The sequence below is a fragment of the Manis javanica genome, chromosome 5 (assembly GCF_040802235.1).
Source record: "Manis javanica isolate MJ-LG chromosome 5, MJ_LKY, whole genome shotgun sequence".
Classification (NCBI taxonomy): Eukaryota; Metazoa; Chordata; class Mammalia; order Pholidota; family Manidae; genus Manis; species Manis javanica.
Genome location: NC_133160.1, coordinates 154,868,329 through 154,990,224, shown reverse-complemented (window position 1 = coordinate 154,990,224; position 121,896 = coordinate 154,868,329). Strand labels below are relative to the sequence as shown.

Here is a 121,896-nt window from a genome sequence, read left to right as displayed (position 1 = left end):
GTGATCTAGGCTCAAGTCCTTTCTCTGCACCTAACAGATGTGACACTGGACAAATCACTTAATTACTAGAGGGCTCAGTTTCCTCACCTATAAAATATGGGAGTGACATTGCAGAAAAATCTATGGTCTCTCATTTACAGGTCTCTCCAAATAGACTATGAGCTGCTTGAAGTAAGGCTATGATTTTTATATCTTTATAGTCATGATGCTCACTGCCGGGTCCAGCACAATATTGTATCAGGTAAGCATGAACTTGGCTGCAAGTAATAGACTCACTATAACAATGGAACACATAGTTTATTTTCTTCTCTACAAGAACACCAGAGCTATGCAATTGTTGGCTAACGTACTCAATGAGGCACTTTTCTTCCCTTCAGTTTTTATTTATTATTTTTTCAGTGAGATTTTTGGGGACTTATTTTTCCATCTTTCCCCTCCCCCATCCTGCACATGCTGGCTTTTGTTCTCATTCTTGCCAACTAAGTCCCAAGGTAACTGCCACAGTGCTAGGTGTCAAACCCATTTTCAAGGCCAGAGGAAGGAGAAAGAGGTGCCACCAACTATTTCAGTCCCTTTTATAATCAAAGTGAAAGCTTTCTGCAAAACCACATCAGGTCATGTCTCATTGGCTATAGCTGGGTCGCATGACCACCAGTAGCTGAAAGGGATGCTGGGAAAGCAAATGTTAAGCTTCTCAGCTTCTATGGTGGGAGGCAGCCAGAAGAGGGGTAAATGAGGCTGTTGGGTTCAATGAATATTTTAAAATAAATACGACTGAAAAGTAAGCTGAAAAATACTTCTCTTTTCCCAAGTCGAATGTACTATGCAATTATTTTGAGGAAATAAGCACTATATTGGATATGCTTTTAAGATATTCATACTGTTATCTTAGTTTTTTTTAATGGTAAAGCAGGAATGATACAAGTTTTCTGTCACAGGTATGGGCAGGAAATGGAACTGGAGACAGGGTCAGAGTCCATGGGGAACTTAACTAGGAAGGATTTTACTCTGGTGTTTTTCTGAGAAAAACTCAACTTCTGGTCAGAAAAGGCATTGTTTTCATGTTCTACCATTGGTCATGCTCCTCAAATGACCAGCCAAGTTTAACTAGTTGAGAAGTTCTGACTGTTTTTCATTACCTTCTCACTCACACATGCATCTGACATGCGAATGGAAGGGTGACATGCTTGCAGTGAAAAAGAAACTTGCCAGAATGTGGCATGGACACAGAATGCAATGTCTCTTCTTCACTGAGGAGCAATGCTATTAACAGGAATGAAAAAGTGCATGTAAATAGCTTAAAATGTCCCTGGTACACAAGAGCACTTAATAAATATTACATGTTATTATTTGGTTACTATCAATAAGAATGATGCTTCTTTTCCTCCTTCCTACCTTGCTAACAAAGATCTCCTTTTTCCAGATCACCCAGATGTGTCTGGACAGGATCCAAGATTGAACTAAGAAGTTCCCTGGTTCCATTTTCACTCCCCAGGGGGTTTCTGGGAGAACCTCAGGCAGGCAAGCCACACGTGATGTTTTCTTGAGTATGCCTGAAGTATTCTGGTTGGGTAAACTGGCACCACACAGAATGTGGCCTGTTAGGGAGACAACTTGAAATCCTAGTTGCTTTAAATTTTTTTCTCCTCATTGCAACTGCTTTATATCCTGGTGGAATTTAATCCAATCAGGTTTCTGAACACAATGGAAAGGAAATTATTTACAACTGCATAGAAGAAGTACAAAGTTCTCTTTTCTACATAGATAGGACTACTTTGAATGCATCTCCTAAAACTGCTGCTTTAAGACACTCTTGATTTTCTATTGTATTATACATTAACAGATGTGAAAAGATGAGAGGTCAATGGTTCAGTGTCTCACTTGCAAGGCAGTTCTGATGTTACAGAGATTAACTGCCAAGTGTAGATTCACCTCTTGTGTCGAACTTTTCTTTCATCTCTCTTTTATGTTGGGAAGTAGTAAAGTGTGATGATTAAAGGGCCAAGCTTAGGAATCAGAGAATCTTGAGGTTAAATCTTGACTTGGCCATTTTCTAGCTCTTCAACCTTGGGCCCTTTACTTATTCATTCTGAACCTCATTTTCTTATCTACAAAAGCAGTAAATTAATACCCATCATATAAAATTAATGCAAGCATTAAATAAAACACTATATGAGAAAATGTTTTGCAAAGTGATCCACTGCAAGTTCAGAAACCCAATCCAAACAACTTAAGCCAAATGAGAATGTACTGACTGACACAATGAAAACAGTCAGAGCTTCAGGTATGGCTAGATCCAGGGGCTCAACCTCTGCAACTGGGTCTAGAGTTCACTCTACTTTTATTTCACTTACCCCTCCCCATATTGGCCCTATCCTCAGACAGGTTTCTCCCTCAGTGGGGCAAGGGGGCTTCAGTAATTCCAGTCTTTCTCCTCTAGTTTCAAGTCCAGTGGAGAAGAGATGATACCTTTCTTACAACAGTCCCAGTTAAAGTGTCACAGCATCTCATTGGCCCTGAATGGGTTATCCCAAAACCAATGCAACATTATGACTGGTCCTGAGCCCACCTCTAGAGTGAGGAGTAGAATCAATACCAACTGCATGAACTGGAAGTGCAGTGGTTTCCAAGCAGAAAGTTGGGGTGCTGTTGCCAAAGGAAAGGGGAATAGATGTTCCCAAACTTGGTGGCCCATCAGAATGGCCAGCTTTTAAAAATGATTCTAGGAAAGCCTGCTGCCAATTGAGTCACTCATCCTGGGAGTAGGGCCCAGAAGTCTAGATTTTTAGCAAACTTTCCTGCTGCCAGGACTAGTGATGGGGTCTCTGGGGCCCTGTCCAGCCCTCCCCAGCTGCCTCCCCACTCTGCCCTGGGTGGCTCTGTTGCCATGGCTATTCCCTCCCTAGAGTGTGAACCCCCAGGAGGCAGGAGCTCACATAGCTTTGGGCACTTGGCATCCAGCACAGATCCTGGCGGGGTGAGAGCACCCACTAAACATTTGTTGAAGGAAGGCCAGAGGACAGACAAGCAGGCAGGCCAGCTGCCTTTTCCCATGTGGGCTTTTCTGGGAAAGAAAAGCTTCTATTTCTGGAAAGAGCTGCTGTGATTGAGAAAAGATCATGGCAGCACAGCAAGAAAATCCCCACCCCCTCCCACAGACGGAAAAGGTTCACATCCCCCTAGGCCACACACTCTTTTGAAAGACTCCTCCATAATTTTAATAATGAAGTGACAATGACAGCGATGAGTATTTATGAGTGTGACTCTATGCCAGGACTGGGTAAGCATCATATCCCCATTTTACAGATGGTGAAAGGGAGGCACGGGGTGCTGGTCCAGGAGCACACTGGGAGGAAGTGACACAGCTGGCTCTCTGCAGCCGGAGTGTGTAACGTGTTACCCCACCTGCCTCTCGCCTCCCAGAAGTTCTGGAGAAAACATCACTCATGTTTTTGCAAGATGCCCATTTCCATCTCAGTAGCATCCAGCAAAACTAAGTCAATAGCTGAGGAACTCAGGGAAGAGCAAAAGGCCTCTGAAGAAAGAGACCATTGTACACCTCTCCAACAGTCTATTTTCTGTCTATTTTTTATTCCCCGGCTGCGTGCTGAAGGTCACTGGTTACGTCTGCACAAACCAGTGATTTCAGGAGGAGGAATACTTGGCCAGGGAGCCCAGGGCTGGGAGGGGGCAGAGGAGGCGGTGAGGCAATTCAGCAAGGGACACTGGCTGCTTCCCCTCCCCAAACCGGCCCAATGACCTTCTTTCCTCACAGTGACCACTCCCCTGGGCTGGTTTCCCACACGCCCACAAACCGCCCAGCGTAAGGAGTCGGCCTGCAGAAGCATTTCTGCCACCCATTTGCTGCCGTTCCCCACGTTGCGCAGGAAGGAAAGCTCTCTCGGAAGAGCTGGAAAGGTGGGTGCCAAGTTGGAGTTCATTTCATCCTTTGCAGAGCATGCTTTTATGAAGAGTTTGAAACCAGGGTGGAGTATCTGGCCTCTTCTTGGAAAAGTATTTGATCACCTTCTTGAGAGAGAAACTTGCTTAATGACGGAGCCTGGCTGCTCTGAAGGGGATTCGTGGGGAGGCAGGGAGAAAGCTGAGGAAGGTGACGGGGAGGAAGTCCCACAGTTGACCCTAGACCTGCAAAGGCCAGTCGCAGAGGCCTTCAGCATTAGAACAGAGAACTCTGGAGGCAGGATGGCTGCCTTTCTGGATGCTGCATGGCTTGGATGGTGGGAGCTACTAAGGAAAAGCAAGCCCCTGGGAAAGTCACCTGCAATAGGGAAGCACAAAGGTGAGGGCCAACCTCTTTCTAGGACTGAGCCCAGGAATTAGGACACAGGGAAGGTGTCAGGAGGGCTGTGGTCTTTCCAGGTCCAGACCCAGGAGGCACTGGCTGGGTGGCTTCCTTTGTCCCCTTTCTCGATAAACCTGCCCTCCCCTCCAGACCAGGCCCTTAGCAGGCCCCCCAACCACCTGGTCATTCACAGCTCAAACTCAGGGAGAGGCTATGTGAGAGGGAGAGTCCTTCTGTGGGCTGGCCTCAAGGGACAGAGGTCAGAGGCTTAAAAAACAAGGAGTCAGGGCTTAGGAGTTAGGAGAAAAGCATCTCCTAAAATGTTCATTATTACCCAAGCATTCTTGCAAAACAAAGCTTCATTGCCGTGCCCAAAGCAATCTGGTTTTGCTCATTGTTTTTAAGGAGGAGATTTCCAATCAGCATAGGCCTCCTGAGGGGCAGGACTGCCAGGGGTTGGCCATTGTGATGGGGTGCCCAAGGCAGAGGCCTGGCAGGGAGGGTCCCCCACTCCCTCATGGGTTCCCGCACCAGACCATGTCAGAGGTGGTTCCCTTGATGTCACTTTATGGGTTCCTTCCAGCCATTTCTCCCTGGTGCCTTTCCTGGCCACCTCCTTCTCCCAAGGCTTCAACAGCATTTCTTAGCTGACTGTTCCGAAATCTCTATCGGTGGCTCTCTTTGGTGGCTCAGAGCTGCCATTCACTGAGAACTTTCTACTTATCAGGCTCTGTGCTAAGACCCGGGGATGAGAGCTGTTCAGTGTGATGTCCTGGGTTTGAAGCAGAACTTTCAAATCTTGCTCTCAGCTACTCACTGAATGTGTGACCTTTGCCTCTCTGTGCCTGTTTCCCACACTTTAGAATGGGGAGAACAATAAAACCTGCCCCATAGAGTTCTTGTGAGACTTTCATGAGTTAGCACATGCAAAGTGCTTTGAACAGTGCCTGCATGTGTGTTCAATCAATGCTAGCAACTCTGTCCATTGTAAGCCTCTAAGTAATTATTATTGTTATCTCTATGTGCAGATCAGAAAATTAAGGCTCAGAAAAGAGGTGGAGCCTGACTAGAGTTTGTAGCCCAGCATTTTCTCTGCTGCTCTGCAAAAAAATAACAAAACAGTTACAGCTAACCCTCAGAGGGTTAGTGGCAGAGTCAGGCTTAAGATCCAGACAAGGAGTTTCAGAATCCATTCTTTTAATCATCATACTAGGTTGACTTTTTGTAATGGTTATGAAGAGAATAAATATTCAGCCTTGAGTTTATTACTAAAATGGCACCTATTTCGTGTTTGGAGATGTCCTTTAAAAGTCCACTGAACCCTCAATCCAATTCTGTGGAGGCAGTTGCGCAGAGACTGAAAAATGTGAAAATAGCCTGACATATACTGTCTCATCTACTCCTCACCATGATCGTCAGCGGCATTATTGGCCTTACGTTACAGGTGGCTAAGAGTCAGGAACTTCCCCAGGATGTCACACTTAGTATATGTTGGAATTAGAATTTGAATCTATGTCTGACTCTAAAATTCTGGCTAGGTCCCAGAATCTTTGATGGATAAAGAAAAAAAAAAATCACGCTCATTGAATCAGAATTGCTTAAGGTGAGGCCTGGGCACCAGAATCTGATGTCCAGCCAACACCCAGACCCCTCCCAGCTACACTGACTCCCAAGTGCCTGCTGAACATCCCACCTCGCTGTCACTGGTACCACCATCCACCCACCCAATCTCCCCTGCTGGGAGCTCACCCGTCATCAACATTCCTTCTCCCTCCAAGCTGCCAGTGCTCACCCAGATGCGTCCCAAACCCATGCCCTCCTCTATCTTTGCTGCCTCCGCCTTAATAAAGCCTTCATCATTTCTGGACCAGGTCGCTGCAATTGCCTCCTGACTCATCTCCCTCTGACTGTCTCTGCATGTCCATCTCTCCCCAGGCTATTCCTGTTCCTTCTCTCCTGTCCTGCATTCCAGAAGTCCAGCTCACATCCTTTCTCCTTCTAGATTTAGTGACTAACAACTACCTTATAACCCACTCTCTGCTTAAAAACTTCCACCAGCACCGGTCCCACCCCCTACCCCAACACACACAATATTCACACTCTTAGTACAGCAAACCCAGCCCCTCAGTATCTGGCTCAAACTTCCCTCTTGAGCCTCAACTGCTCCCTGGTGGCACAAGCCATGTTCCAGCCACAGTGAATTTTCTCCTATCCTCAAAACAAACCGTGTCCAAAACATGCCATAATAGTGCCTCCTGCCTGAAATGGGCTTCTGACCTGGCTCAGCTGGAAAACTCATAGTTGTCTCTCGGGACTCAGCTCAAAGTTAGCTCCTCTGGGAAGCTTTCCTGGAGTCCCCCAGAGAGATAGCCACTACTTTCTCTGTCCTTCCCCAGCACAAGGCTCCTCCGTTTTCAGTCACAGGATGGAGTTGCAATGATTTGATGACGTTTGCTCCTCGGCGAACTAATTCAATGAGCAAATATTAAATGTCTCCTACTGCCAGGTGTGGGTGCAGCTGCTGGGGATATTGGCTAATAAGACGAGTTTCTGCTTTCCAGTCTGCTGAGAGTGGCAGAGAAGAGGGAACAGGGCACTTCAGAGAGAGGGCACAGTGTGTGCAGAGACCGAAGGCAGGAGCAGCAAGGCTCCTGCGTGCCTGTCGGAGGCTGATTAAAGAGAGCGCTTGGATGAGGGAAGGGGGGAGGTCTGGAGGGCTGTGAGAATCCTGCTCATGAGCCCTGGGGCTCCCTCACGCAATGGAGATAGGACGTCCAAGGACCACGGTCATATATATGCCTCAAAAAGATCCCTATGAAGTTTCTTGAAATTGTGTCTCATCCATGTCTACAACCGCAGCACCTAAAACAACGGTTCTTAGAACACACAGGTGGAAGGAACGAAACACTCTAGGCAAGGGAGCCCCTTGGGGCTTGGGGTTGGCACTGACGACGTTAGAGACCTTAATATTCCATTTTCAATAGACTAAACCTCACCCCTCCCCACCCCCCGGGGGTGCCCTTAGGTGCCGACCCCGGGCCATGCTGGCGCTGCTGTGTGCCTACCTGCTCCTGGCGGCCCGCGCCTCGCATGCCTGGACCGGCCCGAACCTGGAAGAGCCCGGCTCCAACATGGAGGCGCAGATCCACGACATGCACGCCAAAGTGACGGAGATCTGGCAGGAGCTGACGCAGCGACGCGCGGCGGGCGAGGGCCCGGACGCCGCGCTCCACGCCGCGTGCTGGGTGCAGCCCTCCGCCTCCCTGGGAGACACGCAGCCGCGGGTGTCCGGCCTGGTGCTCTTCCGGCAGCTGGCGCCCGGCGCCAGGCTCGAGGCCTTCTTCGACCTGGAGGGCTTCCCGGCCGAGGTCAACAGCTCCAGCCGCGCCATCCACGTGCACCAGGTCGGGGACCTGAGCCAGGGCTGCGAGTCCACCGGGGCGCACTACAACCCTCTGGGTGTGCCACACCCGCAGCACCCGGGCGACTTCGGCAACTTCGCCGTGCGCGACGGCCAACTCTGGAAGTACCGCGCCAACCTCGCCGCCTCGCTCACCGGCCCGCACTCGATCGTGGGCCGCGCCGTGGTGGTCCACGCGGGTGAGGACGACCTGGGCCGCGGCGGCAACCTGGCCAGCGTGGAGAACGGCAACGCGGGTCGCCGGCTGGCCTGCTGCGTGGTGGGCGTGAGCGGGCCGGAGCCCTGGGCGCGCCAGGCGCAGCAGCACGCCGAGCGCAAGAAGCGGCGGCGCGAGAGCGAGTGCAAGGCCGCCTGAGCGCCCCCAGCCGGCGGGGCGCCCTGACACCCGCCATGCACCCCGGCACCAGCCCCTTTCGACCCTGAGTCTCCCTTTGCTCCCAGAGACACCCTCTATCCTGAGGTCCCACTTCTGCTACGGCTGAGGTCTCCCTGAAAATCTGCTCCACCCTGAGGTCCCAACCATGTGTCCTGAGACATCCGCCGCCATCCACTTGGCTGCCCAGCCCTTCTGACGGGCCCCTCCTTGACCTCTGAGGACCGCCAGAGGTACTGAAATACCCCACCTATCCTGAGGGGCCCCCAGACTCCCTGAGGCCTCCTTCTACTCTGACACTCCCACCCTCACCCCAGAGTCCTGAGATCCATCTATGCCCCCAAGGGCTCAACTCCCCCTACCCCTCTGATTCCTTCTGGGGGCTCAGAGGCCTCTCCTAAGGCTGTCTGGGGTTCCCGGCTCCACACCCACTACCATTCGTGTGCCCTGCTAGCAGTTAGGAGCCCCTACCTGGTGTCTGCAGCTGTTTCCCACCCCCCCTACCCTGAAAAGAGCTGCTCCTCTGGGGTTTATTTGGCAATCTTTGTGTTGCACATTAAAACTCAGTATTTAGTACTGCACGGGGGCCTCTAGTTACTTTGTTTGTTTGAGGCTTATCTCCTGGGCTCAGCCACGAGGTGGAAATTCCAAAGATACATCCCAAATCCCTGCAGAACTTCTCCTTATCCTCCTCTCGCCGACTCTGCTGGCCACAATGTTCAGTCACGGATTTCCATGCCCTTGGATGTGGCTGCCAAGACAGAGGGCACCCTGATTACGCAGGGAAGTGAGAAAAAAGTGCAGCTTCCTGGGCTACATCCCAGAGTCGTAGAATCCAAAGGGAGAGAAGGAAGTCTGTTTGCAACAAGCTTCCCTGTGATTCTGATGCTGGAGCCACTGGCCTGGCAGGAGGTGAGTGTCAGCTCAGTGGGCCCGGGGGCTCCTCACATCTGCCTCTGAGTGCAGGCCAAGGACCATTACCCAGAGGGTGGAGATGGGCTGGTGGAGCAGTGTCACTGGGCAAGTTACAGGGAGCCTTCGCTGCAGCCAGGGTAATGCTCTTCTTCACTTTTTGACCCAAAGGCAGTTAGAAGCAGTGCAGTCCAAAGGCAGGCTAATTTTGGTTAAGGTATATTGGGGGTCTCATCTCTTTCTTTAAAATTATAATCTATACATAGACTAGGTAGGTCTCGCATATCTACCTTCATTTACTGAATAAAAGTGCTCATAATTTTCAACCTCCTGGGATAGACCCACTTCCTAGCTGCAGCTTCTCTACTCTGGTTGCTCAGAGGCACCTTTCATTTCTCCCAGACTCTTCAGGCAGTGACTCAAACGAAACCTTAGCCAGAAACTCATCTCCAGTGGTTATTTTTACCTCTTACGAGGACTAACTTGTTATTTAAAAACCTTTGCTTGAACCCAAATGACAACTGGAGAGAAAGGCTATTGCCTGATGACTTTTCTCCACCAACTGGTTCTCACTGGTTTGGAATATTAACTCGGACTGTACAGGTCAGCAGCTGAGAGGGAATTAGCAAGCTGAGTTTAAATATCCTGATCACAGAGGTGTTTCCCTATCCTTACAATTATAAGTTGTGAAAATGAGGCAGCAATGCCACAGGAATACACAACGGAGAGGAATAAAATGCAAAATACCCCATCTTCAACTCTGCCACCCAGATCATAGGTTAACTGGGGATCATCAAGGGAGGTCTGGACTTACTTTTGGAAGGAGACCGGTGCTTCTCATCACTTACCTTCTGTCTTAGTCCCTGTGGGACGTTGTTACAGAATACCACAGACTGCGTAGCTTATAGGCAGCAGAAATTCGTTTCTCAGTCTGGAGACTGGAAGCCCAAGATCATGGCACCAGCACAGTCAGATGAGAGCCCTCTCTGGGGTTTACAGCCAGTGCCTCTTCCCTGTGTCCTCACATGGTGGATGGGGTGAGGGAGCTCGTTGGAGCCTCTTTTATAGGGCACTGATCCCACCCATGGGGGCTCCACCCTCATGACTGCAGGAATTCCCAAAGGCCCCACCTCCTAGTACCATCACCTTTGAGGGCTAGGCTTTCAGTAAACGAACTTTGGGGGAGACAAACATTCAAACCATAGCACCTTCTGTTCTTAGTTTCTCTGTTCACTACCCTTGGCCCCCCAGACTGAAGAGACACCCTAGCAGACCTACTCCGTTTCTGTCTTGTCCATTAATGGGATTGAAAAATCATTCTATGAGGCTCAGAGTCAAGAAACAAAGAAAGAAAATAAGAGAAAGGTAAATTACAGTTCACTGTAAGGGCAAAGGAATGCTTCTAGCATGGTGGTGGACAGCTCAGCCCGTTTGGAACTCCAGCTGTGCTACACTTGTAAGCTGTGTGACCTGAGCAAGTTACTTCTCTCTGGGCCCAGGTTTTCTCATCCGTAAAATAAGACTATCACAATGGACTGTTGCAGGATTAAGTCAAATGTTATTCATGAGAGGCATATAGCTTACCATGGAGACCTAAAGATCTAATAAATGTCTAATTAATAAGAATTAATAATAAGATCAGGAAAATAGCTACTTACTATTGGATTGGACCACTGTGTAAGGTAGTGAGTGTCATGCAACTAGAAGGATTCAAGTAAAGGAGAGGTTGCTACCCCTTAGTTTGCAAGCTGGATTTCTGTATCTATTAAGAGGCTGGGCTGAGATGAGCTCTGTGGTCCCAGCTCTTGGTGGGAGGGGATCTAAGATGAAAGGAAGACTGTGGCCATAAAGACAGGCATCTGGTTCTTGGCACAGAACCTGATATGTGCCACCAAACCCGCCCATTGGACCCCACTTGGCCCCTGGAGGCTATTTTTATCCCTCTCAACTTACAGATCTATTTTGTTAATCTCCTTATATTTGCTGTTTTGACTTTTCAGCCAGCTTGCTAATCAGTTTGCCTATTTGACTCACAGGGTGTGCATTTGTCACTGAGACTTAAACACACACTTGTTTTGATTTCTTTTTTGTAAAATTAGAAGCGTTTCATGTAATGACTCTACCTAGACACAGCTGGTAAAGTGAGAATAATGCTCAAGTTTGCTCAGTTTAAACACAATGTAGACAATAATTAGAAATGCTATCTTTAGATGTTTAGGATAAGCTTTTTCTCAGAATTGCAGTGAATTTTTTCTGAGTGGGGCTTTTCAGTGCATACATACACAGAAGTACTAAAAATGTAAAAAAATAGAGCAAATCACTGAGTGGTTTGGTCAACTTGAAAGACTGCAGGAAATAAACCAACTGATTTTAGACCTGGTATCTTTGACTGAATACATAAAATCTTTACATTCTCCATAATTTTCATGACTACCATATTATCTAATAATTTTAGGTGACAGATTGCAACTGATCAGCATGCTCAAAGCAATGCTCAGCCTATGTTTGGTCTGCAGCAAGGGTGGGGAGGGAGAATGACATGAATAATAAAGATAATGAATCATCTATATCAGGAAAATTACCACACTTTATTTCAGGTAACAAAAAAGATATAGTTATATGATGACCATAAAATCCAATAAATAAGATCTGCAAATGAATGGAAGTTAGTTTTTACTTTAAACTACAAAATAACAGCTGTTTTGTTGTTGTTTTTTTTCTAAATGCAATTGTTTTCAATTTAATAGGCTATCACTTGGCTAAGATCCCAAAAATGTATTCCTGGGCTCACATTGATTCCAGAGAGTCAAACTTGTCAGTACTATGCAAACTTTCCCTATAGAAAAATTCAGTGAATAGGTGATAAAAAATGTAAGACAGCACATCTGTATCTATCATTTTAAATTGCCTTTGTGCTATATCAACATGTTTTGTTTTTGTGAGTAATCGTAATATTGAGAGATGGGTCCTTCTTTTTTCTGCTTCTCATTTATAATTAGGTTGACTACTGAGCTCTCTATTGCATCTCTCTGATCTTCAAATTTTTCTCTGTTCAGAAAGACATCTGGAAAAAAGGGCTGTATTAAAAGTAGTAAGTTGAAGGGAATCATTTGGCTTTTTGACATGCTAAGAGCCATGTGAAGGGAGTTTCAATATTATTGAGAGCAAGATTGTTCCAAATGGTGGCCTCCAGAATGAAAGCAGAGAGCAGAGGGAGAAGACGCTCAAATAGAGACCTTTTCCAAAGAGAAGTAGGGTACCAAGCCATCCACAGGAGTGAAAGAAAAGATTGAGACAGGATAGAGCCCTGTTTTTTTGAAGAGCAGAAAACCAAGAGGGACAAAGGCATGCTACAATTTCAAAGAGACAGGGAAGGTAACCCCAGTGAGCAAGTATCTGGCCTTTGAAATTCCATAAGGAGGAGATGGAGCCATTTATGTCACATGGTGAATTGGGGTACAAATGCTGTAGTAGGAATAACACATCCAAAAATTCAGTCCAACACATGAACGATTGCTGCCAGAAACTTGTTTTTAGAACTTCACATCATGATGGTGGTGTGTGTTTGGGAGTGAGGGCACAAAAGAGGAACAATGGTGGGAGAACAAATTTAGCTTACTTAAGATTGTCAACTGGGAGGCGGTTCCAGGAAAGATGGAGCTGAATGCCATCGGGGGCCTCCTAGCTAGAGAGGCTCTGGAATAGCTCTAAGGGGGAGAGGAAGGTGGGCAGAGGAGGCATGGAAAGAGGAGTCAGGGATGAGAAATTCCTGATTTACTAAAACCAATCCATTTCCACGGGCCTTAATTAAAAGAATGACAAACACTCATATGTAAAAATCCACACCTACAGGCTCTCAGGTACAGAGCGATCACAAGAAATGCAGTGTGTGCAAACACGCTTTCATTAAGAGACTTGTCAGCTCTGTTTCATTTATTCAGACTGTTCTGCATTCTGCTGGCAACTGAGCTGGAAAAATAATGGAAGGACATACATACTTGAAGAGATAAACAAAGGTGGGAGTGTTCCAGCTTCAAAATAGGACAAATGATAAGCCAGGGAAGAGGAGACATGAGATGGCAATTTTCTTAAAAAACCAACACACAGACAACAACCACTGTCACTCCTTCCAACTTCAAACTCATCAATAACATAATATTGTGCTTTTTAAGGGAAAAAAAATGAAACAGACATGTGGGGTTCAGAGACAATGCTGTCAGTAGCTTGCCCAAATCTATTCCCAATTCTCCTATGCCTCTCAAGATCTGATTCTGTTTTGGTGTTTGCCTTTTTAGAGTCCGCATGTCCAGGGACAGGGTCCTTCCCCAGTTTACAGAGTGATCTCGATGAACCTAAGCCCATCACAGTAATTCCATCTCTCATGCCAGGGATTGGCTTAGGCATAGGCATGTGAAAGTTCTGACCAAGGAAATGTGCACACACACACACACAAAACGTCCTCCTGCCTTTGAATGCAGATGTGAGAACAGGTGATGCCTGGAGCTGTTGCAGCCACCCTGTTAGCTTGAGGGAGTAGCTGACACTGAGGCAGGCAGTGGGAAAGAGCAACAGGAAGGAGACCCAAATCCTTGATGACTTTCTTCAATGAACCCATCATGGAATGCCCTACTCCTGCAGTTCTTGTTATGTGGTATAATTAACTCCCCTATTGTTTAAGTTTCTTAAAGTATGAATCACAGCCGAGAGTACCCTGATGTGGAGTTATCTTGTGGAGTGGGAGACAGAATATTGCACACTTTCACAATGATGCTGAATAAGGCAAATGACAACCGTCAGAAATTGCTGAAACTCTTGAATGCCTGTAGAACACAAGAACCATGTTGGGTTGGGCCAGCAGAGGTAGGCCAGCATTACATGTGTGTCTGGCACACTGTCAAGGTTACACATGTGACAGCATCAACTCAGTGGTTCCTTCCCATCTAATGACACAAACTCTCCCACTCCAATTGCATACACAGAGTTTAGGTTATCACTCCCTATGACCTTCCACCCTGAACCCTGACCCTTGGACTCACGGCAGCTTTCCTACCCATGACAGAACATGCTTGAGTTTATTATAAGCCCTGCTCTCCAGAAGGTGATAAATGGGCCTTAAAGATGTGCACCTGGCTGACTGTGTGTCAAAACCAGAGCTTCTGTGGGGAGATATTTTTCTTTTTATTATTATTATATTAAATCTGGCTGTATTTTCCTTTGGCGGCTCTGGTGTCCTATGCACAGTGCTGCACGGCTGCAGACAGTTAAGGCCCAGGGCAGCAGGGAAATTATTTCTGTAGCTGCTGGCCTGTGCAAGCTCTGCACCTGCAGAAGCAACCTCCCTGGAGTGGGAGTTGAGAGGCTGAGTGGGGAGAGGCTGGGGCACAGCGGGATGAGTAGCACTGGGGCCTGGCAGGCAGGGCGGATGGTATATCCAGCTCCCTGGAAACAATGGTGCACTGACTCTGGCGTGCCCCCTTCCACTAGCGCGGGTGGCCTCTGGTGAGTGGGAAGACAGTAGCTGGAGGTCCATCCAGACAAAAGGCTGGGCCCACTTGTCTGCTCTTTGCCCTCCTTCACAGCATACACCCTGACAGAGCTCCTACTCTGCTAGCAAAGTGATGCCAGGAAATGCAACATGGCAGAGAAGTATCAGGGTGGGCCGGCCACCCATGTGGAGCTTTCACACCTGGGATCACAAGCCCTGTATAAACATCTTATTTTTAGGATGAATTTTCAACCTTTATTACCTCTGGAGCCTTTTGTTTTCCTGCAGGAGAGTCTCTCAAAGGAGTGATTCTGGTTCCCAGGGGTGTTTTTGCGCTTTGGGATCTGCTCTGCGGCCTCCTGGGGAAATAAACTGAGTTCAGCTCAAAGAAAGGTCTATTGTTTGATGAGCCTAAAATTCTCTGCAGTCCCAGATGCCACCTAGAAACGCTCATTTTCTCCCTGAGGAAATAACCAGGTGGGGCTGCCCACTCCTTCCTTTCCCACCCTTGGAGCTTGTACATGCCTCCAGAGGCCCCCTGACCAGGCTGAAGTTATTTTGTTTTCCTCTCTCTCTCCACTGCAGGGCCATGAGCTCTGTGTCTTATCTTCAAAATCCTGGTACCCGGAGGCACAGAGGAGGCATCCTTACCATTCTGTTGCAGGACTGAGGGGTTCAAGGTATCAGGTGAATTGGCCTTAAGGAGCTGTATCTTGCCCCAAGCCTACACGGCCAGAAAACCCTATACGCAGCACCAGCTGGATGGAGAGAGCCAGTACTTCCAGGCTCTGAGTCTCATCTCATCTCAGAAACAAAAAAAAAATCCAACGCATCGGCGTCCCCTTCCTCCCTTCTTATCCTTCCCATCACTCCAGGTCAATTAATCCTCTAGAATTACAGGCTGGAAAACTCAGCTCTAGCAGTCAGCAGACATCTCAGTAGGGACTGCGGATTTCAATGGAAGTATAACATCCTGAGCCTGCCTAAGCCCCTTTCCACCTGCCAGTCGGTGCCATGACAGACAGAGCTGCGGGCAGGATGCCAAGAACACCTATGCTGGGAGGTATGCCCAGGCCCTGATGTGGTGAAGTAGAGCAGTGGGCCGTCCGGACCCACTATGCTCAGTGACACCTTCTCGCTGGCTGCCTAACCGCTACAAGGACAGGGACCTGATTAAAAACCCATCCAGTTGTAGCTCTAACCATAATTTTGATGGACAACATTAAACGCTAATAGAAAAACAGCTTATCTCTAACAAAACAAATGCTGACAGAAAGACGGATGCTGAAAACCAGCCATATGGCGGACACGATTCCGTGCCCGGCCATGTTCACAGCAGTGCGTCTTCGGCAGGGGGAGATGACACTGAGAAGCTTGAGGACCCACATTTAATAAATCAAACTGTGCTGGCATCATCAGAATATTCACAGTTTGCAACCGGATCTGAGTCTTTTCTCACTTGCAGACTTGGAGGTGTTTTGGGAGAAAGCGACTTTGGTGAGCTGTTGGAAGGCTTAATTCTTTACCGTCCCCACCACCACCACCCAATGCCTTTGATGTGTCACCATACCCCAAACCTTTCCTCTTCATGTTTTCGTGGCACACCTTGTGCCTCCGCCCTCTGGGGTCTCCTTGCCATCTACCAGTGTGGAAGCTTTGGCTGCTGGCTGGCTGGCCTCCAGAGAGTCCTGGCCAGCGCCGGGGCACTCGCCCTTGGCGCTCGTCCGGCCCTCCGCAGGGCGCCCTCTTCTGACCCCTTCTAGTTCTGCAGCTGCCTGCTCCTCTGTCAGCTGCACGATTTCCCTTCCGAGCCTGTTTACTACTTCTTCCTCAGAAGGTAACCGGGGTAATGAAGGATGAAAGTGCTTGCATTGGTTCCCGTGGCTCCGATTTGCTGGGGAGTTGACAGCAGGCCTCCCAACATTTTCCGGCGCTGTCAACGCCTGGGCAACAGCATGACTTTCATCTCCTTCTTGCTTCTGAGCCTCCCCTGAAACAGTGAGGACAGTGTCAAACCTCTGGCGGGGAGCCGGCCCTCTTTCCCCCACCCCCCTCAACATGCGGCCTGCTGCCACAGGCCCTCTAAGATAGAAAATATGCTGAAGGATCCACATGAAAAAAGAAGGCAGCCACTCTGATAATGACTGTGTCATCAACAGCCAGCAAGTGAGCCCCCGGGCCATGTTCATGATCCATCCTTTCCAGGCTCCTGGGTGTCCCCTGCTTTACTCTTAACTGTGGCTCCTTGTGTCCATCATGTATTTAAATTGATAACAAAGATTTTGCAGGTTCTGTAGCTCAGGGAACACCTGGGTCTTTAGTACTGAGAAGAGGTACTAGCTACTTTCAGGGTGGGACACAGAGGGGACAGGTTTGGAGGGAATTAATTCCCCCACTCCCCATTCTCCATCAGCTCCTCATTCTCTGATGCAGATGCTTCCTTGATTCCAGTAAAACGCTATATGCAAAAGCAGGCTCAATCTCCCTACGCCTCCTAACTGCATTGCTCTCCCTAAACCCCTTCTCTCTATCATAAGTGAGCTTTCTGGGGGCAGATGGGAGAGCCCAAGGCTGTAAATGCTGGGGGCCCATTTTCCCACTCACCTGCTTTGGGATGAGGAGGACCTTTCTGGCCTCCTTTTCTCAGATACAAAATGAGGGGCAGAACTCTCTGATATCACTTCCAGAGCTAATAAGCCACAGTGGCGCTGCAAGATTGGGAAGCACTTGGGGGGTGAGCTTTTGGCAGCTGGGCACTCGACCCAGGCTCTGAGGTTCCCAGAAGTTAAGATTTTCTTAGTCCTTAGGCCCAACAGTGATGATTTCAGTCTGGGTGGAGGCCCCCAGGGGTGAGAGACCTAGGGAACACTTCCTGGCACCCCCAGTGGAACCAGAATAGAACCCTGCTGCCACCAGGCTTGCATGAGATACACACAGTTGTGTTTGCAGGCTGAAAACTGGAACTTGGGGGCCAGGAGAGGACTGTGGAGGGTTAGAAAGGAAGCTGGCCTGTTCTGACCATGCATTTCCTGCTTAAAACCTGCTGGAGTCTTGTTCCTTTCAGGATGAATTTCAGTTCTTTTCACTTAGGTCCCTCTCAAGGTTCCACCTGGTCTGCTCCTGCTGCACCCTGCCTCATTTCTTATGGTTCTCTCACAGACATGCATCGCTGGCCATTCTACGGCACCTTTCAGTCTCTGCATGCACCATTTGGTTTCTCCCCTCTCTAAGGTGAACCATCCCAGCTAATGCTTATTAGGTGCTTTTCTGTGCTAGGCTTGGTGCCCAGCATTTTACATCTTTATCTTATTTTAGAATATAAGCAGGGGCCTCCCCTGACTTGTTCACAGTGCTTAGCATATGCTAAGCATTCAAGAATGTTAAAAAAAAAAAGTTCCTCACTTCTTTTATGGAAGTATGAAATACATGGAATCATGCAAATTTTTAATCTACAATTCAATGAACTTTCACAGACTGACACACCCGAATAACCATGATGAGAAACAAAATACCACCAACCCCCTACAAACACTTCCCAGTCTAATTTAAGCCTTTCTACTTAGTCACTTATCTTCTGCCAAGAGTGACCAATCTCTGTACGTCAGAAACCAAAGATGAGTTTTGCCTGGTTTTTGAAATTCATATACTGGAATGGCACAGTATATGCAGGTTGTGTCTGTACTGGACCGTATCTGTGAGATGATCCAGGTTATTGTGTGTGGAATTAGTTCATGTGTATGGAATGAGTTCATTTGAATGCACCACAATTATCCACAAATATTTAAGTATTGAATGAAAACAGGCAATTCATAGACAAAGAAATACAAATGGAAGGCAAACATGTGAAATGATGCATAAGATCGCTCATAATTAAAGAAATCTAAAATCGCAATGAGATGTAATTTTTCATCTATCAGACTGGCAATAATTAAAAGGTTTGCTAAAGCTCAGTGCTGCTAAGGATGTGGAGAAACAGGTATAATCAAATGTTACTGAAGAAAATAAAAATTAGCAAAACTCACGGATAGGGCATTTGGGCAGTATCTATCACAGTCCTAAACGCATTACCCTCTGACCCAGTAATTCCACTACTAGGAATCTACCTATAGATATTAGCCCAAATATTTCAGACATATGTACCTAGATGCTCACTACAATACTGCTTTTAATAGCAGAAACCTGGAAAGAATCTGAGTCCCCATTAGCAGAGGATTCTGTATAAACTTGCCAAGCTATTGTTTTTTTTCTGGAGGTCTACACCAAAAATTGTAGGTTGCCTCTGGGTAGCAGGCTGAGGGTCAGAGCAGGAAGTAAGGGTGGAGGAAGGCTTTAAATTTAGTTCTATATCTTTGGGGGCCACTTACATAATATGTATGTCACCTCCAAGATTTTACCACCAGTTATGTATGACCTTGTCTTTTCTCTTCTGCACTAATGTGAAGACCTAGGAGCCTCTGTCCATTGCTCCATTTCCGGAAGCTGATTCTTGCCTTAGATCCTTCCATCTGCCTTGCACCCTCCTGTCCAGTGAGCTCTCAGTCAGCAGATGCAGTGTTCTGTTCTCAGACCCCTCATCTGTGTCCTCTACAGGATGTCTTTCCATTGGCTGCATCGTTCCTTCAAGCTGTCTCTTCCTTTAGTTTCCAGAACAATTCCTCTGTTTCTCCTCCAGTCTAGTCTGTGAGCATGCTGTATTAGTTTCCTATTGCTGCTGTAACAAATGAGCCCAACTTTAGTGGCTCAAAAGAACATACATTTCTTACAATTCTGGAGGTCAGAAGTCCAAAATGGGCTTCACTGGGCCAAAACCAAGACCACACTCCTTTGGAGGCTCTAGGGGAGAATCTGTTCCTTACCCCTTCCAGCTTCTGATGGCTGCCAACATCCCTTGGCTTGTGGCTGCATCCTTGCAGTCTCTGCCTTCTCTCCTTCTGCGTGTATCAAATCTCCTTTTGCTTCCCTCTGATAAGGTACATGTTATTGCATTTTGGGCTCCCCAGGATAAAGCAGGACAGTCTCCCTGTCTCTGCACTAATTTGGGTAAACCAATAACATCTGCAAAGTCCCTCTACCATATAGTCTCCTTGCCATTTATATGTCAAAGAATTAGGGTCTGAAGTCTGTGGGAGCCATTATTCAGCCTACTGTGCATGCCTTCTAGTTTCCTTGGTTCTGCTGCCATCTCCTCCCAGCCCCTCTGAGTGAACCTCACTGATGTCTCATCTGTTTCCCTTCTCTTCATTCATTCTCACTCAGTGGCCATCTCTTGATATTAACTCTTGCTCATAAGCACAACTCCCAAGTCTGTATCTCTGGTTCTGACTCCTTCCTGTCAGGCATACAGACTCAGGTTTCCAGCTATCCGCTGAATCCCCCACGTGAATGATGTGGCATTTTCCCATCAGAAACTGCCCCCATAGATGTCCTCCTATCTGCCATGTCAGTACTGCTTCCTGGTACTGTGGGCTGCTGACCTTGAGGCCACATTGCTGCATTTCCTCTTCCTTCCCATCCATCAATTGTCAAGTACTAATTCTGTCCTGGAGTGTATGAAGAGAATGTTTATATCCGACCCCACCCCCATCCCCTGCCAAATGTATATGGTGAAGACCTAATCTTCAAGGTGATGGTATTTGGAGGTGGGGTCTTTGGGAGGTGATTCGGCTTAGATAAGGTGCTGAGGGTGGACCCCCATGATGGGATTAATGCCCTTATAAGAACTGGAACAGGCCAGTGCTCTTTCTCCCTCTTTCAGCCACGTGAGGATACAGCGAGAGGATGGCCATTCGCAAACCAGGGAGACAGCCCTCACCAGACACTGAGTCTGCCAGCACCCTGGTCTTGGACTTCCCAGCCTCCAGAACTGAGAGAAACAATTAGTTGCTGTTTAAGCCCCTTAATTTATGATATTTTGTTACAGCAGCCTGAGCTGACGAAGACACACAAATATTTCCTGCCTCTGACAACTCTTCTCCTTTCCCAATGCAGACTTTCCCCAAATATGGCTTGGATTTCTAAAGCCTCTTTGTATAAATCATTTAGGCATATTTCTCCAAGGTTCAGCTGGAGAACAGGTGCTTCAGAAAGCAAGTGGAAGCCACTCCTCATGTTTCATAAATCCAGACCCTGGCAGGTGAGAGGTATGTAGTGACTGTTTACAAGAATTCTATGAATTTTTGAGGCTTATTTATATAATTTAGAAAGAGCATATATTTAGAAGAAGAGAAATCTAAGTAAATAGAGCCTAAAAAGTTGATATAATCTAAAAAGTTTGAATTAAAACACAGCTTAGAATTTTTGCAACATGGAACAATATTAGATGTGCAATCCATTTTTATTTTAATACATGCATAAATGTATTTATTAATAAGAATAGTATGTGCTTTAGAGTATCTATTTATTTAACTAAAAAACTGTATGTGTTCCTGAGCATTTACCTAACCATGTCTAACTTTTTAAGAAATTTGGAAGTGGCTGAACCCTGGTAAAAATGCTGAGAAACTCTAGAGGAAATGAAGTATTGGTGAGATTAGATGGACCATAAGACCGAAATGAAGCTCTTAGGAGGAAGAAAGGGGGACACAATGAGAGAAGAGAAGAGGGCTGTAGACAGAAGTGGAGGGTGTGAGCACGAACAGCCTGGAGTTCCTGGGGAATTCCTGGACTGTGGGTCTCAGCTCAGCCAGGCACTTGACCTATGTCCCCACATCTCATACCTTGAGTTCTTCTGATACAAGTTTGTTTCTCACATTCAAAGAAAGCCATTTTCTTTCTTTTTAGCCTTTTTGATGTCTGTAGGCAAAATCCCAGGGACAGAAGTTCAACCAAGTCTTTAATTTATACTTTTCTAAAGCCTGGACAGCTTATGCATTACTTTCCTAAGAACTCATTGACCTCAGTAAGTATTTCCTGAAAATGAGACCATTATTTGTCCTTACAGGGAAATTCATGAATGTATAAATGAGTGAACAAAGGAAGCCTTAATTTAAAAACAAAATTATTCATATTTGCTCAGCAAGGATAGTGGGTGTTGGTTCCTGATAGGCTTCTCTGCTCCTAGCCTCCTCCTGCTCTAATCCAACCTACCAGGAGAGGGACCTTCCCTAAAGCTTTGCTACTCAAAGTGGGGTTCATAATTCGGCAGTGGCACTGTCACCTGAGAGCCTGTTAGGCAGGATCTCGGGCCCTACCCCAGCCCTACTGCTTCAGAATCTGCATTTTAACAAGATCCCAGGCAATTTGGGTGCACATTACAGTAAGAAGCACCACAAAACTGAAACACAAATCTGACAATGCCTTTCGCCAGCTATAAAACCTTCAAAGGTTGCCACTGCCTTGGGAACAAAACCGAAGCTCCTAGCCTCACCTTCAAAGCCTTTGATGACACAATATCCATCTACCTTTCTACCTGACACCCCGACTCTTCTCCCTGTATCCCTGCACTCCAGCCACACCAAACCCTTATGCCATCCCAGCGCTGCCCACTATGGCTTCGGGAAGCTGATTCCTCCATGGCTATAACTCCTTTATGTATCTAGATGACCAATTTCAAAAGTCAGCTCTACCTCAACTTCCTCCCGGAAGCCTATTTGATTAAATCCGCCTAGAGGTAATCTCTCCAGTGTCCTAATACCCACAAGGCTGTGTCTAGACCTCCGAGGTACTTGGTACTTAGTGCTTTTTACTTTTTTACCCTTAAATTGTTATTGACACAGAGTCAGCTTTTAAAAACCATCTGAAGTATAAAATCTTCCCTGATTAATTTTTTAACTTTGCCAGTGTTCTACAGTGGGGACTCAATAAACAGCTTTATTAAGTATTTGAATCTGCGGGCATGTACAGAATATTTACTGAATAAATAAATATATTGGTACATACTTTTAAATACCATACATTAATAAATGAAGGCAGTTCTTGAATTTATGGGATTTGTTCCTAGTTGTATTCAGGTTGCTTCCTTAAAAATTCTCAAAATGGCACTTCCAGAAAAAAAGAGATTTCTAACAGGCACACACACTGAGCTACATCTGAGATGGCTCAGGGAAGCAATCACATAATTTTCATACTAACAAATGAAAATTTTTATAGTGGTTGTACAGGGAAACACTGAGTCAAAATGAGCAAGTTTCCCACACAGCATGAGCAGCTTTATTCAAAAGGAGTAAATTATGAACCTTTCTGCAGCTAGATTTTTCACCCATGTGAGATGAATAAACTCCTCCTAGAAATGACTTTTATGAAATTACTTCTTCCAGGATACTTAATAGTATATTCTGGTGCCCCTGAAAAATTAATTAACCTTCCTGGTAATAACCTAACCCCTAAACCATTTGCAGTGTTTGTACTGTGGGTCAGGCTAATCTTCCCTACCTTAATTCACATCTAAGTGAGGGTGGTGTAAGTTACACTGGGGCCTCTTGGTCACTGGCACTTTGTCTTGTGCCATTTTGTTAGATGACATCCCACTTAAGCCCAAATGTATGAACCTTTTTTAAAATGGCAAACCTGAGATTACCAGAGAGAACTTTTTAACTTTTTGGGGACTGTGGGGAGGGAAGTAATACTCCTGCCATCATTATAGGTCAAAATACTGCTGCAGTAATGGAATGGACAAAGCCGCAGTTCTATTTTTTAGCTCTATCAGGGATTTTCTTCTGACAAAGCCTAGAGTTTCAGAGCTTCGAGACCATACAGATATAGGGGGCCAGGCTCTGGGATTGGATTATGGGTCAATGGCAAGATTTACTAATCCTCTGGAACTAAAAGAGTATCCTCAAGTCATCCTCATGAGACAAAGGAAAGTTACTGAAAATGCCACAACTGTTGAGCCGTAACTAGGCCCTCTGGCCACTTGCTGTGGGAGCAAAATCTTCCTTTAACTCTGTGATTCTGGAACATTGGCTATTAAGCTGTGGGAGTTTTATTTTTCCTTTGAGGACAGATAAATAGCATTGCCATGTCCATAAAAGAAAGCTGTCTGAACTGGCTCAGAACAAGAAAATAGTATTACAAATAATAGTAATTACTCTGTGCTGTTTAAGCAAACAGAATTAATATCATTAATACTTATTAATAATACACATATCAATAATGATGAGGCAATCAACTGATACAAGTTTCTGTTGACATAAATAGTGTGCAAAGAAGAAATATTTTCTCCAAAAGATGAAGAAATAGTAGTTCGTTGTAGGAAATATTGATAATCCCCTAAAAACGTGTTTCCCCTACATCGGCCCAAAGGTGTATATTTGTCTTCTTTTGTTAACTGGTCTCTGATGGGCTTTGTCCTCCCAAGTGTCAGCTGCTTTCAGTTGGAACTAATCAGAGATGCAGCAGTGATGAGGCCATCCCAGGCACTGACAGTGCTACATAAATGTTTCCTTGTCCCCCCCACACTGGCGAAAGACAGGGCTGAAACAATGAGAGCTAATGATGGAACTCTGAAAGCTATCATTTTGAATCAGGCCATTACTTATGCCACCCTTGTGAAAATCAAGTCAGGCTCATGCTCCGTTTCAGTTCCACCCAGCAGCTCAGCAAGCCCAGAGCAAACAAGGGGCTTCAGCTCTCGATGCTGGATGCCAGCATGGAATGACCACCAGCTGAGTCATGTTTCAGACTTCACGGCTGGCCATGGTGTGTTACAGGCCAGCCTTGCAAACAGCACATGCGGCTGTCTAGACAGACCCGGCTTTGCCTTCTGGCCAGTGTGGAATTCACCTGAGTCAGGGGATCTCTAGGAATTCTCCCCTCTTGTGCTTGGGGAACCTCTCTGTTGAATACCAGACCTATCCTGGCTTCTATTCTTACCATTCCATGTACTATTATGAGTGATTTAGACAGGCTTCAAGACACAGCTGTACAGATGCATGGGTGAGGCTTGCTGAGCCCAGATTAGATTAGCAGCTCTGCCCGTCTGACTCAAAGATTCACGATAAATAATACAGAGTTGTAGTTCTAAGTTCTAAGTTTTGGGGTGGTTTGTTACACAGTAGTAGCTAACTGATTCAACTCATCAGTACAGCTTGATAAAAGCACAGTTTTTATGTTGGATCATCATAAGGTTAGAAAGGTAGGCTAGGCCAAGTTGCAGAGTCGTGAGTTAAAGTGGAAGACAGTTGGGAGCCATTCAAGACTTCTGAGCAGGGCACCAACATGAAGGAGAGCAGTACTCCAGAGGCTCTACCCCACAGTAACAAGATGAAGACCTGAATGAAGTATGGAGAGTGGGGGACGGAGGGGTGGGGGGTAGCTAAAGAAACCAGAATGGAAGCCCTGCCCAGGGAGCAAAGAGCACCCGAACTAAGCCAGAGGCAGTAGGAACGGAGGTGTGGGAAACTCCAAAGACCAGATGTGGAGGGAAGGAAAGTTGACTCTAAGGGTAGGTAGGTAGCTGAGAGGGTGACAAAAAAGGGAGGAAGAAGGAAGAGTTGGTGATGTCATACTTGAGAAGCCTATGGAAATTTAGATGGGAAAGTTTGTGCTTTGGGAAACATGGGACTCTGCAGATGGGACCCAGGGGGAAAAAATATTTCAAGGATATTTTCATAGAGGTGATGGTTGAAAGCATGACTCTGAGCAAGAAAAGACAGAAAGGAAATTAGCAATCAAGGAAAGAACCCTAATACCCATCTGCTAAATATGTTAGTTACCTACTACTGTATAACAAATTATCTCAAAATTTAGCAGCTTAAGACTTAGGAGGCTGGGAGCAATCTATCTGGGTGGTTCTCACTAATGGTCTCTTATAAGGTTGTCATCAAAATGTAAACCAGGGCTGTCATCATCTGAAAGCCTGACTGAGGCTGGAGAACCTGCTTGCAAGGTGGTTCACTCATATGGCTGATAGTTGGAGGCCTCAGTTCCAGGCCATATGAACAGCATGTAGGGCTGCTTGAAGGTCCTCATGACATGGTAGCCAGATTCCTCCCAAATGAGTGATCCAAGACAGAGAGAGCAAGACAGACTGCACACGTCATGTATGACCTTGCCTCAGAAGTCACATACCAGTACTTCTGTTGTGTTCTGTTAGTCACACAGACCAACCCTGATACAGTGCTGCAGAGGACTCCATGGGCGCCAGGAAGTGGGGCCATCTTGGAAGCTGGCAACCACACTGAGGGTCAAGGAAGGTGAGTAGAACTTAGAAGGATGTGAACAATAATCTAGTTGGGGAAGCAGGACTGCTACATGTGAACAGATCTGGCCCCCTACATGGGCCTTTGATCCCCTCCAAAACACACAACCTCTAAAAAGTGTGCCTAGGAGAGGAGAAGTTTTTGTCCTCCATTCAACTGGTTCCCAGAACACTTACCACACACCAGGCAATGTGCCAAGGGTCCCCTGAGGATGGCACCATCATGTCACCATTTCACAGGTAAGGAAACTGATGCTGATGTTACTCATCCAAGTTCCCACAGCCGATATGACATGGGACTGGCATATGAGCCCAAGCTGTTCAACTCTGGAGCCCTCACTCTGCCCTTCTGTGCCACCATGCCAAGAGTGCAGGAGCTGTGTGCTTCGGCCAGAAGCCCCAAACAAGACAAATCCAACAAGAGGAAACACAAGGAATATGCCACTGAAGCTCCAGGAAGGGGAAGGACTGATGTCCACTGAGTCCTTCCTCTGTGCCAGGCACAGGCCAGACAGAGACAGAGAAATCAAGGCATGCTTACCATCCTTAGGGTCCAGTTTGCTCTCAGTGGGCTGCTCAATGAACTTCAGCAGTGGGGATCTCGACCTCTGTATGGTGGGAAGAGTAGGGTCACTGAACAGTATGGTGTCCTTGCCCCCTGTCATGAAAAAGGGGAAAATGGACATCTTATGTCACGAGTGGAGCTGTGGTTACACTGAACCCCCTCGTGATGGACTGGCTATGTGGGTGAACAAGGCACCTTCTTCAGTTGTAGGTAGGGGATGAAGGAAGGGAAATGGCCATCAGGCCCATTCTGTAGTGTGAGGTCCAGGGCCAGAGTCCTGAAAGTCTGCTCAGGACATGGCTGCCTACAAATGCCACCATTAAGGAACAGCCTGTTATGTTGGACAAAAACTGAGTAGCTTTGATCTGGGTAAGACAATAACAATAATAACCACAGCAGAGTGCTTACAAGTGTGGCTGTGGAGTTTTTATTTGAAAAGTGTTTGTGTTCTAGACTCCACAAAAGTCCTAGCTGGGTGACCTTGGACAAGTCACTCAACTTCTCTGAATCTCAGAGTCCTCATCTGTAAAATGAGGAAAAATAACAGCACCCACTTCATTGGGTAGTTGTGCTGAAATGAAACTGATTCATGAAAGCACTTAGGCATTTTGTCAGCACTCAATAAATGTCACGTGTTGAAATTATTACTTTACAGTGGAGATAGCACTACCACATACACTATATCTGATTCAGTTCAGTTTGGTCATTAAGATTGAATAATAACTGTCATAAGGCAGGTAGTATCAGGTTCCCAAAATTATCACAGCTAAACTTTTACTTAGAACATACAGTCCCATACCAGACAAACCCTTCTATTTATCTGCATAGACTCCCTAAGTGGCCAGAGAAAGTTGAAGGCAAAGGAAGAAAGGAAAACCATCACAGTGCTGTTTTTGAAGTCATGGCAGGTTGTAGAGGTGAGGAGGAGGGAAGGGTGCCCTTGAAACTGAGCCTGGTGGACGGACACAGAAGCAGACACAGAACACGGGGACATGCAATGCTGCTCCCCTAGTGGCCAGGAGAGCCCAGTAAGCAGGATTGGATCCCCAACTTCTGTCCAGGAGGCTGTAGGATTCTCTTGGTGGGAACCATTGGCCAAAAATGAAAACCCCCGGGGCCGTGAGCCCAGCCTGTGCTCTCCAACCTTAGCTGCCTGACATTGAGCAGGACCTTTTCTAAAGCCAAGTCACTGAGCATTTCTGGGTCTCCGACTAGAGTCTCTAAAGTTGCATGATTTTACAGGGTTTCAAGTTCACCAAAGCACAGAATGGTATAAATGGAAAGACATCCATTCCTTTGGAGAACCAGGTGAACTTTGGTCTGTACCTCTGAGCCCTCAATTTGTTTGTAATAGTGTCTTCCCATTAGGCACATCTTATTAACTTGATTTCCAAGACTACAGCAGAGAGTTTGGCATATGGTAGGTACTTAATAAATAGCTGGTAAATGTCTGAAACAAATGACTGATGCCTTCTTGGGCCTCCTGACGTCTTGGTGGGCATAGGTGCTCGCTGCTGCCTCAGGTTGACAGAGTAGGCTGTTAGCAGCCAGCACTCTGGTTTCTGCTCTCTGATGGTCACCCCAGAAGAATAGAAGTATGATAAGAGGAACCCACCTTGAGGTTGTTGACCACTATTGTCTCATGTGGGAAAAACCCAGAAATCTCCAGTGCCACAGTCAGGAGAGGTTTCCCAAAGAGAACTGTTAATCTATAGCGTGGGATATTAAGAGGCTGCCAGAATGAAGTCAATGTACTCAGGTCTCCCATTGTGCTGTAAAGATACCATCTGGAAACACCTTGTGGGATGAATGGTTCCCACGAACGGAGAACACATGCCTCAGGGTGGGCTTCTGTTTCTCTCCACCAAGGCAATAGTTACTGTCCTCAAGTCAGGGGCAGCACTGCACTTCTTGACCCATCATGCCCTAGCAGGTAGGTGGGCAGTTCTCCATCCTTAAGGGGACTCGGGAAGAGATACACTCTGCCCCTCTCCCTCTGTGTCCCAACCAGCCTTCCAAGACCCCTCTACCCTACTGGCTGAAGAATCAGCGTTCTGGGAGAGCTGGGAGCAGCTACAGCCAGGTGAGCAAGGCAGACTGGGGAGATCTCAGCCTTCCTGACGTGAGAAATTCTCTAGAGTGGAATGTCTCCGTGGCCCTCTCTAACATAGGGAGGGTGTCATCTATTTCACAATGGCTCCTTAAAAATGCTGGTGCCAGCAGCATTAATTCTCTTCAAGAATCCGAGCAATAAACATGTAGAGAAGGGAAATAGAAGCCACTGTTCACCCATGTCCAATTGAGGTGGGGGTTGGGGAGAATATAAATGCCTCCCCAAATTCCTGCCTGGAAAGATCATTTATAAAATATTTTAAGGATTCAGACCATCCTTAGAAGGCTCATAGTTCTATCATTTCTTAGTCCAGATTGCATCCATGTGGACTGAATCGCTCTCTATTCTGATGGTCTACTGTCTCGTGGTTTCATTTTGGTTCTTATGCTGGGAGTATGAGGAGTGGGGCAAGGAGGATCCACAGGCTAGAGCTAAACCATAACTCATGTGGAAGGTCAAACAGACCCTTCCCTTCAACTGGTGTCTGCGTGTCTGGAAGCCATCCCAACTCCTTACAACACAACATCTCATCCCCTTCTCCAAAACCTAGCAAGGACTTCCAAAATGCACATTTTCCAACTCAGGCTGATGCTTAGCAGGGGGAAGAAAGACTTAAAATGAAAAGCTCCAGGAGCCTGGCTATACTCTTGCCAAGATTTTTTTCTGGATTTCAGTATTTCCTTTTAAAGCATGAGCACATCCAGGAAAATGTCCCTCAGAGTCCAGCAAAGGTTCTGGGGAGAATAAACCTGATGGAAAGGGCTGGTGGCGGGGGGAGGTTGTTCCTTCCTGAGGAGCAGAGTCAACTGCAAGCCCAGCTTCCTTGCTGCAGACCCAGACCTTTTCCACCTCAAAGGGACTGGTTAAACAGTTCTGGATGCGCTTGCTATCCAGATGACTTCTCCTTGCAGGCTGCGACATCTGACACTGTCAAACTTGTTGGCTTCTCAGCAAGATCATAACTTTGCCACAACTCTATCAAACAGCATCAAGAGCTATAGAGTGTTGGCTGAGAGAGTAAGGACGGAGGGAGAAGAGAGTCAAAGAAAAAATCAGAGCATGCTCCAAGTCCAACAGTAATTCTGCCTTGTAGTAATGAGGGGTAGATTCCTTCACCATCCATCATCTAGAAGAAATTATTCACAAGTCCAGAAAAGATTGTTCTGGCTTCTGAATTCCTCTTCTCCAATCCAATTTGCTTTGAGAACAAGTTCCCTGCTCATCTGGCCAACCCCGTTCCTCTCATCTCTGAATTATAGTTCTCCAGTATGGTCGAGCACTGAAATGAAGACCTGAACACCTCCTGAGTTCCAGCACCAGCCTCTGTGGCCTTACGTATCATCGAACTTTCTAAGCCTGTTTCCCTATTTAAAACGAGGGGATCAGACTAGATCATGACAGGGGAAAATGTTTTCTCTCACATGTCAACTCTGACCAGGAGGTGCTTGCTGGAAAGCCAACGTGGAAAACTGTTCTGAGGGCCACGTGGGAGATCAGCAAGGAAGAGCAGTGTGGTTGATTAGCAGTGTCTGCCAGTGGCATGGGAATGGCTATTGTGTAACATATACAGCAAGCGTCTGCTATCCTTGAACTTTTTGGTCTCAGCTGTCCTTCCAGATCTGGCACTCGATGACTCTTCATATTATTTCCCCCATGCGCTACCATCTTAACTGCTCGGTTGCACTGAATTATGTAGCGTTTCGTGCTTTCCTCTCACTGCTTGATGTGTATTCATCTTGCTTCCCTAGTGGAACTAGGAATTTTTGAGGGGCCAAGGGGCACGTCTACAATGCATATAGAATTTTATTCACAAAGTTTATCAAAAAGATATCAGCATATTGATGAACTAATTTACTAGAGGAGATACTAATCCTTTCAAGATGCTGGTAACTAAGAGAGAGCCACAGTTCTCTAAAATCACTGGGACGCAGTCCCCTCCGGCTAGCCGGAACACTATGATTTGGCTTCTACTTGGGGAGAGAAAGAAGAGGAGGAGGAGGGAAAAAAAATGGAAGAAGAGGAAGAGGAAGAGGAGAGGGGAATAAGGGAGGCAGAAAAGAACATGCTGATCCTTGCTCCACTATTCAGTAGGTTAAATGGAGACCATAACACAATGAGCAGACCGAAGGGACTGATGAGACTTACACTGCAAGAGGCCCTTCCCCACACTCTGACCATGGTTTGAAAATAGTCATTAATTTAGGCAAAGCCTCACTGTATCATCCCTCATCCTTGCACCAGGGCAATGCTATTGCTATTACATAAACTGTTTCAGATCTGGGGAATTGCCGCTCTTTTTCCTGTCCTTCCACTTTGTATTTATGTGGAGGCCAGAGGTTAAAACAAACACGGCCATGGCATAAAATCCATTCAGCTGGGTCCTTCAAAGCTAATTTTACCATTTAACATTTGCTTTATACTAATTGAATTCTCTATTTCAATTGACTGTTCTAATCAGAAAAGAGCAAGGATACATAGAGAATGAATTTCTATTTATTTACATGCAGGGGTGATATTAATTCACTGTGAATATTAGCCACAAACACAGATATTTCAAATAGAACATACTCCCAAATCCTACTGAAACATTGTAGCTCAGGCCTTCAGGCAGCAAAAAGAAGGAAAGAAACAATTATTATTGCATAATAGCCATTCCAACGAGACTAAGCACCATGAGAGATACGGAATTCTCAGCATTCCTTTCCTATTCAACTTCTATCTTTTTACATAAGTTGTAGAAATAAAACATTGTGCAATTTCACCAAGTCATTTGGAGAGAAAAAAAATTAGAAACTCCAGTACATGCACAGAAATAGCAATCTGACTGCACAAATAAACGATAACTTTGCCTGTGTTGAAATTCAATGCAGTGAAAGTTAGGCTTTCAAAGAAGATAAGGTTTTAAATGCCTCGAAAGGTTCTTGTGCAAAATGGATCACTCAAATCCCTTAGGATGGCACTCGCCACTAATTAGTTCTATTAGGTCTTTTGACATCAAGTTCAAGGAATCTCTGCTAAAAATTACAGTTTATGAAACACTTCCAGGAAACCTAAGGCAGTGGTTCAGATTTACACTAAGAAAATGTATTTTGTTGTCCATGGCCCTGTGGCAACGTTTATTTCTCATACATTACCGGGAAGCAACAGATACAATTCAAGGGGAGAGGAGCCTGGTTTGTGCAGAAAGGTTAAGTAACTAAAAATATATGTACAACGTTGCTTCCAGGGAAAGAGGAGGTGGTGGAAAATGATAAATACAAGTTTCAGGAGTGTGTAAAGAAAAAGGGGAATAGCTGAAGGGCGGGGGTCTCATGAAGGGGATATTTTACCAAGACAAATGGGATAAATATAGCTAATTAAAGTGAAACACAAGAGTCTCCTCACACTATGGACAACTGTGAAAAAATCTCCAAAGGAAATTTTGACTTTCAAGCTATGTAGAAAATGGGGTGGGGAAGAGAAGAGGCTGTAAAGTGCTTTTCAGTTAGAACAATTATCGGCTCCTCTATTCATTTTTAGGACTGGTGATTAAATTGAACAAGTCTTCGTAAGTTCTTACATGCATTTTTAGAACTGATGATTAAATTGAGAAAATCTCTGTATATTCTTACATTCATTTTTAGGGGTGGTAATTAAATTGAATAAAGTTTTATAAGATACCTATGGGTAAAGAAATGAAACAGTTTTCTACATTCACAAAAGTTAAAAATTGAACATATACAGACACATACAATAACAATTTCAGAATGTAGGTTCGCAAAACTTCAGAGTTTCACAGATGAGAATTTGCTTATTTATTTAATTTTTATGATTTCCTCCAAAATGATGGTTTTTAAGTTTAAAACACTTGTACATTTCTCAGCAATGATCTTCAAATGAAAGGACATTGAAAAGATAGGATCTTTTTTGTAAATGAGGTGACAGCATCCTTTGTTAAAAAACCAGAAAACAATTTTTATGAAGTTCTGTTTACCTGGAAGACTCCACAAACCAGAAACTTCCAGAGTTCTTAATTTTTTCTCCAGTTCAGCCACACGATTCCCTAGGATTCTGGAAAAGGGGAGAAAATAGCAACCGATTAATGAGCATCTTATCAGCTTTCAGGGCTATTGGCAGGTTCCTTGGGAAATCTACTAGTACCCTAGTAAAAAATGTTTTGAGATTTAAGATATGTGTGAGTGTACATTTGTTGAATATACCTATATATTCAATTCAATTATACCCCCATCCACTGACACATATACTCTATTGAAAGCACATATAAAAATATAAAGTGAATGCTTTAAAAAAATACTAAATTCTTGCTATTCAAGTGAGTTCCCTCCCACAAAGGTAGTTACCCTGGGAAGCTAAATAATTATTCCACCATTGCCCGAATGTCTTACAGAATTTCTATTTGGGAATTGCCCATTGCTAAAGATGACAATTAATTCTGAATACCCTTACTAACATCACAACTAGATTCTTTGAGGATGATCTGAGTTTTGGAAACAATCAAGTCTAACAAATAAGATGAGTAAACATGCTTGGTAATGAATTTTTGAGTCAATAAAATAATAAAATTTGCCTTCTTAAACCTAACCTATTGGTGTCCTGATTGGACACCTGATTGGTGTCCATATCCTTGATATCTAGCATAATGCCTGGTATATGGTAGGTGTTCAATAAATATAGTTGATTAAATAAATGCTTTCCTTTCTTCATGGCTTGTAGTTATCTATGGAGAGAATTAAAAAACAGGCTTTTCAAAAGAACTGTCAGTAACTGCAGAATAACTAGACTAATTATGTTGCTTTCCAAAATGACCATTCTGACTCACTGTCACATGTAAGTTCTGGAATGTATATTTGAAAATATTATACTGTTTATTTAGAAGCCAAATTCTGTATGGGAAGACATATGTGGGCAAATATTTCACCTCCTTCACTCTACACAAAATTAAATACAGTTGAGAAATGATTTCATAGTCATCTAAAACTTCAATCACCTTCCATTGGCCTGGAAATTGAAAAACTTGTCTTTATATTGTTTGGAGGATTGCCACTGCTGTGTTAAAATGATGTGGAAATCACTTTCATAACAAAGTTTAAATTTCTTTCAGCAGGAGAAATCAGAATTGTTCTCCTACCTCTCTTTCTATTCCAGAGATAGCTGCACACACCCACATACATGCAGAGACATGAATATGTATATATCTGCACATATATATGGCTTTGGAGTCATCTTTATTTTACCTGAATTGACTTGCAGCACATTAATTAATATTCCCTTTGAGTTCACAGAAAACTTTGACATTACAATATGTGGTTTTCTTCACTGAGGTTCTTAGGGCTTTTCTTTTCTTCTTTTCTTTAAGTCTTAAATTCTGCATAGTGTTTATCAATTACTTTCCATTTTCACTCCATTTGTTGGGTCTATTCTGCTTTCATGTCTCTGACCCTTCAATAAACACCATTCTTCATAATCTCGTTTTCAATATTTTGCTCAGACCCTCTGATCCAAGCTCCCTTTTCACCAGCTGATGGGTTTGAGATGCAATCACAGCCCTGTTCAAGTTGATGCCTGTGTCTTAATGAGATCAGATCACCTGTATGTGGCTGCCTCTTGGAAACAAAAGATAAGGCTTAACACTTCTGTATATGCTGAAGGGTGCCGTCAGGACAACATTCAAAGGCGTGGTAAAGAGATATCTGGTTGTATTTTTTTCTAATGTTCCTGGATAACACAACCCTATCTCCCAGAAATGGACCGAGGTGAATTTGCTGGTGTCCCCAACAATCTACTCTGAAAGAGCCTGCCTAATTTTGTCAGTGGTGAGTACTTTCTTCTTTGGCCTGACACAGGCATCTGTCACAGGGCTGCAGGTAGTAAACTGGACCCAGCAGAAGTCACGGTAGTAGTGATAATTTCATCAACAACATCAGATACACTGTTGTTAACACAAGCAGCAAAACGAATCTTTCCTGAGTCATAGTCCATGCTGAACACCTACCCAACTTGCATGATCGCATGTGACCTGACAAGAACCCTGCAGTGTATTATTGTGTAACTATACTGAATAACTAAAATTAACTGTACTATTGTATAAATAGAATTGTATTATCTATCCTCCCTATACATATCTGGACCCAAAGGAACAGAGGGTTTAAGCAACTTGCCCAAGGACACACAGTTCATCTCAAAGCTGTGTCTTTTCCCAACTCCGAGGGCTCTCATCCCCCATACTCAACTTCTGCCGTTAGGAAACAGAAGCATGGAAGTTAGTTAACTTGACCAAAACCACATACAGGACTCAGATGGTGATGAGTCTGGATTAGAACCTATGCCTCAGTTTGTCTCCAAAGTGCATGCTCGTAACCAATGACCCATAATGGCACCTTAAAACAAGCATTCCCATGCCTGGAGCAAGTACTTTTTAAAAACCATTTACAATTGAAACACAGATGCAACCACAGGTGACTTGCAAAATACAATCCAAGATGTTTCAAATGACAAAGGTTCCTCCTGGTAAGCTTCACGCTGAACAAATGTGGCAGGTGGTTCCCTGGATGTGGTGTGATACAGCCCAGGGACAGGACAGCTCTGTGGGTGTTAGCAGTCTACGGTAATCACAGGTGGAGAGGGGGGAACAGGAACAGGGTCTGTTCAATTTAGTTTGACCAATCAACTAACAATTATTGAGACTGTAGGAAATAATGAAGAGAAGCAGACCCTGTCCCTGTATTTAAGGGACTAAAGTCTGTTGGGAAACAGGTAGACAGCCACGTATACACAGACATACACACATGGACAGGGCCATTGGCAGGTCTGAATAACAGTTGATCCTTGTTAATCAGTTGTTCTGTACCAGGTGTTCCTCTAAGTACTGTGCAGAGATTATGTCCTTAGTCCCTGCACGGACCAGTGAGGCAGCTCTTACTATGCTTAGTTTGCAGATGAGGGAACTGAGACTCAGAGAGATCGACCAACTTGCCCAGGGTGACACAGCTGCAAAGTTGCCCAGGGACCCAGAATCAGCACCTGGGCCTAGAAATACATAAGCCTTTCAATAAAACTGTGGCATGGAAGTGAAGAGTAAAGGAAAGGTGAATCCACTGGGCCTTCTTCGGGGGGTAACTGTCAGGCAGTGGGGAGCCAGTGGGCGGAGCACACACTAGCAGAACAGAATACCTGTAGTCCTACTTCGAATGCTCCACTGAAACAAAGCTACATTATCTTAGTCACAAGCAGCAAGCAGACCAAAGTCACATTCTACTCTTAGCCCCCACTCCGTTTGTCATATAATTAGTTACCTTTGCATGCCCTCAAATAAAACATTTATTGGCAGTATGAAACTTAAGGCCTTCTAAGTATTAAAAATGGTGCATTAGTTAATTCACATACTGATAGGAAGCAATCTTCAAGATCTATTGTTATGGGGAAAAAAGGCAAGGTGTACAACAGTGAGAAAAACTTTTTTGGGTGAATGCTACCTACTGTTTGTTAAAAAAGAGTAAGAAAGAAAAGAATATCTGTATCTACATAAATATATTTGAGTATTTATGTGGGTCTATATGAATGTATTACATACTTTCTTATATATTGTATCCTTGGGAAGGATATATAAGGACTGAGGAATGATGGTTTTTTTCAGGAAGGAGAATTGGTTGGCTGAGAGAAAGCAGCAGAGAGATATAGCGTTTAATGTTTTAAAATTTGAACCAGGAGATGGTTCAAGATTTTTGGAGAACAGTTAAAAAAAAACTGAAAAGGTACATTAAAATTAAAATAAACCTGATAATATGAACATGTGTGTTTCCCAAGAGAGGGCGAGAGCCCATGGAAACTGCCACGTGTGTGGCTGGAAGGAGCTGTGGTAGGAATGCATCAGGAAATCAGTCTGTCACGAGGGGTGGCAGAGCAGGCCCACAGCTTGGGGACACTGAGCTTGGCTGGCAGTGGCACAAAGCCTAGGCTTCACTGGGGGCTTGCGATGTGATCAGAACTGTAGCTGGCAAGTGGCTGGTAGGCCTCGAAGGAGGCAGGGCTGGAGTCTGAGGGTGGAGGATGGACAGGAGGGTCTTCTCAAGAAAGAGGTGATGGTCTGGTGGGAAGAAAGCCGAGGGGGCAGGTAGGAGATGGACACTGAAGGCCCAAGGTAAGCACTCAGGAAACGTGTGTGGAATAAATGGATGCATGGAGACCATGTAGCCCAGTGACCGTTTGGATGTACTAAGGGAACAGGAACAAAGGATTAGAAGAAGATGTAATCATCCGTTCATCAAATAATCATGACCATGTGCTGTGGGTCCAGCACTGCCTTGTATACTCAGAGGGAAAAGTGACCGAAACAAACCTTCTGGCCTTGGGACGGCTTTAACCCAAGTGATGCAGAGGTTTGTGGGACCTGGGTATTAAGATGTGTGTGAAGCCCATTAAATATTTTTCAAATCATGCTTTACATGGCTGCATAAAATTCTACCTTATAGATTTACTATAACCTCAATGATTCTCCCATTTAAAAACATTTGTGTTGTTTCCATTTTTTTTTTTTACTTTTAAAAATGAGTCCATAGTGAACAACCTTATGTATATATCCTTGAGGGTCATTCTGGTTTTTTTCCTTTAGGATAAATTCCTAGAGGCAGACCACCTGAGTTTTTGAGGCAGGCCACAAGCATTTGAAAGTGACTTAAAACATACTAAGGAATGGATGGTCCAGCCCCTAGACCTGTCGAATTTGAGGAGCAGAAGGGATATCAGGGGAAACTGTCAATCTGGCAGCTGGAAATAGGGGGTCTTGCTCTTGATAGTGAGGTGGGGACAGGACTTCTGGGAAGAGTCTGTAGAGAACAAGAGGTAAAAGAGAGGGGGAATGAGGTCCCCAGGCCACAGGAAGAAGAGTGGAAAGCCAAAGAGAAGAGGAGGAGGAGGCTGGGTGCAAGGGAGGGGGAGGAAGAGCAGAGGAAGACAGGAATGAGCGGCAGAGAAAGCTGGAGGGATCCAAGAAGATGGGTTTCAAGATGGTAACTGGGATGTAGAAAAATTACAGAAGAGACTCAGAAAGGGGGCATGGGGATACTGGTGACCTGCAAAGGATGATTGTTATGAAAAATTTTAGAAGAGGTCTTGGGAGGTAGTAAAGCTGAGAAGATCTTTCTTTGTGGTGCATGGCATCACCAGCGGTTTACTGAAATTCAGAATCCTGACATTCCCTCTGGCAAACACCCCTGAATCTTTATTTCAAAGCAAGCACCCCTACCCAAGTAATTCCAACATAGGGGCCCCCTCAGACACACTTGGAGGGACTGGCTGTTGAAGAAGTTGAGGTGGCCCCCATGTTCACAAAGATTGCAGGTGAGCAGAAGTGACGGGGAGCCACAGGGCTGAGGAAAGGTTCTGGGGGTTGAGGAAGATCTGCGAGGTTTCTGGATAAAGGGCAGAATCCAGCCCAGGGGCAGCAGCTGAGCTGGAAAGAGGAGACCCCAGGAGAGCCAGGCCCCAGGAGAGATGGTGTGGGCAGGCCAGCAGGCCACTGTGCTTCCCAGAAACAAGAGGAAGATGGGGAGGGGGACACTGGTTTTAGGGGAGCTGGTAGTCTTGGGGCTCATGATGAATAGCCCCTGCTTTCTCAGAAAGAGAGGAACTGAGGTCACCTGCTGACAAAAAAGTGAGGGCTTAGAAGCCCTGAGAAGTTTTGAAAGAGTGAGAGCTTTAAGGGGGTCCACGAGGACAAAGGAGGCTCCTGTGGACCGTGAGCTGCAGGGGATTCTGCTGCATAAAAGAGACCTTAGACCTATTCTGGGGAGATTCCCATTTCTTCTCCCTCCCCTGAGAAGTATCTGTGTTTTAGCATCTGGCTGCTTCATTCCTTGGCTAAGATTTCTTTTAAAAGAAATTTTAAATCTTCTTCTGTCAGTAAATCACCCTGGTCATCCCTTTGAGATTGGCCGGACTCCTCCTCTGCTCTCTGCCTTCCTTTATATATATGGTGGTCTCCTGCCTGATGTTCCCTGCACTCCTGGCTCCTCTTTATCCTCTTATGTTTTTACAGTCCTCTCAATCATTTTCCAGTTGCCTCTCTCCCTGTGCACCGCGACCCCAGGCCCCAATTCCCTGATCTCTTCCCTTCTTGCTGGAAACGCAGCCTTCCGGAGCCTGTCACTTTCTTCCACACTTTCATTTTGGGTCCATATGGTCTTAAAAGTAGGTCCAGCTACATAATTTGCAAGGCCAAGCACAACATGAAAGAGCAGGGCTACCTGGTAAAAAAAAATGATTATGAATTTCAAGAAGACACCACTGGACCATGCACAGGACCCTTCTGAGCCCCGGATCCTGTGCCACTTGGCCAGGTCACTCACCCTTGAAGCTTCCCCTGTCTGCAGTGCTTGTTGCTTTAATTCATTGTTTATTCACTATTCTCTGAACCCTTTCCAATTTGCTTCTGTCGTCTGCAAGTGCTACATTAAGTTGCTTGATTTTGCCCAACTTTGTCAATGTTTATAAAAACCAAATAAAACTTTCTGTTTCAGTTGTTTCTTCCCACCGTCTCTTTTGCTGATCTGCAGAAGTGCTATGAGACTCCCTTCTCAGCCCACATGCCTGTGGAAGTTGGTGCTTGGGTATTTCTGCCGTTCAGAACCCCTCAAAATCATGCTGTGGATTAAAATGGCACTGAGGAGGTACCACCCCTAAAGAGGGCCCAGAGGAGAGGTAGGTACAGTACCCAGGCAATCGTGTCAAGATCACCCATGTAATACCCATTACTCAGGGAATGGCTCAGAGTAAGCCTTCAATGAGCAATGACCAGTATTTTTCCTTGCTTTTCTCAGCCGATAACTAAGATACTGTCATAATGCAGACTCACAGTAATAGTTTAATAACTTTTCTTCCAGATTGGAAGGCTCTCACCTTCTTCCCCGGAGGCCTGTAGTCCCAGCTGGTTACCACCCACCGCTGGCAGCCATTGTCCCACATCTCTGCGGCCCACCCCCACCCCACCTGAAGGTATGGCCACCTACTTGTTGGTCTGCCTCTGGTGCTGGATGACCATGTTTTTCTCATGGATTGTCTCCAACAGGGCCGTTGCCAGAGATTTCAGATCAGAAATGGACTGTGGAGTAGCTGGGAGACTGCAGCCATGATCCTCAGATAACAAATCCTGAACTAGGTGGGACATAAAATTTAGAACTCAGCCTTAAATCCTTCCGGAATGTTGGAATGCAAATCAACGTCAACCCTTCCCCAGTAATGAAGCTTGAAGAGGTTCCCAGCTTCTGAATGCTATGTTGTATTGAAGAGTTCACTTCAAGTATCAAAAGCAAAAGAAATCAAATTCAGTGTGAAGGTGAGACAGAAAGGAGGATGTTCTCATGGACTACTTTCAACAATTTTAAAAGGATAATAATCTATTGCATTTGTCCGGTATCTTACACTTTCAAAAGACTTTCATACAGACTCACTAATTTGACACTTAAAAAAAAAAACCACGTGTGAAGTATTATTTATTCCCATTTCATAGACAGGAAAGCAAGTTACCAATGAATTAAAAACATTTGCTTAAGGTCATCCAGCCATGCAATGACAATGACCCGAGTCCTGAGCAACTTGCTTGTATCACTTTCTCATGGTGGGCTATCTTTGGTGAGTGGCAAAACCAGGCAGGAGATTACTTAAAATACAAAATATATTTTGTGTAGGCATGCTTTTAAAAACAAAGAGATAACACAAAACACAACAACCACTTGCACTCCTACCAGACAGAAAAAAAGAAACAGTATGAATTTTTCACTGTGTCTTTGAACACCATTTTCCTATATGCCTATATGTAGATATATAATTTCATACATTTTTTTCTTCAAAAATGGAGAAAGCTCTTTTTTTCTACTTGATCCTAGTTTCCATCATTAATAGCTCCTAAAACATGAAGTGTAATGGCTAAAATATAACGTAATGGCTCATATACATGTATAAATGTATAACTTACTTAACTACTGCTGAATATTGATAATGTTTCCTATGTTCCTTATTGTAATGAATATATGAAGAACTTTCTTGAGGCAAAATTTTTCATATGTCTGTAATTATTTCTTGCTGGCTCAGTGGGGATCGGTTCAAAGCTTTTCTTGATAGGTTGCCAAGTGGTTATATAGAAAGGTTAGGCTGGTTTAATGCTCTGCCATAGCGTTTGAATGTGGCTGGCCTTCCCCATGTCAGGGATAATGTCTCAATGTTCAAAGGTATTTGGCTATCAAGAATATCCAGAGCTAACTTAGGCTACTTCACATTTATATAGAGTATTACAGTTTTCTTCTTAAAAACAATTCTAGGGTGTCCTTATTTAGTTGAGTGAAAAAGGGAGTTGCCTGGAAAAGTGCCTTGGTTATCAGGTAGGCTAGAGATTCAGCACTTTTTTTAAACCAGCCTAGCTCTAATTAAGACTGCCACCTGAACGTTGCTGGTCTGCACTGCCAACAACTCAAAAGTGGGCCAGTCAAGCTTGTTCAACTTGAGGCTCACGTTTAGAACTGAATTCCCAAATATTAAGTGTCAGAAGTGAGCACTCTGCTATTTATTCCCCTGGACTGTTCCTGGAATATCATTATTTTTCATCAGAATTGACAAGAAGGTAGAAGAAAATTGCAATCAATAAAAGCTTCTTTGAAAAAGGCACATGTTGCATGATAAATGATTTCAGCAGCTATGAGACTTTTCTATTCTGCTCATAGAGGCCAGGAAAAGGAGGAACTTGATGGGGTTGGAGAATATACCTGGAAATGCTAAACTGGTGATCAGAGAAGGGAGAACACTCTTGAAAGAAGAGCACAATGAGGGGAATAGATGCAAATGGGGGTGCAATCATTAGAGATAATCTCTAATACTGTGGTTCTCAAAGCAGGGTCCCCATACCATTATCAGCATCATCTAAGAACTTTTTAGAAATGCATATTCTAAATGGGTCCAGCCCAGACCTACTACATCAGAAACTCTGGGAGAGGGCCCAGTGACCTGCATTTTAACAAGCCCCCAAGCAATGCTTATGGAGGCAGAAGTTTGGGGACTGTTCTAAGAATCACCTTAGTTCCCTGTTCACAAAACAAGATATGGACTCACAGCTCTAGCGTTCCATGATCATTCCAGGATGCGCGGCTCCTCCCAGAGAGGAAACCCTACCTTGCTTTGCAGACAGGACTCCAGTCAGAGCGCTGCTGCTGGATTTACCCTGGCCTTTTGAGTTTTTCCGTCTCTCAAGAGCATTCTAAAGTAGCATTGGGAGAAAATAAAAATTTCTGTCAGAAAAGCCAATCATGGAAAAGTACCTACGTACAGTAGATGAACCCTCCCTTCTAGTGCACAAGAACACTTTGCAAACTCCAAATGCTGGTCCAACTTTCAGAATTGTGAGTCCCTGCCAAAGAGTTATGATTTTTATGGACTGGGTAAAGAGTTTATTTTAAAGTTGGTGCCTGGTGAAATGACTGAAATTATATTCTCCTAAAAATAAAAGGCACTCAATGCGTATTTGTTTAATTAAATCTAGTCTCAGCAAGAACTCAGACTAACGTGTGAAGTCACTGGTTATGAAAACCTTTTCTGAACAGACATGAGAAGGAGAACATGTTTACTTTCCTGTACAGATTCCAAAGACCGTTAGCGGGATCTGGAAGGATTCTGTGGCTGGACCGAAACGAAAGTCATGATTGAATAGTGACATCTGCCCTGGACACAAGATTAAGGAAATACATGTGTGCCACCTAAGTGTCATTCCTAGGACAGACTCTTACATTAAAATTGGTATTTCCTATATAGTACTATATATATGTACTTCTATGCTTGGCAGATAGAACTGAATAAATGTTAAATGAATGCATACACACATTTTAAAACTTATGTATTAATTATGCAACTTTAAAAGCTGTATTCTTCTTTGGCTGCATGTGTATATATAGACTGGTGTGAACTAAAGTATGGCCCCCACAGAATGGAAACTAAGAACAGCATGGAGACTTCTGAGAAAAAGCTAACATTAAAGGCCAGGAAAACGAGAAGGTTCTCTCAAGCATCTAGCCTACTGTAAAGCTTCACTCTCAGGAAGAGAAATCAATCTATTTTCAAAGCAGAGAAACCCAAGAGATTTTTCTAATTATAACACTTACAACTGACATCTGCAGAAATAGATATTATCAAACTAATGGTGCTGGAATCAGACTAAATAACAGTGGGGAGAATTTAAACATTCTGTCCTTTCAGTGTGATATGAACATGGTCGTTCAGAGTGTGATTTCCCAATCTTTGTTTCTTTATCACTCAGAAACTATTTTCTTACAAATGATGATGAGACTAATAGCATCTGATGACAGAACACTTTATAGAAAAGTCAGATGAGAAACCTAATTTCTTCAGGACCCAAGGCTGTAAGGTGGCCACCTCCAGGTTCTAGTGGCTTCTGTGTGTCCTGTACAGATCATAGCAACAGAAGGAGCTCTTGGAAAGGCTGTTTCTGTTGTTTTGGGGGCTTAATTATTAACAGTTACCTCAGAGCTCTTATTGGACTCTGTCTGGGAGGGCAGGCAAGCACTAAAATATCCGTGGCACATAGAAGAGAATTAAAATAGAATGACGTTTAGATGCACAACAGTGAGTCATCACCACCATCATCATGAATTTCTACCTTGTATTTGGCGATGTTAGACTTCAAGAGGTTGACCTCTTCGTGAAGTTGCTTTAATCTCTCTTGAAGGTACCTGGAAAAAAATATAAGCAACTAGGAAGCATTCAGAGGCAAAATAACAAAACATACACTCGTGCGGGAGAGGAAAAAAAAAGAAAACCACGTGACTGAAGACCCATCTTTTACATAAATTCCTTTTTACCACTGGAAAGGGGAAGTACAAGTGCATCGTTGTTCCCTCTTCTTAAATGGATGTGATCAAGGTCAAATATGCCCAAATCATAGCAACCCCACTTTAGAACAGCCCTCTGCAGAGATCCCCTAAGGGGTAGCAGCACAGTTTTCACATAATTCTCATTAAGATGATTCCACTGGGAAGGGAGGCAGGAAGAGGCGACACCAGACATAACATTAAGTTAGACATATATACACACTGAAGTTTGCCTCGGGGAAAAGAAACAGCTAAGGGAATTTCTCAATTTATTTTCTTATTCTTTCCCCTCTCCTTGATAGCAGTAACAAGCTGCTGTCACTGGCTCCCTACCCTTCCCATCCAATGGGGAGGGTAGTGGGGAAGGGAGAGAGGGGTATGTATCTGGGTGTGGAGGTGTGCAGTATTTCTTTTCTGACTCTACGACTAATAAATAATGTTAACATCATCGTTGTGGGGTGTGACTCTCCTTTCACTGTGAGGCAGTTTTCTCAAAACATAAATAGGGCTGCAAATAATTCCCAGCCTGCAGGCCCGTGAACAGCCAGCATTCTACCCGTGTAGGCCTGGGTTTCGCCACTTGCCTGTTCTCCATACACAGGGCGTCCACATCAATGATACGGTTCTCGTGCCCCCCCAGGATGTGGTTTAGCTCCTGGTTGAGCCTCTCCACTTTGTCCTGGTAGGAAGACCGCTCTTCTTTGACATCCTGAAGCTCATCTACAGAGGCCTGCAGGTCATGCTCCAGAGACTCAATCTGAAACCAAAGTCAGAGCCCTTACTCAAGATGTTCTTCAGTTGTTGGCTTTATGGCCAGAGATGGAGCCTTCTGCTCAGTAGGCTGACTTTCAGAGCTTATTAATACCACCTGCATGCTATAAAAACCATAAGTGCCATGCACCAGAATACAGTAAAAGCTAAAAGAAAGGGGATGACTTCCTGACAGACACTTACAATATCTAGTATAGGATGGGGCAGCAGCTTGGAAACGCAGAACTCATTCTGTACCAACTGCAGCATGGCCCTAAAGACTGAGGCTTGGAGAAGGCAAATCCAGATGTGGGGAAGAGCAGCCAGCATCTTACACATATATACTTTTTCAAAATCCACCAGACCCAGAAGTCGTCTTCTGCTCTTCAAAATCAATTAGTAAGAGGAGGAAGACGAAGTCCAGGCTCTCGTGCCTAGTTCCTAACTAGGACTCAGTACCCATTGAGATTTTGCCTAAAGAGCATCTCTCGGCATTTCAGTGGAAACTTGCAACTTAAGACCAGCTATGTCTGGTGTTGGGTGGGTGGGTAGTTTCTTGTTGTCTTCAGAACAATGGCATCCAAAGTAAGAGAGCAGACCTCCTGCAAGCCAGAAATGCATGCGGCAACTTGGGAACCTAGCATAGTCCTGGGGAGTACCTGTGTTCTCCTTCCTCCCCTGACTCACAGCTCAAACACGCCACACTCTCTAAGGGACATTCCCCACTCCTAGTGGACATTAGCAATGACCTGCTCCTTGGCTTTCTCCAGCTGCTGAACCAAGTCTTCACGTTCATGGGCTGCAAAGTGCCGCACGCCGATTTCTTCATCTCCGAGCCTCTGTTTGGCAATTGTCATCCTCAAGAGCTGCATTTGCCAGTAGTAGAAAAAGAAAAAAGAGAGAGAGAGAAATGTGTATGGTAAGATGAACAGATCCAAATAAAAACCCAAGATTACTAGGCAGAAAGTTTTGGGAGATAAGATTTTTTTTTTTTAAATACTAGGGAAAGGCATAAGACAAAGAAATTTCTTGCCAATATCATGAATTTAAAAAATATATAATATATAGTATTTTGTACACACATGCACACACAGACATGTACATGCATAAAGAAAGAGCCTGGGCATTTGAAGGTGGATATCCTGCATCCCACAGTCACACTGAGGAAAAAAACCCTGGGTGTCTTTTAAGTTTAGCAAAGATTGATAAATACACTAACCCAATGTTACGAAGGATCTGCTAAGATGGGAAGTATCCAATACTCTTAACAATTAGGCTATGTTATCAAGAGCCTTAAAAAAGTCCCTACCCAATGATCCAGTAACTATTTCTGACAATCTGGGCTAAGAATAATCTCACACATACACTAGCTTTAGGAAAACAGAAAAAGTAGATTACATTGTCATTTATAGAAAAAGTTTAAAAAAAAACTAGAAACAATGTCTAGCAATAGTGGAATGACTAGCTAACCATAGTCCTCAATCAATGAATGGGCTAGTTTGCAGCTCTTTGAGTGTGATGTGAACTATGTAATACCACAGAACATGCTTATGATGTTGTGTTGACTGGGGAGAAAAGCAGACTCCCTTTCATATGCAGTATGATTGAAATTATTATGCTAAGAACCCATACACAAAAGAAAAAAATTACCAAATACTCCAAAAACTTAAAATGTGTGTTTAAGCAATGGCAAAACTATGTATGTTCTGATGTTTTCTTTATTTTAAAATAAGCATACATGACCTTCATAACAGACTTTTATTTGTATGTTTAAAAATCCCTAGGGATAAAAGTCGACAGTCTTCAAAATGTAATTTTCCATAAGTTCCCCAAACTCTGGAGCCAAGCACCATGCATAGCCCCAAACCTTCCTGTAGAACCATGACGGCAACTATGGGAGAGATGCCAGGAAGGTCCGAGGGTCCCAGAGCATCCCTTCCACGCCGATCACAGTGCCAAGTTTTTTAAAGTTTGGCACTGCTTCCTGAAACTTCTTCTGAAGAGGTTGTCAGCCTGATTCCCCACCTTCCTGTGTGCAGATGGGCTCCATACATAGATGGGATCCCAGGACAGTTTTTGTCACACAGATCTGACCCAGCCAGCTGTGCCTGAGTGGGGCATGCTCTTCCTTGTTTGGGGAAGAATCGTAAGTTCATTGCCAGTAGAGTAAATGGCTTTATTTTCAAGTCTCTAAAGGATTTAGGGTCAGGTGAGAAATAGAAAGTCAAAAGCCAAGGTAAAACATTAAGCAGATTGAAACAACAAATAACGCAATGAACTTTGAAAGACATACTGATGGAAGAAAAGAGCATTTTCAAATGACATCTATTTTGGATCCTTATCTGAAAACTACTCAATTGAATTAGATGAATATTTGTTGTGTACCTACTATGAGCTAAAGCACCACTGCGATTGGGAAGACGATGTTCTGGGCAGGCAGAATGGCTTGAACAATAGCCTGGCAGGGGATGGACAACACTTAGGTGTACAGATGGCTACCCTTAAAGGTACCTGATCAAGTCGCTTCTTATTCCTCAAGGATTCTGTAATTGTGAGTTTGCCTACCTGCAAACTTATTTTTAATCTCAAAATCAACATTTTTGGTGCTAGCAGATAAGCCCAGAGTTGTGAAAAATGTGAATCATCCTACCAGAATGCTCCCAGCTAAGGTAGAACAAGGCAACAGCAATACTCTACTTTCTTGTTTCAGCTCTCCTACTGTGAACAAGTGTCCTTTTTATGATCTTTTTAGTGTTTTCACATTTTTAAGCTTTTTGGCATGTTGCTGTTTACAATGGCCCCTGCACAGTGCTGAAGTACTGTCTAGTGTTCATAAGTGTGGGCTCCCATCTGCAGGCCCGTCTGTGACATGCCTGACAGAGAACATATGGACGTTAGATAAACTTTGCTCAGGAACGAGTTACAGTGCTATTAGCCTAGAGTTCAAAGTTACATAATCAACAATATAAATTTTAAAAGGTTCCTGTAAACAGAAACACACAGAAAGCAAAGTTATGTAGTGATCAGTTGACATAAATATTGTGACCAGAGGCTCAGAGGAACCGAATCTTGCATTTCCCCTAGGAGCAATGGTTATTTGCTGATCGGTGCTTGCAGTGAATTTAGAGACTTATTTACAGCAAATAATGAGAATCAACTGTATTAGGGCAACATGGGGTTTATGGCAGAACTGGGTAATTCAACTGAAAGCTGATACGTGAAAACATCTTTTATGTCACACAATCTCTTGGCTCAGGACTTCCAGAATCCCAAGTGGTTCTACAGAAACACAGGCAGCTAACCAAATAAACATTTCTCAGATAAAAGGGTCTAAGAACAAGAAGGCTTGTACCTTCTTTGGCATGAAGCAACAGGAGGCCTGAGACGTGGCTTTGAAAGTAGGGCACTTTTCTTGGTAATGTGAAAAGCCAGACTGACAGCCTGAACTTTAAGTAGTAAAACACCACTGTGATTTTCCATTCACAGTACGCTTCACTGAACAGTTAATTTAGAAACACACAATGATGTTTGCTTAATGTCAATTAATTATTAAACATGTTTATTGAGGTCTGACAGCCATATGAGAGTCATCTTTTATATACTAGATGCCTGTTAAGCTTCAATAAATATGTTAACAATCATTTGGTGTTTAATGTGCATACAATATCGCTTATTAAATCTCAGGGCTGGATTGGTCGAAACACTTATTTTTAAAACTAAGGCCCAAGTTGGTAATAGGTGAATCATCAGTTCGTCTGAAACTCAAGTATAATCAGCTGAAGGAGTCCAAGGAGGCCACTGCAATAAGGGTGGCAGCATCCAGAGAGTTATCCTGCCTTCCCAGCTGCCCTCGCAGGCCCTGGAGTCTGTCTTTGCTGGGGTTTGTGTCCTGGCTCCAGTCTGCAAGCTGTGCAACCTTGGGCTCATGCCTGAACTTCTCTAAAGTCACAGTATCTCCCACTGTAAAAATACAACAGTAATATATAGTTTCCTTGGATGGTTGCTATGAGCACGAAGTGGGAGAGAGGGTGGAGCTGCCTTAAATGAGCATTTGACTTAGGGGAATTAATAAGGGGGGGAAATGAGGAGGAAAGAGAGATGGAAGACAAAAGGAGAAAGAAATCGAAATTTTAAAAATTGGATGACTCTGTCCACCTCTGCTTTCAGTGTCCCAGACTGAGTGTGAGGGGGAAGGGGAAGGGGAACCAGTGATACATTTAGGCAAAATCACACTGTTGGAGTTTATACAGAGTGCCGCTGTTCAGGAGCACAAATGACCACGTACCCTGAACTTTATGGACAACTTAAGGGACTGTCAAAGGGAATTTTGGCTAAACATAAGTTTTTGCCTCTCACTTGCTGACTTCAGGGCCTAACCCTAAAAGAGAATGGGATTTCTTACAATACTTAGCACAGCCCCTGGATTATAAAAATTGCTCAATAAATGTTAGCTGCTATTATGATTACTGTTATGATTATCATCACTGTCACCCTCCGCATGAGTTTCCCCATACACACGCCCACTGGGGAAGTCTGATCTTTCTTCTAAGCTGGAGGAGGCAGAGCTCTGGAGCCAACCTTATCTTTAGACTGCAGACAATGATGTTGATTTCCCACCCTGGAAACAGCTATGAAGCAACTGCTAGGAGCCTTTAATTCTCTCAAACAGGGCCATCAAAACTCTAAGGCCAACCTCCCTGTGCCAACCCATGAACTGGATCATTGCCCTGCAAGGTGCATGCACTGTCACCAAGAGATGCATTCATTTGCTGATTTAGATGGAAATAAACGTTTATGAATGAATTATGGGCGTGAGTCGTCAGCGTATGGATGAGGCACAGCTGCAGCTGGGACAGGGCCATGAAACAGTGTGGCAAATGGCTCTTGGGCACCCTTCCCCTACCCTGCTGGTGGAGCCTGAATCCTCCGCTGAGGCCCCGCTCAAACCCTGGTCCCCGCAGGGCCCCCCAGTGGGAATGACTTGTTCCTTCCTTGATCTCTTCTGGGGCTGCATTCCTCAGAACCCTCCACATTTTCTCCCTCATTCTGTTGCATTTGCCTCAAGCCAGTGGACACTGAGAGCAGCCGGCAGGACCAGCTATTATTCCCTAGATGCTCTTTGTGCTCAGATCCTGCTCTGCTGATCCTAGTCATGGGTCCTTGGCAGGTCTTCTAACCTGGCTGGGCCCCCAGGGACATCAATTTCTTTTGAAAATGGGGATCATCTTAGTCCATTCAGGTTGCTGTAACAGACTATCATAGGCCAGGTGGCTTAGACACAATAAGCATTTATTTCTCATAGTTCTAGACGCTGGGAAGTCTAGCAAATTCTGTGTCTGGTGAAGGCCTGCTTCCTGGTTCTTAGATGACAGTCTCTTTGCCACGGCCTCACATCGGGGAGAGAGAAGAACTATCTCGGGCTACTTTGTTCACTGAATGCTGTGCCTTTGGGCCCACATCCTTAGTATTCCCAGTTTTTGCAATATCGATAGGATCAGAATTTTCCAAATCCTGAAGTTATGGTTCCTTTTTGCTGAAAAAATCCATCTTCAAATCATTTCTCTCTTTCTGTATTTTATAAGCAGTCAGGAGAAACCAACCTGCTCCTTCAAACTCTGCTTAAAGCCTCCTCAGCTTAATACCCAGTTTCATGGCTAGGAATTTCTACCTTACATAAAACAATAGAACTTGAACACAGTTTGGCCAAGTTCTTGGCCACTTTATAAGAAGGATGGCCTTTCCCCTAGTTTCCAATAATATGGTCCCCATTTCTATCTAAGATGTCTTCAGAATCATCTTTGCTGTCCAAGTTTCTACCAATGGTCTGTTCAGCAGTACGCAGGCATTCTCTAAGAAGACTGAGGCCTTCCCTATAGTGCTCCCTTACCAGAATTTCCCTATATGGCCTGTTCTCAGCAATGTGGGCTTTTATAGCAGACACCTCAAAAGGCACCTATCTTAGTCCATGAGGGCTGCTATAACAGAAGACCATAGAGTGGGTAGCTTATAAACAACAAAAATGTATTTCCTATAGTTTTGAAGGCAAGTAAATCCAAGATTAAGGCACCAGCAGATTGGGCGTCCAGTGAAAGCCTGCTTCGCAGTTCACAGCCAGCCATCTTCTCATATGTCCTCATGTGGCACAAGGGGCAAAATCTCAGTAAGGCTGCTTTTATGAGGGCACTAATCCCATTCATGAGAATTCATCATCATAACTAATCACCTCCCAACGGTCCCATCTCCAAATACCATCCATCACTTTGGAGGTTAGGTTTCAATGTATGAATTTTGGGAGACACCTTCAATCTTTAGTAAGGATAAAAGTTATCTTGCAGACAGAATAGTTATGTACAGCTGTCCAGGCTGTGCACTGCATAACACCAAGTCTGTGGGTCTCTATCCCTACAGTGTAAAGACATAATGCAATGATCACTGTTGATGTGACTCTCTGATGAGCTTTGAAAGTGCAACCCCCAGTCATAGTTGGTATGGTTTCGATGCTTATACAGTGATTCTCTATTTGCCAGGGTTCATGGGAAGATCAGAAGAAAGAATTGTTAACAGGAAGTGTATGCTATTCCTTCCTCACTCCCAGTCCTTGTGCACTGCTACAAATTGCACCCCTAAGGGAGAGGTCAGCCTCAAAAGGCATTTATTAAACATTCATCTGGCATGGTGCTGTGCTGGGTGGCTTAATAAATAAGGCCCTGCCTATCTTTTTTTTGCTTTTCCTATTGGTTTTCTCCACATCCTCTCCAACTGCCCACTGACTTTCAGAAATGTCCTAGAATAAATTAGACACAAAAGCTTAAAAAGGCTCCAACTGGGCAACTCTGTTGTATATACCAGAGTCCACATTCCTAGACCTATATGACAATCCAGTCCTAGCTTTAAACAAAAGGATCTGTCACTTAAGGGAAAAAACAACAACAACAAAAGTTTTCATTCTATTCCTCCCAAGGGTCTGGAGATCATACCACACGCACTCATTAGTGTGTGTTTTAATGTCTCGCAGCTAATGAGCACCCAGTTTAGGCCAAACAATATGTAAGAAGCTTTTCTTATATATCATACCTCCAGTGGATTTTCACTGCCCTCAAATAAAGCCCTTAGTCAGCCTTACGAGGCACAACAGAGGTCGTGAGCTGCTCCCTGCCTGCCTCCTGACCCCGCCACCAACCATTTTCCTTTTTCTCTGTTCTCTAGCTACATCAGCTTCCTTTCTGAAAGATATATGCTTCGATCTGCCTCTGGGCCTTTGCACATCCTCTGCCCTTGGTCTGTCCAGAACCAGCTTCTTTTGTCTCTTTCAGGTCTCAAATCAAATGTTACCTCCTCTAAGACATCCTCCCTGGACACCATCACTGAAGCCATTCACATCCAAGTGGCTCACCCTCACAGCACCCTGCCCAACCGTCTTCACCCTACTTACAGAAATGACCTCATCCATCTGCTCGTGTCTCCCCACCATCAGCTCCTATAGAGCAGGCTCCTGACCTGTCATGTGCACTGACTGCCCCAGCACCTGTAACAGGACCTGGCTAACCATGGAGAGTCCCCAAATGCTTCTTAAATGTTGGAAGCCTCTCATCTGATGCTCCCCACAACTCCAGGAGGCAGACACTGTCACAACCTCTTTAGAAGAGAGAACCCCCAGAGAGGCTAATACACAGCTGCAGCTAGGTCTCCTCGCCCTGGGGTCCACACTCAGCTCAGCAGGCACAGTGCCCCCTCACCTGACCTTCCAGTCTCAACACTTAGAACAAACACAGTGCTTCCCATGCCAGGCCCTGCCTTAGGTGCTCACTCATATCAGACCATTTACACCCAACAATCACCCTCAGAGGTACTGTTACTGTCCACATTTCCTGATGAGAAACCGGGACACAGAGAGGTGACATAAGCTGCCCACATGACAAACCTTATAAAAGGTAGGGCAGAAGTTCAGTCCTGGCTGCCTAAGGTTCTGGAGTTATTGCTGGGCTGCCGCTCTCCCCAGCTACACAGCCACAGCCCAGCTGCCCCCAGCTGAGTGTGTTTTGGGTTAGTTCTTCCATAACTCTTCATGTTTAGTTCTCATAAAAGGCTCTCTGGGCCCCCTGCCATGCCTCCAGCCTCTTGGCACCTCATCCCTGGGCCTTCTGACCACCTGCCACCACGCTTCCTTCAGGTTTCGGTGCAAAAGGAACATGAACAGACAGGCAGCCTTCCCTGACCATGCAACATAAACAGTGGCCCTGCCCTGCCCAGGCTGCAGCACTCTATGTCATTTCTCCACTTTGCACCCTCTCACCTATTATACTGTATTTCATCAAATATAAGCCTCCATCAACTTTAAGACCCACTATTATGCACCTCTAAAAAGAATAAAAAGTGCTAATCATCACTACCTGAGACCACTGACTGAATCAGAAGTGTTCAAATGTGAAAAACTGTGCATTTCAGAATCGGTGAAATATAATCCATGTATTTGTGTATTTGCTTATGTCCTTTTGTCCCTGCTAGAATGGGAGCCCCATGAAGGCAGGGCCTCACTGTTTACTGCCCTGTCCCTAGGCCATGTGGTCGGATCCTCAATAAAAAGGTATTGAAATATACCACCCAGCACAAGGCAAGTACCACTGTTATCTCCAGAGCATACATGAGAGCAACTGATGCACACAGAAGCAGAGCAACTGGCCCGAGATCACACAGCTAGAAGCCCCTGAATTACTTTCAGACAGTTCAGTACACATCGCTCTCAGTGCTACAATCTTTATAGCATCCCATCAAACAGTTCTAAAGCTGCTTCAGCTTGTCAGTTTATTGTAAGTTGGATATGTTATATTATAAAATAAGTCTTGGACACAGGTATCTTTCAGAATCACTTCTCTACTTAGAAGTGTAATTATGGCTCATGGTCTATGGGATGAATATCCAAAACCATGCTGTGTCGGTCTCTTGGGCCTCCCAAGCTATGAGCTCATGTAAGGCAGGACAGACTCACATATGGTCTCTGACACCAAATGTGTCTAATTCATTTGATCGTAAAACATTAGGGAATACTGAACTAGTCCGGCTGCTTGCTGAACTCACTGAGCATTGTCTACAGTTCACAATTAAGAGCCCAGTTAGAGCAAGATATGATGGGGCTGGAGTGGTAAAGGGCTCTTATCACTCATTGTAATTCTTTGTAGTTAATTTCTATAATGTCCCAAGGTGATGGCTTTTCATTAGAGTGCCCTCTTCATTTGGGTTTCCTACAGGCTAGGACTTCTCTGTGCTCCTTTGAAGCATAAAGAGGAATACTTTATAAAGAGCTCTCTGATCCTCACCTAGGACCATTAAAAACATCCACAGCTGAGCACTCTTTTTTTAAATAAAGTATACTTTGTACTTTAATTAGTCTCCTGCATGCTCATTGGTCTGCCTTTATTGGCTTGTGGCTTTGACTTAATTGATTTGCTCATAAAATAATCCAAAAGTCCTCTAGTCAATACAGGTATGTTCACAGAAGGACTCTATCGTTTTATGGTGCCAACACCAGATACAACAGAGGTATTTAGAGACTGTCAGCTGCTATAACTTAAAGCTCATTATTAAGGGCAAAACCTGTGTTCATGCCATATCACAGACAGCTACATTTACATTGGCCAGGGGGGCCCGGGAAATGGGAAGGTATGACACTGGTAGGAGAAGTTGTCCACCTGAACACCCTCGCCTTTGAGTAACTCACATTGCATTATCGTCCTATAAAAATAGTCATGAGACTATTTTCTTTCTGTCTTTCTTCCAAGTTGGAATATAAGCTCTATGAGAATGGGCACCTTTCTTATTCCTTGATGTAGCCACAGCTCCTAGAGCATTATCCAGCATATAATAAGCCCCAAACAATGTGTTGAGGAATAAATGATGAAACCTGACAACAATTCTATAAGTAACATTACTCCTATTTTACAAATGAGAAAACTGAGGCCTGGAGGGACTGTTAACTTGCTCAAAGCCACAAACACAATAACTGGCAGAGCTAGCTATAAACCTGGGTCTAACATTTTCCAGAGATGGACCTCTTGGATGACATTGTTCTACACCAGCTGGCAGTGGCAGGATGAAGCTTTTTTCTGGAGTGCTAATCTTTCCAACTCCTAGTTCAGCGACTCCACTTTGGTAGCCTGATATTTGTCATGACATCAGTAATTACACCACCAAAATGAGCAAAGTGCTACCATCCAGGCTTCCTCTTTTGGAGAGCTGGTCTACCAGCGCAACTCTGGCTATCTATGATTCAAATGTGCTCTGCTGGGTTCACTCACTCTTACTCATCCTTAATTTCCAGAGGCATCCTTCTTCCTCCTGGTCTCCTTTCCCTGGACCCACTCTTTCCTTGCTGCCCAGAAGAAGAAGCAGGCAGATGTCGGGCAGGAAGGGGTGCTGCCATCCTCTCAGTGGGCTGCTTTTCAGACCGGAGGTCCCAGCATTGTCTGCATCTTTCCACTTCATTGGTCCTCATTCCTCACCGAGTGCTGCGGCGAGAACCCGGGGCAATCCCCATCCATGATAAGCTTTTCCCAGGGTGATAACATAGAGGAGAAAGTCTTCACTTCTCCCACATGCCTCCTCTTTCCTCATTAACCTCTCAGGTCTATAATTATCAAGGAAAGGAAGGGAGTGGAACAGGTTTCCCATCTCACACCTTTCATCTGGTTTGAAATGGGCGTTTGTGTCTGTCCAGGAGCCCTGAGAACTTCTTGGGCACTGTGAAGACAGGTGGCAGGTGGTGTTACATCACAGGACCCCCACACTCCATCACAGAAACCCCAGCCACCAAACCCCAAGGAGGCACTAAGCTGCTCATAAGTCAGCGTGGCAACAAATCTTTCAAGAGGCTGTTTGAAAATGCTTTATGGCACGTAGGGTTACCAGGCTCTAGCTGAACAAATGGAAAAATTAGTCTACCTTAAAATATCCAAGGCAAGTCATTTCCTATCACCTTGTTTCTTACATGTACTTAACATCTAGAATCTGGGCTTCCCAAAATGTGGTCAAGGGTCATCAGTTAAAATGGCAGCTCGGAGATAAAAATCCTCCACTTTAACAGGCACTCGTAAAATGATGCCACCGGCCCTTCTGTTTGGAAAGAGAGCAATTAGGAGCTTAACAACAATTATTAAGTATTCTTGAATTTAATGGGCTTGAGCCGGCCCCTTACCCCGTGTGCACCAGGGCTCAGCAGCAGACTCCGTTCTCCTGATGGGGCCTCCCCAGGGCATCGCACCTTGAATTTGGTTTGGTTCCTTCCTTTCTGGGATGGAGCCTCTTGCTCTTCTACTGCTTTCCTGTCCCCACATTTGAAACTACTTTTCATCCCAAGAAGAGAGCTCATGATAATGGCCAGAGTGCAGTCAGCCCATTTGTTTTCTTATATTCTTTTTCCTTTCTTTCTTGGACCCGTTTGCTCTTCTTTTCATTCCTTTTGTTTGTTCATTCTATTCATTCTCTCATTCATGTATCCATGTCATTGCTTCAATAAATATTTATTAAATAATGTCTATGTATCAGGAAGTAAGAATGTTGATTCCTAGGGACTGAGCAGTATACCCGTCAGGAATTCAGCCTGCAAAGATCTCACCCTTGGGGGGGAGAGTGCCACACAAGTGTAAGCAGAGGGGAAAAAGCGGAGCACTGTGGGTGTGCATAGGATCTGCTCCTAAGAGTTGGACAAGGCTACATTTGACCTATGACCTGCAAGATGAGCAGTAGTTTGCAGGGGCACTCCAGACAAAACAGACAGCAGGTGCAAAGGCCCTGAGGCACAGGGCAGTATAGCTCAGCAAAGGGGCTGAGATTAGTGCTACAGAGCTGAAAGGTGAGGTCACTACTGGCAAGAGATGTGACTGGAGAATCAGGAGAGGCCAGATAATGGAGGGCCTAGAACACCATGGCTGGGAGATGGGATTGGATTTGGAAGGCAAGGCTGGAACAGCAAGCGGCATGATAAATAAAAAAATAAATGAAGGATTAACCCATTCTCCACTGCAAAGTCATAGCCACCTTTGAACAGGGGCCTCTGAGTTTCTCAAGATGTCTGGTGTCATTACGGAATGAGTAATCTGGCCTTAATGTTGATGACTGGGGGTGGGGGTAAGGGGGAGGATGACCGTGACTCATAGGGCCCTGAAAATAAACCAGCCCTATAACTTTAGATGCAGATGAGAATAAATGGAATCTGGGGCTTGCTGCAGTCAATTTTTTTTGAGGGAAAGAGGCTGGATACTGAGATATGGGGTCTGTGGAACATTTTAACATCTTCCCTGCACATTTTGGCAGGTAAATTACTTAACAGACCATGAATATGAGTCATTAAATTTCAAACCTTGGGTGAGAAAACCAAGTTTGATAAATGTGTCCAGCTACTAGAATAAAGACCCAGAGTGCAAGCAAATCATCAAGTTCAGACTGTGCCAATGCGAAAGGAGCCCCAGGCCTGTGCTTAGTGTTTTACAAACACACACACACAAAGTATATATACACACACTGACATTCTTATACAGCATATTCACACACACACACACACACACACTCACACACATGCTCTCCCTTTCTTTCCTTAAAATATCAGTTGCAAACATCAATTCCTAAACTATCTCATGCCTAAAAGGTGATAAAATTAGCAGTGACCAAAAGATGAAGCAGAAATATATTTAGGAAATTTGGGGTAGAGAGGTAGTTCATTAAAAAAAAAAGAAATCACTCAATTGAGAAGAACGATAAATCCAAAAATCACATCTTCAAAATGTTTCAGTATTCTGTGGGTTTACAATGTCTCAAAAATTCCTGTAGTATTTTTATGAGTTTAAAGGAAACCACTGCACATGTTTCATTGTATTCTCTAGAAAACCTTGTCCTGCTGTTATCACTTGAGGAAGTGACTAAGAAGATCTGGCTTCTAATTAGTGACCAAACTCCGAGGTTATAGAACTTAAATCCTTTTAATGATGCTTAAAACCATACCAGAGGTTAACTTGTCCAGTGTTATTTAGAACCCTGCTTAGGCATTCTCTCCCAACCCCTATTTCATGACTGGGAACAGTAAATCTAATTTTTCAATACATATTAATCCAAGAGGTTAAAAAAATGTTTTTAAGGAATTAAGTGGAGAAAAGGCCCCGTAAGGAAGGCTTCCTAAATATGCCCTCAGATCCAGCTTCTCAAGTCAGTAGGCACAAAATCCTCTCTGACCTTTTGCTATGGAAGAGTTCATTGGATAATCCACACCTTTCCATGCATTTTTTAAAGAGCCAGCATCTTTCAGAATGGTGCCTTTCAATAGCCAACAACTCAGAAACAACGAAAGTCACCACCATTTGTCAAGGAATTTGGTAACGTTTAAAAGACATTTCCCAAGAAAGCACCACCTCCCTGCCATGCAGTTTTCTGGAGTCTGACTCCAGTGGCCATCTCTGCTGTGAAAGCTGCCTTTGGCTTCTATCTTGGCAAAACAGGAAATTATTTGGGGGGACAGAATTAAACTTTGATAGTTTTTCTTTCTTTTCTCTATCTTACTTTTGTTCGTAGCTTCAGCTGGGAGAGAGCACACACATTTAGTTTGGAGTTTATGAGTTCATATTTTATAATTAACGTTGCCAACAGGGGAGTTTGATTAATACCAAGCAGTGGATTTTGAGCAATGTTCCATACAAATTGCCAAATTTAGCAATAAAATAAATTGGTTATGTGAACATAATTAGTAGGATGACTACTTAAAATTCAAAACTGAATGTGAATAATTCCAAATCATCTGAGCCACAAATCCATTATTTGTATAGAAGGGGAAGAGTATAGCATTTGGGTTTTATTTTGCCCTCAACCACAATGTTATTCACCACCAAGCTGAACAAAATGAAACTTCTACAATGGGTTGTGACAATATTTTAGAGCAATCCAGAAATACATACAAACCCGTGTGTGCGCACACACAAAAGGGAATATAATAACAATAAGAAATGCTAAACTGTGGATTTTCACTGCAAATGTAAAAACTGTAACAAAATTTTCAGCAAATGCTGCATTACTTTGTTCTGATGTGCTGTATAGAAATCCCCAGCACACAATTGTGCTGGAGAGCTTTATCCCTTTAAATATTCACTGTACCTTATTGTCACCCTGGACTTCTCCAAGCCTTTGCTGAAGTTCTTTAATTTCTTCTCCCAGATGTTTATTTCGGTCCTGAGAATCTCTCAATAGTTGTGCAAGATTAGCCTGGAAATATCAAGACATTGTGAAATACGATCAGAAACAAAAGAGTGGATAAATGTGGGGCTTTATCAGGCTAACTGAGGCTGGCATCCAAGCCCAGCTGAACGGCACAAAGCCCATTAGAGTAAAAGCATATATGAACGCAGCAAGTGTGCGAATTATGGCACAACAGCTGCATGCAGGGAAATGTATTGGCTGTGAACCTCAGTTGGGGGATGTTCTTTATTTCCAGAATGGTTCACAGAAGAGTAATGTAGGAGTCAATCACATTCAAATTAAAATATATATATATATTGAGGCTTCTCACTAACAATCTTGCAAGTGGACATAAAATTCAATTCTAAAATGTGGGCCAACAATATAGGAAATGCCTTCTTTTCCTTGTTTAGATAGGTTTTTTTTTGTCTTCAGATGTATCTTGCTTAATGAGCTTTCCTTTGATACCTCAATGCCCAGAATTTTGATCACAAAATAAGGCAGCCAGAGATGAGACAAGTGATACATGGTTTCAGAAATCAGGATCCAGAGGCAGCTCAACAGTCTCCAGGGCTGGTTTTCTCACCTCCTTACTCCCTGTTCGTGTTCCCATAGTACCAAACAGTGAGGAGGATCACCTGCCAGGCCCATCTTCATGTTGTCATCCCTTCCTTGAGATTTGCCTCCTGCTCAGACCCAGATCTCCCCAGCCCCTGTGGGTGGCTCCTCATCATCCAGCCTCCCCATCTCAATCCAGCTCCATCTCACACCGTCACTGGCCCTGCTTCTGGAGCATGTGAGCACCTCCAACTACACTTCCACCCCTTGTTCAAGATCCCCGAACCTGGGATTGCTAACTCTCCCCAACTACGTACATGCCTTCCTCTACTGCAGCCTTTAGCATACGTTCCACTTTGCCTCATGTGGCTTCCTGTTCTAGGGAACTATTTGCATTTGGCTAGCTATGACTTGCTCACTTCTCACCTGGCTTATTGTGTTCTCATTTAACTTTAGCAAGAAGACTGCAAGCTACTGAAAGGAGGAACTCCTCACGTATGTTGCTCCAGCAAGTGCTTGCGTTCCAGCGAGTGTTTTAAAGACTCGTGATAAACGAATGAAGGAAGGAGGGAAGGAAACAGCCAGCAGTTAGACTATGACTACTGGACAGGAACCACTCAGAAACGTCACACAGGCATTTTAAAGGTCATCTTATAGATTCCTTTCATGTTATAGCTGAAGAAATCCAAATCCAGAGATATTAGGGGACGAGGGTAACTCTAATGGCTAAATCTGCAAAGATTTCAATGCTAATACTTTTGGGAATACTCTGGTATGTTAGGTGCAAAAAAGGGAGTAATGGTGAAAGAAAATAAAGCTTAAACTTTGGCTTATCCTGGACTCTGCACTTTATCTCATAGCCCATATTCCGTCTATTGCGGTATCTGGTTGTCTCTACCCTTAAAGTATCTCCCCACCTAATTGAGCTCCCCCAGAGCTCACCTCCTTGTTGTTCCCCGTATGTGCCACACAAGATCGCATCCCAGCGCTGCTGCACTGCTCTGACTGCATTCTCTCTCTCCAGAATACCTCTTGGCTCCCTCCCTCACTTTTTTCAGGCCTTTATTCAAAGGTCACCATCCCAACGGGGCCACTGCACCACCTGATCTAGTATTACAACCTGCCCACCTCCACCCTAAACTCTCAAGCCCTTTGCCCTACACTATTTTTTTCCCACAGCACTAGCCCTTTCTTAACATACCATGCAATTTACTTCATTGTTTATTGCTTACTATTTATTTCCCATGTCCCTCTCTATAGAAGTTCCACGAAGGGAGACTGGAACTTTGTTCTCTCTACTGATCTCCCTAAACACTCAGTAGATGTTCTGTAAATATTTTTAAAATGAGAAATACTACACTGGGCCTGGAGGTTGCAGCCTCAGCCAAGGGACCTGGAATAAAAACAATATGGACCAACATGGAAACCAGTGACTGGCATGAAGTCTTGCATTAAAAAATTCTACTCATTCATGCTCACTGGATTTAACCAAGTCCTGAGTTCATCTCACTTACTTGTGAACATTAGTCAATAATACCATCTAATCTTCAACTCTCTATTGGCAGAGTTCATATCTTATAATAGCTACATTCTAATTTCCCCAGATTTCCATTCCCTCTGGTAAAAACTTGGTAAAAGATAAGGAAAATTCCCATTTTAGAGTAAGAAAGCAATGAAACAAGAGATATTGTCACTAACAGCTTTTGGAAATTTTTCCCAGTGGAATTAGATAGTTGTACCCCAATGCTGCCACTTATTGGGCTGGTCTTGAACCTCCTGAATTTCCCCATCTGTAAATGGGGCTGACCATACATACTTAATGTGGTGGTTTGATGTTTCAGCTGAATAATGAACAGAGGACACCTACCACAGTGCCTGACATACAGTAGGTGCTGGTTAAAGGCTGGTCACCTCCCTCTCAGTGGCTTCAACTCAAGCACTCAGTATACAGTTGGGCAGATGTGACCAAATGCCTCCTTGGACACAGCTGGCACCTTTGTGACCCTGCCCCTTCACTGTTCCTTATTCATCCACTCATTTACATAAGAAACATGTTTTTGAGCACCTACCACGTGCCAGGCACTGTTTTAGACTCCAGAGATATACAGCAGTGAACACTACAGACAAAACCCCTGGCCCTTGTAAACTTAGATTTTAATAGATGACATTACATTAATTACATTACAGTCAAATATTGATCCAGTAGTTGAATAATGAGTGCTATGGAGAAAAACTAAGCAGGCAAAGGGAACAGAGTGTGCCAGGGGAAAGTGACACAGAAGACCTCACTGAGAAGGCCACATTTAAACCAGGACTTGAAAAGGGACAGAGAATGGGTGTGAGGCTTGTGGATCCACCAGGGGGAAGTTCCAGGTTAGGGAAAAAGCAACCGGCTCCTGCTCCCTGCCCCCCATCAACTCAGAAGACTTCCATTTCGGAGAGCAGCTCAAGGCCACAAGGGCAGGCTGACCCCAGAGACTGCAGTGAAGTAGAGGGGTGATTCCCTTCTTGATTTTCCTGTCCTGGTCCCTCCCCTCCATCCCATTGCTCTCCTGCCTTAGCGCAAGGTATCGCCAGTGGGTGGCCTCTGCTTTTCCTCCACGGAACTCCAGAACACTTCCCAGACATCAGCTCAGCAAGCATAATCCCTGTCCAACAGATGCAGGGCCAGGCCCCCAGGCCGGGGTGACGGGCTCAGAGGGGGGTGAGGGGTGCAGGAACAGCCACCGCCTATACACCGTCAGCATCTGAAGGAGACATAGCAAGATTCACCTTCACGGGACCTGTCTTTTCTTAAACGGTGGAAGAGATGCTTGGGAAAAAAATGCTTGTAGGAGTAACAGTGAAAATTTAACAAAAGAAAAAAAAAACCCTGCAGTGCCCCTAACCTTCCCATTTTGAGTCAGTAATGGCTTGAGCCCCTCAGGTGGGTGGTGTAACTGCAGTAGCTAAAGAAGTGCAACCCCATCTATCAGTGATGAAAGGCCATTCTCCAACTCTACCCTGTCAGAGCTCAGGACATTTGAAAAATATAACAAAAATCAATACTAGGAAAATGAATTTAAGAAGACATCAAAATAAAACTCTAAGTCTGTTAGATTGCACAGACATAAAATCATGCTGTCAAATTGCTTTAAAAGTTTTGGAACAACCTTCTAATTCCTGTGCTCCTCTTGTCATGGACCTGGCGCTGATCTTTGGGACTCACTTTAAATAGCACTGAGCTCAGCACTGCTCCCAGGTATCTGGATATTGGGACAGGGCAGGCACCAGGTATGTACATCAAGGTTTCCAGTAATACATGAAGCAGAGGACAAGGCTGCTTCCGGAAACTGATTTAGAGACCCAGTGATGTGATCGCCAAACAGTATTTACTGTGAAGCCTGACTGAAAAGAAATCTACCAAAATAAAGTGAGGCATTTCTACAGCAGCTGCAAAACAATGGTCAATTAGATTCATGTCACTTCCAAACGGGCTCACAGCAAATCTACCCTGGCTTTGAAATGGACCTTTGGGATAGGGTGGGGTGGGGAAGGCACCCCACTTAAAAGCAGGTGAACTGTAATTTTCTTTTATATTTTACAAGCTGGATTACTTGTCAACACACAATTCTTTTCTATTCAGTCCTTCCACCTCCTCACCTCCAAAACAATCACTCTGAAAACTAGAAAATGACTATTCTGATATGGTACCTAATTCCTTGACATACACCTTAAAGAACAAAAAAAGAGAGAGAAAGAAAGAAAAGTAGTATATTTCAAAGCACTCAAAATAGAGGAGAAAAGTTCACACAATTCTTTCGACCAAAAATAACACCCATGACTCACATACATTCACTATAACAATCCATCAAGCTAACACACGGCTCCTGCTTATAATTTATCAGCTATGCAGAGTATTTTGTCTTCGTGTTATTGAGAAGGACTCTGTGACCATCAGTTTAGAATAGCAGCACTGTGTAAAGGAAATGTCAGGGAAAAAGTTGCAGACCGTCTAACAATGGGAAGGATTTCACAGGGAAGGAAAAATAAATCTCTGGGGTAGGGGGTAGCATAAATAGCAAAACATGAAAAGGTTTAAAAAGAAGCCTCTTTTAAATATTCAGATCTAGCCAGGGCTGCTGTTAAAGGTTGACATTTTAGCTCTGATAATAGCAGAATGCTGAATACAGTGGAATATATTGCAGAATCTTATATTTAAGCCACTCTTTCAAGCTAGGAGTTTATCTATAAAAATTTGTGATGGGGAAGGGAGGGAGGAGAGATGTGATGAAAATATAGCAAGGACACCAAGACGGAAGCATATTACTTTCTCCATTCTGACACACCTTGCTTTGTCACGGAACACTGCAACCCCCAATCACACTAATGCCCGCAGGAGTGTTCTGCCAAGCCAGGGCTTGGTGTGGGAACTACAATGCTCAGGGAAATTCTCTCTACACAGAGATGAAGGCTACAAGCCCTGACAGCTGTTGTGAAGGCAGAGACTGGAGAGTTGAGGGAGCAGTGTGGATGTTGGTCCAACCTGTCCACCTTTTTGCAGAAATTCTCACTGAGGCCGATGAGTCACGTGGGCAAAGGGGGCTGTTCCTCTACCTTTGTTCAAGTCCTGCTGCTTCCTAAACTCTAGCTCTTGCTTCCACCACTGTGTTTCATTTCCCCCACAAATGCCACAAAATATGTCAGAATAGTTTACATTACAGAGACATTTTTTAAACTTAAAAGAAATGATGGGAGATTTTTAAAAAAAGGACAATGACAATCACTATTAAGGACTCCTGCTTTCAAGATTAAGTAATCAACACTGTTCACGAGCAAGGAATTTCAGGATACTAGTTGCAAGAAACAGCCCTAAGTCTTTTAAATGGGGAGCAAAGGATCCACGATATACTACTTCTCTCCCTGAAATGAAATGAAAGCATGGATATAAGGGGATCAGATATGCCATTCCAAAATATGTCCCTTTGTCACCAGATTATTTTGAGCTGAAGGCAATTGAGAACCAGCAGAGAGAGCATTCTCTTCCCTTCCCTTTTCTGCCTAAACGTAGGGCATAAATTGTCATTTGTGAAGGTGTCCCATCCTCTGCCTACCATGAAGAAGACCGGAATAAGCAAGTAACAAACAAACCTTACTGAAATAACTCCTGTCTTCACTAGTTTCCCCATATATTTTCAAGTCACTTTCCCACAATTTACCTTCACTTGAACCCCAAAACCCCTTTCTTTTGTTAAAATGGCACCAAAGCCTAGAAGGCTAACCACTGCTTTGAGTCTCACTTCTTTTCTGTGAAGTCCTGAGCATGTAAAATATTTGTATTTTTTTGTATGCTTTTTTCTCCTGTTAATCTGCCTTTTGCCAGTTAAAGTTGCAGGCCCCCATTCACTGAACAGAAGAAGTTAGAGAAGTTTTCCTTCTCTGAAAGATAAAAACAAAATGAAAGTGATGAAAAGTTTAAGATGAAATAAAGTGAACCTCTTCACCTTGTGCTAGCCCGGACACTGGGAAAATCAGTACAAGGGGCAGGCTACATGTTTTTACCTAAGTCTAAATAGTTGAGACCAGCGACCAGGAGGGGAAAGGGGTAATATTCTAGGAACAATCCCTCCAGTCATCCTCAATCTTTGTAATTTACTAGATACACATTAATGCAGTAACCTAGCCATGGAAAAGTTACTGTCCATCATCAGGTGAACTTGAGGGACACCAGAGAGAGTTTTGTAACTCACGCCTCAACATATCAAAACAGGAATTCAAAACTGGGAAGGAAAAGAAACAAGAGAGAGACAGAGAGTCACGTAAAGGCTTAACCAAGACGCTTCCTCAAGAAGAGTAAGGAAAAGAGAGGGAACGCAATAGAGACTGAGACAAGATTTAGAAGACGCTGCTAATCACAAGTTAAAAATACTCTGGACCTCTTAAAACCACACCTTCAATAGCGGAAAGTTCTAGATCAAACACAAATATGTAAAACAAAAAAAAAAAAAAAGTGTTGGGTGAACCATTAAGTGTGCCTAATGCATGTGACTGATAGCAAATTTAATCGCAATTCTACCCTGCTGCTTTGGTCTCCGCAACTCCTGTGTTGATGGTAATAGAGTGAACTTGCTTTGCTGAGCAAGAGCCCCCTAGTCATTTCAGCTGCCAAAGTGATGACCTCTGCTACGGCGACCGCTTGCTTATTGACAAAAAACAACCACCAGGAGCTTATTTTCCATACAAATTTTTTGGCTCGTGTGAGGAGCCCTCAGCAGCCTACTCCCACTTCATAATCTCAAAACACACACTTGCAGCTGAATGCATTTCCAGGCCCACAGGCAAACACTCTTCAATAGGTTTAGGAGGTTGCTATTTAAATAACTGTTTGCTTAATCTTGGCTATTATGACTCTGCATCTGCCACTTCGTGGCTCCTTTAATAGCTTCAAGTTCTTCAGGCTCTTTGAGCCTAAATTTCCTCATCTGTAAATTGGGGAGTGCTCTCACCTGCTTTACAAAATCATTGCAAGGATTCAAACGGCTCCTATACCATGATGCACTAGTGTTCAGAATACAGTTCCTGCTGTTACGATGTGGGAGGGCTCCCACAGGCTGGACCCTGGATGGCTTTGGAGTTTCCTTCGTGTAACAGTGAAGTACGGTTCAAAGAGTTGGGAAACAAACATCTCAAAGCACTCCAGATCTCTGAAGGAAGTTTTAGGTTCTGAGCATCAAACCCGGACACACACAAAGCTGCTCTGATTCACAGTCACAGGGGGACTGTAATAAGATCCACCAGGAAGACTTTTCTACTGAAGTAAAAGCCTCCTACCATCCTACAAAGGGCCACTCTGTGTCCTGATTTCTCCAGGGTTGTCATCCTGGCACATGTCACCATCTAAATAAGCCATCACTTTTTAAGGGAAGAAAGCAAAGGCTCCCAGCTGGACCACGAGGAACAACTCCTGTGATATGTCTGCTTAGAAATGAGAACAGGAAAAGACAAAGATGTGTTTCACTGTCCATTCAAGGAGGAATTTGAAAGGGGAACATGGGCTGCTGCCATGACCCCAAAGAATCCCATCTTATAAGAAGATTAACCCAAGATAATTTAAATTCCCCTTTCTCTCCTTTGGAGGAACTGCTCATTTAGCAGAAGAAAATATTTAAAGGGTCATTTGAGAGCTTTTGGTGATCGCTAGCTGCAAGTGCAAAGAGGTGCTCTGTGTACAGTTCTGCCTGGAGTATCAAGAAGAAATTTTCATTTCAATATCCCATGAGAAGCTATTAGTGCGATCACTGCTGTCACAACTTCTTCCCAGCTTCTTTAACGGATGATTTGCCATTGGCAATTGAGTTGTTTTAAAAAGGATTGTAAGTTCTAAAAGAAAGCCTCAACCGATTGTATTTCTAGAACAAACATGAAAGTTCTGGTCTGTCCTCTGAGCAGGAGACAAAAATGCAAGAAAATATTATAGCCAGATACGGGTTGCCACAGGAAAGAACACTGGCTTCACAGCGACAGTTTCTAGCTCCCAGCTCAGTTTCTGGTTCTCCACCGCTCCTAAGCAGAGGGCTTCAAATAAAGCACCTCATCTCTGGCTTCCAAAGGAGGACTATGATTCTTCTCACGCAGTCAGTCCAAGAGTCGATTACAGAACAAAAAAACCTGAACTAGAGCACTGAACTACAAGTTAGCAGATCTGGATTTTCATTCCACTCTATTAATTTGTGTGATCTTGGACAAGTCACAGGAGAAACAGTAAACAGCCGACATCCACTGAGTGCTCCCCAAGTACGAGGCAATGAGCATTAGAGCATTATCATACCAATCCTCATGAGAACTTTGAATCCATCTCATTATTACCTTCATTTTGAAGGGGAGGAAATTGAGTCTCAGAAAGGTTACATAACTTGCCCAAGATCACCCAGCCAAGTGAAAGGGCTAAATTTGAATCCATACAATTGGATGCTAGAACGTTTTTTGTCATCTACTGCCACTCCGACACTGCCTTGTGACTTTATGAATGACCTAACTTGCAGGTGTGACCTCAGAAGATAGTGGGGAGGTTACATACATACATACATACATGTGTACATGATCTCTGGAAGGTACCAAATCACTAAAAAGTCTGAGAGTGGAGTATTATTTCTGCCTATATTTAAGAAAAATCCTCAATACATTTATAGTCAGTTCAAGCTGCTATAAAAAAAACCACTACAAACTGGGCAGCTTATAAACAACACAAATGTATTTCTCATAGTTCTAAAGGCTGGAAATCCAAGGTCAGGGTAAGGGCCCTTTTCCAGGTTGTAGACTTCTCTTCCTAACCTCGCATGGTAGAGAGCAGAGCAGAGGAAGCAAGCCCTCTGTGGTTCCCAGAAGGGCACTAATCCCATTCATGAGCTCCACCTCATGACCTCGTCAACCCCTAACTAACTCCCAGAGGCTCCACCTACTAATAGCACCACACTGGGGAGTAGAGTTTCACCATGTGAATTTTGGGGGACACACACATTCAGTCCTTAATAGGCTGATCCTAACAATCTCTCCCCCAAATCGAGAACTGAACAGAGGAAGAGTCCAGTGAAGAGAGATCATAGAAATTCCTCCTTTGAAATCAAGAAACAAAAGCCACAGCTTCAAGGCCGATGGGCAAAAAGATGCTCAGTGCAGTCTCCTTTTCCAATATGTGGATCTTTTGGCCTCCACGTCCCATCTGTTAACCTGGCAGCTGGTTCTTGTTTCGGCACCTTCTGCTTACACAGGTGCATTTGCCTTGCGGCTGGAGGGGTAAATACATCACCCACAGTTTTTGCCTTTGGGATAAACATGTAACACAGGTGACACTGGGTCAGGCTGCATGCTTCTAACTCCTTCCTGCTGATGAAAAGTTAAGAAAAATACTTGTGGCTCTTCCTTCCAATACTGGCACAAGAATGGCAAAGCTGAATGCTTCGCACTAAATGGAAACTTTCATTGTAGCCAATGCCTAAAAATGTAATGGTGTATTTTCTTCCTACACTGACCTAATGAAGAGGGTGTCCTATCTTCTTTTGCTCAAAAATCAATCACCTGCTTTTGTAAATAAAATTTTTTTAAATACATTTTAAAGAGGTAAGATTCTCTATTTTTCCAAGTGCTGAAACTATGTCTCCCCACTATTTATCAAGAAGACATTACTTCCATTACTAAGCCAGAATTCTCTCCCTTGCTTTGGGCTATATTTTTCTCTCCATAGCACTGATTATACCATTTAACATCTTATATATTTTAGTTATTATGTTTATTGTCTGCTCATAGCATCCCTGCTAGACTGAAGGTGACTATGTTATTTATCATCCAAATCAAGATACTTTGGTGAGTGAAAAGCATGAATACAAATTATGCCAGAACAAGAACTGTAAATAGAGACAGTCCCGGGAAACCAGAGGTATGGTCACCCTAACTACACTGCAAGTTCTATAAGCTCAGGATTTGGGTCTGGCTTTTTCAATGTAGGCTGTGTCCCTATTGCCTAAATCAGCATAAGACTCCCATAACATGCTCAATAAATACTCTGAATCACTGTGGCTCCAAGCATGAACCCTGAGTAGACTGCAAGGGTTCAGACTCTAGCTTCATCACCAATTAATTACATCATTTCCCTTGGGTGATTTCCTTGACAGCCACGTGCCTCCATCTCATTTGTCAGATGGCAATATAGTAATAGATTTAACCACGTGGTTGTGTGAGAACTAACTGAGATCATCTACAGCGCAAGGCTGGGCACAAGGTCCGGCACACCGCAACAGGGAGCACTCAAAACCATTGGCTGTCATCATCATCATTTGTCATTCTGCATCTGTCTTGAGAAGGCATGTGGAACAGATAGTCATGACCCTGTCTACCCATCACCCTTTCAACATGACAATAGTAGAAGCTGCTTTGTATTTATAGGATGCCTGGCTGACCCTGAAATGGGCCTTTGGTGTGAGCCTGGCCTAGGGAAGTTGAGGGCACCTGAGTCCTGGTAGTAGCTGTTCCTGAGACCCGGCTACATTTCTGCCTCTTATGGTAGCTATTCAAAAACAATGCTTCTGAGCCAGGAAGCTCCTCTTTGGCCCAAGCTACTTCAAGCTGCCAAGTGCAACCAAAAGGGTCCTGACAAGGGCAGTGGTGGGGAGAATCAACACACTGGTATGAAATTGATCCTTTTAAAAGGGGATGGGATCGTGATGAGGAGTAGAGGAAAATAAAATTTTGTTGTGGCTCACTCTGTGCGTGGCACTGGGCTGAAGACTCTACTTGCATTACCTCATTTGTTCCTTATAACCACACTATGTGATAGACCATATAGTTATCCTCATTTCACAGGTGAGAGAGCTGAGACTCAGACACCCAGAGGAACCTTCCCAAGCCCACACAGTTAGTTTGGTGGTTGTCAGTGCTGGCTCCCTCACAGTCCTTCCATCCTAGGTGACTAATCTAAGCCAGTTAATGTACGGTACTTTCCTGGTGACAATATACCAGGAATGGGAGTGTGTCCTACACTAGGGTGAAACAAAGGACTTTTATTCCATGGCTGGGTTTTCTGCCTGTCCTACTTAGGGGAACCAGCCTTAGAAGAAAGCTGATGCTAAATCCAAGAGGAAATTGATGTTAAAATTGGCACAGTGGTAGAGCTGTCAGATAAAATATAGGATGCCCAGTTCAGTTTGAACTTCAAGTGAACAATGAATCATGCTTTAGCATAAGTAACCCCAAATATTGCATGAGGCCTGTTTTTATACCAAAAAAGTATTAACTATCTGAAATTCAAATTGAGCCGGGCATCCTGTATTTGTATCTGCGTTTGCTAAGAGTGGCCAAGTGGAGAGAATGAGGACATGATGGCCGTGCAGCATCTAAAGCCCACACAAGCTCAGAACCTCAGGGTCGCGTCCGTAAAGTCAATTACTTCACTGCTTATGGAAGGGTTAGAACTTCTGTCGCTGGCTCCCCAGTGTATCCTGTACCAGGAAGCAAGTCGGTGGTTCCGACCCAGGCAGGAAGGGTGCAGAGCCCAGGCTCTAACCACCATCTAAACTGTAAAGGAACAGAAACTGAATGCCATATTAAAAGCTACAAAGCCAGTGTTTAGGACATTGAACTTGTTTTCTTAGAGCTGTAAGAATGCAGCTTGACAGACTTTCTGGAATTCATCAGATTCTCCTCAGTCAATGTAAATTTTTTATTATACAGTCATGGAATGTGAATTTACTTACACTGTAAAACTCCTTCATGAATACTAACAAACCCTAAAATCACAGCAAAGATCGACTGATCATAGCCATCAAAAGCCCCCAAGACAAAAAAGCATCTAACAATTCTAAATTAAGTATCCAAGTTTTTAGACATTAATGATAAATTTCCATATAATTTTGTTTAGAAAAAAATCAGTGCCATAGAAAAATTTGATTTTAGATCAAAGCTGAAGCATTGTAAAAATAATCAAAATAGGAAGGGTATTATGGGAGTGAGCAGAATTGAATGAATGAATGAGTAACCAAAGGACTGAATTGCTATTTAAAAGTAAATATCCTGTATGTGTGTGCTGTGTGTGTGCATGTGCTTTGAGCATACCATTTACTCAACATCAAAAATCTCAAGGTAACGAACCTAAGGAGATTATATGTCATGCCAGGTGTATGATCAATGAGCAGAAACCAGATGTTGTTAGCCTTTACAGGTATGAAAACACCAGTCAGTTCCTATGTCCTCATTTGCATCTACCAGTTTTCAAGTCCCGCGCCAGTGCAGTCTTCCCCGTAACATGGAACATGTAACAATAACATCATCATTACACAAGCTGCCTTCAAGTCCACAAATGGCTATAATTCAGGGCATGTCAGTATAGAACAATTCTGAAGTTCATCAAAGTTCTAACAAAAATAACTTTGGGTTGGGGGGAAAGAAATATATATATATGGAGAGAGAGAGAGAGAGAGAGAGAGCACAGGTGGATTAAAATAAATTTGCTTTAAAATATCCCTGGATATGATGTTATGAAAATGTTAACTGTCTCTAAATTATATATATATATATATATATATATATATTATTTTAAATTTAACAAAACTCCAATCAAAAATGCCAAGTTTTGTTTGTTTGTTTTCTTTGTTTTGGTGAGGTCAGAGGAGGATGTGATAAAATGTTGTAAGTTTTACCTGGAAAAAGTAACAAATAAGAAATATGTGAATAGAAAGAGCCAAAGGAAGGAAATGAGTCCAAACAGATGTTAAAAATCTTATAAAGCAAAGCCAGTGAGAATGTGGTCCAACACACAATTACACAGGAAGCTCAATGGGACAGAACAGAAAGTGCAGACACAGATCCACATATACATAAGGATTTGTTCAATGACAGAAGTGGGCATCCAAAATTTATGAGGAAGAGAATGGAGTCATCAATAAACAGCATTGGCTATCATTTAGGAAAAAAGAAAATGGCTTGTGAGTTTTGCTGGTAAGATGGCTTTTAAAAGCCTTAAGTAGTAGAAGCTAAACAGCGAAACAGGATTCATCCATGGAACAGTAAGCCGAAGTGCTGGAGCCACGATCCCACAGCATAGGGGGTCCCAGCAGGACCTCTGATAAGAGAGGGAAGCAGTGAGCCGGGGTGCTTTTTCCACCCTGTGGGCCTCCCCTGGGTCTGCTTCACCCCACCCCTAACACCTCTCTGTAGTGAGTATTTCTCCACCACCCACTCATCTCAGCAACTCAAAAGGATTCCAGAGAATTAAAGTAAATTCTCTATGCATTCCAGGATCCCCTGAGCCCCCCAGTCATTGTAAGGCACCCATAGGAACAATCTGAGAGTGATCAAAGGTCACAAATAAGCCTTACCTGTTTCCTCTTCTCAGGGGGAAGTGACGGGTCTCCATCCTAAAAAGAAAGAAAGGTTACATTTTACTTAAAAAAAAAATAGGCTTGGATTCCAGGAATTGAACTCAACTATGAACTAAATTCAGACCCTCCCCACTCCTGCCCCTGCAACCAATGACGAGATGAACCAAACTGAAATATTCTCTTTAAAAAATTAACTATAAACTGAACCAGAGTTATTTTGGGAAAACCTTTAGGGAACAAGTTCCAAACTGGACAAAACCTACATATTTTTCTAAGACTACATGAACCAAATAAATAATTTTAATGGATTTATCAAAATTATTTTTGAGTATAACTGAAGCTGAAATAAAATATCCTTTGGTTGGAACTGAATTTCTCTTTTAAATAGTTAGACCCAAAGGCAAACACACACACACACACACACACTTGAGTTTTTTCTGTGGGAAGAACAATTTGGAGAGCTGGGATAGGATACACTAAAAATAAAAGAAAATTAAATGAGAAAGTCCAGCCCTATCAGAATTTTTGTCTTAAAAAGATTTAATTCCTCTCCCTTTTGTGCCATCTGGGAATACAAATATTTCAGGTGACTGAGAAGATGCTCAGTAACAGGTACTCATCTATCTGATGCTCTCCATGTATAAGTCAACACGATTTTAACCTGAGGAACCTTCAGTGATCCTAGCACAGATGGTTAAATGTTAGCAACAGTGTCAGCACTTAAAAAAGAGATTGCATCAGTGAGAACAAAAGAGGAAGGCAAAAATAGCACTACAGGGTTGGTATCCTCCATTTTGGTATAATTTGCATCCTTAAAAAATCATGTCATATGAAAACCTAGAGAAAATCTAAATGCCCAGGATAAGGGAAAGGTTAAAAGAAGTATGGAAATATTAGTAGGCAACTGTTTTTAAAAGGGAATTAAATTCATATATATGGCCTGGAGAGATGTCCAAAATAAAGTACTGAGTGAAAAGAGCAAGTTTTAGAACACTTATACAATGCTGTAGAACAGAACTCTCTGCAAGGACGGAAATGTCCTATATCTAACTGTCCAATGTAATAGCTACCATGCAAATATTCTCTATCAACACAATCCAAGGCAGTAACTGTCAGCCACTTATGGTGATTAAGTGCATGAAATATGGTAAGTGAGACCAGAAAACTGCATTTTCAATTCTACTTGCTTCTAATTAATTTAAAAGGAAATTCAAATAAGCACAAGCAGTTAGTGGCTTCTGTATTAGACAGTGCAGATTTTTAATATGAAACCTCTTTGCTAAAAACTCCATGTAAGTAAATTAGTAAGAAACAGGCACACAGAAACACGTGTGTATGTGCACATTTACGAGCTGCCAGAGCAAGCAGTCTGCAAGCACATACGGATCCACCAGCAGGATGGAGGAGGGACCACTTGCACTTCTTAATTTTTCCACTTTGCAACTGTTTACATTCAACCCTGTTTTGAAGAAACAGCATGTTAAAATCCCCTCTTTCTGTTTTAATGAGGAAATGAGAATGTCACAGTGATGCAAAACATACGATGAGCTCTCGGTATTTCTTCTTCAGGGACTGGTGGCGTTCTCGAAGCTGATTGGCCATGAGTTTGTACTGGTCCCTTTCCTGCTGGCATGTGTCCAGCTCCTTGGAAAGGATCAGTAGGGCTTCCTTTTTACTCTCCAGCTTCCTTTTACACACCAGGTACTGCAAAACAAACACATCCCACGGACTGGTCAGAAACGTCAACAGGCCTCCAATTAACACACACTGTGTTTAACACCCCCTGCAAGATTGACTTTGTTTTGTTATGTTGCCTTTTTCATAGTATCTGACCGCAGTCCCCTCATGACAGAACCCAAACCTTGGACATTCCTGAACTTTGGCAAACTAGGACAGATAAAATAGTTTAACTGACAAATAGTAAAACAGCAAAATACTTTTTAACAATTACATAGATAGATAGGTAGCTGGGTCCTAATTTTGTTGTAAAAGGATCTATATATCCAAATAAGATAATGTAAAATTTTATTAAAATTTTGTGGAATGATATACAAAGAAAAATATTCAATAAAATTTTTATAAAAATATTATTAACTTTTGACAGTGGAATTACCTGCATGTATTTTTAAAATTTTTATCTTGACTCTTTTCTGTACTCTCTAAAATAAACCCATATGGCTTCTGTGATGAACAAAATACAAGAAGTGTTATTAAAATAATTTAATTGAACTATAAATCATTCCAATAGATTACACTTTCCTGCACAACCCAGCAGACACATTCTTCCTTGAGAATTTTGGTTCACTAACTCGGCCAAAATACGCACAGCTTCTGTGATTCCAGCGTGGACACCCACTAACAAGAGACCAATTTTGTGAGCCAAGTATTTTAGCCACACTTTGAACTACCCCATTAACAGGTGGGTGTACCTAGCTGGAACACTTCCTCAGAGTTATGGGGTGTTTTTGTCCCTCCTTCTCCCTATTCCCCCACCAGGAACCACCCTCATCTGACCATTACCCACCACATGGGCCAGGGTGAGTCCGACTGGAACTCTTTCGCTTTTATTGGATATATTGCATCATCTGGTGTTATTCACATATGTGAAATGTGGCACTAAATACCTTTTGAATTTGCCCCGTAAAAGACCAAATTCAGAGCATTCATGAAAACAATTTATAGTTTCATTATACACTCTGACATGAGCACTTTGTCATCGTGGATGCTCACACAAAGCAGGGAGAATCGGACCCCCTGCGCCATTGAGTCAATGCCCTTTTATGGACAAAAAGCATTACTCATATATAGTGCTTGCTTGGAACTGACTTTGTTAAGTTCAATTTCAAATAAATGAAAGGGGAAAAAGAGTTTTGTGCATTAGCACAATTTTTTTTTTCCTTAAAAAAAAAAGTAATTGCTTGGCTTCAAAAACAAAGGGGGAAGAAAAGCCATTCTGAGACGGATTTGAGTTCTAAGAAGGGACACTTCCCCCTTGGATGAATCTTATTCCAGGCAGTAATGAGGTTGGAATCCTGCCTTAAAACATCCTGGATTTTAAGACTTTGACATCGTCTTCGTGGAGGCGAAACCATTCTGTCGCCACCATGATTTCTCAGGAGTAAAATCCCCAAGCAAATATCAGAGGATAGTGGCTCAGAAACATAAACTGCAATGTCCTAAGGGAGATATTGAGATTTCACAGGGAAAAAGTACCATTTACACACAATTGAACAGATTTACCCTTGTGCCTTCAGTTCTTTGCCTGTTACCGGCAGCCTTGGTTGTCAGGAGTCTCAGTATCGGGGACACAGAGGCATCCACCTTTGTTCCTTCCATTTATCAGATCCAAATCTGAGGCCCTAGAGATACTGAGTGTCTTCCAACTTTGGGGAAGAAAAATCCCAGACATGAGGACAGCGTTAAGGTGCAGTAGGCAGCATCAGCTGTCACATCCAGTCGACTGAAAGGGAACAGGTAAGGGCCACCAGCTCTTGGCAAAGTGGAAATTCAAGTTCCCTGACCTTGAACTGCAATCTGTTAGGATCCAGGAGAAAAGCAGTTTCCCTCCCATGGCATGGTCCAAAAGGGACCTTTGGAAGCTGCGAAGGGCAGTAATAGGACTCCCTTCTCTTGGGTCTACGATACTTGGCAGAAAACAGGCCAAGTGGCCTCTGCTAAGACCCAGTGATCAGGGATTCGAGGAGCAGGATGACTGCAGTTCGGCTCCTCTCTGGGCGTGGAAAACAGGATGATCATAACTCCAGCTAAGGGCAAGTTAGCAAATGCAAAATAGACAATGAAGCACACCAACCAAAGCTGCTCTTTCTTCTGCTTAGTATGATCTAGAACAGTGAATTTCACGAATTTTATTGCACGTCATTTTTTTTTAATCAGAAAAACAAACCTTAGGCTTGAGCTTAATTTCTAAAACTACTCAAAGCGGCACTGCCCTGGCCAAGGGTGGGATGCCTGCCCTGCAGTCCCCCAGCTTGGCTTGGCGCCATCCACAAGGGACCCTGGAAAGCACTGCCCTACATCACCCTGGGAGGCGGGTGAAAGTGCAGGTTCCTGGGCCCAGCTCAGCCTCAACCAGCAGACATTTCTGCCTTCAGGATTCTGGTCTAGTGAATCGGAGTCACTGGCGGCTGGCTCAGGAATCTGCTTGGGTGATTCTTCTTCCACCTACACTTTGAAAATACAGGTTCTGGAGGCCTCCAGTTTCATGGTGTCTCAAAAGTTAAAACTGTCAGGAATGTTAGGTAGAAAGAAAGACAGAAGCAGCTGGGGAAGGGGAAGATAAAGTTCAAAGAAAAAACTGCCCAAACTCTGCCCAGGTAGGGGTCCCATGTGGAGACAACAAAGGCTTTGCAGAGAGACAACTTCCTTGCCTGCGGGAACCAGGCCAAACCAGTCCCAGCCAGATCCCAATGTGGGCACAAGCAGACAGAATTAAGAACTGCCCAAACCATACATCATCATGGGAAAGGACATGTGCACTGAGAGTGATGTCTACATAGATGCTCTGTCAATCAAATAACCCCACCTTGTCAGTCAAAGAGGCGCCTTCTAACCAGAATGCAATATAAAGGTCTCCCGCCTAATGCATCAGCACCTTTGTCTACATTGACTCTGGTAGTCAAAATAAAATAAAACTTTTCTTATTTAAAAAAAATAAAATAAAACTTCTGCTCTGCTTCACTACTGTCTCTCTGCCTTTCAATTCTTTGTTATGGCAGGGACAAGAACCGAAGAGAACAAACACAAGCCAGTAACAGAACCAATTATGATAGTCTGCAGGGACAGAGAGGCCAGTGGCAGCCCACAAGTTCAGGGGCAAGTCTCAGAACGATTCCGGGGGTGTCTGTGCCACTTCTGTAGCACAGAGGGGTCCTAAACAAGTATAAGCATGGACAATATTTTACTCCATCTGGCCAAAAATCCCATATATGCAGCCTTATTAAAATAACAGTAGGAAACTCAAAGAGGTATGTGGGGGGAGGCAGTTGAGGAATTGGATGGAATTTCTCATTCATTCTACAATGGTGAGAGTTCAGTCTCTGTAATGGCAGCTGTTTGAATGTCCCATTTCTTATCCCCTGGAAGCAAACAAAAAAAAAACTGGAAGGAAAGAAAAAGGTCCCACAGATCCTCCTTGTTGGCAGCTTGGAACAACCTAGAAAAGACCAAAATAGAAGAGAAAGCTAGATGAGCCAAGTTTCTGTGCTTGGGATGTTTTGGCTTCTACAGGGGGATGAATGAGCATAGATGATGGAGCAGGCGGGCAGCAGAAATCACCAGGCAGAGCCAGGGTGCCTCCATCCAGATACAGAACTAGTGATGGGCTCATGAACTGCTGGGACCCTGGGAAAGCCACGGGACACAAGGAACAAAGCAAACACACACTGCCTGGGTTCTCTGGGTGCCCTGCAACATGAATTCATGATTTTACCACCACCAGCCAATAGCCTTGGAAGTGAAGGGTGCCAGGAAACACAATGGGGGTGAGCTGCTCCAGTCCAGCAGCTATGACTCCCTTAAGCACCCAGAAATCGCTTCCTCTGCCTTGTCTAGGACAGAACCAGCTCAATGATTTCCAAAGATCATCTACAACAGTGGCAATTCCAGAGTCTCTGCAGAGCCAGAGCTTCAGGACAGCCACCTAGTTGGAAAGGGTGCTGAGGCTGAAGCTCTGTTTGCAATAGCAATTTACCATAGAGTGAGACAAGGCTAATTGTCTACATAATTGTTGTAAGTGCCCCTCTCCAGTATTTCCCATTCTCTTCTCCTTCCAGGCACATGGTGAGACTATCCTTCCTCATTGCTTTAGAGTAAGGCAGAGCCTTGTAACTTGCTTTACCCAATAAAATGGGACTAGAAGGGACATGAGTCACCACCAGGGTAGAAGCACTTAAGGGTCAATATAAGAATCACCAAGCTCTCTCCTTCCCTACTCAACAACTGTGGAAGCATTTGATGCTATGGAGTGCAGAGTCAACCTAGCAGACAACTGCCCTAGAGTGTAATTTGGGTCTACAGAGAAATTTACATGATTTATTTACAGAAATAAACTTTTGTGGTGTTGAGGCTCAGAGATTTGGGAGAGGTGTTTGTTACTAAGCATAACTTAGCCCATACTGACTGATACAGTCCACATCAGAGATTTGAGGATAGGGAGACTGGTAGAAATTATATTTTCCCTGCTCTGTGTTTCTGCTGAGGCACCACAATGATAAAGAGGATTAACATAGTCACCATTATTATCACTATTAACAAAAATAAAAAATAGTTTTCTGACAATTGCTTTCCATGTAAGACTGCCTTCATGCCTCACAAGGGCACAATGAGGTTACTATATTATTATCATGTACATTTTCTAAATGAGAAAGTGAAGCTTAAATAAAAGAGTTTATGTAATGTGCCAAGTGATCAGCAGAGCCAGAATTTGAACCCAGATCTTTGTAGGGTCAAGCCTGAGAAACCCCAATTCCTGATAAAGTAAGCATTCTGTGCAAAAATAATCAGAATATTCATGAAGTTGGTTACTATGTGGAGTTGATATGCCCAGCAGAAGCAAGCTAAGAAAGGGCAGTTTTGAAGTTGACCACTTTTTAGACCTGGGTAAAAACTTTATCACTTCATCTAACCCCTTCTAAGACTAGTGAGCCTGCTTCTTCTTTCCTCAGATGCAAAGTCTGAAGGAAAAAGGAAAAAAAAAAAGAATCCACAAGTATCTTTCATTTTTGCCTTGTGTGAGGGAGCCAGGTGGAAGCAATAAGGTTTCCATCCTGATAAGAAATGGGATAAAACTAGAGAGAGGACCTCAGAAAAGAACAAGAAGGCCATTTTCTCAAAAGTGGCTTTGAGTTTTCTATAAGCTATAGTTGATCTCCATCATTCATTCAACAAATATTTCCTGGGTACCTTCTACTTGTTACACATTGAACCAAACATTGGTCTCCTAAAGGGATAAACGGTCCTGTTGATTTAAAAAATGAAAAACGTGATACCTGGAAAACAAATCTTATTTCCACGATCCCCTATGGGTTTTTCTGAAACCCCAGAAGTCTGAAAACTGAAAATATGTTCATATGCTATTAGTGACCTCAGCTGATGTGAGGGTATTTATGGCCTTTATGCCACTGAGTGTGAATATTCATACATTTGCTGAAGATAAATCAATGTGTTTGATTACTGCCTGCCACTCTGCTGGGGCTGATACATAATATACAGTATGCTTCCTGCATTTCCTTTCAGATTCCAAAAACTCTTGCATCTGAAACACAACTGGGGCCCAAGGATTTGGGACAGAGAACCTGACTTTTATTTGACAGTCACCCTTGCAAATCTCCACATAATCTCAATGACATAGCGAATCTTTCTCAAGCAGTAATTGTCCAAAACCTAAGCACTTACTAAATTCTTCACGTAGGCCAGGAAAAACTAAAAGTGTGTTACATGCAGTAAATCTGCAACCTGCCATAATTTTATGTGCCTATTCCCACAGCCTCCTAGTTTCTTTATTCCTTAGAATTAGCATTGAATGCTGAAACTGGAATAAACCTCATCGATAACGCAAGTGACTTGCACAGTTGTAGAGAAAAAGGTTCCTGGCTGCCAGCATATTTCTTAACAGTGTTTTCCAAATTGTGGGTCACAATACATTAGGCTGGGTAGTGAAATCAATTCAGTTGCAACTCTCATTTTCTTAAAAAAAAGAAAGAAAGAGATACAAAGCAGAGCAGAAACCGTCAGCAGGCATCCCATGCAGTAGGTAATGTTTCATGAGACTTTTCATTGTAAATACGTGTGTAAGAATAAACACACATATGTGCATATTTTCACAATTTATTGTGGACAGCCATTTTAAAAGTTTGAAAATGAGTATTCTATAATAAGCCACTCTGTGCATTTATTCATTTAACGAATATTTAGTGAAAGGCACCAAGAGAGGCCAAGGTAGAAGGGGGAGGGGAGTGGGTTTTGGGCACAGGAAAGAAAAGCCACACTTAAGAGATGATGACACTTGAAATGACTTTGGTTTCAGAGATGAGTAGGTATAAAAGGCACCTGAATCAAGGCCATTATGTAATGGAAATAATTAGCCAGTTCTTTGGGATTGAGACACAATTCTGATGAATTAATACCTGCCTCTGCCCACGTCCCTGAGGTCATTGTCAGCTTGACATGAAAGGTGCTATGCTACAATTTGGCTTTGTAAACTTTTCCAAAATCGAAGATATTCTTTTTATAGCATTTAAAGCTAACTATGTACTTTCATAGACACTTTCTCATTTGATAGTCAATACTACATGACGAGTGAGAACAAAAACTGTTTTTCCCATTTTACAGACAAAATAGCTGAGACTATCTTTCCCAGAGTCACATAACTGACAGATGTCAGCTCAAACTAGGGCTCGGCTACAAATTTCAGACTCTTTTTTGGTCTTCTATAATGGCACAAAATAAGTTCTTAGAAGTTGCACATTTGACCTCTCGTGGGTCAAACCATATTTTGAACAAGACACTCTTAGGGATAAGTGTGTGACTGAAAGCAATGGTTTTTAATCCACAGTATTTTGAAGCAGCCCTCGTGGGCCTTTTCTACCATATTCCATGCAGGATGGCTGAGGGGCAGAAGCCACCTACAGGTCTTCTCCGTAATCAGCCAACTCCAGTTCGCAGGAGCTCTGGCTAGCGGAGTGATGGATGACCAGCAGTCTACCACACTGGGGTCCTGGCCAGCTGGACTGCAAGCACAGAATACTTGTTTCTCAGAGAGCACTTGCACACAGAGTTGTGCAAGTCGTGACTTACACAAAAAAGTCCTCGTCTTTTTACTGACTCTCTTTCCCCTACCCCCACCCCATCAAGGGGATCTTACTCAGTGCAGTGGCACTCACTGTCATCTCGGGGCTGACTTCCCCCAAAATGCTATCACCAGCTCAGACCACTCATCTGCACTTCTACCTGATAACCATCTGAACATCCGAGAGGCATCTTAAACTGAATCGCTGATATCCCCTCGGACCTCCTCCTCCCTCCCAAATCTTTCCTCTTGGTAAACAGCACAAACCATGTTCGGTTTTCCGTGAAAGCCTCAGAGTCATCCTTGCCTCTGCCTCTCTCTTTCCCTGCCCTCCTCTAACTCATGAGCAAATCCTGTGAGTGCTACCTTCACAAGATACACTGAATTTGAATACTTCTCACCCATTTCCACCACTATCACCCTCATTCAAACTACCATTATCTCTTGATTGGACTGTGGCCCTGGCCTCCTGCTTCTAATTCTTGCTTCTATCCACAAACAGTCTATTTTCCATGTAGTAATGAAAAAGATGCTTTTTAAATGAAAACAGATGGCAACGTATAATAGCTCAAAATCCCCCATCACCTCCCACCACATTTAAAACAAAATCCAAAGTCCTTCTACTCACTCTTGCTCAATGCTCTCAGTCCTCACTGTTCTTCTTGCTGGTCTTTGACCACATCAAGCTCACTCCAACCACAGGGCCTTTGCACTGCCATTCCCTCTGCTTGGATTGTGTGGCTTATTCCCTGGCTTCACTCCAATCTCTGTGGTAATATCTCCTTCTCAAGAAGTCATCCCTGTATGCCACCACCCAGACCCTTAATCCCCTTACACTCTGTTACTTTCCTTCATCACACTCATTACTTGACCTTGAGCTATAGAGTTGACTTTTGAATAACACAGTGATTAGGGGCACCAATCCTCCACACAGTCAAAATTTCTCATGTAAGTTGTAAATCCCCCAGAATTTAACTACTTATAACATACTGTTGACTAGAAGCCTTACTGATAACATAAACAGTTAATACATATTTTGTATGTCACGTATTATATACTGTATTCATACAATAAAGTAAGCTAGAGAAATGTTTTTTCAAATTATCACAAATCTCGAAGAAATTTTCCAATATATTTATTGAAAAAATTGACATGTAAGTGGACCTGTGCAGTTCAAAGCTCTATTGTTCAGGGCTCAAATGAATATATAACTTGATAGTGGTTTATTTTGAACATCTCCCTCTCCATGGAAAAAAGGACTTTGCTTTTTCATTCCAGATCCATAGGGCTGAGAACAATGCATGGTACATAGCAGATGCTCTCTCTATATATACAAAATGAATAAGAAAACTTCAGGCATTTTTATACTACTGCTTCAACATACCCATGACATGTGTGATATTGACCCCATTATACAAATTCTCGAACTCACAGCCAACTCAGGCATCATGTAAGCCAGGCTCCTCATTCTACAAATGAGAAAACTAGGACTCATATGGTGACTGGCCTAAGGCTGGCTAGTAGGACCCACAGATAAAAATCTAAGTTGAAGATTCTTCTCTTTCCAAGTTCAGCACTGTCTCCATCCAAGCCAAGGTCCACATTCATGGCTAGACAGACATAAATCCTATACACTTATGCTGCTTGGTGCTTTTTTCAGTAATAACTCTTATAATAAAATAGATGATAATAAGTAGCCTGATCATCATTCACTACTATTTACTAACTATAGTATGCTAAATGTCAGAAAGAGATACAAAGCTCCCAGAACACAGGCACAAGGAGCTGGCATGCCTGGGTTCAAATCTTGGCTTTGCCACTATCTATGTTATCAATCTCTTAGCTTCTCTGTGCCTCTGTTTCCCCATCTGCCAAATGGATATAATTTTAGTACCTTCTTAGGGTTGATGTGAGAATTAGAATAAGTGTATGTAAAACATTTAAATAGTAAGTGCTACATGCATGTTAATTGTTATTATTTTTTTTATCATGAGGAGAGTGATCACAGCTTGGCACAGAAGGTACTGTACGAGTTAGAGGAAGATGTGAACATCGGAAATGGAGCCCGAAGAACATGCAGAGGGATTCGTTCTGTTTGGGGACAGGTGAAGTCATGACATGTAGTAGAGATGGGAAAACAATACTCCTGGCAGGGAAATAGCCACAGCAAAGCACAAAGGTGAGATGCCAGAAGACTATTGTGGGAACAGTGAGTGACGTGCTGGGCTGGCTTCAATGGAAGGGGAATAAAAGCTGTGTAAGATAAAGCTAGAAAGAGAGATAGATGTTGGCCAGGTCAGAAAAGGCCTGGATGTGGTGCTGAGGAGTTCAGATTTTATTCTTCCATCAAGCAAGAGCCCCGAGGGCCTCTGAATAGGGGAGTGACCTTAGCATCCTTTAGGAAGACAGTTTCCCCCTGACATCATGCAGTGTAAATTATGTTAGACTGTGCAGCTTGGGTGACTCGGCTGCCAGGCTCACAGGGGGAGGGGAAGGCAGTTGGGGTTCAGGGGCTGTTGTGCAGGTGCTCCTCTGGACCCTGAAGTTTGATCTGATCTGTCAGGCCTACAAAGAACACTTAATGTGGCTTCTTTATCACCTTGTCAAACACAATACTGTTAGGAAGGGTGCTCCCCAGGCCACCAGACAAGCGCATGGGCTTAGCCTCTGCTGAGGCAGCTGGTATCTGAATCACCTCAGTGGGGGAGTGGGTCAGGTGACTGCCACTTTGAAAGGCTGAGCTGGGCAGGGCAACCACAGGAAAATGCCCCACTGCAGGCCATCCTGGGCACTCGGGTGGGGCCAAGGGATCACACTCCATTCTCCTTATACTTCCATTTTCACTCCAAATGGTGTACTTCTGTGAAAGTGTAATTCTGCTTGTCAAGTTCATGTGCAGTGTAGGGATTGGGGATATCTGCACTCCCCCTTACCACAGAAATGGAGAGCTTCAGTTTGTTTTCAGGAGAAGGGAAGGAGAAAACAAATCAGTATTTTCTGAATATCTACTATGTGCTAGGCACTTTTGGGAATAATAATAATGAGAAGACCTTTATTTGATTTTATATGTATATATAGATAGACATAGACATATATAACAGTATGTGTAGCAGCCACTATTTAGGGTACATTATTTTCCAAATTGTGCTAAATGCTCTACTTGAAACATCATATTTAATCCATGATGGCTGCCCTATGAAATAGGTGATATGATAAGCCCCATTTTAGAGATGAGAACACTGCAGCTCAAAGAGGTCAATTTATCCTTCATCACGAAGGTAATAAGTAGCAGAACCAGACTCTTCTCTGGCATATACTAATTAGGATCCTTTGATTGTAAGCAATAGTAACTGACAAACTAGCATAGAAATGTATTGGAAGGATTTTGTCATTCACAAAACTGGCAGGAGGACAAAGAAGTAGACCTAGAAACAGATAGACTCTGGAGGCAGAACCAGGAACCACCAGGTCTCAGTGTAAACAAGACCTGGTCAGATGCTACCAATCAGGGTAGAACTGAACTCCATTGCCTCTTAAGTCTCTCTGCTCAAGGGTATCTCCAAGGGTAGGCTAAAGGGTATGCCTAAAGCAAATGTGTGCCATACTTTCACTTGGGGATGACAAGACATTCAGGTTGTTTTCCTGCAATCTATCCCCCCAGATTATATCCAGGGGAAATACCCTTCAAATTGGGGTGCACTGAGAAACAGGAATGAATGCTGGGAAGTTTGAAAACAACAGATGCTCACATTAACCTGGGTGGGTCCAGTCTATTGAGCTTATTCCTCAACCTTGCTAAGGTTTCCTTACAGTGGTTCATGAATAAAGGTTGTAAAAGAAACAGCAGGCATTTAATAACAATCCCTTTTATTTTAATTAACCTCTAACCCTCTATTAGCCATACACAGAAACATATAGAGTGGTGAAGTTTACACAGCTGCAAGGTGGTTCACAACTACCAACTGGATAGTGGAAAAAATCACACACCAACTATACTGGGTAATCAACGAAACATGAATGGAATTAACTTGGTAAAAATATGCCCAGCTTTTGGCATGCATACTAGATATCACAAGATATTTTTATTATCCTCTCAAAAATAGATTCCTTTTGAATTACATTTCAATTATATTTTTAAAGCATAACTCATTTGTTGATGTTAATTCATGCTCACGTGCCAACACCATGAAGGCAGACTGGCGCTTCTCATCTTAAGATTCCAAACCTACAGTTTTCACTACTGAGTGGCTTTTATCTACCCACTTACTGTTATCTGCAATAAAGTAAATCATAATTGCTACAAGGGAGATCATAATAATTAAATGACTGTCAGCCATCCTACATTACTATGTGGATGGCTTTACAACCAGATAACTGCTCAGTGAGATGAAGGTAGCTGGGGTGAGGGAGGGATCTCTCTGCCAAGGGACCCTCTTGGTCATTCAAACAATGGCTCATGGTCCTTGGTGATTTTTACTGAAGGGATCAGGCGAGCTCCCATTAGCCACTGAGAGAACATGGCTTGCTAATCGCAAGAGGCTTCTCAGCGTGATGATAAATACCTGTGGCTGAAAGGTTTACATTCAGGAATAACTTAGAAAGTTCTCAGCTGCAGACTCACTCTTTCCTTAGAGGTATTGCCTCCTCTGGTCCTCCTCTACTTTCTAATCTGTCACCGCCTTCTTCCTGCCCTACCCTCCATCCCCCATCCCTTCCCCATTCAATGAGCAGCTCTGGATAATCAGTGTTCAACAACCAACAAAACATCTCCAATTTCAAGTAAGCCACTCCCTCCATCCCTGGAACCCCTACTTTGCCTGGCCCAGTGGCCTCTGGCCAGGACCAAACATGACAGCCTCCTCTTGTCTCTCCACCTGCCTAGTCCAGGTACCAGTCCCTTTGAAAGACATAGATCAGCTCCTATCATTCGTTTCTAAAATAACTCCATTAAGGAAACTGGCAAACAAGAGCCCTGCGGGATTGGCTGTGATCCACCCCTGGCTTTTCCTGCCCTCCGCCCTGCTATGAAGCCCACCTACTGCTGCTTCAGGATGGCTCTCCCTCTCCTCTTTTTCTTATCCTGCCTTGGACCCATCTTATAAGTCCCTGTCTCAGGGGGAGCTGGCTCCTGGTGGCTGTGTGTCACTCTGGGCACACCTTGATTAGAGCACCACAGTCACCTGCCCCCCTGTCTACCTCCCCAAGGACTGAGGCCCCGTTGCAGCCAGGATCCAGCTCATTCACTTTTGTATCTCCAAAGCCAAGCACAGCTCCTGACCAAGAGTAAGTGTTCAGTAAACATTTGAGAAATAAATGAATTTCAATTCCCATTCGGCAGAAAAAACATATATATATAATAAATGTATATATTATATTTGTAATGTATATTGTTCGTAAAATAGTCATCAATTTACTATTATTAAGCCTAACTCTCAAAATCCCATTTTGGCATCACATTTAGAAAGTAAAGTCCAGTTGCACAAACTTCATGTGTACAGGGAGGTCACAGGCTAGCACCCACAAACTTGTCCAAATGGCATTTGTATGCAACCTTATCCTTATCACTTAAAATGAGCACTTTCCTACATTATATGGACATACAGTCCCTTCACCACTTTCATTCTTTGAAGTCTTGCAGACCACTCTAGTCAGACAGACAGGACTGTCACTTGGACATAAACGTACACTTAACCTTGCCAAGACTGAGTTTGGGCATCTATCAAGTAAAATGCCAGGCTGAACCAACTGCACACTGATGTCCATTTCTCTGGGGTCCTCCAGCCTGCAATCCTGGCCATGTAAGGCTACCATGCTAGAGCCCCCTGCAAGAGCCTTTTCTGTCTGCATCTATACCCCAGTCTCCATGTGCACAGACCCCTGAACATTTCCACAGCCCTTTTCTAAATCTGTGTTTATCTCTCTGATTTTTAGAAAACATTTCAGCAATTTCAGGTTGGTAACTTAATGATTCTAATGGCATTCTCTACAATGACTTTTTTTTAATGATCTATCTTTCTCTGAGTCACCATGGCGGGTTTCCCTTTCCCAGGATTACTTTCGACAGGCAAACTTTGATTATTTGAGTGCCCCAGGGGATGGGCTGAAATTTAAGTTAAGTGAGATTTCAGGTAATTGGAAGAGCTTCTAATGTGAACTACAGTAGCTGGGGGGTATGTGAAATTCACTGACAGTCTTGGTTAACTGAAGTTATGAATAACGAAGGTTTGCTGGAATATCTATTTCAAACCTTTCACTCTTGTTATTTCTCCTTCCCTCCCTCTCCCCATCTTCTCAGTCTCTGCACTCTCCAATGAGTGCGCCTCTGTTCTTTTCAGGCCTGTAAAGATGAGGAGGAACTGGCTTTCCTTCCACTTAGCCATAAATGTGCTAGGAAACCCCCTCTTGTTTGCTGAAGATAGCATATATTGTTAAAAGTCATTGCTTGCTCTTTCCCCAGTGCTAGGCTGATCCGACCTTGCCTCGGGCCAAGATGCTGATGGTGGGGCATGCAGTTCTGGTGTGTTTCAGAGATCAGATGTTCAGGATAGAACACTAAAATCACCCATGTGTCTGAGGCTCAACCTTTTCCATGCAGATTGCCAGGGGCCTGTGATAAACAGGCGACAGTGCCTGTCACCAACACTCACATATGCACTGACATATTATAACATACAATAGTCACATGTGGGATGTAATGATAGATTTGCCAGTTACTTTGTTATAGGCTAATAATTTCATTCAGTTGCAGAAGATTTTCTTGTGGGGTGGGTAGCACTAGAAAGCTCGCAAAGCATGGACAACATTTTAGTCAAACTGTCTTTAAAAGCTGTAAAACTGCTCTGGCTCATCTTCTCCTCATCTCAAAAAGAAATCATAAAAAGACCCTGTGTGTAAATTGCAATATTTCCAGAATCTCTCACTTGGCCTTAGTCCATCTCCATATCAATAAGTGATTACAGGGGGAGTGAAGGCATAGCTGGACTGGAGAGGTGGGGCAGGGTCCCTTTTTGCAGCCAGGCCAAGGGCGACATGGACGAGCAGAAGTAGATGACTGCTTATAAGCAATAAACAGGTTTCTCCCACTTTATTTTTCCCTTTGACTGATTTCAGCTTCAATGGTAATTTGCCCCAGGCTGGGAACATATTTTTCCCCTACTACTGATGAACCACAGGGCCTCCTTCTTTGTGACCCTATCAGCTCTTAACTTCTCATTCTGCCCCCAAACACCATGAGGCACAGGGGACCTGTAGCCATGCTTCCACTTTATAGATGAGGTACTGAGAGGTTTAAGGGATGGCATTGGCAGAACCAGAATTGATTCCAGGACTCTCCTTTACACAAAAGGGAATTAAGGAAATACAGAGATGAAGGCATCATTAATGGAAGCAACATGGCACCTGGGGGTTAGAGTGAAATCATCTGCATTTCACTGCCATCACCCACCACTGGCCATGAGGAGCCACTCACCCCCTCTGCACTTCTATGAATGACATGAATAATTATCATCATTTTAGAGCCTACTCAGTACCCAAAGACAATTCAGCATTTCACATATGTAAATTATTAATCCTCACTATAACCCCAAAAGGTAAACATTATTACCTCTTTTTACAGATAAGAAAACTGAGGCTCTAAGACCTTAGGAAAAACCACGCAGCTTATAAGTGGCAAAGGTGGTATTTAAACCCAGGCATGTTCCATGCCCTTTCTGCCACAGTGCCCTGCAGCCCTCAGAAGTAAAGATTCTATAAGACAATACATGTGCAGAAAAAGAAAAGTGCTCGATAAATTCTAACAGCACCAATCTTAATCATTATCACAATAATCAAAAGAACTATGTCTGTCCCATTCAAAGAAAGAAAATAATCTCCAGTTCTTTGTCAGCAGGCCTTGCCTTTCTGAGAAATATTCTCCCTGATGGCATGAATATTCCATAGGGGGCTAGACTGCTCAAGAGGAAGATTTGGCTCACGATGGAGTATCTGTGGGACGATTCCCTGGCTCCCATGGCTCTGGTAGTTGAGTCAGGTGCAGATACTCTAAGGCGAGGAGGTGTTCCATCCCAGGCTGCCCCAAAAGGCAGTCATCTGCAGACTAGAGATCTTGAAATCAGCCATGCAAATCCATCACCATTTTAATTATCCAAGTAAATAGAGCTCTTCCCACCATCTGCCAAGATTTCCAGCAATCGTGTTCATGATGGCTCCCTCTGGTTTGCTCTGGATGAGAACCAAGGAGTCAACACTGAAGGGCCACTTGGGCCCAAATTACCACCTACAGGATGAAGTCTAATTGGCGCAAGACTGTGGCTGGGAGCTGTTCTTTCCCTGTCTGTACACCTTGCTCATATTTTTTGAGCACTGTTAATTTGCTCCTGTACTTCATCTGCATCATTCTTAGTTTCTTTCCACCAACTCCAGGCAGTACTGATTAGTAAGAAATTTTCCTCAACAAGAACTGTCAGTTCAGAACTCAGGCCCACAGCAAAAAGTCCAATGGAGACTCATTCTGGAACACTGATGAGTGTGCAGTCCTGGTGATTAAATCACAGGAGTTTTCAGAAGACAGACTAAATTATAAACACTGCTAAAGGTGATGGCTCTGTCCAAGTCTGTTTCTCTGGATGGTATACCTGTTTAAATGCATTGATTATGTCAGTGAAAGGCTCACAGGGTGACCTAATTATGGCTTTTAGGAAAGATGGCAAAATGCTCATTGGCTCCACATCATCAATGGACCACAAGCCAAAATTTTATCACTTTCCTGGACAGTCAATTTGCCCAGCACCACCTCTACCTCCATCATCACCATTCATCAGGAAAGCATTTAGGTGGGTTGCTCCAGTTTATTATTCTGCTAGTACAGATACAAGCCCAGACACTAAAAAAAAATCCTTCGGAGAAGTACACACAGACACCACTGATGAAGGTGATGTCAAGGTTTAGACATTTCTCATTCAGTGAAGAAAATTCAATGATAATCACGGTCACAACAGATATTGGCATCAAAACAAATGGCTAAAGATAGGACTGGGCTGACCATTCCAAAAGATGAAACTGCAGAGGCAGGGAGAATGAAAAGGGTATGGAAAGCAGTGCATATCCAAAGACCCTGAGCTTGGTGGTCAGAAACCAATGTCTGCCCTGCCACTTCTAGCTGACTGACCTTGACCAAGTTAATGTATCTCATGCTGAGCCTAAGCCTCCTTTTCTGTAAAATGGGGGCCACGATAGTGCCTACTTCATAGGGTTTGTGAGCAGATGAAAGGCAATAATGAAACAAGGTATCGAGTCCAGTACCTGCCATGTGGCTGGCATTTCTTACCATCATCCATAATCATCATCTCTGTGGACATCATCAGGACCGGTTGCTGTCAACATTGTATGGGAAAGGACAAAGCAAGACCTTGGGAAAGACCTACCACACCTGATGGGCCCAGATCCCAGAAACGACCATGGGTACATCAGATAAAACATCAGTGTTTCATGCTGCGCCTGGCACACAGGTGCTTAATAAGTGGAACCAGTATAAGAACTTTATGACTGTTGCTAATAATAATATTGATGCCGAGCGTGGTAGTACCAATTAGAGTAATGGTTGTAGTAATAGTGGTTGTAAAATGATCAAAAGCTAAACCGAGAAAGGGTCAAAGTAAGGAGGGTTCCCAAAGGGGCATGGTTAATGCCTACATGATCAAGACTTAACTTTTCAGCACCGATAGGACAGTGTTTCTGGGAGGTACATGGAATTTTTCTCCTTCTTGTCAGAGTTTTCATGAATGATTCCAGTAATCAAAACAGCTATTTTCCTTTCTCACCAATGTCAGCTTAAAATAAGCTCTCTCTAAACCCAGGTGTTTAAATTGTCCAATGAATTCCCCTCCTCTTTTAAAAATGAATTTTGTGCTGGGATGTGAGATACCCTTTCCAAAGTCCCGGGGCCATTCCTGATATGTTCGGCACAACATGCGTGTAATCAAACAGCCAGCCAGGAAAGGCACAGGTAGGTCTTGCAAAAAACACAGGAAAATCTAGAAGTCACCAACCTGCAACCTGTTCTAGAGCTAAATAGAACCCCTGATGTCAGCCATCTGAACTTTATGATAGCGGGAAATAATACAACACATATCTCTAAGGATTAGACTCAAAGTCTGACAAATGCATGGTTTGTTCACACTGAAGAGTCCGATGCTGCCAGTAAGGTTGGTGCTGACGATGAGTGAGTGAGTGGCACAGAAACTATTCACTACTTGCTGCTGAGGAGAAAACAGAACAAGTTATGAAAACAGCATACAGTAACAGAAGTAAGAATAATGTTTACCTCAGGGGTGTGGTGGGGTGTGTGTTGACTAGGAAAGGGCATAGGGATCCTCCCTTCTAGGAATGTTCTGAATCTTGATCTGGGTGGCTGTTACACAGGGGCACGCACATGTAAAAATGCACTGAGCATTCACTGTGTGCATTCACTGCACACGTTAGCCTTGACACAAATGGAAGCAGAAAATAGCATATGATATAAACTCATTTTTAGAAATAAAGGCATGGAAAAAATGTCAGAAACATTATACACTAAAATGTTAACAGCAGTCAGCTCTGGCCACTGAAATTATAGTTTTTTCTTTTAAGCATATCTGTATTTTCTATATTTGGGGAGTGCAATGAATTCATACTCCTCTGATTTTTAAAGTTAAATCCATCATGACAAAAGCATTATCATCTCCAGGTAATACCACCAGCTACTCACTTTTCTTCCTCATTCATAGATTCAGGCCATCAAGGGCAAAGCTCCCACAGCTGCCTAAGAAACTCTCCGTGTGGGGTCAGATAGGCAGAGGGCAGGTGGTGAATCCTTAGCAGTGGTAGATTCTCTTCCACAGAGCCTCTGCTGCGATGGGGCTGGATGTCCTGGGGCGCCTACCTTCAGCCTACTCAGCACAGGATGGGGCTGACTGCCCTCAGCACATCGTCAAATCTGCAGGTCTCCAAATCTGCAGGTCTCCTGACAGCATTTTTGCTCAACTTCCAGCCTATATTGAAGTCTGGGCAGAAATTTGGAACCAGACCCCAAAAGTCTCTTTTTCAGCTCAACTTCTTGGGTTTAGATCTAGGTCAGCTGATGTGAGGGTACAGAGGGGTCTAAACCCAAGGCTTCCAGTGGGAAAACATCTGACTTTAAAGGTCTAGCTCCACATGCTCGCGTCTTGCCCAGTGACCTTAAAGGGGCACACTTCCCACCACTCATTCTCACTGGCCAGGTGGTTATGGGGATTCCATAAGAGAATGAAGAGGAGCAATAACATCCTGTTGACTTTTACACCCCAACTTCTATCAAAGTGCTTGGGACATAGTTAATCTTCTTAAATATCAGTGGAAGTAAAAACAAATGTAAGGAATTATTTTTATTTATTATTTCTCATAATGAGAAGATGACTATTGGGACCAAAGAAATTGCACAATTTCTCTGCATGAGTCAACCATGGGCAGCAAATAACCTTGGAGCAAGCTTAAATTGTAGTCCAGAGCCACGTTAAAGGCTGGCATATATTCAGACACACTATAATACAGGTCAGAGCCCATTACAGAAAGTAACTCTATATAACCAAATAATTTCCCACCCGCAGCTTCTGCCTGACTCCTTTCAAGCAATATATCTGATACAATAAAATTCCAGTTTAGAAGAAAGGGAAGGAGAAGAAGGGAGGGTGAGAGGGAGAGCGGAAGGGAAGAACTGACTTCCAGTGAATTCATAAATCCCTTAGAGCTTATTATAAGGAGATGTGACTTACTACCCTTAAAAGATGACAGTCTATATTTTCAAAGTCAGAAGGTCTGTGAGATCAAATGGATATAAGGGGACGTTGGGGAAAGAAACAGAGGAGAATGTTGTTCTGACAAGCAAAAAACAGATGTCCCTACTTTAATTTAGCAGTTTTTCAAGTATTAACTGAGGAAGCAATAGGTTTGTCACCTCTTTTAGATTAGTTCTCCACACACAGGACTTTGCACTGGGCACAGTGGGAAATTCAAACATGAATCCTGCTCTGAGGAACTCCAGGCTCGAGGCAAGGCATGTACACATATAATTCTGATGTCAGGAAGCCAGGGAGACACCTGTCAAAGAGGCGTGGCTAGATGCTGAGGGATGACAGAAAACAAAAGACCTTTCAGTGGGGGGTTAAGGTGGTCGTGACCAAGCCTTGGAAGAGGAATGAGGAGAAGAAAGAGAGTAAGAGCTCCAGGCAAAGGCCACAGCCTGAACAAAGGCCAAGTGCACGGAAACCCAGGCTTCTGGCAGGGACCCCGAGGTGGTTCTGTTTTCCAGGAGCACAGGACATGTGAAGAGGAGAAATGCCAAATAAGGCTGGCACATGTGGTTTGGATGAAAGTAGGAAAGGCCTTAAGTGACAACAGAGTCTGAGTCAAAGGAGGAGCTCTAGAGGTCTTTGAGCAATTTAGGGTCACAATCATGTTCTGCTTCCAGGCACTAGACCGTCAGGCAGTAATGGACAGACAGAGAGGCAGGAAGGGATGCAGGAGGCAGAAAGGCTGCCGAGGAGGCACCTGTAAGAACCTAGCAGGAAGGCTACTCTTAGCTCTTTGTGAGCAAGTCCTGGGTCTTCAACACTGAAGCCAGCTTCACAACAGGCTTATTCAAAACACCAACAAATGGGGAAAGCAGAGTGCTTAGCACATATCTCTGAAGACCAGAGAAGGGTAGGGGTGGGGAGAGCCCCAGCAATTCAGCAGAAAAACTGGACTGGGGGAGAGCAAGGAGGGTACAAAGTCGGAAAGTGAGTAAGGGGAACACAGAAGAGGCTGTGCAGATGGAAGCCGCCCCAGAACTGACTAAGTAGCCTACAAATGTGACAGAAGGCCTGGCAACACTGGAGACTGTGGGGAAAGAAGAAAAGGTTACAGACTGACCCTAACAGCACTGACCAGGCTGGGGCAAATTTAAAAGCAAACTGGAACAAGCTAAAAATAAGGGAGTCCCATCTCTGCCACCTCCGATATTACCTTGATTTTGGGGTTTGCAGATGGCAGAGAAAGCAGACACATCAATCTGTACCCCATCAATATGCATTTTCATGGGCATCATGAGGGAGCTTACAGGTCACCTGCCTCTGCAGAACCATCTCTGCAGCCCTGGGAAGGGTTTTCCTAAGGCCCAGGCAAGGATAGGACTACCACCTCAGCTGTAGAGAGTTAGGGACCTTAAAATACCTTCACATTCATCATCTCACTTTATCCTCATCTTAGGTGAAAGACACAAGGAAGATACTGTTATCCTCACTCTATAAACTGCAGAGAAAATGAGGCCTTGAAGAAGTCAGGAGACTTGCCCAAGACTAAGTAGCTACCTAGTGGTAGAACTCAGTGACATGTAATCCATTACAGCCTGAGCCAGGATGCTGGCCATGACACCAGGAAGCTGGCCAGGACACCAGGCATGGTGAGGATACTCACTCCCAGCTTCACCCCCACCTCTGTGTCTGCCCTTAATAAAGCTATGGTGGGCAGGCACATCCATAAGTCTTCCCATAAATGAGGATGTGAAATCACAGTACAGGCCTGGCAAATGGGCCAGAACTAAGTCAGTTCTGGGACACTATATCAATATCCTCACTCACATCCTGCTCCTCTTGAGTCATAGGATTAAGCTCATCATTCTAGAATTCCTGTCTCCTGCCCCAACAGAGGTGGTCACAGTCCCATCCCTCAGGAGCTCACTAACTTGTGCAGGAGTTAAGATCCACACACAGGAGGTCCCTTCCTTCCTTAGGAAGCCTGTCCGTGTTGTAGGAGTGGTTTGAATTAAGCTACAGGAAGCAACAAGATGAAGAGATCACCTCAGTCTTGGGTAGACTTGGAGGGTTTTAGGAGGGATGTGGGCTTCTGGTTCACCTTGAAAAGACTAGAAAAGGCTGTGGTCAGGAAAAAAGAAGGCCCCCTTGGATGAGGTCAGGGTATGAGAATAAGGTGGAAGCCAGAATGCATGACGGATCAGTTTGGCTGGAGCAGCCAGTTTATGAGGACAGCAATGAGACATAGGTTGGGAAGGTCAAGACCAGAAGGTAGACTGGGTTGGAGAAGATCTGATATCCTGAACATCATTAAGATGTCCGTTACAGTAAAATAGCATGAGATAACAGAAACAGAGTTGACCAGAAGAGGTGAGATGAAAATGAGAAAAGTTCAAAATAAAAAAATCAACTCACTGTCTAAGTTTCTTGGGGACCAGGTATCCCCTACCACCAGAACCATTTTAGCTGATGGGCCAGAGAGAGACCCTCCCCTAAGCAAAGCCCTCTTCCATGAAGTACCTGAAGCCCCACTCTGGATTTACTGATGGAAAAGCAGTGAGTAAGAAATGTCATTCACTCTGGTCATTTTCATTCAGGGCCTAGCCAAAGTCCTAATCTTCAGCCAGTGTATTTTCTTCTACGTGAAAGTCACTAAATTATTTTTCTTAACATAATAAGAGTAGAAATTGTCAATTTTAGAAACACATATGCGAATCTCCCTGCACAGGAGAGAACATGAATCCCATTAGTTAAAAATAGCAGCCGTGCTCACTTTCCCCCACACACTAATTTTAATGAACTTACTCTGAAATTAGCCTGCCACTATGAAGATCGCTGCTCATGCAAAATGTTCCCAGTAAGCAGGAAGCTTGCCTCACAAGAGTTCAAGTACTCCCGGGAAACTCAGAACAATGCAGAGTTCTAAACAGAACTCAGCCTCTTCTTACCAGATTTGGACACCAACCCCCAGACCTCTATCATAACCAGCACCCTGTCTCTCTAAACACCCATCAAGGGTCATCTTGAATTCATTCTATTCCATTTTCCTAATCCAGTTGGCTATGAAATCCTGTAGGGCTCTTCCTTTAAAATCTTTCTCGAAGCCACCCTTTTTTCTCTGTTTCCACTGATGATGTATTCCCTTATTACTTCATCATTCTAATAGCCACACATTTATATATTCTACATTTATTGAGTACCTACAAAGGGCAAAGTAGTGTTAAGTGCTAAGGTCACAAATTAATAATATATGGCCCCTACTGTCAAGGAATTCAAGACCTTTTGGGCAGTGGAGGGGCAGATAAGTCAAGGATTAATTGGAAAACCATATGATAAGTGGTATGACTTGGGGGAAATAGGAGTAATTGGGAGTGTTGATGGTGACAGAAAAGACTAGATTACTGGTATCTCATCGTGTCTTTCCCTTTTCCTAGCAAAATTTGTCTTTATATTCCCATTGCCTAGCACAGTGCCTTGCAGGTGACAGAGGCTCAGTGATTATTGAGTTAGGTGGAAACAAATCTATCCCAAGTATTTTCATCAACTTCTATTCCAGCTAAAAAAGCAGCCATGCCTCTCTACTGCCAACTGTATTAGAGTGCACCCTTCTTTCGTGCTTTTGAAGTCATTTACCATCTGGTCCACCCTGGCTATTCAACCTTAATATTTACTCTACCTCAACCCACTAATTTCAGCCTTTATTTGGATCATTTCCTCAAAGTCAACCACCAGACCAGCACTCACCAGCACTCATGCCTGCTTCCTATCACAATCACCCATGCCCTCTTCAACCAGACAGACCCAGTTCAAGTTCCACCCTTCTAAGAAGCTTTTCCCCACTTTTTAAAGTCTCACCTACTGCCTATACATGTGTCTAAAATATATGGTTCACTACTGTGCAGTTTTTTCATTTAATTTTAATATTATTCATATGAGTAATACTTCAAAATATTTAACTGGTTCCCCATCTTTCCACCTTGTCCCCATTTCTTGTAACCCCTATGCTGTTTCTCTCTGCATTCCCTTAAGAAGCCAGACACTCTGCCTTTGTGTCCTAAGGAAGGGAGCACCCAGCAGAACACAGGTAACTGCCTTTTCAGTTTTGAAAGCCTTTATTTAAAACATTAGGGCATCCAAGAGTCTCCCTGGTAGCTCTTTCCTATGACTCCCCCACCAAAAGGCTAGAAAAAAATCTCCAAAGTTAAGGAAAGGCCAGAATCAGAACAAGGAAAGAGAACTTGGTTATGAGTGAGTCTCTAAGAATGAAGTCTGAGCTTTGCCTAATCTGCCCTGGGTGGGGACAGTGAAATAAGGAACAGGGGACTGAGGTGGAGGGCTGGCTGGTTGTAATGGAAACCTGATGAGCTGGATAACTGGAGAATTAAGGAGTAAAGGTCTCTGTAGTGATGGCTATCTTAAATATCCATTCCCCCCCTTTAAAAAATTATTTTATATAAAAAGATTTATAAAAAATACAATTTGTAGAGAGAAAAATTCACCCTTTAGAGGTGTACAGTTCCATTAATTTTAAGTCTTATATAATCATGTAGTCATCACCACAATCAAGGCATAGAATTCATCTATCACTCCAAAAAGTTCCCCCATGCTCCTCTGAGGTCAACGAGTCACCCCACTTCAAGGCTCTGGCAACCTTTGATCTGTTTTCTATCCTTTTAGTTGTGCCTTTAAAGAACTTCATATAAATGGAATCTTAAAGTGTAGGTATGTTGGAGGCTCTGACTTCTGCCACTAACGAATGGATTCCACTCCATGGATGTATCAGAGTTTATCTGCTCACCAGTTAATGGACATTAGAACTGTTTCCAGTTTTCAGCATTTATAAATAAAAACTGCTATAACCATTCACATACAGGTTTTGCATGGACATGTGTCTTCATTTCTCTTGGGTACATACCTAGAAATAGGGTTGTTTGCTTAGCTTATGTTTGACTTTATGAGAAACTGAAAACTATTTTCAAAAATGGCTGTACCATTTTGTATTTCTCAAGCAATGTATGGGATTTCCTGGTGCTCTGCATCCTTGTCCACCTTTGGTTTATCCATTTTTGATGTGTTTGTTTTTCCATTCTAATAGGCATATTGTGGTGTCTTACTGTGGTTTTAATTTACATTTCCCCAGTGACTGAGGATGTTGAGTGTCTGTTCATGTGCTTATCAGCTCTTCAAATCTCTTTTTCAAAGCAATGTCTATTTAACCCCTTTTACCATTTCTAAAATTAGGTTGTTTGTTTTTTTATTACTGAGTTGTGAGAGTTCTTTTTGTATTCTGAATATAAGGTAATTGTTCTGCACAAATTTTCTCCTGGTCTGTGGCTTGTCTTCATTTTCTTAACAGTCTTTCAGAGAGCAGATGTTTTTCATTTTGTTAAAGTCCAATTTATCCTTTCTTTCTTTTATGGTTTGTAGTTTTCATGTCTTATATACACGTCTTACATTTTAACCTCCCAAATTTTGAAAGATCACCTCAGGTGGTGATAAGAACCCTTCCAAATGGAAGATGGGCACATCTAGCTACAGAGTACATTCTCCAGCCTCCCCTGTAGCTAGGTGCACCTGACTGTGCTCAGACCAATGGGGTATGAGGAGAAATGGTATGTACAATTCTAAGGTCATCCCTATTTACAGAAAGGCCCCTTGCCCAGGACTTCTCTCTTTCCCCATTCCCATGGGCTAGAACAAAAACAAACCCAACTGTGACCATTCAGTTGAGAACCACCCCCAAAGACACAGCAGAGTGACAAGGTGGAAACAACCTGAGTTCTTAAATGACTCATGAAGCAGGGCTGCCCTCCTGGCCTGCACCACCACATGGTGATGTGAAAGAGACCTACCTATCTACCTCATTTAAAATAATATATTTGCAGAGTATGTATCTTCATTCTAATGGCTTAGACTTTACCCTAACAAATATGCCCTTCTTTCTTAGGAAGTAAAAGTATAATGCTGAGTTTCCTGGACCCAGCCTTGTGTGATGTGGTGCAACTATGCATACAGTTGCACAATGGCTTCCAGAAGTTTCCTTCAGCTCAGACATGATTCCAGGGCAGCAGAATATGACCTTGCCCCCACCTTGGGCAAGAGAGTGAAGTCCCCCATCTTCAGAGTAATGAAGGAGCAATATATCAACCTGTTCTTCATTCACCCCAAGCAGCACGGGTGTGGTACAGCCAAAGGGCCAGAAGAGGCTGAGAGGAGAACAAGGAAGAACACAGCAGTGGTCTACAGGCACAAATGACCAGATATGAGAATGAAATGAGGCTGAATTAAAATAGACAAGATGCGTGTCCCTGACCCCTCCCCATCACCCCAGCTAAAGGCTGAGAACTACTGAAGCCCCTAGACCTTAAATCCAAGTTCAAGGAAAAGAAGAGTCATGACCCCAATCCAGATTATATTTCTACCACCCTTATGATAAGAATTTGTTATCAAAATCAAGGTGTTAGAGCAAAATAGTTTTCATTTCATGAACACCTGAGTTGGTGTCCTGAGGTTCATCTCCATTGTACTAATATTCAGTAAACACTTACTACTTGCCAAGCAGAGAGCTAAGCATTAACAAGCATTGTTTCATTCGATCTCCACACTCATAGCACCTATGAGGTAGATACTTTATTATCCTTCATAAAGATGAGAAAAATGAGGCCCAGAGAAGTTGCGCAGTGCCATGACCCATTCCCCTCCTCCTGGCAAATAGCCCCCACTGCCCCACCCATTCTCAGTCCGCATGGCCCGGGCAGGGTCCCAGACACAGCTCCAGGCCTAAGATTCAGATAACTACACTTTGGAGAGATTTCTTCCAGGGCAGGCAAGCAATTTAAGTGGGTTCAAAGAGAGTGACTCCTGTAGTTTTATGGGATCTAGTGCAGAAAAGTCTCTGTCTTCTCCTCAGGACTTGCACTTGGATGGAAGGCTGAGACTGAAGGAAAATAGCAAGTAGACCCAAGAATGGAAAGAAAGCATCCATTTGAGAGCTGAATCCAGCCGTGCTCCAAACCACCCCTACCTTGGAATTGTTAGTCACATCAACTGTATTGGTTTTTAGGGCTGCTGTAAAAATTCATAAAGAGGGTGGCTTGAAACAACAGAAATTAATTCTCTGAAAGTTCTGAAGGCTGAAGTCCAAAATCAAGGTGTCAGCAGGCCATGCTCCCTAAGAAGGCTCTAGGGAAGGATCTTTCCTGGCTTCTTCCTAGCTTCTGGTAGTTGCTAGCAAGCTTTGGCATTCCTGGGCTTGCAGCTGCTTAACTCCAGTCTCTGCCTCTGTTATAACATGGCCTTCTTTCCTCTGTGATTTCACGTTATCTTCCCTCTGTGCACTTCTGTGTCCAAAGTTTCCTCTCCTTATAAAGATACTGGTCACTGGACTAGAAGCCCATTCTAATGACCTCACTATAACTTGGTTACTACTTTCAAATAAGGTCAAACCTATGTATTTTGTGGGGTTAGGACTTGAACATATCTTTTTGGGGACACAATTCAAAGCATAACACCAGCCAATAAATTCCCTCTGAGCTGAACCACTTTGGGTTGGGTTTTTGATCATTTGCATCAAGAAAGTGGTAGAGCCAAGACTTACACCTAGACCTCAGTGAACGACTGAAACCCAAAGTTGCTCCCTTAACCATAAGGCCAGACTATATGGCTATTCAACCTCTCTCTTCCAAATGTCAGTGGCTCTGCTCTGGAGAGAGGCCCAGGGTTAACTCTCTTTTATCTGCCTCAGCCACTACATACACATGCTCAAGGAATATGAGATTTATTGCTATCTAAGTAATTAACCAAAATCCAAATACAGAACTTGAACTAGGCATGGTTTATTATAGGGCAATAGGCTGAGAGATGACCAGGAGTTTTGTTTTAGAAATAAAAAGGTATTGATTGTCTGCATGGCTGCATTTCAACATTTCCCCCTGATTTTTAAAGATCACCTCCGGTGGTGATAAGAAGAATATTTCCCCCTCCCCAGACATTTAATTTCCAAAACAGAACACCCGCCATGCTTCTTTCACATGCATGGCCGTGTTTACTTCAGGGCCTGAGAGAAGGCTGTAATTTCAGCTTGTTATACTAAAAATATGAAAATAAAACTAATCTCTGTAGGATCATTTTTAAATGAAAACTGCTTCCTAGAGGCAAGCCAAGGAAGCAAACTGATTGAAAGAGAGCAGAGGGCTCTGGGCAGGAAGGGTAATGGAGTGCAGATCCAGGGGGGGTGTAGAAACCGGGAGTTCTGTAGAAATAGATGTGAGCCCAGCAAAAAGCCCATTTGGCCCAGGTGACATGTCTAGTGATATCCTCCCTAGTTCCTTCAGCTGGGTTCCAAATTCACTTTGAAACACCACTAGCCACTGACTAACCACACTCTTCCTTGAATCCTACTTGGCTGGGATTCTCCAGACCCAATCCATAGCTAACCAGCTAAACTTGAGTGGGCAGGGGAATCACTTGGGCAGCTTGATTTGTGAGAAAGGTAGATCTGGGGGCTACCCACACCAGGCACTTCCAGGCCACGGCTGTATTATTTCCTGGGGTGGCCATAACAAATTCCCACACACTAGTGCCTTACAACACAGAAATTGATCCTCTCAGTTGGGAAGACCAGAAGTTCAAAATCTAGGTGTAGGCAGAATGGTTCCTTCTGAAGGCTCTGAGGGAGAACCTGTCCCATACCTCTTTCAGCTTCTGGTGGCTGCCAGCAAACCTTGACATCCCTGCATTGTCACCGCACAGCTCCAATTTCTGCCTCCATCTCAATATGGCCTCCATCTCTGTGTGTATCTGTCTTCCCATAGCCTTCTCTCTTGTATCTCTGTGTCTCAAATCTATCTTTACTTTCTTTTACTAGGCCACCAGTCATTAGGGCCACCCTAAATCCAGGATGATCTCATCTTGTAATATTTAACTTGATTATTATCTGCAAAGACCCTATTTGCAAACAAGATCACATTTACAACTTCCAGGGGGTTTAGACTTAGATATATCCATGGTGGGGGCAAGAGAGGGGGACAGAGTGTATGCGCACAAATCAACCCACTACAGGAGATTTGGAGGACAGACCCAAAAACTTGCCTTTTTCCCCAAAATGCAAAGTGACTGCACTCTGCTCCCCAAATGACTGATGCAGGTGATCCGTAGGCCAATGCTGAGAAACACTGATTCAGCTGCTGAGGATTCAAAGATCAGTAAGACATGGTCTCCTCCTCTGGAGAACCAGCAGTACAGTGGAGGATACAGACAGATGAACCAATGATTAAAATATAAAGTGTGGCCTAGTGACTCTAAACTCTATAGTCAGATGGACCAGGGTTCAAATTCTGCCCCCTCCAGCTGTGAGGGTCTGAGTAAGTTCCTTGGCCTGTCTGAGCCACAGTTTCCTTAAAAAATAAGAATTAATTCCTACCATACAACATTATGAGAATGATACCATGTAAAAAGCTTCATGCAGACAGGGGTGGACCCAAGAAATAGCTATTATATAGGTCGGAAGCATGTTACATTGATTTTCACATCCCTGTAGCTATGGGCCATCCACATCCTAAGCCTTTAATGAATGTCTGTAGAAGCCAAGAAGGCACACTCTGGAGAAATGCAGCTGGAATAAACAAGACAACTCCTGGAAGACCCTTGTCTGGGTCTTGACTAATTCTCCTTATTCTATGTTTTGGAGCCTCTGTGTACGGAGCTCAGAATGCAGGCACTTGGAACAAAGAGCCAAATAAAACACACAGCCCAGTGGGGAGACCACTAGGCCTCAATACGGTGTGGGCAGTGTATGGCAGAGGTAAGCCCACCATGGAGAGGCACACTTGAGGGACACCCATGTAATTAAGCACTTCCTTCCATTGGTCTTTCATCCTTGCATCCCATTTTTAGTATTCTTAGTTTTTATTGTGTGACTCTCCCAAACTATATTACATGGTCCGGAAGTTCTCTGAGGGCACAAGGGGTTGTCTTTATTCTTCACCACTGAATCTACAAGCACTGAGCAATGTACCTAAGTCCTAGCAGGTATTTGATAAGTATTTGCTGGTGTAGTGAATATTCTATTTCAGAGCCCAGCACTGAACTTTTATGAAGAACCACCACCAGCCTCCTTGACTATTGGGTAAGATTCTTAATGAGCCAAGAGAAAAGACCCTCAGAGGATCTGTCCCTGATAGTTAGAGGAGATAGACTGTACAGTTAAGAGCTTTCAACTAATAGGCCAAGAGTAGACAAAACTAAGCTAGGGGGAAAAGCTACGACATCTCATTCCTCTTTGGAAATACAATGCTTTGCACACACACTGGGCTTTAAGTACTGTTGTCAGACTGACCTGGGAGCCCAGAAAATGATTAAAGGAGAACGACAGTACAAGGTTTCCCTTCCAACACGCCACAAGGGAAAGAGGGGAGCAAAGCGTTCCACCCCACATGTGCGCACAGGAGGAAAGAAAAAGCTCAAGCTGGCCTTGGGCACAGGGAATGGTTCTCAGGAGGGAGAGAATGGACAATTTCCCAGGATGATCAACATGGCTAGGTAACGTGGGTAACTGCCATCTCATATGGTGATAAGTCAGGCAAGACAAGCATCTATCTGTGAGCGAGAGACATCAGCTCACCCGCTCATCTCGAGAAACCAGGCAGCGCCTCCCAGGCCAAAAGACTCTCAGGGTGGGCTGGAGAGGGAACAGCAAAGGAGTCCAAAGGCAGACCCCAGGGGAGGTTATGATATACCATACCAGTTTGGGGGGCATGGTGTTCTCTGCTTTCACAAAGCAAGTGACTTGTGCACCTGTGTTTCACTTCTTTGATAAATGGCTCACCACCTTGCACATAGTAGGTCCGCGGTACACACGTGTTGACTGAATTAAGTGCTTGAAGGCTGCGGAGAACCCCGAAATCCCCGCCTAAACCTCAGCTGCAGGTAACTCCACCTGGCGCAGGTGTTACCTCAGGGCCCGGATTTCCCCCTGGCACCACCTTTCCGCTTCAGTACTGGGCATCCAATCGCCTGCCTCCAGAACAGCAGTGGCCGGGAAGGCAGGTGGGGCCTGGCTCCCCCGCCCGGATCCCCGCGCGTCTCGCGGCAATCCTGCCACTCCCTGCCGGAGGGAAGGCCCTCCCCAAAGGCTGGCACCAGCTGGCGTGGAAGAAAGTGGCGCCCGGGCAGACCGGGAAGTGCGGGCGCAACGGCGCACCTGGCGGAGGAGGGTGGGGGCCGCAGGCGCAGCGCCCCGGCCTCCGCGCGCGCGTCCCCCGCGCGTCCCTGCCGGGCTCGGCGGCCCGGGGCTGGGACCGGGGGCTGGGGGCGCGGGCCCATCCCGCCTGGCCGGCGCCGCGGCCTCACCTCGCTCACCAGCCCCTGCCAGTCGCTTTCGGTCCGGTCCTCGTTCATGGCCTCCTCCTGCGGGCGCGGGCCGGTTTCACGGACGCCGCCCTCCGCCTCCGCCTCCCGCCGCGCTGCGGCCGTCGTCGCCGCGCCGCCCGGGCCCCGCGCGGCCCCTAGAGGGCCCGGCGCCTCCGAGCTGCCGCGCCGCCGCCTCCAGCGGCCGCCCGCGCTGTTGACTCAACGTCAGCCTCCGCGGGAGGAAGCGGAGGAGGAGCCGCGGCCGCCGGGCCTCAGCCACAGCCCGCCGGCCGGCCGGCCCGCCCCGCACAGCGCCCGGCCCCGCGGCTAGCGCGGCCCGGGATCAGCCCGCGGTGGCTCCGGACTCGGGGTTGCCGCTCGCCCGGGCGGGAGGAGGGCCCGGCGGGCACCAGTGTGCCGCCCGCGAGAAGCACATCCCCCGACCACTACCTGGGCTCCCTCTGGAGTGTGAGCCCCACCAGGGCAGGGCGCCGCTTTGTTCTCTGAGGAACGTAAGAACAGAACCTGGCACAGAGTAGGTGCTCTATAAATATCGGTTGAACGCATGAATGAATGAACCATATGCTATTACACAGTTAACATTCATTTTAAAGCTAATGGTTACGTACATTTATTTCTTAAATTATCAGCCGTCACAAAAAGAAAGCGTATTTTAAAACTGCAAATAAAACGATATTGCATTCTAAATAGGATCAAAAGCTCTAGGGTGTGACGTTTAGTGTTTGTCAAGAGGGGTTAAAGATGTATTGGCATCTGAGACTTTCTCCGGAAGAACTGAAAGAGAATTCCAGAGGGCAGGCAACCTTCACACGAGTCAACATTACTCAAGGTAGTTTTCCCCTGTCACCTAAAAACCACCACCAATAGTGGGCTTTCCCACTGTGGAGAAGCATCTATACCTGTGGAGAAGAGCAAGTACTCAAGAAGCTGTGAACCCATTTTACAGTTGTGGAAGCTTCAGAGTCAACGTTTATTTATTATTTTTAGTCCCCGTGTCCTTAATCAACCCTGTGAGATGGATGTTAAAGCCATTTATCAGATGACGAAATAGAGGCCTGAAAAGTGGAGAAACAGAGACTCAACCAGGATTTCTGGCTCCCAGAGGTCCACTTCATCTCGGAAACCTGAAAACAAAGTATCACACCTGGAAACTGGAAATACTGGGTTTTATTGTTCGTTTTATTTTGTTGGCATGGTAGGCTGTTTGCTAAATGGCATTAACAACTCCCTGCGTGTGTCCCAGCCATTGTAACTGATTCTAGGTTCAGCCATGTGACTTGCATTGGTTAATGCAGGGTTTGCACATGTGCTACACATGGGGCTTATCTTTATTTACACTCTTGGGAACCTGGGATCACCACGATAGAAACAAGCCCAGAATAGCTTGCTAGATGATAAAGACTCATGACCAAACAACCAGCCAACTGCCACACATGTGAGTGAGGCCACTGACCCCCAGCTGCCACGGACTGGTGTCTGAGACCAGCTGAGACCTGCAGAACTACCCAGCTGAGCCTTGCGCCATTTGCTGACCCATGGACCATATGCTAAATAAACTATTGTTTTAAGCCACTAAGGTTTGGAGCGATTTGCTATACAGCAACAGATCACTGATGTAGGTGGTGACACTACCGATGAAGTGCCTGGATGGCCTGAACTCTCCCTGACAGCTCTTAAAAGGCAACAGCCCCTGGCATCATGACCTGTTAGATCTGCATCTAAAGATTCTACAACAAATTCTGGCAGGGCAGGCACTATGAGAAGAAGCCAGTCTACTAGGTAGCACATTTATTCAGTGCCTGGAGTATACAGATACTGTACTCTTCCTGGATATGTACAGTAATATTGCAGGCCTGCAGTGGTCCCTGTCCTGGAGTTTGCAAGCCTTCCCATTGTGGTTTTGCAAACTAATGCTCTGGAGAAGAAGTCAAAGACAGGGCTAGTATACAGGTAAGGCTTCTGGTCTTCTGACCATCCTGGGCTGACTAAGGCATTTTCTTTTTATTCCAAGGAGGTAGAAAGAAGGTCATGTCTGAGCTGAACATCTAGGGTTAACTCAGCACCACATACTTGTTCCTAACAGCCTGATCAATGTCTCATGCTAAGAAGCAAGGTACTGTCTGCCAATATATTGCCCTCTGGCAAACCATCTGGTTTCATTCTGACCTGTCAATGAAATAGACTGGAGGAAGAGTGGGCATTACTTGGACCATCTGCCTTCCTCTGCCTCCTGGTCTGCACCTTGCTCTCGGCTGGCATTCAGGTAGGAAAGGAGCCCTCCCCTCCCAGTTACCATGTTTAGCTGAGGCTCTCCATTCTGGTACTGCTTTGGGGCCTTCACTGGTATTTCAGGCAACAGGACGGCTGGCCAGGAAGCTGCTGGGAGCTAAGGAATCTTCACACTAGGGGTCTTGTATCTTTAAGACAACTCTCTGTGTGACTATTTCCCCTATTTGCTTTCCTTCCCCAAAGTAAGTTAGCCAGTTATTAAAGTATTTACTAAAAATAAAATTGGGGAGGAAAATCAAAGAGTGGCAAGCCTCTATCCTCCCCAGCATGTGGAGAAACTTCCACCTCAGCTGAAATGGCATCTCCAGTTGCCTGGCTTTTCCTTAGAGGTCTCATGCCTCAAGTGCCAGCTCCAAGCTGCTTAGCTTGTGATATGTGATGAAATCACAAACCAAGGCAATGTAGCTGCAAGCGATTATTTTTTATCTCTTTTCATTTATGTAGCCTGACATTGAGTAATAATAATAATTAAACGCAGTTTAAGCTTTTAGGCACCTATACCAGAAGGCCTCTAGACACCTCATCAACAGCAGCCCAGACTGACGAAAACAAAGCTAATTATATTGTGGTTAATTTTTTTCAAAGCAAAACATAAAACTGCTCACCAGCTATCCTTACCTCTGATAAAAGCCGTATATTAAATGTCCTAGCAGACAGACCATTTGCACGGGATTGGTTTGAAACCAGGTGCCCTGTCTTATATGTGCTACCCTGGCACCAAGTAGTGAAATGCTGGCTTTAGCCTCTATTCTCACACCCCTTTAGCTCCCTCAAAAATCTCTAGGGTCCCAATTTTTCCATATATATTCATAGCCCCAGGGCCGGTTTTATTTATTTATTTATATCCACATACAGTGTTAGAAGAAAGTGCTTAGGTGCTTTTAAGTGATGCTTTTCATTTTCAGAAGTTTGAGGGTTTTAGATGTGGTAACTCCAAAATAGCTTAATCTAAGAAATGCAGCCAGCCCTTACTGATGAAAACCAAACCAAACAAAAAAACCTCTGGAGAGACTGAGAAAGAAGGGATGCCTTGAACTTCCTGTTAGAAACCTAGCCTCTCCTGACAGGTTTACTGACATGCAAGGTGACTTTGGCCAAGTCCCAGCAGCTCACGACACACAGGGAAGCCCGACAGTTTTGATACAACCTCGCCAGACGGTATTTCCAGTTCACATTCTGGCTGCCCAAGCAAAAATGTCATAGTTCTCATGAAAGGAGACTAAGCAAATCTCCAGTAGAGATTTTTGGCTCGGCTTTTCCCTGAACTATACAATTGGGGCAATATTCATGCCCACTCCTTTCGCCTGTCACTTTCCTCTTGCCTGAATTAAGAAACCCAGTGTGAAGAGCCTAGGAGGAAAACGATTCATAATGACTGTGGTGTATATAGTGGAAGATACACATATATAATTTTTTTAAATTAGCTTTATATAAGCCAAGGTCCCCCAAATCTTGCTTTTGTCACAGGAAGGCCATTTGGACAGGTCCTGCTAAGGGTCCACCTCCCCCAGCCCCACCCCCCAGCAATTCCTAGATGTCTTTCTTTGTTCTTGATTTTAACCAGGGTCAGGGACTGCAAGTCCCGGTGTTCACTGCAGTCAGGTCTCCTGCAGAGCCCTGAGACCTGAAGTCCCCTGGGCCACCAACTTCAATTCTGTGAAACATAAACCTCCTCTCTTACCTCTACCTGGGATACCCTGTAAAGGGCGTCATCCATCATTTCCCTGTCAGGACCAAAAGCCAGACAACAGGCAGGCAGATGGGATTCTGGTCGGGTTCCTGACTCTCAACATCCTCTGTCTGTTAGCCCCGGAGCTACCGGGCCCTCTCTCTGCCCCACTAAGCCCTTCCCCACCAGCAGGAAACAATCAGAGCCCTGCTCCTGCCCTGGTCCCGCTGGCTGCCAATCAGCCGGGCAGCAGGGGGTGGAAGGAACTTCCACTCCCCGCTGAACCACCCCCAAGGTGCTCAAAATGACTGAGCGGGGCTGATGATGTCCTGGCAGGCCGGGGACCCGCAATTGCCATCCTGAGGGGGCTCAGGTGTGAGCGTGATTGGCTGGGGTTGCGGGTTAGGGGTTGGGGACCAGCCTGCTGCTGGAGGGGTTCTGAGAAGGGGGACCGAGATGTAAGGAGAAAGGAGAAAGATGTCGCTGGAGGAAGTGAGGAAGGCAAGGAGAGACAGGGGCTGTTGCAGGGTCTGCAGCTCTTGAGGAGAGGCCCGGAAATCCAGAACCGCGGGAGAGAAGCAGAAAACCTTGGGCGCCTGGTGGGTGCGGAGAAAATCAAACCCTGGCTGGTGCGGAGAGAGCCCCGCGGCCCGAGGAAGGAGTTAAATGGAAAAGCAACAGGCAAAGTCACTCCGCTCTCAGATTATTCAAATTTGTTGTACTTATTGATAATGTATTTCATTTCTTCTGCGTGGGGGGGATATGATTCAGCACAAATTTGATGTAAATTTATGGAAATGAAAATGCAGAGAAGCTGCAGGCCCGAGCCACTGGCGGGTTGACTGAGTGGCCCTCCTCGAGGCGGAGGTTATGGCTCTCTGGACCCGGGAGCTGAAAATAGAAACGTTAGACTTGGGGGCCACCGGCCTCTCCTGCAGGCCAATAGAGGGATTGACCCTGTCGCTCTGCAAGGACTATTTTTTAAAAAAGTCTGATGCCTGTCTAAAATAGGATCACCTACATTGTCCTCCTGTCTGATTTTTGTCTTAGGATGGGGGACAGTTTTTACCCAGTAGAGATTGGCAGGCTTCTTTCAATGAAAAGGTAGAAAAAAAGAAGAGAATCAACATTATGTAGTACCTACTGTGTGCCCAGAATTCCCTACTGAAGTAACAGAAATGATTTCCTTCTGCACTATGGGAGAATAATGGAACTTCAGAGAGGAAAAAAAAAAACAAAGAAAACAATTTGATAGAGAGGGGTGAAGAGGTGACATTCCATATAAATGGCCAGAGCTGGTAAAATATTTATTGTCTATTAGGCTGTCCTTCAAACACTGAATGCTGATCTTTATCTTCCCCTCTCATCCCAGGTCATGGCATTTATGTGATAATGTGCTTCTCCCAGTTGGCAGCTTCTCCAACCTGGCCATGACCAAGCCAACAAAGAAAACCTTCACAGTTTGAAACTAGTTTCTCTGAGCCAGGCCTTACGCAGCAGTTTGCAGATGCAGTGAAACAGGAGATTGAGGACACCAAGGTACAAAGCCAGATGCAAAGTGTTACTGCCCCTTCATTCCCGTTAGAGACAGATACTACCTTTACTGGTTCTTGGTTTCCATCAAAGCTTCAGTTCCTTTCAATGACCAAACAATTCTGGGAACTTGAGCTGCTGTGGCTGACCTGGTCTGGAAACAAAGAGGTGTTTGCCTATGGCTTGTGAGCGTATTTGAGCAAATGTTTGAAAGGATAGCAGTGACCTGCTCATTTTTATCACATCCACAGGGCAGAAATTGTCAGCTCTGTGTGACACGGATGATAGTGCTTTGACCTCATTCAGTCACCAAAGGGCAAATTTCTCTTTGTTCTCTAAGAGAAACATACATAACATGGCAACTACACATGATTTCTAACGAGAGGCTGTCAACAAGGGTATTTATGTGCTTATCATGTCCCTGATATTCCACTGAATAGCTTACCTCTGGGAATGCATATATACCCCTTATACACCCATATGTGACACAATAGTTGCCATTTACCAACCGCATTTGTTCCCATGGGACAGGAAAAGTAATTTTAAGATGCTATAAGAGAGTCTCCTTTAACATACAGGTTCACTTATTCAGTCAACGAATGTTTCTTGAGCTTGTCCTTTATGCTGAGCTAGGCCATGGGGATGGCAACCAGGCTGAGACCTGGTCCTCTGTCCTCTGTCCTTGAGGTTTCTTAGGCTAGTAGATGAGTCTCCCCATCTACTCATCAACAAGATGAGTCTGCTTATGAGGGACAGAGCTGTAGCAAGAGACCAAAACTTCCAGTTCCTGGGCCCTGGCTCCTTTACAATGCCTTGAAGTTGAGAGTATTTGCAGTTCACGTAGGGTGGAATTCTGGCTATCTATTGCTATGAAACAAACCAACCAAAACCTAGTGGCATAAACACCTATGTATTTTTCTCACTTTGGTTTTATGTGTGGAATGGGCTCAGTTGGGTAGTTATCATGTAGAGTCTTCCAGGAAGAGGTCAGCAGGAGGCTGGGGCTGTGGTTTTCTGAAGTCTCAACTGGATTTGAAGTCCAAGATGGCTCACTAACATGGCTGTCAGTCCATGCTGGCTGTCAGCTGGGAACTCAGCAGATGCTGGCAACTGGAACACCTACTCATTTCTCTCCATGTTGAGCTTCCCACCAAATGGCAGCCAGGTCCCAGAGGCAGCTTCCCAAGAGCTAGTGTTTCAAGGGAAACGAGGTGTGTCTTAGTCCATTCAGGCTGCTATAATAAAACACCATAACTGGGTAGCTTGAAAATAGCAGAAATTTATTTCTCACAATTATAAAGGCTAGAAGTCCAAGATCATAATGCAGACAGATTTGGTATCTGGCAAGGGCCCAGTTCTTAGATGACCATCTTTTTGCTATGATCTAACACATTGAAAGGGCAAGCTAGCTCTCTGGTACCTTTTATAAGGATATTAATCTCAATCCTTAGGGCAAAGCATTCATGACCTAATCACCTCCCAATGGCCCCACCTCTTAATATCATGATCTCGGTGTTGGAATTTCAACATATGAATGTTTCAACACAAACATTTAGATCATAACCAAGTAGAATTTGCCAGTCTTCTTAAAGGCTAGCCCTGGAACTGGCATAGACACACTTCCACCATACCCTGTTGGTCAAAGTAGTCCCAAGTGAGCCCAGGTGCAAGAGCGCAGAGGAATAGACTCTACCTCTAGGTGGGAATGGGGTAGAGTCATGTGCATACAGAGAGGGAAACATTTGATGACCACCTTCTTTGGAAACAACCATAGCAACAACTCTGATTTTTATCACAAATGATCCTTTGGTGCTATTTGGAAAAAGCATACTGGGCAAGTGCTAACCAAGCCTGACATTTTTATCTTAATGGAAACAAAGTCAGTTGAATTCAGGTCTCAATACAAGTTTGTTTTGTTTTGTTTTGTTTTGTTTTCTTATTTATTTTAGAATCTACCATTTCAGGGATCCCTTAAACCAAACCATGGCATTAGAGAGTCACTAAAGAAATACTCAAATGAGGAATGTATGCAGTCATCTTGTGTGGAAAGGAAGGTGGAACGAACGTTAGACCCTGAACCACTGAAATACTCAACTCCCTTCATTATGGAAACTATGGAAGTATATAGAGAATAAAAATGAACTCCTTGAGTGCAGGGATTATATCATAGTCATCTCTGCATCCCCAGTGCCCAGGTCTACTAGGTTCCCAATTAGTGTTTAACTGTTCCCAAGGCGACCGCCTTATCTCCATCAGGAGTGGCTTGCATTGGTGCTTCTTAGCGACATTTTCCCTTCCACCATGTAATCCCTATCTTTCTACTCTGCCAACCCATGTCAATATCTAGTTGCAGGCTCTGAAATGAGGTGCTTTTTTTTTTACTGATTTTCGTTCTTTAGTATGCTACTTTAATGTCCTTAAGCATGCTGCTCTTTCTGCTATCACTGCCAAGCACACGAGGTCAGCTCTCATCCCTTCAGCAGTTCAGAGAACCCTGCAGCTCGAGATCCTGGGGCTGCTGCTCATGCAGTGTGAATCCCTCCTCAGTCTCAAGGAAATACTGCAAAGGCCTGTATCAGGAAGTCTGCAGGAAGCTTTGCCATCGGAACTTTTCTTCCCTGGGAGCACTAGCTACATTCTGTGCAGGTGAGCTGGTGGTCTGGTTTTCCTGTGCATTCCTTTGAAACAGACAGTAACCTTGGTCTCAGATGCAGTGTCCTCGGACTTGGAAACTCATTGGACCAAAAATGTCTACAACTTATTTTTCCCCTTAGATTTTCTTTTTTTTTTTTATTGATTTTCCATTTTTAGCTCAAGATTGATCACCAGCAAAATACCAATTTACATATAGATTCTGCAAAACTCAGCATCCTATATACTTGGGACTTTTTCATCCATAAACCAATTTTTTAAAGAGAGAGACTCTATTACCAGAAATGTCCCTGATGACACTCAAGATGGCCTGTAGGGAGCAAACTCAGGAGGTCCACAGCCTGGCGGGGCAAGCTCAGCTGATCTGTGAGCACATCTTCTATGCTGAACTAGGCCATGGGGATGGAGCCAAGGTCGCAGGTTGATACCTAGATGGACAGGTTCGTATTTTGCTTACTTCTAGAGCCAAAGCCTGAACTGCAAACTATGGTCAGCTTTCTTATAAGTTCATTCAATAAAACTCAACAAATACTCTCTGAGCACCTGCTGCATGTCAGGCACCATTTAGGTACTGAGAATAGAGCCTAAAACAAGAAGGACAGGGCCTTGGTCCTGTGATGGCTGCAGTGTGGTGATGAAGCAGACACCAAGCAGTTGTGCAAATGATGACTTAATTAGCACAGTGAGAAGTGTTAGGAAGAAAAACACAAGGATGCTATGAGAGCATGTAATAGGGGATCCATGTGTGTTATTTAAAGCAAGACCTGAAGATGTGTCAAAGTTGGCTAGGCCAGAGGATGGGCTGAGGAGGCACAAACAGGCAGAGAGAACAGTGTGAGATCCGGAGAATTTTGCAAAGGCTCGCTTAACCTAAGCACAGAGAAGAGGGACGGAAGTGACAGGATATCAGGCTGGAGGGAGCACCAGAGGAAATTGGGATTTACTGTACAGATACTGGGATCCTTTGAAGAGAATATGAGGAGTAAAGCTAAGCTTCAGTAACAGAGACACAAATAGACAGAACTTGAATATGAATTCAATTTCTCCTTCACATGGCAGGCTGGCAGGGCAAAAAGGGCACAGTGGGAATAGCTGGTCTCTGGCCGGTCTGCATCCTTAGCTGGAAATATTTAGAGGTTGGGCATGCCTTCCTGACCAGGAATTTATATCATCGGCAGGCTTCTTCAATCACATGTCTGGCACTGGGGCTGGGAGAACTCAAAGGCTAGGATTTTTGACTGGAGCAACTATATGTGGTTACTCCATGCTGCTTAGTTTCCTCACAGCATGGCAGCCTCAGAGTAGTCCAGCTTCTTAGGTGACAGCACAGCTTCTTATGTAGGGTTCTCAAGAGCAAGTCAGAAGTTGCCTTGGCTTTATGACCTGCTCTGGAAGTCATCTGTGGTCACTTCTGCCACATTCCATTGGTCCAGGGAAGTCACAAGTCCATTTGGATTCTAAAAGAGGGAACATAGACTCCCCCTCCTGATGGAGAGTGCCAAGGTCCCATTGTAAAGGAGTATGTGGGATGTGAGATTTTTGAGGGCCATACTTGGAAAATACAACCTGCCACATCTAGGAAGGTCATCACTGATGAAACAGAACTGAAAGTCAGTTGTTTTTATGCCCAGACCCCTGTTCTTTCACTATACCACAATCAGGAGTCAATAGCATCATTTGCATGAAGGAAGGATCATATGTTATTAAAAAGAAAACTAGAAACATAAGGCAAGAAGACAAATTCACTCTCAATTGAATATTCTATTATAAACACAGCATAAATACATGTTGTACATTGCTCTCACAGAGCAAACAGTTGCATTTATCTGTGTCCAAAAACATGGAAAAATTCCAAACTGTGAGCAAGGGGAAGAAGCTCAAGAAAACTATTCAAACTTCCGTAAGTGTAAAGCTTTATAAAATAGTTGCAAGGTTGATTAAAACAGGTGCTGAAACCTTCTTTTAGCCTGAAGTGTTCCACTTACAAACAACTTCTTTCCCATATAATGATGTCATTCTCTAGTTACTACTTCTATATTTGGCTGTAGTCAAATGTCTATTAAATTTCTTTATGTTAATCTGATCCACCAACTCAGGCGTGCTCTCTCTGTCCCTCCTCTCACTACACACACACACACACACACACACACACACACACACACCATACACAAACTCACACACATGCACACACAAACTCTTGTACTCCCCAGGAGTCCTTTAGAGTTCGTTAGCTTCTCCACCAGAAGGGTATATTTTCTATAGCTGCCTGTGCACATTCAAACACTCAGTTTTACTCTAAGTCAATTCTTTCCTTTTGCCCCATGAAGAAAGATACAGTCTGGCAGAAGGATGGGGCCCAAGAACCTCTATAAAACTGCTCACTCCTTTCCCCTTCCCTGCAATCATCTTCTATCACTGATCTGGGAATCTGAAAACATCAGGAAATGCATTGTTCCCTATGATTTAGCATTAGCAAGAGAGCTCTTTCAAAGTGTTCTATTACATCTTTATGTCTTTGCACATAAACTAGGGTCTTCTCTAAAAACTCATTTGAAATTTGATTTGCAGTGGAAATCCCTAGAGTTGTGCTAAGGATTTTCAGAGACAAAGAAGGAAACACCACTCAGTGTTTACTGTATCCTAAGCAACATGCTAGGTGCTTTCTAGAGATATGCATGCTGGATGGTTTGGCATACAAGAGGTCAGGATTAGTACTGTATGTACATGGGGTAGATGCCCAGAAGGCAGAGGTGGTAAAGAAGACGGTGTAGAGCAAAATCAGGGGAAGTGGGCACAAGCTGGTTTTGACAGATGCCTAGGAACTCCAACAGAGCAGATGATACATGTAAAGGAAGAAGGCTTAGCATTAACCTCCTGTATTTCTACTTTCTTAATAAACTATGACTCCTTAATCACTGCCAGGGTGCAAATCTGACCATTACTGAGGGATCCAAGGCTCTCATCTTGACTCCCACTGGCCTTATTCTTGATTTCTCCACTCTGAGCACCCTGGCCAGGCACCCTCAAGCCCACAGCCTTTGCAATTATTGGGCCTTCCTCTCTGAAAGCTCCTGCAAGTGTAAGAGAATAAACTGCTGTTGTTTTCAGCTACCAAGTTTGTGGTACTTTATTGTGGCAGCCTTAGCAGACTAATACAGATATATCATCGTCTTCCCCACATAGAGTTCTTTTCCTGCCATTCCCTAAAGTCTCTGGAGCTGAAATGAGTCCAGAACGTAAAGAAAGCAGAGAACAAGAGGAGCCAATTGCACCCCACATAACAGGCTCTTCAGCACACACATTTTTAGATGACATTTGTGGACAATGAAAATGATTTTGAATTATTGCTAACCTTCATCTGCAAGGTGGCTACAGTGTTGTGCACTTAGCTGGTCTGCCTGCCCAATTTAAATGAAGAATAAGCACCCGTATTAGCATAGTACTCCAGCTCTTATCCATTGGTGCTTTTTTGAAAAGCTGGGGGTGGAGAAAACCAGTCTCGGCACCAGTGGTTTTCGGTCCCACGGTCTGGTGGAGCTGTTTGGTCCCATTCGAGCTGGCCTAAATGTGCTGCTTTGTGCATTCGTGTTCTCCAAACTGATTATTAAGCGGCCCTGCTCTGCTGAGATTCTCAAAAATCATCCATACCCTGCACTTTGTCTTATGGGGCCTCCCAGGGAGTGGAAATGGGCCCACGGCAGCTCATGAATGATGATCTCAAGGATTCTTTTCAGAATGAGACAAAGATTTCTGGGGAGATGAGGAAATTGTGCAAAGTCTCTTCTTCCTGATCACCAGCACCACCACAACCACCATTTCCATAATCATCTTTATAATTATTTGAAGTGAAAAGGGAGCAGAGTACCTGCTTAATGAAAAAGAGATGGGGGAAACATAGAAACTGTGCAGACAGGTGACTGAATGGGCTCTCAGAACCGCACATCATCGCATGTGATCAGTGAGGGTTTCAGGGCACTGGACCCCAACAAACCTTTACAGCTGGAACTTGCTCTCTCCTCTTCTTACACCCTTCACGCCAGTCAAATTGAATCTCTGGCTTCTAGTCATGAAGCCTCCCTGATCACCTACCTCTGTTCCTGAGTCCAAGCTCATTCCATTTGCTTCATGACAAGCCTATAAATCGAAAGACAAGGTGCTGGGGCAAGAAAGTGACTTTACTCGGAAAGCCAGCTGACTAAGAAGAGTCATGTCCTAAAGCACCATCTCAACTCGGGGTTGATTTCAAACTGCTTCTATGCTTGGAATCATAGGAGAAGGGGGAACAGGAGGAGGAGGTCAGGAGGAGACTGAACAGAATGCAGACACCTGGGTGCCAGCCAGGGTCCGAGGAGAGCTGAGAGACTCTGTGTCTTTAGGTAGGTGACTCTTGCTGATTCAGGTCTCATCACAATGTTCCTATAAGTCTTAGGGCAATTATTATTTTCATACATATTTTTCCAGCTCCTCAGGGGCGGCAAGCTCTGGATAAGGGGCTATTTGCAAAAATCTCAAACTGTAAGCAAAATTCCTAGTGATGATTAACAAGTGGACATCCAGGGCTGCAGGACTGAACTGAAGCCCTTTTCCATTTTTTTTTTTCTTTTGGCCCAAAGGTTAAAGCAGGAAGAAACAAATACAGTATGGAGGCAGAGATGCCAAGCTTCTTCTATCAGTTACACCATTGTGCCTCTGGTTATGCCCTGCCACACCCCAGTGCCATCACAGAATCCCATCCATCCCCTCTTCTGAATTTCCCGGAAGCCTTATCTAAACCTCTCTTGGAGCTTTTATCATTTTCTACCTTATATTGCATATATATGTATATATATATATATATATTCTTTTTTCTTCTACTAGATTATGAACTCCTCCAGAGAGACTTTCTATCATGTTTTTCTAGCCCTAGCCACCAAGCATGTGATCTGAACTAAGTGTTCAAAAAATGTCAAATAAAAGAATGAAAAAACCAGAAGTTTCATTTATTAACTTATTCTTTTAACAGACACATCAAAAGAAAAGGTGTTTTGGGGGATAATACCAGGTGTGGCACAGCCAGATATCATTGTCCCCAAGATATCTTTTCTCTTCTTCCTGGATACACAGGTAAATGACATGCCTGCCTATTTTGCAATTAGAGGAGACCTTATAACTGAATTGGCCCATATGCACATGCACAACCACACCTACACATATATATCAATATCCATATTTATATAAAATAGAAGTCACTTACTACATGTCAGACATGCTCCTGTTTACATTCATTAACTCATTTAAATCCCTATAATAACCCTATGGGGTAGCTACTCTTATTGTCTTCAACTTAAAGGTAAGGAAATTGAGGCACAGAAATGATAACAGGATTTCTAATTTCTAATTAGTAATTTTCTAATCATTAATTACTAGTAGTACTATAATGAATTAAGTATAATTATAATTATTATAATTATTTTCTAATCTATTAATTAATTTCTAATCCAGTATTCTAACAAAATTCTAGCACAGCATTTTTACTTCACCATTGTATGATCTGAATTATTCCACTACATTATGGCTTGCCTTTTTAATTTCATTATTAGCAGAGAATAAGTTATAAAATTGATTCATTTCAATTTTTCCCATTATGCCAAATACAGGTTTAGGCACATAAGAGGTTTTCTGAAAGGTATTGCATGCAACGAGTACCTTTTCTAATCTTCTACGATTTGATTGATCTCTTGGCAATTCTATTTTCTGCATTCCCAGACTGCTCTGAGGCATCAGGAAGCATTTCAAGGATGCAATTGTTTCTCCTTAAAAAGCTACAGGTCTTTAAAAAGATAGAAGGGGATCTTTGGGGACATCTAGGGGACAGCAAGACAGAAGGCGAGCAGAGGTTAAGGCAAGACACTCAGGAAAGATACAAGCCACTTTATATTGTGTTTGATTTTGTGCTTAAAAGACTGTTAAACTGCAGGAGGGAGGTGTGGCTGCTAAGTCTGTTTGGTCTTCAATTGAGTCCCCAAACTCCATAAATATATCCAGGCCCCCAGGGAGGACTTTCTTTGCTTAAATGTGAATTCCTGGTAAACTGTAATCCCCCTCCCACTGGCCGTGAGCCTTCTACTAGACTAAATTTAGAAAAATTAAATTACAGCCTAGCAATGTGGCTCCCAAAATGAAATGTATAGGGCAGAATACATGAATACACCAGGGAAAATGTACGTCAGAGGGAAGTGTTAGAGACCTGTTGGTCAATCTCACATGTCTACAGTCAGAAAGGCAAAGGTCCTGTTCATTTAGAAAGAAACGGGATTGTGGGAACCAATTTAGCCCCATCAGAGTGGCAATCTGGGAGAGGAGCCTTGTTCTACTTATGACTCTGTGTTCCAAGCAGACATGAAAGAAATCACATCAAACCCATTTCAAAGAAAGGCATTTCCCAATGTGGCAGTGTCCGATGTCTTATGCATGAGGAGGGCCAGTGAGGAAAAATACTAGAAAATGATCTTCTTCGATGACTAACAAAGAGGGGGCTGCTCTCATGCTGTCCTGATGGCAAAATTTGTGGGATCTCAGGAATTAATGAGGAACTATCAGCCCCTGCTTGCATGTTTTATCCTAAAAGTGGGGACTTGTATGTATTTAAATGGGAGGGACTGGGCGGCACAAGAAGTCTGTCCTGAGAAGATAGGGGACTAAGTGGCACTTTGTCATTAATCTACCCACAGGATGCTCTGCGCTATTCCGTGAATGGTAATAATGCCCAAGTCATCTTAAAATGCACTGCAGATCTTGATCCAAAGTATTTTCTGGATTAAAAAAAAAGCCTGATGTTTTCCTAGTAACCTGATGGAGATCTCCATCTTAAAAAGCAAATGTAATTGAATGCTTGGATTTAAAGGAAAATGTTTCTGTGAAGATGGATATGATTTTTGTTGAAAAGTAAGGCTTCTGTATCAGGGTTCTTGGTATCTGAGTTTAATGTAAATAATAGTACTTTTATATAAACCACAAATTATATATAATTTATATAATTATATATTATATATATTTTATATAAATATATGAATTATAGAATATATAAGTAATAATATTTATTCAACAAATATTTGTTGAGTCCTGAAATAGGCCAGGGATTGTTCCAAGCACTGGGAATGCTATGGTAAACAAGATAAATTCCTTCTTCTCATAGAATTTATATTCTAGGGGAAGAGACAGATAATAAACAGTAGACAGATAAACTAATAATTGTGTAATTTCTTACTGAGATAATTGCTATGAAGAAAAGTAACAGCATCTTATTCTGTTCAGGATACTATAACAAAATATCAGAGAAATATGGTATAATGAAATACTATAGACTAGGTGGCTTATAAACACAGAAATTTGTTTCTCACAGGTCTGAAGGCTGGTAAGTCCAAGATGAATGTGTCAACAAAAGGCTTCAATATATGCATTTGGGGAAGACACAAACATTTAGTCACAAATACAGAGTGAGGAATTAAAAAGCATTTCAGTTATCTGTTGCCTTATAACAAACTATCCCAAAATTTAGTGGTTTCAAACAATGACATTATTTTTCATGATTCTTTGGGTCAGAAAGTTGGGGAGGGCTCAACTGGCTGTTTTTCTGCTCCACAGGGATCAGCTGGGGTCAATCACTTGGCCACATTCAGTTGATCGTGGACTAGACACTGAAAGGTCCAAGAACTCATTCATATGTTTGGTGCCCCAGTGCACACATGTCCTCTTTCTCTCTCTTTATGGTCTCATCATTCTTCTTTACTGCATGGCAGCTGGCTTTTTCAGAGAAAACCCAAGTGGAAGCTTCCAGGCCTTTCAGAGGCTGGTTGTGGAACTGGCATACTACCACTTCTTCTGCATTCTATGGGTCACAGCAGGTCACAAGACCAGACTAGACTCAAAGGTGAGGAAACTGACTCCACCTCCTGAGGAGCAGAATTAATGGCAGCCAACACTGGAAGCTGTCTACAACAGAAAGTGGGGGAAACAGGCTATGTTAGATATGATGATCTTAGGAAATGACATTTGAACAAAGACCTGGAAGAAGAGAGTGGCTGAACCATAACAAAAAAGCTGGTGGGGGGGGGGGGGGCGGGATTTGGAGACAGTATCTGTGTGCACCCTGGACAGAGGGAACCATGAGGACAAAGGCCTTCAGATGGAATGCACTTTCTGTGTCTGGGGATTAAGAAAAAGGTTAAAGAGGTCAAAGATGCTGGGAATGTGGCTAGAGAAGAATGAGCAATAAATAGGCAGCTGTTGGAGGCACAGATGCAGTCAGTTTAGCAGGGTTCTTGAAGGTCATGGTTAGGTCTTTGTATTTTATACCAAATGTGGTGAGAAACTCTTATAGAAGGGTAATGTGAAATGGCATACATATCAGAAGGATCACACTGGCTGCTGTGTGAAGCAATGGATTAGAGGAAAGAAGGGGTTTAGGTGGAAGGAGGGAGACCTGCTGGGAGACTCCTTCAGTCATCCAGGTGAGAGATGATGGTGGCTTAGAGTAGAAGAAATGGACATGCAAGGATTTGTCAGATTCCGTATCTATTTTGAAGTCAGACCCAGCAGGTCTTGTTGATAGCTTGGATACAGAGGTGAGGAAAAGCAGGAGTGAGGCTGATTTTAAGATTCGTGGGTGGGCCAACTATGTCGACCACGGTACCATTTGCTGGAGTTGAAAAGACATGAGAGCAGCAGGATTGGGTGTAGGGATAGTAAAAATAGTTATATTTTAGATATTTGAAGTTCAGGGTGACTCTGGATATCAAAATAGAGATTATAGTTAAGCAGTTGGATATATGAGTCAGTCTAGAGTTCAGGAGAGAGCAGGACTTGAAGATAGAAATTTGGGAGTCATCAATGTATAGCTGTGTTTAGAGCCATGGAACTAAATGAGACCTGGGACTCACCTTTTAGAGTCTGGGAAGATGAGAAACCTGCAAAAGAGACAGAAAAAAGTTGACCAGTGAAGAGGAAACACAATCAAGTGACTTCCTAGAGGCCAAGGAAAGAGGATGTTTCACAAATAAGGCAGTGGCCACCGAAGTTGCTGATGTTGGTCAAGTGTGATGAAGACCAAGATTTGCTCTTTGGTTTTGGCCAGGGCAGAAGTCTTGGGCAACCTTAACAAGCACAAGTTCAATAGAGTAGTTGGGAAAGAAGGACTGATAAGAAAAATAAAGGCAGCTAAAATAGACAACTCTCAGCAAAATGTTTCCTTAAAAGGGCAGGAGAGAAATGGGTCAGTTGGTGGGTATGGATTAGGGAGATTTTTTAGTTGCTTTTTTAAGATAGGCAGTATGGGGGCATGTTTTTACACTGATAAGAATGTACATTGTTGATGGGGAGAAATTTAGATGGAAGGGAAGGAAGAAGACATGTGCAGGAACAAAGTCCTTGAGCAGCTAAGAGGGCATGGGATCCAGTGCCCAAAAGGAAGGGTTGGCCTGGAACAGAAGAGTAGGCAGATGCAGATGCAAATGACTTGGTCAGTATGGCGGCTGACAGATGCGGAAGTTCTCTAGTCATTTTGGTTTCTCAGTGAAAGGAGAAAGAAGGTCATCACCTAAGGGTTAAGTAGGGATATTAGAGATATATGGACAGAGGAGGGTGCTTTAAAAATAGAGTGGAAGAATTATTGATTAGGGAATGGGATAGGATTCTGGGCCCACATGAGGAATGTGGTCATAAATTCATAAATTAAAAGGAAAGCATGGTGGTGTGTTTTTCTCTAGCCAGTTGTACCTGCCAATGTGCATGCAAGGAGTAACTGGAAAAATGGGTTTATCCCTAGGTTTGATTTTTGCCAAGTAAAAGGGAAGGAATAAGATGAATTTTTTTCCCAAAAATGGTTGAGGAGGTAAAAAATTTGTTTAACATGACTCCTATGTACTAGATACCATTCTAAGTACTTTATAAGCATTAACCCATTTAATCTTTATTACAACCTTATGAGAAAATTATCACTATTTCCCCCCTTTTTATAGGGGATGAACTGACACACAGAGGATTAAGTAACTTGCTTAAGGACACACTTCTACTAAGTGACAGAGCCAGGACTTGAACTTGCTGTCTGCCCCTGAGCCTATACTGCTAACCACTGCAATGCTTCTCCAGAAGATTTGTACAAAAGAGGTGCTGTAGAGCTGGACAAGGAGGGAAGTAGGGACAGAAGGCAAGTAATGGACGGCAAAGAGTTTGTGTGTTCAATGGAACTGAAGGTAT

General features: G+C 43.9%; 2 protein-coding genes across 6 annotated transcripts; one reads left to right on the top strand and one right to left on the bottom strand.

The window, feature by feature from the left end:
• Positions 1–3,774: 3,774 nt before the first annotated feature.
• On the top strand, positions 3,775–8,678 carry SOD3 (superoxide dismutase 3). Its single transcript, XM_036994698.2, has 2 exons — positions 3,775–3,918; positions 7,329–8,678. The coding sequence occupies exon 2, from the start codon at positions 7,345–7,347 to the stop codon at positions 8,077–8,079; it is 735 nt and encodes a 244-aa protein (XP_036850593.1). The 5' UTR covers positions 3,775–3,918; positions 7,329–7,344; the 3' UTR covers positions 8,080–8,678.
• A 2,900-nt stretch (positions 8,679–11,578) lies between these two features.
• Positions 11,579–103,692, bottom strand: CCDC149 (coiled-coil domain containing 149). Of its 5 annotated transcripts, none has more exons than XM_036994690.2 (14): positions 103,500–103,688; positions 73,083–73,244; positions 71,538–71,576; positions 58,054–58,161; positions 44,673–44,789; positions 43,758–43,930; positions 42,963–43,035; positions 41,465–41,549; positions 39,313–39,457; positions 32,283–32,359; positions 30,878–30,910; positions 26,173–26,289; positions 16,065–16,484; positions 11,579–14,853 (listed from the first exon to the last, which is right to left on the bottom strand). In XM_036994690.2, exons 1-13 carry the CDS (start codon positions 103,545–103,547, stop codon positions 16,081–16,083), a joined length of 1,581 nt encoding a protein of 526 aa, XP_036850585.2. In that variant the 5' UTR covers positions 103,548–103,688; the 3' UTR covers positions 11,579–14,853; positions 16,065–16,080. The 5 variants fall into 5 exon arrangements, with proteins under 5 accessions (XP_036850585.2, XP_036850586.2, XP_036850589.2 ...); XM_036994691.2 differs by adding an exon at positions 90,668–90,826 and having other exon boundaries at positions 11,579–16,484; positions 103,500–103,641; XM_036994694.2 differs by adding an exon at positions 73,654–73,721 and having other exon boundaries at positions 11,579–16,484; positions 103,500–103,623.
• Between the last annotated feature and the right edge of the window lie 18,204 nt (positions 103,693–121,896).

Coding starts and splice junctions, on each gene's coding strand:
- SOD3 (XM_036994698.2), top strand. CDS start 7,345: ATGCTGGCGCTGCTGTGTGCCTACCTGCTCCTGGCGGCCCGCGCCTCG.
- CCDC149 (XM_036994690.2), bottom strand. CDS start 103,547: ATGAACGAGGACCGGACCGAAAGCGACTGGCAGGGGCTGGTGAGCGAG. Junction 43,036..43,757: donor GCCCTGTGTATGGAGAACAG/GCAAGTGGCGAA, acceptor ATTTTTTTCCAG/GTACCTTCAAGAGAGATTAA. Junction 16,485..26,172: donor CAAACTGGACCCTAAGGATG/GTAAGCATGCCT, acceptor TCACTGTTTCAG/GGGAGGCTCAGAAGCAAGAA.